General features: G+C 37.8%; 14 protein-coding genes across 20 annotated transcripts; 6 read left to right on the forward strand and 8 right to left on the reverse strand.

Annotated features, from left to right (window-relative positions):
• The first annotated feature begins 44806 nt into the window (after window positions 1-44806).
• LOC145638726 (histone-lysine N-methyltransferase ASHR1-like) lies at window positions 44807-49504 on the forward strand. 2 transcript variants are annotated; one of them, XM_081689723.1, is made up of 14 exons: window positions 44807-45066; window positions 45452-45636; window positions 45836-45970; window positions 46315-46369; window positions 46619-46737; window positions 47146-47234; window positions 47314-47395; window positions 47675-47779; window positions 47885-47975; window positions 48051-48170; window positions 48368-48474; window positions 48715-48784; window positions 48893-48956; window positions 49070-49504. In XM_081689723.1, exons 1-14 carry the CDS (start codon window positions 44964-44966, stop codon window positions 49233-49235), a joined length of 1491 nt encoding a protein of 496 aa, XP_081545849.1. In that variant the 5' UTR covers window positions 44807-44963; the 3' UTR covers window positions 49236-49504. The 2 variants fall into 2 exon arrangements, with proteins under 2 accessions (XP_081545849.1, XP_081545850.1); XM_081689724.1 differs by having other exon boundaries at window positions 44808-45066; window positions 45491-45636.
• A 55-nt stretch (window positions 49505-49559) lies between these two features.
• On the reverse strand, window positions 49560-54084 carry LOC145638727 (serine/threonine-protein kinase MPS1-like). 2 transcript variants are annotated; one of them, XM_081689726.1, is made up of 6 exons: window positions 53736-54084; window positions 53040-53426; window positions 51715-52655; window positions 51079-51279; window positions 50435-50596; window positions 49560-50335 (listed from the first exon to the last, which is right to left on the reverse strand). In XM_081689726.1, exons 1-6 carry the CDS (start codon window positions 53908-53910, stop codon window positions 49787-49789), a joined length of 2415 nt encoding a protein of 804 aa, XP_081545852.1. In that variant the 5' UTR covers window positions 53911-54084; the 3' UTR covers window positions 49560-49786. The 2 variants fall into 2 exon arrangements, with proteins under 2 accessions (XP_081545852.1, XP_081545851.1); XM_081689725.1 differs by having other exon boundaries at window positions 51715-52742.
• Window positions 54085-60338: 6254 nt separating this feature from the next.
• Window positions 60339-62587, forward strand: LOC145638728 (uncharacterized). The gene is made up of 2 exons (XM_081689727.1): window positions 60339-61405; window positions 61757-62587. The coding sequence occupies exons 1-2, from the start codon at window positions 60697-60699 to the stop codon at window positions 62377-62379; spliced, it is 1332 nt and encodes a 443-aa protein (XP_081545853.1). The 5' UTR covers window positions 60339-60696; the 3' UTR covers window positions 62380-62587.
• A 2022-nt stretch (window positions 62588-64609) lies between these two features.
• Window positions 64610-68914, reverse strand: LOC145638729 (O-fucosyltransferase 10-like). The gene is made up of 10 exons (XM_081689728.1): window positions 68472-68914; window positions 68069-68144; window positions 67922-67989; window positions 67647-67735; window positions 67359-67556; window positions 66820-67024; window positions 66561-66728; window positions 66139-66306; window positions 65763-65953; window positions 64610-65551 (listed from the first exon to the last, which is right to left on the reverse strand). Exons 1-10 carry the CDS (start codon window positions 68721-68723, stop codon window positions 65338-65340), a joined length of 1629 nt encoding a protein of 542 aa, XP_081545854.1. The 5' UTR covers window positions 68724-68914; the 3' UTR covers window positions 64610-65337.
• Window positions 68915-70817: 1903 nt separating this feature from the next.
• LOC145639798 (uncharacterized) lies at window positions 70818-82750 on the reverse strand. The gene is made up of 4 exons (XM_081691127.1): window positions 82591-82750; window positions 82315-82412; window positions 71948-71980; window positions 70818-71043 (listed from the first exon to the last, which is right to left on the reverse strand). Exons 1-4 carry the CDS (start codon window positions 82674-82676, stop codon window positions 70964-70966), a joined length of 297 nt encoding a protein of 98 aa, XP_081547253.1. The 5' UTR covers window positions 82677-82750; the 3' UTR covers window positions 70818-70963.
• Window positions 82751-85314: 2564 nt separating this feature from the next.
• LOC145638730 (pathogenesis-related thaumatin-like protein 3.5) lies at window positions 85315-86670 on the reverse strand. The gene is made up of 3 exons (XM_081689729.1): window positions 86451-86670; window positions 85664-86339; window positions 85315-85551 (listed from the first exon to the last, which is right to left on the reverse strand). The coding sequence occupies exons 1-3, from the start codon at window positions 86587-86589 to the stop codon at window positions 85419-85421; spliced, it is 948 nt and encodes a 315-aa protein (XP_081545855.1). The 5' UTR covers window positions 86590-86670; the 3' UTR covers window positions 85315-85418.
• A 1126-nt stretch (window positions 86671-87796) lies between these two features.
• On the reverse strand, window positions 87797-88966 carry LOC145638731 (pathogenesis-related thaumatin-like protein 3.5). Its single transcript, XM_081689730.1, has 3 exons — window positions 88871-88966; window positions 88094-88769; window positions 87797-87974 (listed from the first exon to the last, which is right to left on the reverse strand). Exons 1-3 carry the CDS (start codon window positions 88923-88925, stop codon window positions 87836-87838), a joined length of 870 nt encoding a protein of 289 aa, XP_081545856.1. The 5' UTR covers window positions 88926-88966; the 3' UTR covers window positions 87797-87835.
• Window positions 88967-91425: 2459 nt separating this feature from the next.
• LOC145639799 (auxin transporter-like protein 3) lies at window positions 91426-94100 on the forward strand. 2 transcript variants are annotated; one of them, XM_081691129.1, is made up of 9 exons: window positions 91426-91528; window positions 91656-91862; window positions 91961-92146; window positions 92249-92361; window positions 92502-92685; window positions 92793-92890; window positions 92986-93193; window positions 93295-93552; window positions 93686-94100. In XM_081691129.1, the coding sequence occupies exons 2-9, from the start codon at window positions 91701-91703 to the stop codon at window positions 93884-93886; spliced, it is 1410 nt and encodes a 469-aa protein (XP_081547255.1). In that variant the 5' UTR covers window positions 91426-91528; window positions 91656-91700; the 3' UTR covers window positions 93887-94100. The 2 variants fall into 2 exon arrangements, with proteins under 2 accessions (XP_081547255.1, XP_081547254.1); XM_081691128.1 differs by having other exon boundaries at window positions 91513-91862.
• Window positions 94101-103808: 9708 nt separating this feature from the next.
• Window positions 103809-104273, reverse strand: LOC145640735 (cold shock protein 2-like). Its single transcript, XM_081691963.1, has one exon. It carries the CDS (start codon window positions 104271-104273, stop codon window positions 103809-103811), a length of 465 nt encoding a protein of 154 aa, XP_081548089.1.
• A 4059-nt stretch (window positions 104274-108332) lies between these two features.
• LOC145639800 (uncharacterized) lies at window positions 108333-112214 on the forward strand. Of its 3 annotated transcripts, none has more exons than XM_081691130.1 (7): window positions 108333-108513; window positions 109288-109925; window positions 110012-110086; window positions 110246-110344; window positions 110595-110787; window positions 110956-111362; window positions 111740-112214. In XM_081691130.1, the coding sequence occupies exons 1-7, from the start codon at window positions 108348-108350 to the stop codon at window positions 111956-111958; spliced, it is 1797 nt and encodes a 598-aa protein (XP_081547256.1). In that variant the 5' UTR covers window positions 108333-108347; the 3' UTR covers window positions 111959-112214. The 3 variants fall into 3 exon arrangements, with proteins under 3 accessions (XP_081547256.1, XP_081547258.1, XP_081547259.1); XM_081691132.1 differs by having other exon boundaries at window positions 109288-109907; XM_081691133.1 differs by having other exon boundaries at window positions 108375-108513; window positions 109283-109925.
• A 209-nt stretch (window positions 112215-112423) lies between these two features.
• LOC145639801 (flavonol synthase/flavanone 3-hydroxylase-like) lies at window positions 112424-114032 on the reverse strand. Its single transcript, XM_081691134.1, has 3 exons — window positions 113308-114032; window positions 112885-113212; window positions 112424-112798 (listed from the first exon to the last, which is right to left on the reverse strand). Exons 1-3 carry the CDS (start codon window positions 113805-113807, stop codon window positions 112586-112588), a joined length of 1041 nt encoding a protein of 346 aa, XP_081547260.1. The 5' UTR covers window positions 113808-114032; the 3' UTR covers window positions 112424-112585.
• Window positions 114033-114758: 726 nt separating this feature from the next.
• LOC145639802 (uncharacterized) lies at window positions 114759-116567 on the reverse strand. Its single transcript, XM_081691135.1, has 4 exons — window positions 116405-116567; window positions 115363-115466; window positions 115086-115248; window positions 114759-115008 (listed from the first exon to the last, which is right to left on the reverse strand). The coding sequence occupies exons 1-4, from the start codon at window positions 116421-116423 to the stop codon at window positions 114974-114976; spliced, it is 321 nt and encodes a 106-aa protein (XP_081547261.1). The 5' UTR covers window positions 116424-116567; the 3' UTR covers window positions 114759-114973.
• Window positions 116568-135259: 18692 nt separating this feature from the next.
• Window positions 135260-137422, forward strand: LOC145638732 (uncharacterized). Of its 2 annotated transcripts, none has more exons than XM_081689731.1 (7): window positions 135260-135424; window positions 135537-135693; window positions 135779-135880; window positions 136011-136135; window positions 136235-136500; window positions 136592-136682; window positions 136805-137422. In XM_081689731.1, the coding sequence occupies exons 1-7, from the start codon at window positions 135296-135298 to the stop codon at window positions 137213-137215; spliced, it is 1281 nt and encodes a 426-aa protein (XP_081545857.1). In that variant the 5' UTR covers window positions 135260-135295; the 3' UTR covers window positions 137216-137422. The 2 variants fall into 2 exon arrangements, with proteins under 2 accessions (XP_081545857.1, XP_081545858.1); XM_081689732.1 differs by having other exon boundaries at window positions 135779-135802.
• A 374-nt stretch (window positions 137423-137796) lies between these two features.
• On the forward strand, window positions 137797-139736 carry LOC145639803 (uncharacterized). Its single transcript, XM_081691136.1, has 3 exons — window positions 137797-138145; window positions 138637-138705; window positions 139305-139736. The coding sequence occupies exons 1-3, from the start codon at window positions 137963-137965 to the stop codon at window positions 139491-139493; spliced, it is 441 nt and encodes a 146-aa protein (XP_081547262.1). The 5' UTR covers window positions 137797-137962; the 3' UTR covers window positions 139494-139736.
• The last annotated feature ends 1346 nt before the right edge of the window (window positions 139737-141082 follow it).

Genomic DNA, 141082 nt, shown 5'->3' on the forward strand with positions numbered 1-141082 from the left:
CATATAAGGTTCCAAACGACATTATATGACCCTATGATGTCTCTCTTGTTACCTCGAGACTTTTCAACACCGGATCCCGAAACCTTCGAAATTGGCAAAAACCATGTATGTTTCCACGCTTTTTGGGGAATTTTGGAGGATTTCAAGGTCCGGAATGGAAAAGTCTTGTGCTCCCATAAGATACATCTCGGGGTCATATAATCTCTTTTTGAAGCATATATGACCATTATATGTTGTCATAAACGTACGTGGTACACTTGAGTTAACGAAATCGGTGCAAGTAGTAAAATGTTAAATTGACCGTTTAAAGGCAGATTGGATGATTCCACCAACACAATTGGACTCTCGGAGGTTATCAGGGATCATGGTAAACATCTCGGAAATTTTTATTTCCAGGCAAAAAAAGTAAAAAAATTCCAAAATGGAAGGCTATTATTCACGCTTTTTAAGTAATTTTGGAAGATTCGGGGTCCGGTGTCAAAAAGTCTTGTGATCCTAGGAGATACATCTCAGAGTCATATAATGTGGTTTGGAAGCATATATGACCATTATATGTTGTCATAAATGTCCATGGTAGGCTTGATTTAACAAAATCGGTGCAAGTTATAAACAGGTAAATTGAATGTTTTAAGGCGAATTTGATTGTTCCACCCACCCAATTGAACTCTCGGGAGGTATTAAGGATCATGATAAACATCTCGACAATTTTTTTTTTCTGGGTGAAGTAAAAAAATTTCAAAAATTGAAGGCTATTATCCACGCTTTATGAAGGATTTTGGAGGATTTGGGGTCCGGTGTCGAAAAGTCTTGTGATCATAGGGGATATATCTTTAGGTCATATAATGTCGTTTGGAAGCATATATGACCATTATATGTTGTCATAAACGTCCGTGGTAGCCTTGAGTTAACGAAATCGGTACAAGTTGTAAACAGGTAAATTTACCGTTAAAATGCGAATTTGATGGTTCCACCCACCCTATTGGACTCCCGGAGGGTATCAAGGACCATGGTAATCATCTATATAATTTCATATCCGAGCGAAAAAAAGATAAAAAATCCCAAAATTGAAGGCTATTATCTACGTTTTTTTAAGGAATTTGGGAGGATTCAGGGTTCGGTGACGAAAAGTCTTGTGATCTTAGGGGATACATATGGGGGTCATATAATGTCTTTGGAAGCATATAGAAACATTTTATGTTGTCATAAACGTTCGTGGTAGCCTTGAGTCAACGAAATTGGTGCAAGTTGAAAACATGTAAATTTACCGTTTAATGGCAAATTGGATGGTTCCACCCACCCAATTAGACTCCCGAAGGGTATCAGAGACTATGGTAATCATCTCGATAATTTTTATATCCGGGCGAAAAAAAGTCAAAATATTCCAAAATTGAAGGCTATTATCCACGTTTTTAAAGGAGTTTTAAAGGATCCGGGGTCCGGTGTCGAAAAGTCTTGTAATTTTAGTGGATACATTTAGAGGTCATATAATATTGTTTGGAAGCATATATGACCAATATATGTTGTCATAATAAACGTCCGTAGTAGCCTTGAGTTAACGAAATCGGTGCAAGTTGTAAATATGTAAATTTACAGTTTAAAGGCAAATTGCATGGTTCTACCCACCTAATTGGACTCTCGGGGGATATCAGGGACCATGGTAACACATCTCGACAATTTTTATTTCCAGGCGAAAAAAAGTGAAAAAATTCCAAAATTAAAGGTTGTTTTATCCATGCTTTTTGAGTAATTTTAGAGAATTCGGGGTCCGATGTCAAAAAGTCTTGTGATCCTAGGAGATACATCTCTGGGTCATATAATGTCGTTTGGAAGCATATATGACCATTATATGTTGTCATAAACGTCCGTGGTAGGCTTGAGTTAACAAAATCGGCATAAGTTGTTAACTAGGTAAATTGACTGTTTAAAGGGGAATTTGATGGTTCCACCCACCCTATTGGACTTCCGGAGGGTTTTAGGACCATGTTAAACATCTCGGCAATTTTTTTTTTCTGGGCGAATAAAAAAATTAAAAAATTCCAAAATTGAAGACTATAATTCACGTTTTTTTAGGAATTTTGGAGGATTCAGGGTCTGGTGTCGAAAAATCATGTGAGCTTAAGGGATACATCTCAGGGTCATATAATGTCGATTGGAAACATATATTACCATTATATGTTATCATAAACGCCCGTGGTAGCCTTTAGTTAACGAAATCCGTGCTAGTTGTAAACAGGTAAATTTACCGTTTAAAGGCGAATTTAATGGTTCCACCAACCCAATTAGACTCCCGGAGGGCATCAGGGACCATAGAAATCATCTCAACAATTTTTGTATTCGAGCGAAAAAAATTAAAAAAAATCCAAAAGTAAAGGAAATTGTATATCAACACTTTTTGAGGAATTTTGGAGGATTCGAGGTCCGGTGTCGAAAAGTCTTGTAATTTTAGGGGATACATTTAGAGATCATATAATATTCTTTGGAAGCATATATGACTAATATATGTTGTCATAATAAACGTCAGTGGTATCCTTGATTTAACGAAATCGGTGCAAGTTGTAAACATGTAAATTTACCGTTTAATGGCAAATTGGATGGTTCCACCCACCCAATTGGACTCGCGGAGGGTATCAGGGACCATGGTAATCATCTCGACAATTTTTATATCCGGGCGAATAAAAAAGTCTAAAAATTCCAAAATTAAAGGTTATTATCCACGTTTTTAAAGGAGTTTTGGAGGATCCAGGGTCCAGTGTCGAAAATTCTTGTAATTTTAGGGGATACATTTAGAGGTCATATAATATTGTTTGGAATCATATATTACTAATATATGTTGTCATAATAAACGTCAGTGGTAGCCTTTAGTTAACGAAATCGGTGCAAGTTGTGAACATGTAAATTTACCGTTTAAAGGCAAATTGCGTGGTTCTACGCACCCAATTAGACTCTTGGGGGGTATCAGGGACCATGGTAAACATCTCGGCAAGTTTTTATTTCCAGGCGAAAAAAAGTCAAAAAATTCCAAAATTGAAGGCTATTATCCATGCTTTTTGAGTAATTTTAGAGGATTTGGGGTCCAGTGTCAAAAAGTCTTGTGATCCTAGGTGATACATATCGGGGTCATATAATGTCGTTTGGAAGCATATAGGAACATTATATGTTGTCATAAACGTCATTGGTAGGCTTGAGTTAACAAAATCGGTACAAGATGTTAACTAAGTAAATTGACCGTTTAAAGGCGAATTTGATGGTTCCACCCACCCAATTGGACTTCCGAAGGGTATTTAGAATCATGTTAAACATCTCGGCAATTTTTATTTCTGGGCAAAAAAAGTTAAAAAATTACAAAATTGAAGACTATTATTCACGTTTTTTGAGGAACTCTGGAGGATTCAGGGTCCGGTGTCGAAAAATCATGTGAGCTTAAGGGATACCTCTATGGGTCATATATGTTGGCATAAACGTCCGTGGTAGCCTTTAGTTAACGAAATCGGTGCAAATTATAAACAGGTAAATTTACTGTTTAAAGGCGAATTTGATGGTTCCATCAACCCAATTGGGCTCTCGGAGGGCATTAGGGACCATGGTTATCATCTTTAAAATTTTTGTATCCGAGCGAAAAAAAGTCAAAAAATTCAAAACTAAAGGATATTATCCACGCTTTTTGAGGAATTTTGGAGGATTCGAATTCCGGTGTCAAAAAGTCTTGTGATCTTAGGGGATACATCTCGGGGTCATATAATGTCGTTTGGAAGCATATAGGACCATTATATGTTGTCATAAACGTTCGTGGTAGCCTTGAGTTAACGAAATCGGTGTAAGTTATAAACATGTAAATTTGCGGTTTAATGGTAAGTTGGATGGTTCCACCCACCCAAGTGGAATCCCGGAGGGTATCAGGGACCATGGTAATCATCTCGACAATTTTTATATCCGGCCGAAAAAAGTCTAAAAATTCCAAAATGGAAGGATATTATCTACGTTTTTAAAGGAGTTTTGGAGGATCTGGGGTCTGGTGTCGAAAAGTCTTGTAATTTTTGGGGATACAATGAAACAGTTCATATGCTCAACCCATGGGTTTTCGTGATCGCCACTTCCCTAATCATGTTTGCCTCTTAAAGAAATCCTTATATGGATTAAAACAAGATCTTAGGGCTTGGTACGAAAGATTTGCTGATTTTGTTGCCACCATTGGGTTCTCTCATAGTAAGTCCGATCATTCATTGTTCATCTTCATCAATGGTACTATTGTTGCTTATATACTACTCTATGTGGATGACATTATTCTCACAGCTTCTTCTGATCATCTACGTAAGTCCATTATGACTCGTCTAGCCTCTGAATTTGCTATGAAAGATCTTGGTCCTCTAAGCTATTTCTTGGGTATTGCCGTAACTAGGCACACCGGTGGTCTCTTCTTATCTCATTCTAAATATGCTGACAAAATAGTTAAACGTGCCGGAATGTCTAACTGTAGTCCTAGTCCTACTCCTGTTGATACTAAGTCCAAACTTAGTGCCACCTCTGATTCACCCTACGATGATCCCACAAAGTATTGTAGTCTTGCAGGAGCATTACAATATCTTACCTTCACTCGCCCCGATATCTCCTATGCTGTACAGCAAATTTGTCTCCATATGCATGCTCCCACAAAAGAACACATGAGTGCACTTCAGAGAATCATACGCTATCTTCAAGGTTCTCTCTCCTTTGGGCTTCATCTCTACAAGTCCAGTGCTTCTCATCTTCTCTCTTACACTAAAGCTGATTGGGGCGGGTGTCCCGACACTCGTCTTTGGCTTAGGAGGCCATTCACGGGTCCTGAACTTGTCGGTGCGGACCTCGCACAGCCGCTTGCTTGCCCAAACACTATATTATGACTGTCGCCACCCGATAACAATGGGGATAATGGAGAAGTGGTAAACTCATTGGTCCTCTGGGGGGGGGTCGAGTGAGACCGATGTGTAAGGAGATGAAGCTTGGTTAGGTTTTATTCATCAGAGGGTAGGTGTAAATTATACACTCTAAATTTCATTTTTTTTGCTTCATATATACTCATTATATCCATTTTTCTGATTTATCAAAAGAAATTTAATTTTATTGTTTCTGGGTTGTTATTATGTGTGTGTGGATGTATGTATGTATGTTGTTTTTATGGACATGTAGAATTTTGGGGACCATGGTAAACATCTCGGCAATTTTTATTTCCGGGCGAAAACAAGTCAAAAAATTCAAAAATTGAAGGCTATTATCCACGCTTTTTAAGGAATTTTTGAGGTTAAGGGGCCCGGTGGTGAAAAGTGTTAAGACCAGAGGGGATACATCTTAAGGTCATATAATTCCGTTTGGAACCATATATGACCATTATATGATGTCTTAAATGTCCGTGGTAGGCTTGAGTTCACAAAATCGGTGAGAGTTGCGAATTGGTAAATTGATCGTTTTAAGGCAAATTGGATGGTTCCACCCACTCAATTGGACTCCCGGAATATATTAGGGACCATAGTAAACATCTCGGCTATTTATATTCCCGGAATATATTATCCACGCTTTTTGAGAAATTTTGGAGGTTATTGGGGCCGGTGGCGAAGAGTGTTGAGACCCTAAGGGATACAACTTAGAGTCATATAATGCCGTTTGGAACCATATATGACCATTAAATGATGTCATAAATGTCCGTGGTAGGCGTGACTTCACAAAATCGGTGCAAGTTGCGAATTGGTAAATTGATCGTTTTAAGGCAAATTGGATGGTTCCACCCACCTTATTGGACTCCCGGAGGGTATTAGGGACGATGGTAAAAATCTCAAAAATGATGTCATAAATGTCGTTTGGAACCATATATGAGCATTAAATGATGTCATAAATGTCCATGGTAGACTTGAGTTTACAAAATCGGTGCAAGTTGCGAATTGGTAAATTGACCGTTTTAAGGAAAATTGGATGATTCCACCCACCTAATTGGACTCCCGGAGGGTATAAAGGACCATGGTAAACATCTCAGCAATTTTTATTTTCGGGCAAAAAAAGGTAAAAAATTCCAAAATTGAAGGCTATTATCCACGCTTTTTGAGGAATTTTTTGAGGTTACGGGGCCCTTTGGCGAAAAGTGTTAAGAGTCTAGGGATTACATCTTTGGGACATATAATGTCGTGTGGAACCATATATGACCATTAAATAATGTCATAAATGTCTTTGGTAGGCTTGAGTTCACAAAATCGGAGCAAGTTGCGGATTGGTAAATTTCTCGTTTTTAGGCAAATTGGATGGTTCCACCCACCTTATTGGACTCTCGGAGGGTATTAGGGACCATGGTAAACATCTCGGCAATTTTTATTTTCGGGCAAAAAAAGGTCTAAAAATTCCAAAATTGAAGTTATCCACGCATTTTGAGAAATTTTTAAGGTTACGGGGTCCGGTGGCGAAAAGTTTTAAGACCCTAGGGGATATATCTTAGGATCATATAATGTCGTTTGGAACCATATATGACCGTTATATGATGTCTTAAATGTCCGTGGTAGGCTTGAATTCACAAAATCAGTGAGAGTTGCAAATTGGTAAATTGATCGTTTTAAGGAAAATTGGATGGTTCCACCACTCAATTGACTCCCAGATGATATTATAGTAAACAACTCGGCAATTTTTATTTTCAGGCGAGACAAGGTAAAAAAAATTCCAAAATTGAAGGCTATTATCCACGCTTTTTGAAGATTTTTGAGGTTATTGGAGCCGGTGGCGAAAATTGTTGAGACCCTAAGGGATACATCTTAGGGTCATATAATGCCGTTTGGAACCATATATGACCATTATATGATGTCTTAAATGTACGTGGTAGGCTTGAGTGCACAAAATCGGTGATAGTTGCGAATTGGTAAATTGATCGTTTTAAGGCAAATTGGATGGTTCCACCCACTAAATTGGACTCCCGGAGGATATTAGGGACCATGGTAAACATCTCGGCAATTTTTATTTCCGGGCGAAAAAAGGTCATAAAATTCCAAAATTGAAGGCTATTATCCACGCTTTTTGAGAAATTTTTTAGGTTATTGGGGCCGGTGGCGAAAAATGTTGAGACCTTTGGGGATACATCTTAGGGTCATTTAATGTTGTTTCGAACCATATATGACCATTAAATGATGTGATAACTGTCCGTGGTAGGCTTGAGTTCAAAAAATCGATGCAAGTTGCGAATTGGTAAATTGACCGTTTTAAGGCAAATTGGATGGTTCCACCCACCTAATTGGACTCCCGAAGGGTATTAGAGACCATGGTAAACATCTCTGATATTTTTATTTCCAGGCAAAAAAAGGTCAAAAAATTCCAAAAATGAAGGCTATTATCCATGCTTTTTAGAAATTTTTGAGTTTACGGGGCCCGGTGGCGAAAAGTGTTGAGACCCTAGGGATAAATCTTAGGGTAATATAATGCCGTTTGGAACCATATATGACCATTAAATGATGTCATAAATGTCCGTGGTAGACTTGAGTTTACAAAATCGTGCAAGTTGCGAATTGGTAAATTGACCGTTTTAAGGCAAATTGGAGATTTCACCCACCTAATTGGACTCCCGGAGGGTATAATAGACCATGGTAAACATCTCGGCAATTTTTATTTACAGGCAAAAAAAGGTCAAAAAATTCCAAAATTAAAGGCTATTATCCACGCTTTTTGAGGAATTTTTTGAGGTTACGGGCCCGGTGGCGAAAAGTGTTAAAACTCTAGGGATTACATCTTTGGGACATATAATGTCGTTTTGAACCATATATGACCATTAAATGATGTCATAAATATTTGTGGTAGGCTTGAGTTCACAAAATCGGAGCAAGTTGCGGATTGGTAAATTGATCGTTTTAAGGCAAATTGGATGGTTCCACCCACCTTATTGGACTCTCGGAGGGTATTAGGGACCATGCTAAACATCTCGGAAATTTTTATTTCCAGGCAAAAAAAGGTCAAAAAATTCCAAAATTAAAGGCTATTATCCACGCTTTTTGAGAAATTTTTAAGGTTACGGGGTTCGGTGGCGAAAAGTTTTGAGACTTTAGGGAATACATCTTAAGATCATATAATGTCGTTTGGAACCATATATGACCATTAAATTATGTCATAAATGTCTGTGGTAGGCTTGAGTTCACAAAATCGGAGCAAGTTGCGGATTGGTAAATTGATCGTTTTAAGGCAAATTGGATGGTTCCACACACCTTATTGGACTATCGGAGGGTATTAGGGACCATGGTAAATATCTCGGCAATTTTTATTTCCGGACAAAAAAAGGTCAAAAAATTCCAAAATTGAAGGCTATTATCCACGCTTTTTGAGGAATTTTTTGAGGTTACGGGGCCCGGTGGCCAAAAGTGTTGAGACTCTAGGGAATACATCTTAGGATCATATAATTTCGTTTGGAACCATATATGACCATTAAATGATTTAATAAATGTCTGTGGTAGGCTTGAGTTCACAAAATCGGTGCAAGTTGCAAATTGGTAAATTTACCGTTTTAAGGAAAATTGGATGGTTCCACCCACCTATTTGGACTCCCAAAGGGTATTAGGGACCATGGTAAACATCTCGGCAATTTTTATTTCCAGGCAAAAAAAGGTCAAAAAATTCCAAAATTGAAGGATATTATCCACGCTTTTTGAGAAATTTTTAAGGTTACAGGGGTTCGGTGGCGAAAAGTTTTGAGACTCTAGGTAATACATCTTAGGATCATATAATGTCGTTTGGAACCATATATGACTATTAAATGATGTCATAAATGTCTGTGGTAGGCTTGAGTTTACAAAATCGAAGCAAGTTGCGGATTTGTAAATTGATCGTTTTAAGGTAAATTGGATGGTTCCACCCACGTTATTGGACTCTCGGAGGGTATTAGGGACCATGGTTAACATCTCGGCAATTTTTATTTCTGGACAAAAAAAGGTCAAAAAATTCCAAAATTAAAGGCTATTATCCTCGCTTTTTGAGAAATTTTTAAGGTTACGGGGCCCAGTGGCGAAAAGTTTTGAGACTCTAGGGAATACAACTTAGAGTCATATAATGCCGTTTGGAACCATATATGACCATTAAATGATGTCATAAATGTCTGTGGTATGCTTGAGTTCACAAAATCGGAGCAAGTTGTGGATTGGTAAATTGATCGTTTTAAGAAAAATTGGATGGTTCCACCCACCTTATTGGACTCTCGGATTTTATTAGGGACCATGGTAAACATCCCGGCAATTTTTATTTCCGGGCAAAAAAAGGTCAAAAAATTACAAAATTGAAGGCTATTACCCACGCTTTTTTAGGAATTTTTTGAGGTTACGGGGACCGGTGGCGAAAAGTGTTAAGACTCTAGGGATTACATATTTGGGACATATAATGTCGTTTGGAACCATATATGACCATTAAATGATGTCATAAATGTCTGTGGTAGGCTTGAGTTCATAAAATCGAAGCAAGTTGCGGATTGGTAAATTGATCGTTTTAAGGCAAATTGGATGGTTCCACCCACCTTATTGAACTCTCGGAGGGTATTAGGGACTATGGTTAACATCTCGGCAATTTTTATTTCTGGACAAAAAAAGGTAAAAAATTCAAAAATTGACAGCTATTATCCACGTTTTTTGAGGAATTTTTTGAGGTTACGGGGCCCTTTGGCGAAAAGTGTTAAGACTCTAGGGATTACAACTTTGGGACATATAATGTCCTTTGGAACCATATATGACCATTAAATGATGTCATAATTGTCTTTGGTAGGCTTGAGTTCACAAAATCGGAGCAAGTTGCGGATTGGTAAATTTCTCGTTTTTATGCAAATTGGATGGTTTCACCCACCTTATTGGACTCTCGGAGGGTATTAAGGACCATGATAAACATCTCGGCAATTTTTATTTCCGGGCAAAAAAAGGTTAAAAAATTCCAAAATTAAAGGCTATTATCCACGGTTTTTGAGGAATTTTTTGAGGTTACAGGGCCCGGTGGCGAAAAGTGTTAAGACTCTAGGGATTACATCTTTGGGACATATAATGTCGTTTGGAACCATATATGACCATTAAATGATGTCATAAAGGTCTGTGGTAGGCTTGAGTTCACAAAATCGGAGCAAGTTGCGGATTGGTAAATTGATCGTTTTAAGGCAAATTGGATGGTTCCACCCACCTTATTGGACTCTCGGAGGGTATTAGGGACCATGGTAAACATCTCGGCTATTTTTATTTCCGGGCATAAAAAGGTCAAAAAATTACAAAATTGAAGGCTATTATCCACGCTTTTTGAGGAATTTTTGAGGTTACGGGGCCCGGTGGCGAAAATTGTTAAGACTCTAGGGATTACATCTTAGGGTCATATAATGTCGTTTGGAACCATATATGACCATTAAATGATATCATAAATGTCTGTGGTAGACTTGAGTTCACAAAATCGGAGCAAGTTGCGGATTGGTAAATTGATCGTTTTAAGGCAAATTGGATGGTTCCACCCACTTTATTGGACTCTTGGAGGGTATTAGGGACCATGTTAAACATCTCGACAAATTTTATTTCCGGACAAAAAAAGGTCAAAAAATTCCAAAATTGAAGGCTTTTTGAGGAATTTTTTGAGGTTACGGGGCCCGGTGGCCAAAAGTGTTGAGACTCTAGGGAATACATCTTAGGATCATATAATTTCGTTTGGAACCATATATGACCATTAAATGATTTAATAAATGTCTGTGGTAGGCTTGAGTTCTCAAAATCGGAGCAAGTTGCGGATTGGTAAATTGATCGTTTTAAGGCAAATTGGATGGTTCCACCTACCTTATTGGACTCTCGCAGGGTATTAGGGACCATGGTAAACATCTCGGTAATTTTTATTTCCTGGCAAAAAAAGGTAAAAAAATTCCAAAATTGAAGGATATTATCCACGCTTTTTGAGGAATTTTTGAGGTTACGGGCCCGGTGGCGAAAAGTGTTGAGACTCCAGGGAATACATATTAGGATCATATAATGTCGTTTGGAACCATATATGACTTTTAAATGATGTCATAAATGTCTGTGGTAGGCTTGAGTTCACAAAATCGGAGCAAGTTGCGGATTGGTAAATTGATCGTTTTAAGGCAAATTGGATGGTTCCACCCACCTTATTGGACTCTCAGAGGGTATTAGGGACCATGGTAAACATCTCGGCAATTTTTTTTGGGGGTAAAAAAAGGTCAAAAAATTCCAAAATTGAAGGCTATTATCCACCCTTTTGAGTAATTTTTGAGGTTACGGGGCCTGGTGGCGAAAAGTGTTGAGACACTAGGGGATACATCTTAGGGTCTTATAATGTCGTTTGGAACCATATATGACCATTAAATGATGTTATAAATGTCTGTGGTAGGCTTGAGTTCATAAAATCGAAGCAAGTTGCGGATTGGTAAATTGATCGTTTTAAGGCAAATTGGATGGTTCCACCCACCTTATTGAACTCTCGGAGGGTATTCGGGACCATGGTAAGCATCTCGGCAATTATATTTCGGACAAAAAAAGATTAAAAAATTCCAAAATTGAAGGCTATTATCCACGCTTTTTGAGGAATTTTTGAGGTTTCGGGGCCCGGTGGCGAAAAGTGTTGAGACTCTAGGGAATACATCTTAGGATCATATAATGTCGTTTGGAACCATATATGACCATTAAATAATGTCATTAATGTCTGTGGTAGGCTTGAGTTCACAAAATCGGAGCAAGTTGCGGATTGTTAAATTGATCGTTTTAAGGCAAATTGGATGGTTCACCTACCTTATTAGACTCTCTCAGGGTATTAGGGACCATGGTAAACATCTCGGTAATTTTTATTTCCTGGCAAAAAAAGGTCAAAAAATTCCAAAATTGAAGGCTATTATCCACGCTTTTTGAGGAATTTTTGAGGTTACGGGCCTGGTGGCGAAAAGTGTTGAGACTCCAGGGAATACATCTTAGGATCATATAATTTCGTTTGGAACTATATATGACTTTTAAATGATGTCATAAATGTCTGTGGTAGGCTTGAGTTCAAAAAATCGGAGCAAGTTGCGGATTGGTAAATTGATCGTTTTAAGGCAAATTGGATGGTTCCACCCACCTTATTGGACTCTCAGAGGGTATTAGGGACCATGGTAAACATCTCGGCAATTTTTTTGGGGGATAAAAAAAGGTCAAAAAATTCCAAAATTGAAGGCTATTATCCACCCTTTTGAGGAATTTTTGAGGTTACGGGGCCTGGTGGCGAAAAGTGTTGAGACACTAGGGGATACATCTTAGGGTCTTATAATGTCGTTTGGAACCATATATGACCATTAAATGATGTTATAAATGTCTGTGGTAGGCTTGAGTTCATAAAATCGAAGCAAGTTGCGGATTGGTAAATTGATCGTTTTAAGGCAAATTGGATGGTTCCACCCAACTTATTGAACTCTTGGAGGGTATTCGGGACCATGGTAAGCATCTCGGCAATTTTATTTCGGACAAAAAAAGGTTAAAAAATTCCAAAATTGAAGGCTATTATCCACGCTTTTTGAGGAATTTTTGAGGTTTTGGGGCCCGGTGGCGAAAAGTGTTGAGACTCTAGGGAATACATCTTAGGATCATATAATGTCGTTTGGAACCATATATGACCATTAAATAATGTCATTAATGTCTGTGGTAGGCTTGAGTTCACAAAATCGGAGCAAGTTGCGGATTGGTAAATTGATCGTTTTAAGGCAAATTGGATGGTTCCACCTACCTTATTGGAATCTCTCAGGGTATTAGGGACCATGGTAAACATCTCGGTAATTTTTATTTCCTGGCAAAAAAAGGTCAAAAAATTCCAAAATTGAAGGCTATTATCCACGCTTTTTGAGGAATTTTTGAGGTTACGGGCCCGGTGGCGAAAAGTGTTGAGACTCCAGGGAATACATCTTAGGATCATATAATTTCGTTTGGAACCATATATGACTTTTAAATGATGTCATAATAAATGTCTGTGGTAGGCTTGAGTTCACAAAATCGGAGCAAGTTGCGGATTGGTAAATTGATCGTTTTAAGGCAAATTGGATGGTTGCACCCACCTTATTGGACTCTCGGAGGGTATTAGGAACCATGGTAAACATCTTGGCAATTTTTACTTCCGGGCAAAAAAAAGGAAAAAAAATTCCAAAATTGAAGGCTATTACCACGCTTTTTAAGGAATTTTTGAGGTTACGGGGCCTGGTGGCGAAAAGTGTTTAGACACTAGGGGATACATGTTAGGGTCTTATAATGTCGTTTGGAACCAAATATGACCATTAAATAATGTCTTATATGTCCGTGTGTTAGAATCCAACTCCTTTTGTTGTATTTGGTTCCCTTTAGATGCTTTCTTAGAGTTTAGTTTATGTTTTCTAGGCCATATATCCCATTATTGTGTTACTGTCAGTTCAGTATTCACTAGGGATTCTATGCATGTACTAAATTAAGCTCTTTAGAGGGCGAATGATTAATGAAATCTTAAAGCCTTCTACCAAGTGGTGCCTTGCTTTTATGCTTGTTTGTTGTTAGACCTTTATAGATATTGTGTCTTACTTGCATATTAGCTCCCCTCCAACCCAACTTGATGCGCGAAGGACTCGTGGTTCGGACCCGCTTGTGCCCGCTTTGAAGTATCGGCCGTCACAAGCCCCGACCACCCGCACTCCGTCGCCCAGATAGACGTGAGTGCTCCTGAGATTCTATTGCCCGCTTGTGTTGCATTGTGCTCACAAGCCCCTCTTCCGCTCAAGGCTAGCGTTCTTGCCACCAAAAGGCTAGAGCGCGCCGCACGTTTCGGGGCCAAACTCCCGGACCGTGACAGTTGGTATCAGAGCCGAGGCTCAAACCTCGTCGCAAGCAATCTGTGTAGGCACCAAGGAGGGCTACACAAAGATGGAATTTGTAGAAGAAAGGCTCGCTTGGCTTGAGGAGAAGGCGGACAAATGGGCCGAGCTCCAAGTCATTGTACACGAGCAAGCCGACCAAATTGTGAAATTGATGGCTGGCAGAGATGCCCTCCGCGAACAATTGCAATTTGTTCAAGGACAAGCCGACGAAGCACTTGAGAAATGTTCTACCTTAACGCGCGCTGTGGGCAGAGACGCACTGGGTGTTGGTACGGCGAAGATCAAGCCGCCCAAACCTCGCGACTACAGTGGCGCTAGGGATGCGAAAGAAGTTGATAACTTCCTCTTCGACATGGAGCAGTACTTCCGAATATGTCAACTGAGTGACAATCAGAAGGTGGATACTGCCATCATGTACTTGTCCGAAGATGCTAAGCTGTGGTGGCGCACCAAGTACGCAGACATCGAAGCAGGAAGGATCAAGATTGATACATGGGCGGAGTTCAAAGAGGAACTCAAAGAACAATTCTGCCCCGTCAACACAGCATTTGTTGCACGGATGAAGTTGCAAGAGTGCCGCCAGAAGGGTTCTCTTCGCGACTATGTTAAGGAATACTCGGCGATAATGTTGGACATCACAGACATGAATGAGAAAGATCGTGTGTTCAACTTTGTTAACGGGTTAAAGGAATGGGCGCAGCGAGAGATTTTGAGGCAGAATATTGATACCCTCGCTGCTGCTATGTGTGCTACTGAGAGATTGATGGACTACTCAGTTTGGAAGGGTCGTCAATCCGAGAAGGATTCAAGTGGGACGTCAACACGCTCTAACAGTCCGTCTCCAAGCTCTCCAAAGGGTACAGAGAATGGGTCACGAGTATCGTCCAACATTATTAATACATATCATAGAAGAAGTGGAGGAGGTGATGCCCAGAGACAAACATTTACCCCCTCCCACAACTTAGGAAACTCGAGGGCCGGCGCATCCTCGGCAAACACAAGGGCGATAAACTGCATACTTTGTCGAGGTCCACACAAATGGTGGGATTGCGAGCATAAAGAAGAACTTGACAAGATCCAAAAAAGATTGTCATCCATGTCCGTTCAGGAGGCCACAAAAAAGACTAGCAGCGATGAGGAGCCCACATACAGGATGGGTTCCATACGACGCCTGAGTGCTTTGAGAATGATAGCACCTCAAGAAGAACCAGAAGTCCGATACCTTTCGGCAATGCGAGTGATGGAGCCTGAGAAGAAGGCAACATCGAAGAAACAAGCTCGCTCCAGAAACCTAGAGAAGCGGGAGATGAAGCCCATGGAGTTGGCAACATCCCAAATACACACCCACCAAAACCAGAATCAGACACCCGGTTCAATGCAAAGAGCAATGAGCCCAGAGACACCAAAGAGACACCAAAGGAGAATCTCCCAAGAGAGAGGAAAAGCAGTGGTTGAGCAAACAACGTAGGGCCCGTGCAAGGGATTACAAAGAAAATGGTCACCCAAGAGGCACCAGCCACAACTTGAAGCTCTCCACCACAGTCTCAAGGAAGCAGCTCCCCAACAGATGATCGTGGAAGCAGCTCTCCACCAGAATCAACAAGACTCAACTCCCAGGAGGAAATTCAGAGATGAAGCTCTCAACAAGTTGTTCGAGCAGAGCCACCCCAAAGACAAGCTCCTCGGCAACAACGAAGATCCAGCTCCAGAGTCATCGAAGATTCAAGAAGTCAGCCACACCAACGGCACACCAGAGGATCAAGATAGTTAGGATTTTCTTATTTTGGTTGTAACTCTTGTATGTCGACGAGGTTGTCGACAGCTTAAGTGGGGGAGGATGTTAGAATCCAACTCCTTTTGTTGTATTTGGTTTCCTTTAGATGCTTTCTTAGAGTTTAGTTTATGTTTTCTAGGCCATATATCCCATTATTGTGTTACTGTCAGTTCAGTGTTCACTAGGGATTCTATGCATGTACTAAATTAAGCTCTTTAGAGGGCGAATGATTAATGAAATCTTAAAGCCTTCTACCAAGTGGTGCCTTGCTTTTATGCTTGTTTGTTGTTAGACCTTTATAGATATTGTGTCTTACTTGCATATTAGATCCCCTCCAACCCAACTTGATGCGCGAAGGACTCGTGGTTCGGACCCGCTTGTGCCCGCTTTGAAGTATCGGCCGTCACAAGCCCCGACCACCCGCACTCCGTCGCCCAGATAGACGTGAGTGCTCCTGAGATTCTATTGCCCGCTTGTGTTGCTTTGTGCTCACAAGCCCCTCTTCCGCTAAAGGCTAGCGTTCTTTCCACCAAAAGGCTAGAGCGCACCGCACGTTTCGGGGCCAAACTTCCGGACCGTGACACCGTGGTAGGGTTGACTTCACAAAATCGGTGCAAGTTGCGAATTGGTAAATTGATCGTTTTAAGGCAAATTGGATGATTCCACCCACCTAATTGGACTCCCGGTGAGTATTCAGGAACATGGTAAGCATCTCGGCAATTTTTATTTCCGGGCAAAAAAAGGTCAAAAAATTCCAAAATTGAAGGCTATTATCCACGCTTTTTGAGGAATTTTTTGAGGTTACGGGGCCCGGTGGCGAAAAGTTTTGAGACTCTAGGGAATACATCTTAGGATCATATAATGTCGTTTGGAACCATATATGACCATTAAATGATGTCATAAATGTCTGTGGTAGGCTTGAGTTCACAAAATCGGAGCAAGTTGCGGATTGGTAAATTGATCGTTTTAAGTCAAATTGGATGGTTCCACCCACCTTATTGGACTCTCGAAGGGTATTAGGGAACATGGTAAACATTTCGGCAATTTTTATTTCCAGGCAAAAAAAGGTCAAAAAAATTACAAAATTGAAGGCTATTATCCACACTTTTTGAGGAATTTTTGAGGTTACGGGGCCCGGTGGCAAAAACTGTTAAGACTCTAGGGATTACATCTTAGGATCATATAATGTCGTTTGGAACCATATATGACCATTAAATGATGTCATAAATGTCTCTGGTAGGCTTGAGTTGACAAAATCGGAGTAAGTTATTGCGGATTGGTAAATTGATCGTTTTAAGGCAAATTGGATGGTTTCACCCACCTTATTGGACTCTCGGAAGGTATTAGGGACCATGGTAAAAACCTCGGCAATTTTTATTTCCGGGCAAAAAAAGGTCAAAAAATTCCAAAATTAAAGGCTATTATCCACGCTTTTTGAGAAATTTTTAAGGTTACGGGGCCCGATGGCGAAAAGTTTTGAGACCCTGGGGAATAAATCTTTGGGACATATAATGTCGTTTGGAACTATATATGACCATTAAATGATGTCATAAATGTCTTTGGTAGGCTTGAGTTCACAAAGTCGGAGCAAGTTGCGGATTGGTAAATTGATCGTTTTAAGGAAAATTGGATGGTTCCACCCACCTTATTGGACTCTCGGAGGGTATTAGAGACCATGGTAAAAATCTCGGAAATTTTTATTTCCGGGCAAAAAAAGGTAGAAAAATTTCAAAATTAAAGGCTATTATCCACGCTTTTTGAGAAATTTTTAAGATTACGGGGCCCGGTGGCGAAAAGTTTTGAGACCCTAGGGAATAAATTTTTGGGGCATATAATGTCGTTTGGAACCATATATGACCATTAAATGATGTCATAATTGTCTATGGTAGGCTTGAGTTCACAAAATCGGAGCAAGTTGCGGATTGGTAAATTGATCGTTTTAAGGCAAATTGGATGGTTCCACCCACCTTATTGGACTCTCGGAGGGTATTAGGGACCATGGTAAACATCTCGGCTATTTTTATTTCCGGGCAAAAAAAGGTCAAAAAATTCCAAAATTGAAGGCTATTATCCACGCTTTATGAGGAATTTTTTAAGGTTACGGGGCCCGGTGGCAAAAAGTGTTAAGACTCTAGGGATTACATCTTTGGGACATATAATGTCGTTTGGAACCATATATGACCATTAAATGATGTCATAAATGTCTGTGGTAGGCTTGAGTTCACAAAATCGGAGCAAGTTGCGGATTGGTAAATTGATTGTTTTAAGGCAAATTGGATGGTTCCACCCACCTTATTGGACTCTCGGAGGGTAATAGGGACCATGGTAAACATCTCGGCAATTTTTATTTCCGGGCAAAAAAAGTTCAAAAAATTCCAAAATTCAAGGCTATTATCCACCCTTTTTGAGAAATTTTTTGAGGTTACGGAGCCCGGTGGCGAAAAGTGTTAAGACTCTAGGGATTACATCTTTGGGACATATAATGTCGTTTGGAACCATATATGACCATTAAATGATGTCATAAATGTCTGTGGTAGGCTTGAGTTTACAAAATCGGAGCAAGTTGCGGATTGGTAAATTGATCGTGTTAAGGAAAATTAGATGATTCCACCCACCTAATTGGACTCCCGGTGAGTATTAGGGACCATGGTAAAAATCTCGGAAATTTTTATTTCCGGGCAAAAAAAGGTCAAAAAATTCCAAAATTGAAGGCTATTATCCACGCTTTTTGTGGAATTTTCGAGGTTACGGGGCCCGGTGGCCAAAAGTGTTGAGACTGTAGGGAATACGTCTTAGGATCATATAATGTCGTTTGGAACAATATATAACCATTAAATGATTTAGTAAATGTCTGTGGTAGGCTTGAGTTCACAAAATCGGAGCAAGTTGCGGATTGGTAAATTGATCGTTTTAAGGCAAATTGGATGGTTCCATCTACCTTATTGGACTCTCGCAGGGTATTAGGGACCATGGTAAACATCTCGGTGATTTTTATTTCCGGGCAAAAAAATGTCAAAAAATTCCAAAATTGAAGGCTATTATCCACGCTTTTTGAGGAATTTTTGAGGTTACGAGGCCCGGTGGCAAAAAGTGTTAAGAATCCAGGGATTACATCTTTGGGACATATAATGTCGTTTGGAACTATATATGACCATTAAATGATGTCATAAATGTCTGTGGTAGGCTTGAGTTCACAAAATCGAAGCAAGTTGCGAATTGGTAAATTGATCGTTTTAAGGCAAATTGGATGGTTCCACCCACCTTATTGGACTCTCGGAGGGTATTAGGGACCATGGTAAACATTTCGGCAATTTTTATTTTCGGGCAAAAAAATTTCAAAAAATTCCAAAATTCAAGGCTATTATTAAAGATGGGCATGGGCCGTGCCGGCACGCGGGCGGCACGGGCCCAGCACGATTCCGGCACGGCCCGGCACGGCACGATCGCCGGCACGGCACGGCACGGCGGCCCACCTGTGGGCCGTGCCGTGAACAAAAATCTGGGAATCGGCACGAGCACGGCACGAGGCACGGTGGCCGGCCCGTGGGTCGGCACGCCGGCACGGCACGCCGGCACGACACGTGGCACGGTCTGGCACGGTAGTGGTAATTTAATTTTTATTATATGTATTGTTGTTTTTTGCTAAATTAATAAAATTATTTATATAAACTTAAACATAATTAGATAAATAATTTTTATAACCTTAATTAAAATAAAGTTTGTTTAAAACAAAATATATTAAGATTATTAACATTAACATAAACATAAATTAATAACATTATTTATATAAAATTAAGTTGTACTAAAAAATATTTATATATCGTTTTTTTTACGTTCATTTAATGTCGTTTGGAACCATATATGACCATTGAATGATGTCATAAATGTCTGTGGTAGGCTTGAGTTCACAAAATCGGAGCAAGTTGCGGATTGGTAAATTGATCGTTTTAAGGCAAATTGGATGGTTCCACCCACTTTATTAGACTCTCGGAGGGTATTAGGGACCATGGTAAACATCTCGGAAATTTTTATTTCTGGTCAAAAAATTCCAAAATTGAAGGCTATTATCCACGCTTTTTGGGGAATTTTTGAGGTTACGGGGCCCGGTGGTGAAAAGTGTTGAGACTCTAGGGAATACATATTAGGATCATATAATGTCATTTGGAACCATATATGACCATTAAATGATGTCATAAATGTCTGTGGTAGGCTTGAGTTCACAAAATCGGAGCAAGTTGCGGATTGGTAAATTGATCGTTTTAAACCAAATTGGATGGTTCCACCTACTTTATTGGACTCTCGCAAGGTATTAGGGACCATGGTAAACATCTTAGTAATTTTTATTTCCGGGCAAAAAAAGGTCATAAAATTCCAAAATTGAAGGCTTATCCACGCTTTTTGAGGAATTTTTGAGGTTACGGGACCCGGTAGCGAAAAGTGTTGAAACTCTAGGGAATACATCTTAGGATCATATAATGTCGTTTGGAACCATAAATGACCATTAAATGATGTCATAAATGTCTGTGGTAGGCTTGAGTTCACAAAATCGGAGCAAGTTGCGGATTGGTAAATTGATCGTTTTAAGTCAAATTGGATGGTTCCACCTACCTTATAGAACTCTCGGAGGGTATTAGGGACCATGGTAAACATCTCGGCAATTTTTATTTCCGGGCAAAAAAAGGTCAAAAAATTCCAAAATTGAAGGCTAATCCACGTTTTTTGAGGAATTTTTTGAGGTTACGGGGCCCGGTGGAGAAAAGTGTTGAGACTCTAGGGAATACATCTTAGGATCATACAATGTCGTTTGGAACCATATATGACCATTAAATGATGTCATAATTGTCCGTGGTAGGCGTGACTTCACAAAATCGGTGCAAGTTGCGAATTGTTAAATTGATCGTTTTAAGGCAAATTAGATGGTTCCACCCACCTAATTGGACTCCCGGTGAATATTAGGGACCATGGTAAACATTTCGGCAATTTTTATTTCCGGGCAAAAAAAGGTCAAAAAATTCCAAAATTGAAGGCTATTATCCTTGCTTTTTGAGGAATTTTTGAGGTTACGGGGCTTGGAGGCGAAAAGTGTTGAGACTCTAGGGAATACATCTTAGGATCATATAATGTCGTTTGGAACCATATATGACCATTGAATGATGTCATAAATGTCTGTGGTAGGCTTGAGTTCACAAAATCGGAGCAAGTTGCGGATTGGTAAATTGATCGTTTTAAGGAAAATTGGGTGGTTCCACCCACTTTATTAGACTCTCGGAGGGTATTAGGGACCATGGTAAACATCTCGGTAATTTTTATTTCTGGTCAAAAAATTCCAAAATTGAAAGCTATTATGCACGCTTGAATTTTTGAGGTTACGGAGCCCGGTGGTGAAAAGTGTTGAGACTCTAGGGAATACATCTTAGGATCATATAATGTCGTTTGGAACCATATATGACCATTAAATGATGTCATAAATGTCTGTGGTAGGCTTGAGTTCACAAAATCGGAGCAAGGTGCGGATTGGTAAATTGATCGTTTTAAGGCAAATTGGATGGTTCCACCTACCTTATTGGACTCTCGCAGGGTATTAGGGACCATGGTAAACATCTAAGTAATTTTTATTTCCAGGCAAAAAAAGGTCAAAAAATTACAAAATTGAAGGCTGTTATCCACACTTTTTGAGGAATTTTTGAAGTTACGGGGCCCGGTGGCAAAAACTGTTAAGACTCTAGGGATTACATCTTAGGATCATATAATGTCGTTTGGAACAATATATGACCATTAAATGATGTCATAAATGTCTGTGGTAGGCTTGAGTTGACGAAATCGGAGCAAGTTGCGGATTGGTAAATTGATCGTTTTAAGGCAAATTGGATGGTTTCACCCACCTTATTGGACTCTCGGAGGGTATTAGGGACCATGGTAAAAATCTCGGCAATTTTTATTTTCGGGCAAAAAAAGGTCAAAAAATTCCAAAATTAAAGGTTATCCACGGTTTTTGAGAAATTTTTAAGGTTACGGGGCCCGGTGGCGAAAAGTTTTGAGACCCTGGGGAATAAATCATTGGGACATATAATGTCGTTTGGAACTATATATGACCATTAAATGATGTCATAAATGTCTATGGTAGGCTTGAGTTCACAAAGTCGGAGCAAGTTGCGGATTGGTAAATTGATCGTTTTAAGTCAAATTGGATGGTTCCACCCACCTTATTGGACTCTCGGAGGGTATTAGGGACCATGGTAAAAATCTCGGCAATTTTTATTTCCGGGCAAAAAAAGGTAGAAAAATTTCAAAATTAAAGGCTATTATCCACGCTTTTTGAGAAATTTTTAAGGTTACGGGGCCTGGTGGCGAAAAGTTTTGAGACCCTAGGAAATAAATCTTTGGGGCATATAATGTCGTTTGGAACCATATATGACCATTAAATGATGTCATAATTGTCTATGGTAGGCTTGAGTTCACAAAATCGGAGCAAGTTGCGGATTGGTAAATTGATCGTTTTAAGGCAAATTGGATGGTTCCACCCACCTTATTGGACTCCCGGAGGGTAATAGGGACCATGGTAAACATCTCGGCAATTTTTATTTCCGGGCAAAAAAAGTTCAAAAAATTCCAAAATTCAAGGCTATTATCCACCCTTTTTGAGAAATTTTTTGAGGTTACGGGGCCCGGTGGCGAAAAGTGTTAAGACTCTAGGGATTACATCTTTGGGACATATAATGTCGTATGGAACCATATATGACCATTAAATGATGTCATAAATGTCTGTGGTAGGCTTGAGTTCACAAAATCGGAGCAAGTTGCGGATTGGTAAATTGATCGTGTTAAGGAAAATTAAATGATTCCACCCAACTAATTGGACTCCCGGTGGGTGTTAGGGACCATGGTAAAAATCTCGGCAATTTTTATTTCCGGGCAAAAAAAGGTCAAAAAATTCCAAAATTGAAGGCTATTATCCACGCTTTTTGAGTAATTTTTGAGGTTACGGGGCCCGGTGGCCAAAAGTGTTGAGACTGTAGGGAATACATCTTAGGATCATATAATGTCGTTTGGAACAATATATAACCATTAAATGATTTAATAAATGTCTGTGGTAGGCTTGAGTTCACAAAATCGGAGCAAGTTGCGGATTGGTAAATTGATCGTTTTAAGGCAAATTAGATGTTTCCATCCACCTAATTGGACTCCCGGTGAGTATTAGGGACCATGGTAAACATCTCGACAATTTTTATTTCCGGGCAAAAAAAATTCCAAAATTGAAGGCTATATCCACGCTTTTTGAGGAATTTTTGAGGTTACGGGGCCTGATGGCGAAAAGTTTTGAGACTCTAGGGAATACATCTTAGGATCGTATAATGTCGCTTGGAACCATATATGACCATTGAATGATGTCATAAATGTCTGTGGTAGGCTTGAGTTCACAAAATCGGAGCAAGTTGCGGATTGGTAAATTGATCGTTTTAAGGCAAATTGGATGGTTCCACCCACCTATATTGACTCCCGGAGGGTATTAGGGACCATGGTAAACATCTCGGCAATTTTTATTTTCGGGCAAAAAAAGGTCAAAAAATTACAAAATTGAAGGCTATTAACCACGCTTTTTGAGGAATTTTTGAGGTTACGGGGCCCGGTAGCCAAAAGTGTTGAGACTCTAGGGAATACATCTTAGGATCATATAATGTTGTTTGGAACCATATATGACCATTAAATGATGTCATAATTGTCCGTGGTAGGCGTGACTTCTCAAAATCGGTGCAAGTTGCGAATTGGTAAATTGATCTTTTTAAGGCAAATTAGATGGTTCCACCCACCTAATTGGACTCCCGGTGAGTATTAGGGACCATGGTAAACATCTGGGCAAGTGTTTAGACTCTAGGGATTACATCTTAGGGTCATATAATGTCGTTTGGAACCATGTATATTGTTTAGGGTAATTTTACCCCGCCACGTGGTCTAATCAGAGGATGACACGTGTCAGCCTCATGATGGCCCAAAGTGGACCAATCCCCGCTTGACACGTGTCACTCCAAAAATTAAGGAAAAAAGGCGGCCTTCAGGCCCAAATCCTGAGAAAGCCGCAAAGCGGCGCGACCCACCAATGATTAGGGTTCAGTGACCTAATCAGGGGCACAATTCCCAAGGACCCTATAAATAGGGAGATGTCCCTCTTTTTGCGGGCACATTCTATCATTTATTACACATTTACTCTTTGATAGAGACATCTTGAGCTTGGAATCCGAGCAGATCCCTACCTAAATTTCCGCACCCTTTTCTCCGTTCAGGTTTCTAACTTGTGCGTCGGAGGCGGAGCACCACCCAACTGGTGTCTCCGTTTGTTTTGCAGGTACAGCTCACCCCGGATCAGTCTTCGTGTTGTAACTCTCCCGAGGGACAAAAACACCCGAAACATTCGCCGCCATCTGTGGGGAGAGTACCTCGAAGATTGTTCAAGATTTTGTACCACCCCTAACCGTCTAGGCGATGACCCAGAAGTTTTTACAGACCAGGAGGATGAGGATCCTCAGCTCGAAACCTTTACAGCCGAGGATGGCTCGCTCTGAATCAAGAGCATCCGGCCCAGAGATATTCTGGAGCGGGGTGCCTCCTAGGCGGGTCCGAGCAGATCCACTTGGCAGCCGGAAGGGGAAACCCAAACGGCAGCTGGATCAGCCCCTGTCACCCGAGACGAACTCATGAGATTCATGACAAGTTTCAAGGGTGAAATTTAAGAGCTGATCACCAAAAGCCGGGCTGGCCCAAGTAAAGGTCAGTCGGCGAAGAAGATTCCACTAGAGAAGGGGAAGTCAGTCAGAGACCGGCAGCCCACTCCTCATCCAAAGGAGAAGGTAGCCGGGACCATTGATTGGTAAAAAATTCTCCTTCCTTGGAAGAACACCAATAACACTCGCCGAACTCAGCAGCCGGTGAGAAGTAAAAAATCAACTCTTGATGCCTAGGAGATCATTAACCGGAAGAGAAACCAGTTGCTGTCTGAGTCGGCTTCAACGTCGAACTTTCCAGACAGCTTCAACAATACCTCTGCCGGGAATGCATCTTCCTTGCATGAGAGTCAGACAGGCGGTAATACCGTCCATTCTGGCCCTCATATGATTGGAGTTGTACCGTATGTGCCTACTCAGGTCTACGCCCAGTATCCCCCTCATTTCATGCAGCCGACCCTCTTTGGAGGTCAGGCGACATATCCAAATGTCCAGCCATTGGACTGGCAGCTTCGTCTGCTGCGCCTGGGTGAACAACCTTCTGCGTTCACCCGGGAGATAACCGAGGCGGCCTAGCCGGCCAAGGTTAAGAATGTATTGGTTGGTACCTATGATGGTACCACCAATCCGGAAGACCACCTCATGGCATACACCAACCTCATGTATCTGCAGGGGTTGGATGATGCCACTTGGTGTCGGTGCTTCCCGGCTACATTGAAGGGCATTGCCCAGCAATGGTTTGGCAATTTGCAAGCCGGGTCCATCGATATCTTCAGGAAGCTCGCCTTCGTGTTTGCATCCAATTTCTCAATGAACATCCCTGCTAAGAAAACAAGCCTTGATTTGAGCACTGTTAAGAAGTGAGAGAGAGAAGGGCTGCGCTCCTATGTCAGGCGGTTCAATCTGATCATAATTTAGATTCAAGGACTGTCTGACGAGGTAGCTTTTACAGACTTCTTCAAGGGTTTGAGAGACGAGTTGACTTTTAAGTTCGACCTAGTCAGAAAAGGGGCTTTCACCTTACAGGCGGCCCTGAGGTAGGCGGAAAGCTACATCCAAGCTACCGACCTCTGCTCGCTTGGTAACCAGTCGGACTCCAAGAAGTCCGACAAACAGAAAGACAGCCGGTCTGCTCAGCCGGCCAAAAACAAAGAAGAAAGAAAGAAAAGAAAAGAAGTCTGGGCGGTTACTAACTCTGACCAGCCGTCCCAGAAGAAAAAGAAAGAGTTTAAACCGTACGTCCCCAAGTACGAGTTTAATAAAGACTGCAACTCCATCCTCATGGAGGTAAAGGACCGGCTGTCCGTTGAGAAGCCGAATCCTATGAAGAGTTCTGTCCAGTCACGGAACAAAAATAAATTCTGTCAGTTCCATGAGGAGGTCGGCCATATCAACAACGACTGCTTCAGTCTTCAGTGGGCGTTGGACCGTCTGGCTGACAAAGTGCTGTTGAAGTCCTACATTTCTAAGTCCCCAGCCGGGGCAAAAAAGAAAAACAAGGGTCAGTCCTCCAAGACTACCCCCAGCCTGCTAGTAGCTCGGATACCGATAAGGAGCCGGTCTACACAATAGCAGGCGGGTTCTCCTGTGGTGGCCCTACCATCCGGGGCACCAAGAGCCATCTTCAAAAGATGGACAAGGATGATGACGAGCAGGCGTCTGCAAGCACCTCCTTCCCAGACGTCTTGATTATTGAGAAGGATAGGGGCAGCGTCCGCCGTCCGCATGATGACCCGGTTGTCATTGAATGTAAGGTTGCCAACCAACTGGTTAAAAGAATCCTTATTGACACCGGTAGCTCATCAGACATCATCAGCCTCCGGTGCTTGCAAAAGCTAAAATATAACGTCAGCAGCATGCATCCGGTCACCCACCCCTTGGTTGGTTTCGTGGGTGGGATGGTCTACCCAGCCGGAAGAATTGACTTACCCATCCGGTTGGGAGAAAAGGGCCAAGGACGACATATTGTCGTCAGATTCTTGGTCGTTGAGGAGTTGGCCGCCTACAACATTATCCTTGGCCGGCCTACCCTCAACGTAGCCAAGACAGTAATCATCCAATCTCTCAAGATCATCAAGAATGAGAGGGATAACGGCACTGTGGGTTCCCTGAATGGGGATCAGAAGACGGCCCGAGAGTGTTATCTCTCAGCAGTCAGAGACACTGTGGCCCTAGACGGCCAGGAACCAATAGACCTTGACAATGTCAAGGATGCCGACCCTGCGCCTGTCCCACCAGCAGCCGGGAAGAAAAGAAAGGCACCTCTGCTGGTGGAGGTGAAGAAAAAGAAAAAATAGCAATCACTGACCGTCAGCCCGGATTACTGCCTGGTGAAAGTATTGAACTCGTTCTGGATGAAAGCCGTCCAGAACGTACTGTGAATGTTGGGACGGTTGCTCATGCTACTTTGGGTGCAAGCTTGCACCTTCTGCTGAAGGAATTCAAAGACATTTTTGCCTTTGAAGTGGAAGAGATGCCAAGCGTCAGCCCGGATCTCGCTGTCCACAAACTCGCCGTGGACCCCAAAAAGAAGCCCATCCGACAAAAGAAAAGAAACCACGGCGAGGAAAGAAGTCAGGCGGCAGCTGCCGAAGTCAAAAAGCTGCTAGACGCCAGGTTCATCTGGCCCTGTAATTTTCCCGACTGGGTGGCCAATGTGGTCCTTGTTAAGAAACCGAATGGGACCTGGCGCATGTGTGTTGATTACATAGACCTCAACAAGGCGTGTCCAAAGGACAGTTACCCGCTTCCAAAGATCGACAGTATGGTCGACTCTACAGCCGGTCACGCCTTGATGAGCTTTATGGATGCCTACTCCGGCTTCCATCAGATACCCCTGTGGAAGAAAGATCAAGAGAAGACGACCTTCATCACTGATTAGGGGTTATTCTGTTATACTGTGATGCCGTTTGGCTTGAAAAATGCGCCTGCCACTTTCCAACGGATGATTAATACGGTTTTCATTAATCAGATTGGGAGGAATGTGGAGGCGTACATTTATGACATGATAGTAAAATCCAAGCTACCGACGGATCACCTTGCTGATCTCCGAGAAACATTCACCACCCTCAGGCGGCATAGGGTTATGTTAAATCCTAAGAAATGCGTCTTTGGTGTTGAGTCTGGGAAGTTTCTCGGATTCCTGATTGATCAAAGAAGGATAGAGGCTAACCCTGAAAAGATACAGGCGGTGATAGACATGAAGTCACCCCGTTCTGTCAAGGAAGTGCATAGGCTCACCGGCTGTCTGGCTGCCTTGGGGAGGTTCCTCAGTTGGTCAGGCGACAAGTGCCTCTACTTCTTCCAAGCAATCAGGAAGAAGACCATATTTGAATGGGGGGAGGATGCTGAGGCGGCATTCCAGAGGTTGAAAGAGCATTTACATTCTCTACCTAGGTTGGTCAGTCCTTTACCTAGGGAGACGTTGTACATGTACTTAGCCGTCTCAGATCATGCCCTCAGTGTCGTTCTCCTTGCTGAGCGAGACGGCGTGCAGCTCCCGGTTTACTTCATTAGCCATGTTCTTAAAAATGCTGAACTCCGGTATCCCATGGTTGAAAATTTTGGCCTTGCTCTGTATATGGCTTTCAAAAAATTGAAGCCCTACTTTCTGGCACACCCGGTGGTGATTTACACCGACCAGCCACTCAAGCGGCCAATGTCTACCTTGGACTCATCCGGGAGAATGTTGAAATGGGCTATTGAAATGCAAAGTCTTGAAATCACTTACGAACCAAGAAAGGCAGTGAAAGGTCAGGCGTTTGCCGACTTCATTGTTGAAATGACCCGTCCGGTGGCTCCGGATAACCATGATCAGGTTTGGAAAGTGTATGTAGCCGGAATATGAAGCCTTGCTAGCCGGCATTCGCATGTGTAAGGCGGCAGGGGCCATGAAAATTGACGCCTACTCTGATTCTCAATTGGTTGTTAGCCAGTATGAGGGAAGTTATGAGGCTACCCATCCGGCTATGATAAAATATCTTCAGGAAGTCAAAGAAGAGGCCGGGGCACTTAAGGAATTTCGACTGAATCAAGTGCCTAGGTCCGAAAACAACCAGGCGGATGCATTGTCAAAACTGGCGTCTTCCGCCTGCCATGATACGCCTCGGTCTGTCTTTTGGGAAGTTCTTGAATAGAGAAGCATCTATGAGGATCCCATTGGAATTCTGGACCGAAGCTCTACCTGGATGGATGGCATCCGGGCCTACCTTTCAGACGGTACACTTCCTGATTCGCCACAGGAAGCAGCCGTCCTGAAAAAGCGAGCTGCAAGCTTCGAGTTGAAAAATGGAGAACTCTTCAAGGCGGGGTTTCTGAAGCCTTTGTTGAAGTGTGTCACCCCAGAAAAGGGGAAAGAAGTTCTCGAAGACTTGCACTCGGGATTTTGCGCCTCTCATATAGGCGGCAGGTCCCTAGCCGTCAGAGCTAGACGACATTATTTTTGGTCCACTCTTGAGGCAGACGCCAAGGAATTGGTAAAGAAATGTGACAAATGCCAAAAATTTGGCAAGCTTATTCACCGTCCGGCTACTGATCTGACGGCCATCCACAGCCCAATCCCGTTTGCAAAATGGGGCATGGACATTCTAGGTCCTTACACGCCTGCTCCAGGCGAAAAGCGCTACATCTTGGTGGTTGTGGATTATTTCACCAAGTGGGTGGAGGCTGAGGCGGTTAAAACATCAAGACCTCAGACGTAATTTCCTTCATTTGGAAGAACATTATCACCCGTTATGGGGTACCTATGTCTATGGTGTTTGATAATGGTCCTCAGTTTGAGACGCCTCAGCTAAAAACTTGGTTGGGAGATCAGGGGATCTCAAGCTATTTTGCATCTGTTGGCCGGCCCCAAGCAAACGGCCAAGTTGAAGCCTTCAACAAACTCATCTCAGACGGCATTAAGAAGAAAATAGAAAGAGTCGGTGGCTTATGGGCAGAAGAGTTAATCCATGTCCTATGGGCCATCCGGACAACAACAAAAGGGGCAACCGGTGAAACCCCATTTCTCATGGTTTACGGTGCTGAAGCCGTCTTGCCCATCGAACATTACGAGCCGACTCTCAGAGTCATGCTATATGATGAAGAGGCAAACTGGGAAGCAATGCGCCTGGCATTAGACTCACTCCCGGAGCGCAGGGGCAATGCCGCCTTGCGTCATGAGATTTACCGTCTAAGAATGACGAGAGCCTACAACAAAAAAAGTACACAAGCGTCCTTTGAAAGTTGACGACTTAGTGTTACGAAAAATGGAGGCAACCGGTAGGGCCAATGAGCTGGGGAAGCTAACCCCAAATTTGGAAGGTCCCTACCGGATCTATGAAGAAGTAAGGGATGGATCCTACCGCCTGGAAACTCCAGACGGCAGGTGTAGACACCTAAAAATGTCTCCCCAAAACCAAACCCGATGATGAACAACCTTTCACCGCCATTATTGGTCGGGTTTAGTATTTAATCCCGAGAGTGCTTAAAAAATCGTATTTTGTTAAATTCATATTTTTGAACAGTCCATGGATTAGTCTTGATGTTTGGTAAAAGCATAGTTTTAATTTCAGCCCAAACTTATTAATTAATTTTTAGCCCAAACCTTTTTTATTTTATTGTTTTATTATTTATTTTTGGCCCAAACCCTTTATTTATTTTTATTTAATTATTTTCTTATTTTAGCCCGAATAATAAAAAGTCAAAAAAGGCCCGAAATTGTCAATCGGCACTTAAAATGCCGAAGGAAATTAGGGTTAAAAATGTATTTAGACGGAAAAACAGGCAGGAATTTCCTGCGCCACGGCAGGTACCTACCGTGTCACGGGAATCCTTCCCGTCTGACGGTGGGATTTCCCGTGACACGGGAGGTCTTCCGTGACACGGGACATTCCGTGTCTTTTCCGCGTAAACCCTTGACGCGTTTTCTATCCCGTTTTCTGAAAATTTCCCGCGTCACGGGAAAGTGTACCGTCTGACGGTGGGGCTTCCCGTGTCACGGTATAGTTTGACCGTGTCACGGGATACTTTTTTAGGGTTTTTATCATTTTAGGGTTCCGTGTGCTCCCTCAGCACATTTTCCCTATAAATACCCCCTCATTTCTGATGAACGGGGCACCGAGTCATTCTCTTATTTAATTTTCTCTCTTCTATGCTTTAGCCTAAACACTAGCCTACCCTTTTCACTTCAAAATTCCTTCTTCAAGTACTCAAAGGAGTCCATACTTTACTCGTGGTTCTATCCTTAAGCCAAGGCGTGAAAGGTAGAATTGTTTGAGGGTTTGGCCCCAAAATCAACTTTACTTTATTTAATTTAATTTAATCGTCGTTTTATTATTTCCTTGAAGTTACTAACTCGTTTATTATTTTGTAGTTGCAAACAAACAGAATCAAAGTAAGAGTCATGCTCCTTTTATTTTTATTATTTTTCTAACGATTTTATGTTGTTGGAATTCTGATTAAATTGGTTTTAATATTAATGTTATTCTATTATTGATCACCATATTGCATGTTTAAAGGGAATATGTAATTGAAAATCACGCCTAATAAGATAATTTGGACAACCGGTTTAGGATCCTTTTAATCTTATTATTAATTGAAGTGATCACCAATATTTTAGAATTATGTGTGCATTAATATTAAACCAATTTAGTTAAATAATAGTTTGGAGCGAATTGAATTATTGTTTGTATGCCTTTGAGATCACAGGAATGCTTTTCACTATAAGAATCGAGTAGAGGCCAATACGGGCGAATGTGACTCCATGACTCACTTCGTACCATCATCCCCGATCCTCCTTTCGTGGTTCCGAACCATATGGAGTTAGTAATCTCATGGATTATGAATGGGGTGTAACCTTCACGGGTCAATCGTTGTTGCCTATCGTTGTCCCTTATCGTGGTTGCCTTTTTATGATCTGTGAACGGTTTACAAGTTCCTTAAAAACTTGTTGGCGGCTCCCTACTTTATTTGTTCCTAATTGTATTATGTCAATTCCCACTTCCTATGAGTGTCAAGCATATTCACCACATGCTTTTAACGTAGGCGCACTTCGAGCGACGCCTACAGCAGGCGTCTGCCTAGAACTTGGAATGTAGACAATCTAAAAAAGTACTACTTCTGAAAATGTAAACTTTTTGTAAACAGTGAGTCAATTAATCAAGATTCAGACTTTGTTTGCAAAATTGAGTTATTGTTTGATTACCCATCCGGGTAATACCCAGACGGATTTTTCATTTACCTAACTAAGTTCGATACTTAGTAAAGGTCACATTTGTTTGGCCGCCTGGGTAATACTCGGATATTCGGATCTCTTGTTTATTTAAGTTTGATACTTTGTTCATTTAACTAAGTTTGATTATCCGCCTGGGTAATACTCAAACGGATTTTTCATTTACCTAACCAAGTTTGATACCTAGTAAGATTAAATAATTGTCTGGGTAATACCCAGACAGACTCGTTTGTTTAAACAACTAAGTTCAATACTTAGTGTAAATTCAATACTTCGACTAAAAACTAAGCACAAAAACGTTTAGTGGCTATACAACCGGTCTCAAACAAGACCAGAGGCTAAAATGGCCGGATGGTTGCTCATTTTATAAAATCGCCTGTCCCAACATGGACAAAGGCATCCGGCGACACCCCTCTGGGTGCAATCGTCGTAGAGAACAGACTATTTGTCGGTTCTACGTACCCATGCAGACGGCAAAAATTGAACGACCAAATTGGTCAACTCATAGCCATCTGACCAAAATGACCTGTAAAGAATGATCAAGTTGCCGAATACCGGATGCCCTGGGGCATCAGTCGGTCACCGGCTGAAGAACTCACTTAGGTTATTTATTCCAAAATTGCAATTCCTACCTCAATTGGGGCAAAGGAGTCGTGCAATGGCTATGAAATCTCTACCAAGACGGATAAGCACCGTCTGGGTAGTAACTGGAACGCCTGTTGGTGTACGGCTGTGCACTTGGTTTGGGGCAATCACTATTGTGATTGATTGACTTGCAAACATATCATGCTCTTTACAGCATCAGACGTTTTCAAGTCAATCAACCAACTCCACTTGAAACCAATCACACAGCCGTCCAGGGGCAAGGACAGCCGGACTATTGATTAGTTAGGCAAAAATGAAAAATCGCCGCATGCTTTTGATAAGTTGGGCAAAAATGAAAAATGAAAAATGAAAAATTAAAAATTCAAATGCAAAATGATCAAAACCGACTCAGTCGGTGCATTTCATAAAGACCACCCAACCAAACGGTTGTAGTGGATTAAAATGTTAACCGGACCCCGTCCGGGAGAAAGAAATTGTTAATTAACATGGCTCCACTGCCGCTGAATAAACAAGTTTTGGCACGCAGGCCAGAAAAAACAAGTTTTGGCACACTGCCGCTGAATAAAAAAAAAAAAAAAAGCAGAGATTGGCATACTGCCGCTGAATGGTCACTTCTGGCCTGCAGACGGTGCCTCCTGGTCCTCCTCCTTCTCCTCATCATCTGAGGGTATCTCCTGTGCTTCACCATGACCAGGAAGCTCAGGCGCGGACGGCTCGTTGTTGGAGTTGACCCAGGCCTCGAAAGAGGCAGGCTCCGGCTCACCTTGTTCTCTCAAGTACACCACGTACTCGGCATAGCTGTGCGCCAGTGCCCAGACGCTGTAATCCGCGTCTGGGTACAAGGCAGCCCAGGCAATCTTCATACGGGCGTCATTGTCAGCGTCACTCTCAGCAACAAGGCGGTTTTTCTACGCCTCCAGGGTTGCTGCAAAGTTTGTCTGAGCCTGAGCAGCCTCCTTCTCCAGCCTTTGAACCTTGGTCTTCAGTTTGGTGTTCTCTTCGGAAACACCTTTAAGTGTGCCAAGGTCCGTCTAGGCCTTCTTGAGCGCCTCATCAGCCTTTTTGGCGCTCTCATTCGCCTTCTTCTGGGCCTCTCCGCCTCCTTCTTAGCCGTCTCAGCATCTGTCGCCCGCTGTTTGGCCGTCTCCAGATCTGACTCCAGCTACTGGATTCTAGACGCATGTGTCATAATTATTGCTTTAGTTTCAAGTTCATTTACGATAGTCGAATGTAAAGCAATATTATCAGCGTCTATGGCGGATTTCTTAGCCCTTTTTACCTCTTCCCGTTTGCGGGAATAAGGACGTTTGAGCTCGTCCACCCGCAGCATAGCCTCCAGAAAAGCAACAGGTGTGAGTATTGCAGGCGGGATAAAACACTTGGAAAAATTAAAATTGAATTGACAAGTTTCTTACCTCAGCCAGAAGGGATAGAATGCGTTCAAGATTGAACGTCTCTATCCCAGGGATACTTTCTTTATCCCTCTTCCGGACGGCTTCCAACATGGCCTTGGCGTGATTTTGGACGTCTGGCCAACGGGGAGATTGATCTGCACCACAATCAATACGTGATGAGTGCGAAACTAATGCAGCACCTATTTGTTGCCGGCCGTCTGAAGATGACGTCTGTTGAGAGTGGGATTTCACCCGCAAAGGCCACCCCAGCTCAAGCGGGGATTCAAAAGGGTTCTTACCTTCAGAGCCAGCCAAGCGGGAACCGCTTGAAGGCGTGGAGAACCCCCCAGTTGCTGTTACGGGGTTAACGAGGGTGAGGCCCAGGCTGCCGCCTACCTTCTCGTTACGCCCCGCTATCCGCATCTGCTGATGACCGGCTGAGGCGCTAGGAGTTGACGCAGAGGTGGATTTTTTTATTTTGTTGAGAACGGCAGGGGTCTCCTCCCTAGCTCGTTTGAGTTGTTTCTCAAACGACTTTCCAACCTCACCTTCCTGCAAAAATAACCAAAGTTACGGTTAGCATCCGGGAAAAATGATTTTAAAAGATCAACTTATGAAAGGGTCAGGCGTTTGTTACCTTGGCTTTGACCTCAGCCGCAGCCTTTTCCGCGAGCGCCTTGCGGATGACAGCAGAGGATCGCTTTGGGGTCTTCTCCGACTGCAACATTTTTAATGCTTCTTTTGCAAAAAGAGAAGTTGGTCAATATCATAAATCAATTCTAATAAGAAGCTACTACAAACGGATATAAACTCAGGCGCATACGTTTGGTAAACATGTGTCCTAGCCCGCAGGCGGCTAGGAAACACTCGTCCCTGAACCAGGCGCTCTTGGGGATCCAGTTCTTGGGAACTTTTATTGTTTCCCCGGTTGACAAAGTTGCGTCTGTGAGGCCGAACAAGTCTGCCTCAATGATCTTGTCAAAATCTTCCTCTGAGATCCGGGGAAGAGCGCACTTCCGGCCCAACAAGTCGGGCTTCTTATTGTACAGACGGAATTCATAATTCTCCCGTCTGGTTGGGGCTGACATCAGGTAGAACCTGTGCTTCCAGCCGTCGAATTTTGAAACCTTGTCCAAGGTCATCATATACTAAGGCTGCGTGGTTAGAGTGTACCACGCCCTCCAGCTGCCTGGGCTTCTGCTAAGATAATGCATACTAGCAAAAGCCTCCCAGCCGGGGTTAAGCCCTTGGAACTCGCAGGCGGCAACATACCCCAGAATGTTTGTCCCAGAGTTGGGGGTAAGTTGCCAGACTCCAAGGCCGTAGCCTCTTAAAATTGCCTTCACCGCCTGGTGAAGGGGGAAGCGAAGGCCAGCTTTGAACGCCGCCTCATAATAGCCGAAATAACTGTTGGCGTTCTGTTGATCGTCCCCCCAGGCAATGGTGCCATTCTCAGGCGACACCCGGATTCTATACCCGTCTCCTAGCGGGTGTATTTGGGTAAAATTCTTTAAGTTCTCCTCCATTTGGATCCGGTCCTTGGAGGAGACGTGGATGTTGAAGGGATCGTCCTTCTCGTTTCACTTTTTCCTTTCTTCCTCCTCGCTATCCGGAAGCGGGGGTAAGTCGTCACTGCTCTTAGAGGTAGAGGCGGAGTTGTCGCTCTCCGTCTCCTCCTCACTTTGATTCAAGGGGGCAGAGGCGGCCTCGTCGCCGCCTTGGTCGCATTCCTCCAAGAAGGAATCAGCAGGAGTTGAAGGGGCGCGCGGAGGGGATCTCTCCAGAGCCGTCTGGCCTCCCTGACCAGACGTTTCTCCCTCAAGCGTTTGGCCTCCTGAGCCTTCGCTCTTGTAATTTGGATCAGTTGCCGTCTGTATTGTCCGAACCATGGTGTCCTGCACAGACACATAACTGGTCGAAATCCAAGGCAAAGGGTGGTCCCAACACCCCGAGACGGCACTCCCAGTCCTAGACTCAGCCGTCCCTGGTGACCGGCTGGACTCTAACCTAGGCTATGCCATGTATGTTGGTGATGCATCCATTTATTGCAAGAAATATGTACAAGCGGTTAAAAAAGAAAGAGAGCTGAGAGGGGCAGAGACGGTACCTTTTGAAGTTAAATCTGAAACTAGGCGGATCCGGCTGGGTCGATGGAAAACGAGCTCTCTGGCTTGCGCTTGACTCAGACGGATGACTTCTGCTCTCTCAAAGTTTTCTCTCTAGAAAGTTTTTGTAAACGTACAAAATTATGAGGGTAAAACGGCTATATATAGAGGGTAAGTACGGGGGCATTTCCGTAATTTACTCGGAAGGTGAACGATTACTCTTTAATGGTAAAATTACCACCAACCGGAGCGTGACATGTGTCACAGATGCCACGTGGCGTGCCACGTCACATCTGTAAGGGCCAAATGTTTAGGGTAATTTTACCCCGCCACGTGGTCCAATCAGAGGATGACACGTGTCAGCCTCAGAATGGCCCAAAGTGGACCAATCCCCGCTTGACACGTGTCACTCCAGAAATTAAGGAAAAAAGGCGGCCTTCAGGCCCAAATCCCGAGAATGCTGCAAAGCGGCGCGGCCCACCAATGATTAGGGTTCAGTGACCTAATCAGGGGCACAATTCCCAAGGACCCTATAAATAGGGAGGTGTCCCTCTTTTTTAGGGCACGTTTTATCATTTATTACACATTTACTCTTTGATAGAGACATCTTGACCTTGGAATCCGAGCAGATCCCTACCTAAATTTCCGCATCCTTTTCTCCCTTCAAGTTTCTAACTTGTGCGTCGGAGGCGGAGCACCACCCAACTGGTGTCTCCGTTTGTTTTGCAGGTACAGCTCACCCCGGATCAGTCTTCGTGTTGTAACTCTCCCGAGGGACAAAAACACCCGAAACATATATGACCATTAAATGAAGTCATAAATGTCTGTGGTAGGCTTGAGTTCAAAAAATCGGAGCAAGTTGCGGACTGGTAAATTGATCGTTTTAAGGCAAATTGGATGGTTCGACCCACCTAATTGGACTCCCGGTGAGTATTAGGGACCATGGTAAACATCTCGGCAATTTTTATTTCCGGGTAAAAAAAGGTCAAAAAATTCCAAAATTAAAGGCTATTATCCACGCTTTTTGAGGAATTTTTGAGGTTACAGGGCCCGGTGGCGAAAAGTGTTGAGACTCTAGGGAATACATCTTAGAATCATATAATGTCGTTTGGAACCATAAATGACCATTAAATGATGTCATAAATGTCTGTGGTAGGCTTGAGTTCACAAAATCGGAGCAAGTTGCGGATTTGTAAATTAATCGTTTTAAGGTAAATTGGATGGTTCCACCTATCTTATAGGACTCTCGGAGGGTATTAGGGACCATGGTAAATATCTCGGCAATTTTTATTTCCGGGCAAAAAAAGGTCAAAAAATTCCAAAATTAAAAGCTATTATCCACGCTTTTTGAGGAATTTTTGAGGTTACGGGGCCCGGTGGCAAAAAGTGTTGACACTCTAGGGAAAACATCTTAGGATCATATAATGTCTTTTGGAACCATATATGACCATTAAATGATTTAATAAATATCTGTGGTAGGCTTGAGTTCACAAAATAGGAGCAAGTTGCGGATTGGTAAATTGATCGTTTTAAGGAATATTAGATGGTTCCACCTACCTTATTGGACTCTCGCAGGGTATTAGGGACCACGGTTAACATCTCGGTAATTTTTATTTCCAGGCAAAAAAATGTAAAAAAATTCCAAAATTGAAGACTATTATCCACGCTTTTCTAGGAATTTTTGAGGTTACGGGGCCCTGTGGAGAAAATTGTTAAGACTCTAGGGGTTATATTTTAAGGTCATATAATGTCGTTTGGAATCATATATGACAATTAAATGTTGTCATAAATGTCCATGGTAGGCGTGACTTCACAAAATCGGTGCAAGTTGCGAATTGGTAAATTGATCGTTTTAAACCAAATTGGATGGTTCCACCCACCTAATTGGACTCCCGGTGAGTATTAGGGACCATGGTAAACATCTCGGCAATTTTTATTTCCGGGCAAAAAAAGGTCAAAAAATTCCAAAATTGAAGGCTATTACCACGCTTTTTGAAGAATTTTTGAGGTTACGAGGCCCGGTGACAAAAAGTGTTAAGACTCTAGGGATTACATCTTACGGTCATATAATGTCGTTTGGAACCATATATGACCATTAAATGATGTCATAAATGTCTGTGGTAGGCTTGAGTTGACAAAACAAAGCAAGTTGCGGATTGGTAAATTGATTGTTTTAAGTAAAATTGGATGGTTCCACCCACCTTATTGGAATCTCAGAGGGTATTAGGGACCATGGTAAACATCTCCGCAATTTTTATTTCCGGGCAAAAAAAGGTCAAAAAATTCCAAAATTGAAGGCTATTATCCACGCTTTTTAAGGAATTTTTGAGGTTACGGGGCCCGGTGGCGAAAAGTGTTGAGACTCTAGGGAATACATCTTAGGATCATATAATGTCGTTTGGAACCATATATGACCATTAAATGATGTCATAAATGTCCGTGGTAGGCGTGACTTCACAAAATCGGTGCAAGTTGCGAATTGGTAAATTGATCGTTTTAAAGCAAATTGGATGGTTCCACCCACCTAATTGGACTCCCGGTGAGTATTAGGGACCATGGTAAACATCTCGACAATTTTTATTTCCGGGCAAAAAAAGGTCAAAAAATTCCAAAATTGAAGGCTATTATCCACGCTTTTTGAGGTTACGGGGCCCGGTGGCGAAAATTGTTAAGACTCTAGGGATTACATCTTAGGGTTATATAATGTCCTTTTGAGCCATATATGACCATTAAATGATGTCATAAATGTCTGTGGTAGGCTTGAGTTCACAAAATCGGTGCAAGTTGCGAATTGGTAAATTGATCGTTTTAAGGCAAATTGAATGGTTCCACCTACCTTATAGGACTCTCGGAGGGTATTAGGGACCATGGTAAACATCTCGGCAATTTTTATTACCGGGCAAAAAAAGGTCAAAAAATTCCAAAACTGAAGGCTATTATCCACGCTTGTTGAGGAATTTTTGAGGTTACGGGGCCCGGAGGCAAAAAGTGTTGAGACTCTAGGGAATACATCTTAGGATAATATAATGTCGTTTGGAACCATATATGACCATTAAATGATGTCATAAATGTCTGTGGTAGGCTTGAGTTCACAAAATCGGAGCAAGTTGCGGATTGGTAAATTGATCGTTTTAAGGAAAAGTGGATGGTTCCACCCACCTTATTGGACTCTCAGAGGGTATTAGGGACCATGGTAAACATCTCGCCAATTTTTATTTCCGGGCAAAAAAAGGTCAAAAAATTCCAAAATTGAAGGCTATTACCACGCTTTTTGAGGAATTTTTGAGGTTACGGGACCTGGTGGCGAAAAGTGTTGAGACTCTAGGGGATACATCTTAGGGTCTTATAATGCTGTTTGGAACCAAATATGACCATTAAATAATGTCTTGTATGTCCGTGGTAGGCTTGACTTCACAAAATCGGAGCAAGTTGCGAATTGGTAAATTAATCGTTTTAAGACAAATTGGATGGTTCCACCTACCTTATTGGACTCTTGCATGGTATTAGGGACCATGGTAAACATCTCGGTAATTTTTATTTCCGGGCAAAAAAAGGTCAAAAAATTCCAAAATTGAAGGCTATTATCCACGTTTTTTGAGGAATTTTTGAGGTTACGGGCCCGGTGGCGAGAAGTGTTGAAACTCAAGGGAATACATTTTAGGATCATATAATGTAGTTTGGAACCATATATGACCATTTAATGATGTCATAAATGTCTGTGGTAGGCTTGAGTTCACAAAATCAGAGCAAAATGCGGATTGGTAAATTGATCGTTTTAAGGCAAAGTGAATGGTTCCACCCACCTTATTGGACTCTCAGAGGGTATTAGGGACTAGGTAAACATCTCGGAAATTTTTATTTCCGGGCAAAAAAAAGTCAAAAAATTCCAAAATTGAAGGCTATTACCACGCTTTTTGAGGAATTTTTGAGGTTACGGGACCTGGTGGCGAAAAGTGTTGAGACTCTAGGGGATACATCTTAGGGTCTTATAATGCTGTTTGGAACCAAATATGACCATTAAATAATGTCTTATATGTCCGTGGTAGGCTTGACTTCACAAAATCGGTGCAAGTTGCGAATTGGTAAATTAATCGTTTTAAAGCAAATTGGATGATTTCACCCACCTAATTGGACTCCCGGTGAGTATTCAGGACCATGGTAAGCATCTCAGCAATTTTTATTTCCGGGCGAAAAAAGGTCGAAAAATTCCAAAATTAAAGGCTACTCCCTCTGTCCCAGTTTACTTGCAACATTTTGACTGGACACGCTTGTCGATGCACATGTTTGACCGTTGATATCTTTTATTATATATTTATATAAGTTATAAAAAGTTTACATTAAGAAATTATACATTAAAATAGACCCAACAACATCTTACATGATTACATTGACTTTCATATACTAGTTAAAAAAGATGGTCAAAGGAAGATGTATGAATAGTGCAAAAAGTCAAACCGTTGCGAGTAATTTGGGACGGAGGGAGTATTTATTATCCACGCTTTTTGAGGAATTTTTGAGGTTACGGGGCCCGGTAGCGAAAAATGTTGAGACTCTAGGGAATACATCTTAGGATCATATAATGTCGTTTGGAACCATATATGACCATTAAATGATGTCATAAATGTCTGTGGTAGGCTTGAGTTCACAAAATCGGAGCAAGTTGCGGATAAGTAAATTGATCGTTTTAAGGCAAATTGGAAGGTTCCACCCACCTTAATTGACTCTCGGAGGGTATTAGGGACCATGGTAAACATCTCGGCAATTTTTATTTCCGGGCAAAAAAATGTCAAAAAATTCCAAAATTAAAGGCTATTATCCACGCTTTTTGAGAAATTTTTAAGGTTACGGGGTTCGGTGGCGAAAAGTTTTGAGACTCTAGGGATAAAATCTTAGGATCATATAATTTCGTTTGGAATCATATATGACTATTAAATGATGTCATAAATGTGTGTGGTAGGCTTGAGTTCACAAAATCGGAGCAAGTTGCGATTAGTAAATTGATCGTTTTAAGGCAAATTGGATGGTTCCACCCACCTTATTGGACTCTCGGAGGGTATTAGGGATCATGGTAAACATCTCGGCAATTTTTATTTTCGGGCAAAAAAAGGTCAAAAAATTCCAAAATTAAAGGCTATTATCCACGCTTTTTGAGGAATTTTTGAGGTTACGGGGCCCAGTGGAAAAAAGTGTTGAGAATTTAGGGAATACATCTTAGGATCATATAATGTCTTTTGGAACCATATATGACCATTAAATGATTTAATAAATGTCTGTGGTAGGCTTGACTTCACAAAATCGATGCAAGTTGCGAATTGGTAAATTGATCGTTTTAAGGCAAATTGGATGATTCCACCCACGGAATTGGACTCCTGGTGATTATTCGGGACCATGGTAAGAATCTCGGCAATTTTTTATTTCTGGGCAAAAAAAGGTCAAAAAATTCCAAAATTGAAGGCTATTATCCACGCTTTTTGAGGAATTTTTGAGGTTACGGGGCCCGGTGGCGAAAAGTTTTTAGACTCTAGGGAATACATCTTAGGATCATATAATGTCGTTTTGAACCATATATGACCATTAAATGATGTCATAAATGTTTGTAGTAGGTTTGAGTTCACAAAATCGGAGCAAGTTGTGGATTGGTAAATTGATCGTTTTAAGGCAAATTGGATGGTTCCACCCACCTTATTGGACTCTCGGAGGTATTAGGGACCATGGTAAACATCTCGGCAATTTTTATTTCCGGGCAAAAAAAGGTCAAAAAATTACAAAATTGAAGGTTATTATCCACGCTTTTTGAGGAATTTTTGAGGTTACGGGGCCCGGTGGCAAAAAGTGTTAAGACTGTAGGGATTACATCTTAGGGTCATATAATGTCGTTTGGAACCATATATGACCATTAAATGATGTCATAAATGTCTGTGGTAGGCTTGAGTTGACAAAATCGGAGCAAGTTGCGGATTGGTAAATTGATCGTTTTAAGGCAAATTGGATGGTTCCACCCACCTTATTGGACTCTCATAGGGTATTATGGACCATGGTAAACATCTCGGCAATTTTTATTTCCGGGCAAAAAAAGGTCTAAAAATTCCAAAATTGAAGGATATTACCACGCTTTTTAAGGAATTTTTGAGGTTACGGGGCCAGGTGGCGAAAAGTGTTGAGACTCTAGGGGATACATCTTAGGGTCTTATAATGTTGTTTGGAACCAAATATGACCATTAAATAATGTATTATAAGTCCTTGGTAGGGTTGACTTCACAAAAACGGTGCAAGTTGCGAATTGGTAAATTGATCGTTTTAAGGCAAATTGGATGATTCCACCCATCTAATTGGACTCCCGGTGAGTATTCATGACCATGGTAAGCATCTCGACAATTTTTATTTCCAGGCAAAAAAAGGTCAAAAAATTCCAAAATTGAAGACTATTATTCACTCTTTTTGAGGAATTTTTGAGGTTACGGGGCCAGGTGGCGAAAAGTGTTGAGACACTAGGGAATACATCTTAGGATCATATAATATCGTTTGGAACCATATATGACCATTAAATGATGTCATAAATGTCTGTAGTACGCTTGAGTTCACAAAATCGGAGCAAGTTGCGAATTGGTAAATTGATCGTTTAAGGGCAAATTGGATGGTTCCACCTACCTTATTGGACTCTCAGAGGGTATTAGGGACCATGGTAAATATCTCTGTAATTATTATTTCCGGGCAAAAAAAGCTCAAAAAAATCCAAAATTGAAGGCTATTATTCAAGCTTTTTGAGGAATTTTTTGAGGTTACGAGGCCTGGTGGCGAAAATTGTTTAGACTCTAGGGATTACATCTTTGGGACATATAATGTCTTTTGGAACCATATATGACCATTAAATGATGTCATAAATGTCTGTGGTAGGCTTGAGTTCACAAAATCGGAGCAAGTTGCGGATTGGTAAATTGATCGTTTTAAGGCAAATTGGATGGTTCCACCCACCTTATTGGACTCTCGGAGGGTATTAGGGACCATGGTAAACATCTCGACAATTTTTATTTTCGGGCAAAAAAAGGTCAAAAAATTCCAAAATTGAAGGCTATATTATCCACGCTTTTTGAGGAATTTTTAGAGTTTACGGGGCCCGGTGGCGAAAAGTGTTAAGACTCTAGGGATTACATCTTTGGGACATATAATGTCGTTTGGAACCATATATGACCATTAAATGATGTCATAAATGTTTGTGGTAGGCTTGAGTTCACAAAATCGGAGCAAGTTGCGGATTGGTAAATTGACCGTTTTAAGGCAAATTGGATGGTTGCACCCACCTTAGTGGACTCTCGGAGGGTATTAGGGACCATGGTAAACATCTCTGCAATTTTTATTTTCGGGCAAAAAAAGGTCAAAAAATTCCAAAATTAAAGGCTATTATCCACGCTTTTTGAGAAATTTTTAAGGTTACGGGGCCCGGTGGCGAAAAGTTTTGAGACTCTAGGGAATACATCTTAGGATCATATAATGTCTTTTGGAACCATATATGACCATTAAATGATGTCATAAATGTCTGTGGTAGGCTTGAGTTCACAAAATCGGAGCAAGTTGCGGATTGGTAAATTGATCTTTTTAAGGCAAATTGGATGGTTCCACCCACCTTATTGGACTCTCGGAGGGTATTAGGGACCATGGTAAACATCTCGGCAATTTTTATTTTCGGGCAAAAAAAGGTCAAAAAATTCCAAAATTGAAGGCTATTATCCTCGCTTTTTGAGAAATTTTTTGAGGTTACGGGGCCCGGTGGCGAAAAGTGTTAAGACTCTAGGGATTAAATCTTTGGGACATATAATGTCGTTTGGAATGTCGTTTGGAACCATATATGACCATTAAATGATGTCATAAATGTCTGTGGTAGGCTTGAGTTCACAAAATCGGAGTAAGTTGCGGATTGGTAAATTAATCGTTTTAAGGCACATTGGATGGTTCCACCCACCTTATTGGACTCTCGGAGGGTATTAGGGACCACGGTAAACATCTCGACAATTATTTTTTTCGGGCAAAAAAAGGTCAAAAAATTCCAAAATTGAAGGCTATTATCCACGCTTTTTGAGGAATTTTTAGAGTTTACGGGGCCCGGTGGCGAAAAGTGTTAAGACTCATTTATTTATGTTCTTCTCATTTTATTTATGTTCATGAATTATTGATTTATTGACAATTGTTGATTTAGTTATTAAATTTATAATTAAGATTCAATAATTTGCTTATTTTGAAATTTTCAAATATCAAAAGTACAAAACTCATTTATTGGAGAAGCTTTTATTATTAAGTTCGTTCATGAAAGACTTGTTAAATAAACGAGTTGTTCACGAACCGTTCGTGAACATATAGTGTATGAAATGAGCCGAGCTTGAACAGAAATTTGAGCTCGCTTGAAAGCTCGGGATCGGGCTCGAACTCGTCTAAGTTAAAATGAACAACAGTCTGACGCGCCATGTTGTAGAGGGAAAAGAAAAGAGACCACCTACTTGAATCTTGAATAACAGTTCTCTTTTGTTCACTTTACCAAAATCTTGAATAACACTTCGTATTTGCTTTGCGGTTTTTTTTTTTTTCCTTATTTCTTTCTTCTTTCTTTTTCTTTTTCATTCAAATACTTAAATCAAATCTTAATAAATAAATAAATAAAAACTTTGTATTAATCATAGTAATAACTTTTTTTGTCTTCTCGGTTTTTTTTCCTTCACTTCTATAGATACACTTCTAGAGTTTATATTAAGTACAATGCTTCTTTTAAATTCAATACTTGAACATATAATACGACCCTCACATATCAATTATTATAAATAATAATATAATATCTTACTTGATATTTCATATATATTGTTAATATTATATGATTGTCAAATGATTTCTAATTATATAAAATTAAAATAAGAGTTTGCGCATTATTTGTTCTAAACTATAATTAGGGTAATCAATACTTTTATGTTAGTATGCCTCAATTTGTGTACTCACATATTAGATTGTGACAAGGTATTAAAGTAAGTGTTATGTATAAGTTATACTTTAAATTAGTACAAGTATATTTATATGTCGAAAAGTTTTATAAAAGTGTAATGACCTTAAATTATGAAGTATTACATTGTATTATTGTAAGAAGGAGTATTAGTTCTATTTTAATTAAGTAATACATTCGATGAACAATATATAAGACGGTGAAAACCAAAAAAAAAAAAAAAAAAAAATAAATTGAAATTTAGTTAGTCAGCTTAATTTCATATTTTGACAAGCCGAATTTTTCACACCGTACCCCCACATTCCTGGATCTGCCACTGCTATTCCATGACATGTGTGTTAATTGATGTGTAGATTCATAGACTATGGAGGAGGAGTTGCAGAGCTATCTATCGGAAATAGGGCTTTCCGTTTCAGTTTCGCCGGAGAAAGGACGCTGTCTTTTCACTGCCAGGAAATTTTCTCCAGGTTCTCCTTTTCTTCCTTTTAAATTTTCAAGGATATTTTTTCATTGCTTTGCTAATTGCTAGAATCATCGTCATGTTTAAATTTTATCAATTAATTATTGGGTTTAATTTTACCTATTAATTACTCAAACTGCTGCAACAAACCCCAAACTGTCTCTACTTCCCTTTTATACTCTTAGCTGGGAATGCAGGTAAGGTGTTTGTCAAAATTACCCAAACATTCTTACTCATATTACTATTACTTAGCTTTTGATGATTCATCTTTGGTGTATTCACAAAATTCATGTTTTGTTCCAATTCTTTCTCTTTTAAAGACATAATCTTAATTTGGTACGCAAACAAAATTCCAATCACATGTTATTTTTCATGATCAACGGATAACAAAGGGTGGGATGTGTTGTCTCTTCACCATGCGCCTCCTGCAGGCGAGATTGTCATAAGTCAACAACCTTATGTTTCTGTCCCAAAAGACTTGTCCGGTGCCTCTAGATGTGAAGTCTGTTTTTCTTCTGGCAAACTCAAGAACTGCTCTGCTTGTCACTTTGTGTCGTATTGTGGGAGTACTTGCCAGGTACGGAGTATTTTCATTATACTTTTACTTTTACTGCATGGATTGTAATTGATAACAAATATTGGTATTAGTGATATCAACTTGCACCTCATTTTGGGCTAAAGTTCATCTACAAATGGATTTTTTTTTTTTTTATATATGCGCATCATCTCAGCCAAATCCATGCTCAAATTTATGTTTTTGTTTGTTCCCTTGCCAGAAATCAGATTGGATGTTCCATCGTGTTGAATGCCAGGCACTCTCAAAGCTTGAAAAGGAAAGGCTAAAGTACCTCACACCCTCTATACGCTTGATGGTTAAGCTTTACTTGAGAAAAAAGCTGCAGGATGAAAAGGTTGAGTATCTTGCATACCTCCATGATATTATAAAATATACTCTGTAATGAAATTCTTGAAATAATACCTGCAAACGTATACTCATATTCCTTATTACGGTTGTTCTTGTTCTCGTGTAAAAAAAAAAAATGGTTGTTCTTGTTCAGTGTACCTTGTTCTTTCTCCTTACTTCACTTGCTGTCCTGGCACTAATTGTCATGATTTAGATTCTATGTCAATTGTTTGATGTGGGAAGTCCTCAGTTCTCATATTTAATTATCTAGCAAGCCAACCAACTTATCCTGTTATGAAAGAATATATTTTCTGAATTTAAATTAATAACTCATGCGTTTTCTTTTGGCAGGTTATACCAACTACTGTGACTGATAACTACAACTTGGTGGAGGCATTAGTATCTCGTATCCTCCACAAAATGTGTGGAACCCTTTTTTATTTTTATTTTTTTTGAGTAGGGAGGGGGGAGGGGGTTCTTGTGACTGGGAAAGGAGAGACTGTTTGGGGTGGGATTTTCGGGTCTAGGAAGTACAGTAATTATTGACTGAGAAAAAGAGCTGGAATTCATGGGTACTTCAGTTTTATCAACCCAACCTCTTCTTGACAAAATCTTACTCACCTTTGTTGTTTTGCTTAACCATATTTCCTTGAAGATGTGTCTGAGATTGATGAGAAGCAGCTGGTTTTATATGCACAGATGGCCAATCTTGTTGGTGTGATACTTAAGTGGCCTAGCCTGAAACTGAAAGAAGTTGCAGAGAACTTTTCCAAGGTTTTCTGTTAAAACTTGCAGTTGGCTAAATTTAATCGTTGAAATGTATGCGTTGTCCTGGATGTGCTCTGACATTGATTTCTTGATTTGATACTTGATAGAGCTTAGACTTCCAGCCGTTTGCCAGCCAATCTATGCAAAATTTATCGCTGATTTATTATGACATTAGCTTGATCCTTGTTCAACCTAAAACATCTTTAACAAAAAAAATCTATGTAATCATGTTTCTATAATTCTATCCATGTATCACTAAAGCATATGCTAGCTTTATCAGATTCCAAGTGAGGTTAAATAGGTTATTATAATTCAATACTTCATAAGAGATACTTCAATTCTTTGTTACTAGAAAATTCTCAAATTTGAGTTTGGACCTGGCTCTCATATACTCATTGTTTTATGTTGTCGCAGCTTGCTTGCAATGTACATAGTATATGCGATTCAGAACTTAGACCTCTGGGTATAGGACTATATCCTGTTATATCTATCATCAATCACAGGTAATTTGGCTACTTTTTTTTTTCCTGTTGTTTGTTCAATCTCTGGAACTGCAAGGGCTCATTGGTTATAGTACTTCAGTTGTTTGCCAAATGCAGTATTGATGTTTGAGGGAAAACAAGCCGTGGTTCGTGCGGTGCAACCTATACCTAAAGGTACTGAGGTAACTAAATATTATTTGATTAGCACTTTTACATTTTTGCATACAGCAATTACTTTGAATAGTGTGAGAATAGCTGCAGTATTACACAAATCATGCTTGTATCCATCCGGCCATTCCATCTGTAATGAAAGTTGAGCCCTATCCCTCCCCCCCCCCCCCCCCCTCTCTCTCTCTCTCTCTCTCTCTCTCTAAATAATAATAATAAAGGGGAAAAGAGAAGTGACGAGGGTACATGTTGAACAATTGAAGTCTGATTGTTGTCTTTTGGTGCTCTTGAAGGTACTAATAAGTTACATAGAAACTGCTGGAAGCACCATGACTCGACAAAAGGCTCTAAAAGAACAGTACTTATTCAGCTGCTCATGTCCTCGTTGCATTATATTAGTAAGTGCCTCAAATTATGTCATTTTGTATTTATCACTCTGAAGCTTATGATGGAAGCTTGTTACTTTCTGCTGTTTAACATTGACCCATTGCATCATATCAAAGGGGCAATGCGAAGATATTCGAGAAAGTGCTATATTGGAGGGTTATGGATGTGACAACAATGCATGCATGGGATTTTTGCTCAGGGATTCAGGTAAATACGTTTTTTTAGAAAATTCGTGAACATTATTTGGGTGCCTAACATTAGTTATCATTTTCTAATATGTAGATAACAAGGCGTTCATATGTCAACAATGTGGCCATGTGAGGAAACTGGAAGATATTAAAAAGATTGCAAGCGAAGTGAAAACTCTTTCTGAAAAGGCAGAGATTTCCCTCAAATCAGGAAGTATCCTTTCTAGTGTTTTTTTTTTTTTTTTTTTTTTTTTTTTTGAACTGGTAAATTAGGCTAGGTTTTTATGGCATCTTGTTGTATATGTTGATTTGTTGCTTTATCACTCCCCCCCCCCCCCCCCTCCAAAAAAAAAAGGAATTATTTTTCATTTTGTTACATCCAAATGGAGGTGGTTCTTTGACAGAGTTCAGATTATGAAGAAGCTGGTTCTTTGTATGAGACAGTTGAAAGGTTGCAATTAAGATTATGCCATCCATTATCTCTTAATCTAATGCGCACACGAGATAATCTCTTAAAGGTATATCTTGATCTTGTATATTATATCTCCTTGCAATATTATCTAGTTCAGCATAAATAAACAATTGTTGCATTGATAAGATTAAACTCAAAGAGTACTAACACAAACACATAGTGGAGACATTGGAGCTCCAGAAGACTCACAAAGCCCTAACAGAAATCAGAAAACTTGAACTAACTATGACAGTAAACTTTTGATGATTTTAATGTGCAACTCCCCAATGTATTTTCTCAATATCAGATATATATGGAGCTGAAAAACTGGAAGGGTGCGCTGGATTATTGCAGATTGACTATTCCTGTGTATGAAAGTAGGCCTCAAAATCCCTACTGTTTACCCCCCCCCCCCCCCCCCCTCCCCTCTTTTTATCTTTATTTGGGACTAATGATCTCAAACTTTCCCGGTGATTGTCCTGCAGAGGTTTACCCTAGTTGTCATCCTATGCTTGGGTTGCAATATTATACATGTGGAAAGCTTGAATGGTAAGAATTTGGGCTCTTGCAGTTAAGCAATTTGTGTTCAAGAGGTTATGCTCTTCCGAGATAGATTGCCTTATCTTTTGTACCCTTAATTGAGAAAGGCTATGTGCATACAGGTTACTTGGGGAGACTGCAAATTGTGTTAGATCATTAACCAAGGCACTGGATATTTTGCGACTGACCCATGGGACAAATACGCCATTTATGAAGGAGCTGCTTTACAAGCTAGAGGAAGCCCGTGCTGAAGCCTCTTTCAAACTTAAACCCCTTGTCGAAGACTGAATGTGTCTCCACTACAAAGATTAGTACAACGCTTGCCTACTAAGAAGATTGGATTCTTCTATTTAGTGCTCGATAATTGCAAAAACTTTTGTTCTTGAGAATCTGTAATTCTGTACAGGCAGTTGGGATCTAACCCAAAAAGGGTTCTGAATTTTGCATTGTTTTGCTCCACCTTTAAGGCTGTAACGTCACTATCAGCCTCATAAATAATTTGGAATTTAATTATGTAAATGGATCCTTAAAAAATTGATTTAATATTATTTGCAGTACTTTTTAGAGAAGACACAAACCAATCCGAAAAAGAAAAAATTTTCAGCACAAATTTTCATTCTAAATTTCTTATAGTTAAAACAAATAGGAGCTACATTCATTTCATGGAGATTACAGGATTGTACAACAATCATAAATCAAAACTCAACCAGTGTTGAAAAGCACCATGACAACTTTTTAAAATCGTTACTTATTCACAAAACATGTTATGTTAGAAGAGAACATGATTCAAAATGCTTAGCAGAAATGTTGCTACTGTACATTCCTCTTCTACATATAGACTAGCTCGTCTTTGTAAGGTGCTGCTGGAGTTGCTGACAGATGCTTGAAATATGCGATAATACTTTAAATTGATGATCTCGAGATGTGGCAGTTGGATCTTCTAGTAACTGTTGGAGCTCAGAACAAAGACTTGGGACTTTATCATCATTCGCACAAGATTCAGTGATCAGCTGAATAAATTTACAGTTTTGCTCTAGTGCAGGGGGCAACTGCTGATGTATAGGAGGAACAAGAAATGGGTGCTCAAGAAGCTCAGGAATTCTCCATCTTTCATTGCGGTCCCATGCAAGGCACTTCTTCATAAGATCCAGAAGCCAAGGATTGGAAACTGGACCGTATGTGATTTCATGACTGGGATCAGTGATTACTTTGAACTTGGCCCAGAATGCCTTGTATTCTGAAAAGGGTGTCCTTCCATAAACCATTTGATAAAGAATGCAACCAAGAGACCATATGTCTGATGGGCGCCCACACTTAATAGTATTTCCATTTGCATCAATCTCATTGCACATGAATGCCTCTGGTGACATGTAACTCAATGTACCTACCTGCATGAACAATAGATGGTAGCTGAGCACTGACCTCAATTCCAGTTTTAGAGTTTACAACAAAACCATTAAAAATACTGGGTGGAGGAAGTTAAAAACCTGGGCGTCCCTTTGGATGTTGGTTGTATCACTCATTATAGCTTTAGCAATGCCAAAATCAATGAGCTTCAATGAACCTTTGACAAGGAGAAAATTGGCTGGCTTCAGGTCAGAGTGCACTATACGCTCCTCATGAATTGTGTTTACAGCTTGGAGTATTTGCTGACATCATAATTGACACACAAAAAAAAAAAAAAAAAAAAAAAAAAAAAAAGTTAGTGCGCTATTTTCATTAATTTTTGTTTCAAACTACTCCAGTATGGAGATGTGATCTATCTACTGGTGAAATGGATTTGTTATAAGCAAGTTTGACAGTATGATCACTGATCAACTACTTTTTAAAATGAAAATGATTCAATAGTAAAGTAGTAATGAGAATGAATGTGTAAGTAAATTTGAAAGGAAAGTATTATGCCAATGTCATGGTAATGCTAGCTTACCCCCAAATTATATCTTTTCTTCAAATTAATTTCAAATCATCACCCAATACTATATGTGGTTGCATTATCACGGACATTAGGATGATACTTTTTTACACTAAATTTAATTTTAATTTACCACTGATTAGCAGAAATTAGAAATTCATTCTGCATTAAAAAGCAAATCCTGTCAAGGCTTATTAAACCAAGAATGGGATCACAAACCTGCCAGTAGAAACGAAGCCAGTTTTGATCCATAGTTGAGTTGGTGCCTTCAATTTCCCTCCACTTATGAGATAACATATGAGCCAAATCAATTTCTCCATACTCAAGAACCATGTAGATATATCCATCATCTTTGACTCTGCTGTCCTTGTTAGAAATGGAGCCGTTCATAACTTCATGCAGTAAAGCTTTATCCGTAACCTAGAACATGACAGTGCTAACTAAGTTTAGTCAATCAGTGAATGTCCCAAAGGAAACCAGATAAGCTAAAAATCATAGGTTCTAAATCTCAAAGAAAGTTTTACATCCTATGAGGCTGCATAAGAAATGAAAGAGGATTGCAACTAGCTCATTTTATTGCTTCATCTTGTATACTCACTCAATTATGCCTAAGGTAAACATGAAACATGATAAGTGAGCTTTAGTGTGGTATGATGAGATGAGGATATAACAAAGACTGTCCAACCTACTTAAGCCCACAACTAGCACTCATAAATCACTGAATGATAATATATAAACAACTGTATAAGACACTAAATTTTACAGGACCATGTCTGTTATATTCCCAAAAGAAACCATTAATTCTGCAAAGACAGGCAATAGCCAAGTACAAATTGGAATCTAAAGAGTGCCTACCTCAAAATCAATAAGTTGGATAATATTATCCTTCCCCTTTAACTTCTTTAAATACAGGATCTCTTGACAAAATCCATAAGCAGTAGCATAATCACGACCTTTAAGCTTGATTTTTTTCAAAGCATAAATTGTACAGTCAGATGAGATAACTTTATGAACTTCACTACTTCCACCGCTTCCTATCTTGCCAAGCCTTTGATAAAGTTTCCCATTCACCTTAAAAAACAAGTCAGGATCATAACCCTTTTTCCGAGATGGTGCCTTTTCATGCTTCTCTGATTTAGAGGGCTCCAGCTTCACATTAGAAGATAGGTCCTTTGATGAGGAGCTAGGTGGTGGGATGTGTGAAGCATCGGCCCCCTGTCCTTTCTCCATTATGGGCTGGCTTTGAGTTTGGGGTGGATCAGCCGGTACTTTAGTTTGCTGCAGCAAGATATGTTGTTGGATTTCTTTGACTTCTGCTAAGGCATTTGTTGCAGAGCTTGAAGCTTGAGCTCCACTGAGTGCCCTGTCAGCATCAACTCCGCTGGAATTTACGGATGTAGGGCAAGCTTGATGCATCCCATCTCTTAGGGCTATGTTCTCAGAAATCCGATTGGCATCAGGTAAGGACCCAACTGCTGAACTATCTTGATGAGGGCATGAAGAATGAGTTGTTGAATTGAGCATCGGTGCAGATGTTCCATGGACAGAGGTTGTGGTGACACAAGATGATCCCACCACAGAAGATTGGGTCATTGGATGGCTTACATCATTATGCAGGAAATCTCTTAAGTGGTGCAGCTGGTTCTGAAGAGATGACATTTTTACTGCTAGTACTGAAGAGACCCCATAACCTCTCGAACGGCCATCTGCATCAGTGCTGACAGGATTCTGAAGTTTTGGTTCATTGTTAATGACATTGGATGTCTCTGCTTGATTAACCGCCTCCCAATCCATTTCTGTCAATGCAAGTGAATCCATATGAGAAGATAAGTTGTCCAATCTGGTGGCCAAATCCATTCTGGTGGCCATTTGACCATCAGTTCCTGCATTAATAGCAGCATTGAAGAAAAGGAAAAGGTCCATTTCCCACAATTTTACAATTGATTTATATTTGAACAGGCAAGTTCTAAAGTTGATGATTATGCAATATAATACCAACCCAATTTAGATGAAATTTAATTTAAGAAAAAGTTGTACATTCTGAGCAAAAATGGCATCAGTAAAAAATGAACAGTCTAAAACACACTTTTGTGAGAAGCAAAAATTTGAGTTGCTTTGTTCTAGGGAATAAAAGGTATCATAATTTTAAACAAGTAAAAAAGCGGATTATAATAAATTACCCTGTGAAAATTTGACTTTCCTTGAACCTTCCAGCACTTGACAATGTTTAGATTGTGCAGCAGAGGAAACATTGATGTCAACACCAGCTTTGCAGTTTAGTTGATCATCCTTGATGTGCCCTCCAAAGGGATTATACTTGTCATCATAAGTATTGGTGATAGTACCGGTGAAGGAAGGAGGCGTAAGTGAGGCATCTTCCTGAGGATCGATGACAGACGATCTCTCATTCGTGTGGGCGTCGAAATTCTTGGGTTGAGAAGCAATTTCAACAGACCTCTTGGTCTCTACTTTTAAACCAGAACTATGCAGTGAACTTTTGGGCGTCTCCCTTTGTGGTTGTGGTGGCACACTACGTCTCGGTAACAAGTTAGTTGATTGCATTGTACCTGTAAGTTCCAAGCATCATATTTAAAAATAAAAAATAAAGAGAGGTATCTAGTTGAAGCCCAAAAATTGACATAAAATTGCAAGCTGTTTAGCCCCAAATTGAATCTGACAGTGAAGCCTAAAGCACAAGCAATCGGATTGAGCATTGACAGAAGAAAAAGTAATTGGAGAGTTTACAATTAAGTATATAGAATGTGAAATTGGAGGGTTGACAGTGAAAATCCAAAAACATATAGCAGATGTAGATAAATTAGGAAATAAAAGCAAACCCTAAATCGAAAATAGAGAAAATGAAAAAAAAAAAATACCAATGGAACGGTGGCGTTTGAAAGCGGCTTGGACATTACGGAGAAAATCAGGTTGAGAAGAAGTAGCAGTAGCAGTAGAAGAAGAAGAAGAAGAAGAAGAAGAAGACGAGTTGAAGTTGACGGAGCGGGTGGTGGAACTCAGCAGTGGGGCCGGAACGTCAGGGTCCCCGTCCATGGCATGGAAAAACCTCTGATTGCATCTCTGAACAACACACTTACTCCCACATTTCTACACTTCACCCATCGCCAGACCCATCGCCATTGTTGCCAACATCAACTCCACTTTATTCACTATTTTTTTGAATTCAGGGTTAATGGCGCTCTCTACTCTCTTCTCTCTTCTCTCTTCTCTCTTTCTCTTTATTCAATTCCCTTTCTTTGGGCTCTTATTTTTTGGCCCATTGGACTACAATCCTAATAATGAAAAAAAATAATAATAAATACTTCCTCCGTTCTTAATTACTTGACTCGCTTTGACTTTTACACTATTCACCACATTTCTTTTGACCGTCTTTTGTGAATAATATGTAAGGAAAAATATATTCATGTGTGATCTTTTTGGATTCGTCTCAATAAGTACTATCATAATATATAACTTTTATAATTTTTACTTATGGAGAATTTAAGTTATTGATCATTAAAGTTTTACATTGACAAGCGTGATAAAAGAAAAAGGTCAAGTAAAAAAGAACAGAGAAAGTAGTGAACATTTATTTCTGATTTTCTAAACATATTCCTAAAAATGAATGTAACAGAAGTAGTATATGTTAAAAAACGTTCCTAAAAAATAAAGATAAGTTAATTTGTGTCTTATTATACTAATTGTTTCTATTATATAATGATTGAGTTCGACAACTAAAAAATGTTTATAGCAAGACTTAAACTCAAAACCAACAAGTCTTACTATCTAAATAGTCGAATTTGATTAGCAAATTATACAAGTACAAACTAGCAACTCGGGGCATCGCCTGAGCCACACACTAGTTATAAGAGTAAAATAAAGAGATTATAAAACTAAAAAAAAAAAGGATTGTACATTTAGAATTAAACATTTCAGTTATAAATAAAATGAACATATGATGTTATTGCTTATTCATCAATAATTTTTTAAGCTTCAAGTTAAATACCTTGATTCTTGACTGGATTTCTTGCAATTGAGCTATAAGATTTAATACCAATTAAATAAATCAATAATATGTTTTTTTTTAATAATGAACAAAATGTTAATGTCTAATAGTAGTAATGCAATGTTAATTGAATATCCTATATTATAAAAACAAACATCTTATACAATTGAACAAACAAAAAAATTGTTTTTTTTTTATAAGAATGAACATTTATTTTTATAAGAATGTATGAAAATGAACATTTATTTTATAAGAATGAACATCATTCTGCATGAAAATGAAAATTTGATTATTGAGAAATACAAAATTATTGTAAATTATGTTCAGTTACAAAATATTCATTTTTGTTATACTAAATGTTCAATTTTGGCAGTGACTTCAGCCCGTGCTGGCTGAACACGACCTCAACCATTAATTACTGATGAAAAAAGGACAACAAGCCCATAAAGGCCCGTCAGCCCCATGATGAACGTTTATCCAAACTATTTTGCGGCCCAGGCATTTTCTACTATGTGAATTTATTGTAATAAGCCCATTTCACGGTTTTAGTCTTGCTTGTATTGTCAAAACTTAGGTTGTAAGATTTACAACAAGTCAACAAGCACATATCACCATTAACACACTCCTTTTAGAATTTAAGAAAGATGAAATTGTTGTGTTATAAAGACTCACATTAAACAATAACAACAACAACAACAAATTGATTATATAGCATTCCAACTCCTTTTAAAAGATCTTTAATTTGATCGATGTGACAATAGTACTTTTACCGTCACTTTTTAATTTTTACGTTTTCATCATTTTTATCATCACAAAAATTCCAAATGTTAAGTATAAAAATGACGAAGGAAGTACATACTTAGGGACAAATGAAGTGCAAACTTTTGCATTGTTCAATAATTCTATTTGATATCATCAAAATCTTACACGTTCAGTTTTTCATAAATTTAACAAATGTTAAATATTTATTTGTATTCTCATGTGTGGCTAATGATGTATAGAATTTGAATGTATGCAGAAGTTTAATAGACCCAAATGTCATACACCTATTTTTCCGTAAAATAAATTTTACAACAATATTTTTGGTGGGAGTCTTATTCCACACCTACACAACTTATATATCTAATTTGTGAAAGCTAATGTCTCTCATTATCTTGGTGAATACTTCCCTACTATAACAATTTTGTGATAGCTCCTAACTTTCCCAAAATTTGATGGAATACTCTTGACTCCACACACTTCACAATACATCACTTGCATGTATATATATAGTTGTGGTGTTACTTGCTTCTTTTCCTACTTAGGACAATGATTCTTGATTAATCCACCTAAATTTTTGTAGATTACTTACATTTTAACAACTAACATGTATAAAAATCAGAGAAATTAATGAGATTAGGTTTACCCTTCCTCAATCTCTTACTCAAAATACGAATACCCAACGATTAAATGATAAAGTTATGATAAAGAGGATGTTGGAAAGTTTAAAGAAAATGAGAGAAAGCTTAGAGAGTGTATATATTAAATTGATGAGTACATAAATAGTACTAAGTATCAGATTAGAGAATAGATGATCATCACTAAATATGATTAGGTACATTAGTTTTAATATTAAGGGATATACCAACAGAGTTGAGTAATTAAATTAAAAGATTACAAAATATAAACAATAACTAATAATGATAATGGTATTTGATCATGCAATATTATCCCTTTTACATTGAAGATCTATGTAAAATTTTCCTTTGTAGAAAGAGGAAGAGGAGTTGATGATGTAAGCAATTGTATTATCTTCTATTGGACAAGTAAGATCCAATATAATTATGAACAAATGACACAAATTGGGATGATTTCAAGACGTCTCGAACTTGAAATTTGATAAAAGTGGATTGCTCAACTTTCGAATTATTCTCAGTAGTACATTATATGTTATTAAATGCATGTAAGATAAACAAGATTATTTGTTGATTATAATCAAAAAAGAAAGAAGAGCTCTCTTTGACTCTGGCCCATTAAATTATTCAGCTGCAATTGATCAATATTTATTTGGAGTGTATTTTAAAACAGTTTTGATTAAAGCAAGTAAAGATGAAAGAATTTACAGTATATAGTAAAATAATGAAGCTGCATTTTGAATTTTGAAAAAAAAAAAACATTTTCGTCCATTGATCTGTATATAAGGAATTTCAGCCACGTTTTTATACAATCTGGTTATTTTCATCTTCCTGAACAACTTGCTACATCTTTTTCAAATTCCAATTTCACCAACTATATCATATCGTATATATACCTTTTTGTCTAGTAATATTGTTGTTTGATAGTATATATATATTCAACAAATGCAATTTTGCTTTAGAAAGCCTTATTTTATGACAAATACAAGGCTCTATGGGAATGTGATGCATCACTATGAAGCCCACCACATGCTTCTCTTATACAAACGCATTACTTACATATGCAATATATATAATTCTGATTATTATTGGATGCAATTGTTTTTATTAGGAAAAATAAAAGATATTCTACCATGGTACAACGAGTATTATTGAGATAAATAACATTCTTATCGAGCTATCATATACAAGTATAATTCATATGGCATGAGATTCGTTCTCCTATGCTCAAATTATAATTTTTTATTTGATTAAACATTTGAATTGGGTGTTATGGGCTCTCTCAATGACATACGAGTACATATATATATATATAGTACGAGTGGTCTCTTATGAGTATCTATATGATACACTCGTCGTACACGAATGAAACAACGAAACTTGATAAATCATGAAGTTATGCTCCTCAGTTCCTTATAATAATGCATGGCCAGGCCGGAAGATATAGATAGTATGGAACAATTAATAAATATGAAGATAGATATGCTACATTCATCAAGATAGTGGAATTAAGTACACTGTACACAGTGATGAAGTTAGTTAGTTTATAAAATTCAAGTACTTCCGTTGGTAGCTAGGTTTAGGTACGTGGGATGAATGTGGCTCGGTTTAATTAAAAAGGTAAAATAGAGCTTTAATTTTAAATATTCCATAACCATAAAGTGTGGTCTCTCTTACAATACATGATTTTGAGGCAAAAGGAATCAATTTTTTTTTACATCAGCTTTTTTTCCTTTCCCGTTTATGGAGGAGCAACCCTCATTAAGTCATTATGGTGCAATTAGTGATTTCACCTTGATTTTGGTGTTTTTCCATCAGATTTCACTTTACCCCAAAAATTCACCATTGGGAGAAACTAGCCTCCAATTTTATTACTAATACCTTACTGATTTTTTTACCCTACCTATTCTTTTGTTCAAAGACCCTAATTTTTTAATTTACTCGTATATGTCTAATCGTTTAATGTTTTAATTACTCCGTATTATTCACTTTCAAAATACTCCATAATTAGTTTAGATGATACCATATAGCAGTACATCAATACGATTCGATCCAAGAAATTTAGATGATGGCTAATAAGTCACACTCAAGTTAAAGCTACAACCATAATAAGTTTATATGAGAGGTTGCTAAAAAAAAAAATTAAAAAAAAAAATCACATGTTAATTTAATTGTCTTGCATTGAAAAAGAAGTGGTGCGTGATAGACTACAGTTGTTACCTACTGATTTTAAAATGAAAATTTAGTTAAACTTGAATAAAGTATCACATCATATAATTTTGAAGAAAAACTACATGATTGAATAAAATATCCTAAAGTCTATAAGCTATTTGAATAAGATTTAATTACTAAGTACGTATTATAATTCATATTGTTTGGATGGGATATTAGATAATTGTTCTAACATATACTGTATCAAGTGAAAAATTATAAGACAAAACATTAGGTAGGCATAGCAACAAAAAAAAAAAAAAAAGTCGAGAGCAATAATAAGTGGTTAGGAAAAAGGACCCAAAATGAGCAAGATACAAAACAGGAAGTGAAGAAAATACATGACAAATTACTACCAACTACTAAATGAAATGTAAAATCAAATAGTGAGGGATAGCTTAAGTGATTAGAACTTCACTTCCGATTTCAGGAGATTTTGGGATCGATTCTCATCACTTGTCCAACTACCTTGTGACTTTCTGAACACTAGGAAAAAAAAAAAGAAAGGAAAATCAAAGTTGTGATAAGATGTTGAGAGTAAGAGCGTGGGTGGAGTGGTCCGGATAAAATTAGTTACATAATCGTCCAGTGTGGCCTGGTGGTTTGGGCTGGTCATTTAAAGCTCAACCAACGTTACTAGGTACACTATTTCTAATTTTCTATCAATTACTCTTACTGTACTAGTGTACTGCATAACTGCACTAACTTACTTGCTTACAAACAACTACTATTATATAGCTTGGCCATGCTAAGCTATGCACCACTATTAAGTATTAATGCACTATAATTAGCTCACTATAATAAGTTGTTACTGGAGTATTATTTTACTTGATATTCTAATTTTATATTAAAGTTTCTCCTTGGCTCTTGTGATGGTCTCCTGTGAGTCACTTGTGAGTTATGAGTAGAATTTTTGTGCATCAATGGTCTCTTACTCTGTATAAATTGTATGCCAATTTTATTATTAAAAAAGAAAAAAAATGATATGATCTATGATACTACAATGCGCAATGCACTCCCCTATACATCCTTTGGTCACTGAGATTCTTTTGTTTCAACGGCCAGATTATAGTTCCAAATTGATTACCAATATTGAACATTGCTCCTGTTTTTGTAATAATTATTAAATCAAAATTTTAAGACTCCTTTTGATTCATATTGTTTTTTCACTTTGACCAATTTTGTTTTAAAAAAAGATTATAGGTAGAAAGAACAACATGAAATACTGGAGGAGGTACACTAGATGAGAAGTGCTTATGAAAAAGAACAAGATTATAATGTGAATGCAGTCATGATTAAGTCAAGGAATTTAATTAGAATGGCTTCTATAACATTTTTAATGCATGGGGTAATACGGAGTATGTTATATTATAGCCCTTTTAGGAATTGATAATAAATTAAAATAAAATTGAAACTCATATATATAAGAAAGAATCCACTAAAATTAATATATTTGAACTTATCTTAAATTTCAAAGTACGTAGTAAACAAAATAGAGCTCTAATTTTTTCAAATGGAGTGACACATAAATTAGCTCATGTATCTAGAGATTATGAGGACATGAGAGTTTGGAAAGAAAAATTTCCTAACAAATGATGCTATAATAATGCTGGACATTTTTGGGGTGGCTAAAAAAAATGGAATCAGAGCTAAGTTTTAAAACTTGATTTCTCTAAAAAAATTTAAATGTTAAGTGCAAGATACATGTCAGTATTTAAAAACAATATACTTCATAAGTATTATGTTTTTTTCTTCAACCTCTATCCCAAAAAATATAAAAATTTAATATACATAATACATACTAAGATTAAATTTAAAATTGACAAACATAACTAAAGAAACGTATCAACTAAAATAATAGATAAAGTATGGTTTAAAAATGTACGGAGTATCAAATTGTATAGTGGAAAATTTATGAAAAATAATAAAATCCAAGCTAAACACACTATAATAAAGAAACAAGTATATAGCCTAATAGCCATATAGGAGGGTGGAGGGTGAATCATGAAAGTTGGCCTCATAAATCTCAATCTCAAATCCAAGCAATGCAGCCATAAATTATTCACAAAAAGCAAAGCCTCTTCCTGGCTTCTCCCTCTTTTTCTTGCCCTTCTTTAACTTGCAACCATCTATCTGCTTTTCCAGCACTTGTGCTTTAAAACTATCCCATGTGACCTTAGTTAACCTTGAAATAGAAAATTCACACCTGTTTTTTCTTACTTCCCAACAATGGCCAAAACAACAAATCCTAGGAAGCTCACAAAAGAAGTTCACAGAACAAGAAGAAGTCAACCCCCTTCACAGAGGGAAGATGACAAAGAAAAGCAGCAGTCGCAAGCATTACCTTCATGGGTGGTAATGAGGAACATTCTCACTTGCAAGCACCTCGAAGTGGAGCAACAGCCACAGCAAGAGCAAGCATCACTGTCCCAGAAAAAGAAACAGCAAAAGCAAAAGCATGCTGAAAAACCAGCAATACCGGAGGAAAACAGCAAGAAGAATAAGAAAATGAAATGTTCAGGGTCACTTTGCAACAACACAAAAGTGATGCAGAGGCCTGAAACAGCTTCCCCTGAAACACTTCAGAGAAAAAGCAGGGGTGGTCCTACCCATGCTAGTACTAGCACCACCAGTAACAGCAGCCATGAAGGATCAAATCGGTCAATCAAACCTCCTGTTTTGAGTGACCTTAGTAACAATAATGGGGTCTTACTTAAATCATCTTCTTCTAACAGTACTACTGCTGCTAATTACTCTATTAAAGGGATTCCATTTAGAAGACTTTCAGGGTGTTATGAGTGTAGAATGGTCGTTGATCCTGTTTTGTCTTTCACTAGAGATCCTTCTCTTAGAGCTACTATTTGTTCTTGCCCTCATTGCGGCGAAGTTTTCATGAAACCTGAGAATTTGGAGCTTCATCAGGCTGTCAGGCATGCAGGTACTTGCTCTTTCTTAGTCTCATTCAAGCTCATCTTCCTCTTAATTTTTCAATTATCAACTTCTTATCTATGCTTAATCACACTGCACACCACTGTTTATTATTCATACGGAGTATTACATTTGTAAAGATTCTAGCTTTAGTCTAGTTTCAGAAGATATAAAGGCGGAAAGTGAGCTACAAAAGTCATGGACTACTACAATTTAATTAATCTTGTTGTTTAAGTATAGAATGTTTAGTTCTCACTTTTTGGAAATTTTCCTCTATGCCATAAGCACTTTAGAGCATTTTCATACTTTTTATGCCATAAAATTTCTTTGACTAAGATGATTTTATGTTTTTCTGGTGTAGTATCTGAACTGGGTCCTGAGGATACAAGTAAGAATATAGTAGAGATTATATTCCAATCAAGCTGGCTAAAGAAGCAAACTCCAGTATGCAAAATTGATAGAATTCTTAAAGTCCACAACACCCAAAAGACCATCAACAAGTTTGAGGAATATAGGGACTCAATTAAATTTAAGGCAACAAGGCTCCCTAAAAAACATGCTAGGTGCATAGCCGATGGAAATGAGCTTCTAAGGTTCCATTGCACCACATTTATGTGCTCCCTAGGTTTAAATGACTCCTCCAACCTTTGTAATTCCATCCCACATTGCAATGTTTGTAGCATTATTAAAAATGGATTTAAGCTAGCCGATGAGGGGCCTACAGGCAAAGGCATACTAACGACTGCCACGAGTGGGCGAGCTCATGATCGAGCTGATGTTGGTTCAGAGGAGCAGGAGAGGAGGGCAATGCTGGTGTGCCGGGTGATTGCCGGCCGGGTCAAGAAGAGCCCAGAAGGTGGTGGATCAGAGGAGTATGACTCGGTGGCCGGAGCAACCGGAGTTTATTCAAATTTGGATGAGTTGTATGTTTTTAACCCCAAGGCAATTCTGCCTTGTTTTGTTGTTATCTATAGGGGGTTTTAGATGTTTGGGCTGGAGATCTTAAATTAGTGTAGATTATTTCTACATGCTTTGGTTATTGTATATTTTCAGCTTTGGGTAGGGCAACGTTTTAATGATATTTTGTACTATATGCAAAAATGTGCATGGAAATGGTAGCCTTTGGTTAGAAAACCCAAGCAATGCAAGTTAAGATTGTTCTAATTTGGCTCCAGTCAACTCTTTAAAAAATGTAAAAGACCAACTACCAACTTAGCCAGTGAGTTAAATTATTTCATTTGATCTCATTGATAAGTTCATTTCAAAAGTATAATGACAGAAGTTAGATGATTTATAGTAATGGTTTGGAGCTATTGTGAAGTAAAGAAAATGAAAGATTATATTCATTGATAATTCTCTTATTAAAAGAAAAAGTTATGATAGAAAAGGGAGATAAAAAAAAAAACCTGGTCGGTTTGGAATGAATAGATGTCCTAGAAATAGATAATGAAGTGAAAGAGATGTCACTGCAACTCATCACAAATGGAAATCTGTTTGTTAGTTGTAATGCAGATGCCATAGACAAGCTAGATGTGGTCCAATCTAACAATATTATTGCCCCCTATAAAAGCGCCCAACCAAACAAAATTATTGACCCTATAAATTAAAAAACACCAAATCCATGCTTCTTTGAGCAATCAAACCCAATACTTTGACCTATAAATGGGAATTATGATGAGGGTTAAACATAACATTATCTTCTACTTATAGTCTTAAAAAAACAAACTTAACATGTTCATTAAAAATAAAAGTTGAAAAATACTTGATGTCAAAAGAAGTAAACAAAACCGTATGACCGTATGTATGCATGTATTACTTGGGAAGCTGAGAGTTAATAGTTGAAGTTGATGATTCTTGAATTGTACAACCAAGGGGCAAAGGCCAGGCCTGCTAAATCAAATGCAGTAGACAGTAGCAGTTTGATAAGTATAATGATGTCGAAATAACAAAAAAATGAAGCAATGTTGTATGGGCGTACAGCTGCTGTTAATTAAGTGTTTAATACCAAAAACCAAAAAGGCACGGCCCCCCTAATAAGCAAGACTGGTTATTAAAGTTAATTATCCAGATTCCTTACAACACTTGGCATACGTCGTATTGCATGGGTTGAGTTACGACAGCTTAATCCAAGTGTTCCTTTTTATAAATTAATGCAGGAGTCAAAGATTTCTATTGCTCATTATCAATTGCAAATTGCAAAGCCTTAGTCCTGAGACTGGACTCAGCTCCCTGCAACTTGTATGCATGCCCCCTCTTTTGTTTTTGCTATAGAATATAAATTACAATAGTATTTGCTTGTTTCATTAAATTAGTCGAGCTAAAAGACAGTGACACACACAGGACCTGGCTCCAGTGACCCTGGCTTAATTAGTGGCTAGATTATATTGTGACAATATGGCTTTAGGACCAGGTAACTAAATGTAGTCACTACACTACTCTGTAAAGTATCTCATTTAGGAGGGTGACACATGCAGCTGTGGATTTTTACAAAAAAAAAAAAAAAGAAAAGCAAATGGAAGCTGGGTTTGTGAAATGTTACAGGGCTCTTTAGTCTTTTGATTTGCTGCAGTGTTCAGCTTTCAGAAAAAGGGGAGGAAGAAAGAGTAAATTTGGGTGAATTACAGCAAATAAATTAGAAAAAGAGCATGAAAAGAAGGTAAAATAGAAAGAAAATGCTTCAGTGGATAATAAGAATAATAATGAACAAAGAAAGAGTAGAGGGAATGCCGGAGTGGGATGTAGAAAGCTAATATGAAATCATTACAGCGACAATGCGCATGATCAGCTTTCACTATTACGGTGTATAAAATTAAACTTATTCCTAGTATGCCGGAGTGGGATGCCCTCCATTAAATGAAAAATCACAATCTAATTATTAGTCCGTACTCTACTAGATTGTTTTGTTTAATCAAAATACGGAGTATTATTGAGCTAATGTTATTGGATCAAGTTTAGGTTTAGGTTCAAGTTCAGGTTCATGCTCAAAAGGGCCCTTCAATCTTTAATCTCTAGGGACCATTTACCCTTTTGTTCACTATCCCAATTCTAATTATAAGTACTTCATATTTTGCTTCTTTTTTTTTCAATTAAATATGGCACCTAATTTTCTTTTACCGAAAAGAATATATTTTACAGAGTAATACAAAGGTCTAGACAATCTTCTCACAAAACTAAAATATAGCACCTAATAAGACGATCAAAACGACCGTATGCATTAGATGTTTAGGGTTTATTCTACAAAATTACCTGTTATAGGCCTACAGCAGATACTGTAATATACAAACAAAAACAAAAACAAAAGAAGGTTTAACTGGTCATCTCCAAACAGAAAATTTCTATTTGAGGGGCTACTGTAAGTCTGTAACACTCTACTATACTAACAAAAGAAGGATAACATGTCATCTCCAAACAGAAAATTTCTATTAGAGGGGCTACTGTAATACTTGTATTATACTAACAAAAAAAGATTATTAACAATTAGGGACAACAAAAAAAATTTAGGGGTAGTTGCCCCAATGGGTTACATCAAAATTGGCCCAAGGAATGTCCTAGGTTTGAGCCTTTCAAGGTAGCAGGTTCATCAACTCATGGTTTTGCTATTCAGCAACCTCTAATGTTACAAAGGCATCATCATAATGGATATAAACTTACCTGCACCAGAGTCCATAGCTGTAGCAAGTATCCCACTTTGTTTAAATAAATTCGGGCACAAACTATCAGCAATGGGACATGGACTTTCTGTTTGAGCCTTGAAGAATTTGTTGAATGATAATACCTCTACCGGTGTGGCTCTAAGACAAAACTTGGCCTGACTCATGCAAAATCACTGGAGTCTGGAGAATGGCCTCGTCCAGAAGTTTCCACTAGGTCCTTTATCTATACTTAATTACCAAGGTATGTTCGTTTGGCATGGCATGCTGGTATCACAAAAGAATAGCCGTATCAAATTATGTGCTTTAGCTGGTGATCCAGCACATCACCCACATTTGCTCTATTTACAGTAAGATTTTGAGCTTCTTGAAGACATCTACACTGTGGAAATGGGTATTTGTAAATTGAGTTGTGCCTGCTAGATTTTTTTATTCTTGGCATCATAAGTCCTTCCCGGTTGCTTTCTACTAGCATCACCTTGACTTGATCCTTAATCTCTTGCCAACTGTAAAAACATTTGTTAAACCCACACATTTGAGTTATTTGTCCAAGAAATTTTGAAATAGTGGGAAGTGTATGAAGTAAATGCATGAACAATCCAAAGTTCCAACTTGGACAAGTGATTAGACTTAAAGCTAGAATACATGGTCAAATTACATTCGTAATACAAGATGTGCAGATTAGCTGTTCAACAAAGAGATAAGAGGGACAGTTACCTGATGCTTGTGTTATGAAACAGAAGAGCAAGTTTCTGCTTGTCGGGTTTGATAGTCTTTGCATGCCCCCCATAGATATATCTGCGATGACCCATGAGAAAATGTGGAAAATTTCCACCCTGAGTGGTCAAGAAAACCTCGCTGAATAAGCATACTGCATAGTCCAGAGCAGTCAATCTAGACGAGTACCCCTGTAACAGGTGAATAAGTTCGAATGATTTTACAGTGATCACTCCAGTGAAATGGAAGCTACAGCTACAGCTAATAATGTGAAGCACTAATTTGTAATTGAATCTGGTCTAATCATGATTATGATCAATTACATCCTGGATCACTATTAACTTATTCATAGTCCCAGGAAAATACCAATAATCACCTTAAAATAAGCAAGCTCTTCAGGGGATGCAAGAGACTCCTTGGTATATAGAAGCGGAAACATCTCCAATAGGGGACTTAACTGTCTCTCCTCCTGATATAGTTTTCCTGATGCCAAATAGATCAATGTATTGTTGTCGAACCCCATTCCTCTAAGCATCATTCCAACCTGTGCTGACAAGAAACGACATGGGAGGAAAAGGTGAGATACATGATTATAGAGGTGCAAATACCCCCAATTATTGGTTATTTGGGTTTTATTATTCAAAGATCTATACTATTTGTTCCAAATATCTAGAGATAAAAAAAGATCCATTGAATTATGCACTCTTTTTAAAGGTCTATCTGCAGATTGCAGGAGATCAATCCTGATTCCTGAAGGGTCTTTATAGCTTGACAGCTTGAGTGAAAGATTGAACATACCTCCACAGGGGTAAGCGGGCATTTTCCACTGATTCGATTGAAGCCAGGATTGATTACTGTGCCCCTGCGTCTAAATTTCCCCTTCCATCCTTTCTCTCGGACAAAGTCCATTTCAAACTGTTCTTTCTTTCCTCCATCGTATATGCAGCATGAGAATGCAACCATGTCCTACATGTCCAGTCAGTCCCACATAAAAATTAGCAACGATCAGAACATTTGATAGAAAAGGATAAACCGTGCTCCAAGAAAGATTGGATACCTCTTCAAAACGGAGGTGAACTGAAACATATTTACCATCGGATTTTGGACTCTTCTCAACCATGCGCTTGATTATACTTTTGGCAAGTGCCGATATAGGAGGTGCAAATTTTAAAGCTTTGTAGTTTGCAAGGCACCTTAAGTACTGAATGTCTGGAGGAATATACATTGACAATCTATTGGCAAAAGGAGCAATGCGAACAAGCCTAGCTGACATCAGGATATAATGATCATTACTATACTGTAAAGGGTAAACAATTTCAATATGTACAGAATACCTCATGGGACATAGCAAGAATAAAATTCAATCTACCATATGCTGGTTTGATCATCACCATATTTTACTCCATACTTTCCCACTGTGATGTTTTAGTTTTAACTCATTATTGTTTAGAAAGGTTCCAAAAAATGATATAGATGGTAGGAAATGGGATGAAGTAATATGTTACGTCATGGAAGGGTAACTTGTATCATCATGAGCATGCCTCTTAAAAGTAAAGTAATAGTTCATGAAGAAAGCGATAATGAAAACCGACGTACCCTTGATTCCGTAAGATGGGAAAAACTTCTTCAAGGTAGTAACTGATGGAAGACCAAGCAGGGACTTGGACAATAGGTACATTACTGATCTCATAATCATATTGTTCCATAAGTTCTCTAGGTAGTTCCCGAGTCACCCTCACAAAGCCAGCAAGAGTGTTTATAAAATGCTGCTCGTCATAGATATCATCAAAATGACTGAAAAAATAAAAGCAGATGAGGAGACTGGCAGATACCTAAGTTGAAAATGAATGAAAAGCCAAGCAAAAGAAAGACAAGAAGAAAGACCTTCGATCCATCCAGACATTGTGATATTCAAGACGGGGAATTACTAATGTGGCATTCAAAAACCCAGCAACGGCCACTGCATTGCATATCTGAATCAGAAACACAGAACAATCAGCATTTGTACTATATATTTCTACATAGAAATGCGATAGTGTTTGCTGCATTCCCAAATCCCAATAATTAGTTCCACAGTTGAATGTTTTTCACTTAAACTAAAGAGGGATGGTATCAACGAAAAAATGACAAATGTAAGTAAAAAGGTGGGAGTGTATTACCGAAGACCTCTGCTGATTAAGGCCTCCATTAGCCTCAACAATCAAATATCCATTATTTTCTGACCTCTCTGAGAATGGCAAAGTCGTCAAGGGCAGCTCAGGAATAATCAAATATCATGTATAAGTATGTATATCGTATTTGCTCACCCATTCGCGTTTCTTCGTACGTGATTTTGCAAGGCTTTTCAATTTTCAATTTTTTATACATCCAGAGACTAGATAGCTGCGAGAAAAAAAAAGGCAGTGTACCAATTAAGGTGACATTTGAATTAGCTACGATTGCATTTATTAGTCAATCTCAAATCGAGGATCAGCAATTGTGTACAATCCTAACACTGAATTCCCCATGAAATCAATAATAGAAAGTTGATGAATTCTACTCATTCATTCATTCACACAAAGCATTCTAATTTCTTAAATAAACAAATTGGAAGCAAAAAGTGAATGAGACTGTAAAATTGAAGTCAATGTTACTAGAGTTGACATACAATACAAACAAATATAGTCAGTATTATTAAGAAAAAAAGCAATAAAGAGAGAGAATTGGGACCTGAATAGCAGGGGAATCGTCGGTGAGAATACGGAGACGAAGGTTGTGGAAGATCTGATGACTATGGTAGACAGAGCCAGGAGGAGGAAGAGGGAAGAAGAGTCGAGAGAGAGGACGAGCACAAAGTATCAAACCTAAAAGGTAAAGCAGCGGTAAGATCAACCAGTACCGGAGACACCACCGGCGCCGGAGAACAATGCCGGCGTAAATGATTTTACGGCGAGGTTTGGAGCGGGTAGTCGTGGATTCCATAATTCCGAAAGAGAAGATAATCAAGGAATAAATTCAAAGGGAGGCATAGGCATAGCAGCTGCTGCTGCTGCTTCTTCTTCTTGGGTGGGATGGATGTTTTGGGTGTCAAAATTAGGGGTATAACAGCGCACACCCCACTTTGGCCACTTAATACTTAATACTCTACTACTGGGGTTTTTCAACTCTGCAAATCTGCAACCAAGGAAAGGGCCACCCTTTTGCCTACTACGACTACGATTACCTTTTTTATTTTATTTTATTTTATTTTATATTTTTACTCCTGATATTTATCCAATACTACTGCCTTTATGATTTTATTACGCTATTAGTTAAATCTATCATCTCCCGTCAAAAATAAATCTATCATCACAGTATATCCTATTGGATCTTAGCTTGTCCAATATGTTCGGAGATTTGTTACTGTTAATCCCCCGTATTCTACTCTCAAATCTACACCATTACAGTTTTAATACAGCCGTGAATGACTAAAATAATCCATAATTCTCAGCTAAAATTCTTTTAGTTACCATTTTGAAACCAGACAACCAATATTTAAAGAGTTCATTGACAATTCATCTATCTACTTCACTTAAACACTATGTTAATGTGCTAGAATCCACACTCATTATCCCTGTAAACTCGCATAATCCAATTGATTTCCTACATAAACAAGCTTCAACATTTAAACTCAACAATAATTGTGCTTGAATTGCTCGACTAAATTAAATAACCTCAAAATCTCAACCCATTGGCATCTCTAATATCAATAGTCTTATAAATGGGGTTAAAAAATTACCAACCAATATCAATAGTCATATTAACATGGTTACAAAAACATACAAAATTGATTGCTCCTTTTTCTTAGCTAGAGTATCTTTTGTGCACACGCACATCTAGGTGCATTTGTTTTAGATGAACACAAAGTTACTATTGCTCATTGGATGTACTTAACTTTAACAACACTTGAATGAATAATATTCCTCATTAATGACTTTTTCCGATACATTTGCAACATGCGTTGGAAATCAAGGACATAGTTGATCCTCCAGACAACAATGACTAATATTCACCGCTTGTCAAACAATATTAAAAGAGGCTTCTTACGTAAAACACATACAACAATGTCACAAACTTCACCCCACCAACTTTATCATATAATCACTATGTATATAGTAATTCCTACCATAGTACCATTTCATATAATCACTAAGTATATATTATTTCCTTCCTCCAAAAAAAAAAAAAAAAAAAAAAGTATATAGTATTTCCTACCATAGTACTATTTCATATAATCACTAAGTATTATTTGCAGTGTACACACTTCATAATCACAATTTAGGCTAAAAGTTGTCAAAGATAAAAACTGTCATTAATCAGAATCAATAATCAGTCAAGCGTTCCAAATAAAACAGATCTGGTCCAACATTACCTCAAATTATGCGATGATTATGAGTAAATTATCATAAATAAAAAATAGTTATAAATCTGCATTCATCCAAATGGCACAGGTCAGAGAGCCACACTCAGTCATTATTTTTCTTTTTGGGCCAAACACATGATCTAGAGACCTTCTTTAATGGATTTGATTTCTACCTACCATTCATTGCTGGATGAAACTGACAACATTGTACACTAATTTAAGGGTCCATCTAAAGAGTTGCCAACCCCTGTGACTCAGGGATTCTTTTAATTTTTTTATTTTATTTTTTTAATGACTAGGAAAAAAGCAGTTACAGTTTGAAAGTTCCAACCCAAAATTAATATCCTTGAAACATCTACAATTGTAAACAAAGAGGTCTAAAATTGAGAAATGAATGGGGCCACACAATTAAGTGTTTTATGGGTAATACTACATGGTTAGCAAGTTACTGTGCATTTACATTTGAGCCTGCTACTCTGCAAGGCTGCTGGGGGCCTGTCTACTGTCACTTTTAAAGAATGATGCACCCAATACATCAATTGCCTTGCTATCTCTCTGAATAGGCCTTCCGCCATAGTCATTTTATTCTTCATAAGTATCTCACCAAAAGACCTCTCAAATTCGATCGAGCAATTCATAAAGCAGTAACGAATAACTACAAATACAAATCAAACTTCATCCAAACTCCAAAACCTTCCATTTTTCCCATTTGCAACTAAGACATTATTCTAGTCAAGAGATGAATTTCTTACATCAAAGATGGGAACCAATAGATACACTGACAGCATAACTGAGCTGTACATTATTATGACAAGATCGTCTAAAAGGAGGTCTGCAAAGTACCAACTCTATCACGAGGAATCAGCCGCAATTCAGATCCATGCTTGAGGAAGACATTACCTAAACATTCAAATATTCAATTGTTAATATAAGTTAATCATCATTAACACTATTTGTGCTTGATAAATTCTTCTTAGCAGTATTATAAGCATCCAAAAATTGTTCTAATAAATTCAAAAACAAATTTGCACATGCACTCAAACAAATGGAGAGAAGAGGAAGATAGTGAGAATGTAGCAGTGGAAGCTAGATATAAAAAAGCCAAAGAATCTTCAAAAGCCATAAAATTATAGACTCCAATATAACCACAAAGACCATCCTCTCCGCTAAATTTGTTTCATAACCACAACAAGTTCTCAAGGTTCACGTATTTACAGTCTAAATGAATGCCAGGTTCAAGATTAAATCAGCATTAACCAGAGTGCTAATGTAAAATAACAATAGTCCATACCATCTACTATAGGTGGGTAGCAATAATATTGCCTCTAAGGCAAAATAACAATAGTCCATGCTCTATAATGAAATTCAAGTCTTCACCAAAGCATTTGAGTATTACCCTTACAGTCAATTTTTGAATTTTATTTTATAATTTGAAAAATAGATTAGAAAATAAGACATAATTAGCCACTAAGACTTATTTTCTTGAAAGCCAATGCTAAATTGCACAAGAAAAGATGGCTGGAAGGACAAAACTACAAATACATGCATCAATGAGGATTGAAGATATAGCAGAAAAATAGCCAGACAACTACATCAGATTCGACTCCCTACATTTCTATCATTAATTTTGATGTCGAAATGTCATTTTAGCCACAGCCACACTGTGACTGAGGCAGACATAATGTAGCAGATATTAAATATTTCAAGAGGTAAGCAAAAGAAAAAGCCTTGAAAAAAAGTAATTTTTGTCACAAAGGCTTTCAGTAGGTACAGAACTTCTAATAAATTGACAAACTTTCTTTACCTGCACTTTGCTGAGGATTGATACCAACACCATCTGTGTTTAGAAAAGAAAATAAAAAAAAATGATACATAATTAGTAGAATGCAAAATTCAAATCAAAGCACTAATAATTTTAGACTGCAATAAGTTTGTTTGTTTTGATACGGAGTCACGAAAACCAATATGTTGGAATGATGCAAGTGTGAGCCATTTGGAGGGCAATATAGTCACTGTTCCATTGATATTACCTGAAATTAAGCTAAAGGCTGGAAATGCTGAGCTGGAAGATGAGCTGGAGGGAGTGTAACAAACTAGATTCCTTTTATTAAGTTTGTTATTTTCATTTACACGTTTAATGCATGTAATGAAGGCTATTTAAGCCAAATTAGTGGTTGTAATCCTTTATGCTGAAATTAATACAACTCCTCCATTCTCTCTCAATTCTGTTATCCTCATTCTCATATTGATTGTCACTCTCAAAGTTTCCCTTCTTTCTAAATTACTTCGTGAGCTAATCAATCTGCTACTCATCCATTAAATTGGATTGAAGCAGGGTATTGTTACATTGTTCTGAGCAAATTTCTGTCACTAGATTTCTGCTGCATCATTTGGTATCAGAGCCTCCCAGGTTCTTGGACCAGAATGCCTCCAAAGAAGAACACTGAGGTGAGCCATGATGATGCTGTCTGTCACACCTGCTGATTTACAGCAGTTGAAGGTAAACCTTAAATCTATCATTAATGAACAGAACAAAAACATGGTTGAAAATTATAACAATGATAGCTTAAATATTAGCCAGAATACCAAATCTATATCTGAGTTGCATGATTTAATGGTAGGCTTATCTGTGCAAGTCACCAAATTAGTCTCTGATGTTAGCTCACCTATAAAATCACCTGTGAAGTCACTTGACAAATCTGGACAGTTGGATAATGGGAGTGCTGATGAGGGCAATTCAACTTATTAGTATTCTACCAGACTCACCAAGATCAAATTCCCAAAGTTTAATAGTGATGATCTAGAGGGTAGAGCACTTCTCTGGCACCAGAATTATGTGAAGAATAATCCACCCCCCAGTTGGAAACAATATGTCAAAGATATAACTAGTAGATTTGGTGAACTCTATGATGATCCAATGTCTGAAGGCACTCAAACAAACTGGTAGCATTCAGGAGTATCATGATGCCTTTGATGCTTTGGCCAGCAGGCTTGAGTTGTTATCTAGGAGGTTTGGAGGAAGAGATACAGTTAGGTGTGAGGATTTTTGCACCAACAGCCATTAAGCAGGCACACTGCCTAGCTAAATTGCAGGAAGCAGCCAGAAAACCAAGAAGAACTGGATAGTACCAAAACCACTACCCCCTCTACTACCTACCCCCAAACACATTACCAATAGCCCAAACACTAACCCACCCTGGAAAGGAACTACCCCAAACAGCTTTAAACCCCCAAACACTTACAACCCTAATAGGAAAATCCTCACCCCTGAGATGAATGAAAAGAGAGCCAAGGGCTTATGTTTTTGGTGTGATAGTGATGAGAAGTTTGAGCTGGGACACTTGTAAAGGCAGGAAACCAAGGTTATACCATATTGAGATGGAGGATATAGAGGAGGAAGGGAGTGAGGAGGAGACAGAAGAACCAGTAGGAAGATGATGCTGCTTGTGCTCAGATCTCCTTGCAAGCTCTAGATGGTTATTGCAGTTTCAATACCATGAGAATGATGGGTCAACATGATAAGAAACCACTTCACATACTGCTTGATTCAGGCTATTGACACCCTAACAGCTCTGAAAATGAACTGTAAGGTGGATAAAGTAGCAACAATATGGGTAAAGGTAGCTGATGGTGGTAGTTGAAATGTGATACTATGATCAAAGGATTTGAATAGAGGATGCAGGGATACACCTAAGTGGAAAGGATGTTGTTTTGGGAATTCAATGGTTCTCATTTTGTGGGATTTTAAAAACTTAACCATGGAGTTCAAGCTGGACAACAGAAAGATGAAACTTAGGGTTGCAACAAAGAAAAAGGTGAAAGGAATTGCACCAGAGCTACAAAATGGAGGAAAGCTATCCATGCTGCAGATCATCCATCCCACCATGGATAGGAGCGTAAAATCCATGGAAGAACTCTTGCTGAAATGGAAGAACTCTTGGCTAGCTATTCTGATGTGTTTGAAGCTCCTACAAACTTAACCCCTGTGAGAGAGAATTTTGACCATATAATCCCATTAAAAGAGGGTACAACTGCTATTAACATTAGACCTTACAGATATCTTGCTACTATTAGCTCACCAAGGACTGATTAGGGATTGTAATAGCCCTTTTGCTGCTCCTGTGGTTTTAGTGAAGAAGAAGGATGGAGGGTGGAGAATGTGTGTTGATTATAGAGCTTTGAATAAGGCTACTGTAAAAGACAAATTCCCATACCCATTATTAAAGAGCTCTTGGATGAGTTACAGGGAATTTCTTTTTTTCTCAAAGATAGACGTGAAATATAGTTATCACGAGATGTGGATGCAAGATGTGCATAAAACTGCCTTTAAGACCCATTCTCGGCATTTTGAGTACCAATGCTCCATCAACTTTTCAATCTATCATGTGTCTAGAAAGCAAAGCAGTTGAAGAAGTTCATTTTAGTTTCCTTTGACAGCACTTCTTGGGAGGAACACTTACAGCACCTACAAGAAGTTCTTTCTATAATGAGACATCACTCATCGAGAGCAAATCTCAAGAAATGCACTTTTGGTGCAAGGAAGATAAACTATGTGGGTCATGTAATCACTTCTGATGAGATGGAGTTTCTACTGAACTTGAGAAGATTCAAGCTATTTTGAATTGGCCACAACCTCGAACTCAGAGGATTCTTAGGTTTAACTGACTATTATAGATTATGGTAAAATCTGTAAGCCTTTGACAAATTTGCTTAAGAAGGATTCCTTTGCTTGGAATAAGGAAGCAGATGCTGCTTTTGGCAAATTGAAGGCTATTATGACATCACCTCCAGTATTAGCTCTACCTGACTTCCAAGTGCCTTTCACTATTGAAACCAATGCATCTGGTGGGTTGGGAGCTGTTCTAATGCAGAAAGGGCATCCCATTGCTTTTATGGGCAAGGCTCTCTCTGAAAGGAATCTGCATCTATCCGCCTATGAAAGGGAATTGCTAGATATTGTCTATGCAGTGAAGAAATGGCAGCATTATCTTATGCTCTTACCTTTTGTGATCAGATCAACAACGCTTGAAACACCGGTTAGATCACAAGATAGTCACCCCTTTTCAACAAAAGTGGTTATCCAAGCTAGCTGGTAGTAGGGGTGTTGAAAAATACCCGACCCGTTTGACCCGATCCGCTGACCCGCAAAGTACGCGGTTTTTTTTCCAATATCAGATTTGCGGGTCAGGTGATGGGCCGGGCTTTGAGTGTTGCGGGTACCCATTAAATACCCGGATTTTTTTTAAAAAAAATTTCTTGGCTAGAACTCAAATTAGGGTTACTCTCATCTACTCTTCTCTCTCCTCACTTCCTAGCAGAGTAGTCGCATCTCAACATTCTCCATTTCTCCTCACTCCTCTTCTCTCTCTCAATTCCCAAACACACACTCTCAAATCTCAAGCAAACCTCCTTCCTCCCTCTCAGGCGAACTTCCTTCCTCTTTATCAGGCGAACCTCCATAGACCGTCAGTTCCTCACCGTCAGCCGCGTAAGGTTGGTATTGTTTTTGAATTTTTTTGATTAATTTCTTTGCTTATGTTTGATTATACTCAAGTTGTTTTCTATTACATTTTTAAGGTTTTTTGTAGAATTTTTTTTAGGTTAATTACGCTACTTATGTTTGATTATACTCAAGTTATTTTCAATTACATTTTTTAGGGTTTTTTTTTTCGAATTTTGTTGGGTTAATTTGCTGATTACGCGTGATTATACTAAAGTAATTTTCATTTACATTTTTTGGGGGCTTTTTTTTGAATTTTTTTGGGGTTAATTTCCTGATTATGTATGATTATACCTAAGTTAATTTCAAATACATTTTTTTGGTTAATTTCACTGCTTATGTTTGATTATACTCAAGTTATTAGTTATTGAAGCTTTGCTTGTAAATTATTTCATCAGATGACTTGACGGGGGCAAAATCGAATCAGACTAATAGAGATGACGAATCTGATGATTTTGAGATCTTGGAGGAGGCTTCATCAAGGCCTAAGAAAAACAAAAAGGTTGGGAAGGAACCAAAAACAGAAAATGTTGGAGGTAAACGAAAAAATCCTCTAATGTTTGGGATCATTTTCATGAGATTCCTAATGATGAAAATCATGCTAAATGTGCTAATGGTACTAATGCTATGTCACGTCATAGTAATAGGTGTAAAAGGTCTCCCTGTTATGCTGATACAAAACAAACACTTTTAGATTTTGAGTTTAGAACTAAGGTTAATACTGATGGGAGTGTTGAGACATATAATGTTCCTAAATTGTGGAGATTTAATCATGATGAGGTTAGGAAAGCACTTGCCAATAAGTCGATTGTAGATGAGTTGCCTTTTGCTTTTGTTGAACGTGAAGGTTTTTGTCAATTTCGTAAAGTTGCCTGATTTTGTTCCTCCCTCACATGCTACTATTACGAGGGATTGTTATGGTCTTCAAAAAAAATTATCTAACATAAAAAATAAAAAATAAAACAAAAAAACAAATAATTAAAAAAAACATGACTGATAAATTAAAAAAAAAATCAAATTTATTTGGTTTGGGTCAAGGATTTCGAAAATTTTAGAAGAGATAAGAATTACTAAAAGTTAGATTAAAACATTTTGAAAGAAAAAAAAAAAACAATAAACAAAACAAAGAAAAAACTGTACTAAAAAAAATAATAAACAAAACAAAGAAAATTAAAGGAAAAGATTGTTAAAAAAAATAAGGAAAAGAAATTGAGAAAATTAACAAAATTAGATCTACTATGGAGTATGTGGACTTGTGGAGTTGAGGTAGGAAGAAGTGAGAAATGAATTGCAATTGCATTGCTAACTTGGTGTATGTCATATGGCTTAATACCATGAGGGCAAATTCGTAATTTAAACTCACCTAACCAAATAAGCTTTTTGGAAACGTTGCTCATACCAACGTTTTGTAAAAAAGCTTATTGAGGTAAATAAGCTCTTCCAATAAGCTTGCTACCAAACACTAGTATTAACTTATTTGACTAGTCAATCTGGTCAAATAAGCTAATTTCCCCCCAATAAGTTGTTACCAAACAGGGCCGAAGTATACGGAGTATGTTGTGCGTAGTTCCTATGATGTTAGCAATTCTTTTATTTTATGCGTATTCAAGATGCATTGAACTCATTATTGATTGTTATGCAAACAAAGTGAGACCATCTTCTTCTAGTGTGCCTATTATTCATGGTGAAAGGGGTGAGATGGAACAACAAAGGGGTCTTCTTAATGCATCTCGATTGAGGAATAGCTTTGTGAGGGAGAGTGGTAATGAAGATGCTTCCAAAGGAATCACCGAATTAGAGAAGTATTTAGGGGATAAACTAGAGCCTTATAATGGAGATTTTGATATTTTGGCATGGTGGAGTGCACAAGGAAAAAACATATCCAATTCTTATGACAATGGCTCATGACATTCTAGCAATTCCAGTTTCTTCCGTTGCTTCGGAGTCCGCTTTTAGCACGGGGGCGTGTCTTGGATTCCTTTGGCACTTCTCTAAGTTCTAAAATGGTGGAAGCCCTTGTTTGTGGCCAAGATTGGATGCGTCATTCTAATACCCCTATTGCTATTGAGGAAAGCTTGCTTGAGTTGGAGATTATGGAAGAATAAGGTGATTATAACTTAATCTATTACTTGCTTTTTATCCTGTGTGATATTCTACAATTGATTTATGTTTTTTTTAATGATTTATCTTTTGTTGGGATTAAAGACTTGGTTTCGGAGCAACCAACAATTATCATTGATGAAACTATTGAAGCTTCGGATGTGACTTGAAATTATCCCCTCTCCCATTTAGTGTGATTTGTGGCTTTAAGATATCGTTTGGACTTTGTAATTTATTTGGTTGTTTCGTTGTTTTAATTTGATGCAGACTCTTTAAACTCTATGGCTAGTGCATTCCAGACACTTTGAACTTTGGTTTGCATTTTGTACTTTAAAACAGAATTTGTTTGAGTTATGAGAATATTTGTACTAAAACAGGTGTACAGATACAGATATAGCCCCATATAGCCATATAGGGAAGCATTGCAGCAGCCGACAGGTTATTTTTTTTTGGTGGAAGCAAGTTTTTAATATGATTTTGCTAGTTTGTTGGTGGAAGCAGGTTCACTATGAATTTGTGAAAACATCAGCTTTTTTTAGAATAAAATATCAGGGTTTTTTTTTTTTTTTTTTTTTTTAATGAAATCAGCAAGTTCTTTTAATAGATAAAAACATCACTTTTTGTTTTTAAAGAAAAAAGTTAATTTTTTTAATAAAATCAGCAGGTTTAAGTCTATAGTAATAACATGTTTCTTTTTCTTTTCTTTTTTTTTTTAAAAAAAAAAAAAAAAAAAAAAAAAAAAAAAAAAAAAAAAAAAAAAAAAACCATATATATTAAAATTTCGGGTACCCGCTTTTAGCGGGTTGGGTAATGGGTCATCTAAATAACTACCCGCACTTCCGAGTACCCAAAAACCCGAGTACCCGGTTATGAGCACCCCTAGCTGCAGGTGGCATGGACTATGTGATTGGAAAAAAAGTACGGAAGTGAAAATAAATTAGCAGATTCCCTCTCTAGGATATCTCATTCTCAAGTGATGACTATGATTGCTACTACAATCAATTCTTCACTCTTGGAAGAAATTCAAACAGGTTGGCAGGATTACCCTAACCTATAGAAGATCATTTCTGATCTGGTAGCTAATCCAGATTCTCACATGCATTATAAATGGCAAAATGTCAGTTAACAAGAAAGGGCGGGCTGGTGGTGGGATTTATACCTGAACTGAGGAATAAAATCCTACTTTGGTTGCATAATTCTGCTCTACGAGGATATTCTGGAATTCAAGCTACACTAAGAAGGGTGAAGAGCTTATTCTACTCGTTTGAAGAAGAGTGTGATAGCATATAGCATATATTAGACACTGTGATGTGTGTCAGAGGTGTAAATATGACCCCAGTGCTTATCCTGGCTTACTACAACCTTTGCCCATACCTGATAGGGAGGAGGTCACCATGGACTTCATTGAAGGTCTACCCAAATCACTTGGCAAAGAAGTGATTCTGGTAGTGATAGATAGACTGAGCAAATATGATCATTTCATAGCTTTGTCTCACCCTTACTCAGCTTTGAAAGTGGCTTAAGCTTACCTAGACAATGTTTATAAATTACATGGATTCCCAAAATCCATTGTCTACCTCTTACCATCCTCATGATGGTCAGAGGTTTTGAGCAGGTCTTTGGAGACATACTAGGTGGCTGCCATTAGCTGAATTTTGGTACAATACATCCTATCACTCTGCCCACTTCTTATTAGATTTTGTATGGTCAAACCCCCCTATTTATGTTCCTTATTTAAAAGGGATGAGCAGGATTCACAGTGTAGACACAAGTTTGCAGCACAGGGAAGAGGCTTTATCCATGATTAAAGAGCATCTGCTGAAAGAACAGCACAGGATGAAGCAACAGGCCGATAAACATAGAAGTGAGAGGTCATTTGCTATGGGTGATTGGGTGTACTTGAAGTTACAACCCTATAGACAACAGTTTGCAGGGGAAAACAGAAGTTGGGTACTTTGGTCCCTATCAGATAATCAAGAAGGTGGGAAAGGTGGCTTACACCCTCCAACTTCCTGCATCTTCGAAGATCCACCCTACTTTTCATGTAACCGAAAACCCGGGTACCCGGATCTTCGGGTAGTTAGAAACGCGACCCATGTCCCGACCCGAAAAGATCGGGTACCCGGGTTTCGGGTACCCGATTTTCCTGGGTCGGGTCACAGGGTACCCGATTATATTGTTTTAAAAAAAAGTACCCTTTTCTTCCATCTTCTAAAAATCACAAGCTAATTATAAATTACTCAAGTAATTATAATCACATAAAAAGCCAAAAAATCAACCACAATCAAAATCAAATATGAATCTCAAACTTTTACACCCTCATGAATTACAAAACCACAATTAATTAATATATAAAAAAACTAATAAAATCAACTCAAATTGATAATTATAATTATAATTGTCCAATTGAACCCAAAATAAATAATTGAAATATTTTTTGGGCTGTAGAGGTACAGGTACAGATCAGATCCGTCGAACATCAAGCGAGCAGCCGTCGGAAATTTATATTTAACTTACTCGCAATTTACTTTCTCTGATCTCTATTTCAAGCATGATAATTTATCCTCCTTCGTTCAAAGGAAACGATTCCTGCGCCTCATCGTGGAGAAGATGGTGGTCACACCTTGCGGAGTAGTTGTTGCCGTCGTTGAGCCGTGAGATACTAATGGTCTGAGAAGAAGGGTGAGGCTGCCGTGAGATAGTGAGGAGTGAGGAAAAATGAAATAGAGAGAAAGTTGAACCAAAGAAAGGAAGAGGAGATGGCAGGTGGCTGCAAATGCAAATGCAATCAGTAAACCCTATTTTAGTTTTAGAAAAAGGTTATATTCACTGTGTATAGTATTAGTATTGAATTTCAGAAAGTACAAAAAAAATAGATGCGGGTCAGATGGGTACCCGTATAACTGAAGTTCCGGCCCATGTCTCGACCCGTGACTCGAGGAATTAACCGGGTCGAGTACCCGACCCGAAATATTGTATGAAAATACCCATCGGTTATCATCCGGGTAGTCGGGTCGGGACAAGCGTGTCAGGTTTTTTTGAACACCCCTACCCCCACCTAATGGTTCTTCTCTGAAAATCTAAGGTTCCCAATTGCCATGATGAACAAGCGTTCTATAAAGAGGGGAAATCATGCTATTGTCCAGTGGTTGATTCAGTGGTCTAATGCTAGTCATCTTGCTGAGGTTATTGAAGCTTCCTTTAATCCTTGGGGTCAAGGATTTTCTCAAGGGGAAGGCATTGATGCAAGTGTGAGCCATTTGGAGGGCAATATAGTCGGTGTTCCATTGATATTAGCTGAAATTAAGCTAAAGGCTGGAAATGCTGAGCCGGAGGGAGTGTAACAGACTAGATTCCTTTTATTAAGTTTGTTATTTTCATTTACACGTTTAATGCATGTAATGAAGGCTATTTAAGCTAAATTAGTGGTTGTAATCCTTTATGCTGAAATTAATACAACTCCCTTCCCTCTCTAATTACTCTCTCTCTCTCTCTCTGTTATCATCATTCTCATATTGATTATCACTCTCGAAGTTTCCCTTCTTTCTGGATTACTTCTGAGCTAATCAATCTGCTACTCATCCCTTAAATTGGATTGGAGGAGGGTACTATTACGCTGTTCTGAGCAAATTTCTGTCACTAGATTTCTGCTGCATCATGGAACCTAGTTAAAAAAAAAACATGTTCCCTTTTGCATCCAAATACATCTCAACTATTCAACTTCCATAGTAAGCTGAATTTTTAAATATAATATACAAGTATATGATTCAGTATTTTATTTCTCTCTTAAGAAATAAAAATCAAGTAATACGTAGATATACCACTAACAACCTGGTCTAGAGAACATTAAAAGTATGCCTGGACCACCATAACCGTATGTTTGAATATAGCAAGGTATACAAGTTCTGAAGTCAATGCACAAACCATGAAGCTCCAAAAGTTCAGACAGTTGGTATCATGGTAAACAGTGAGGCAATAAATGTAGGAGAGTGGTTATTTTTGTCTAATTCACACATTTATAACAAGCACTAGAGAAAAATATGACCTCATGTGCCAAATCTCTCTTCCCCTCTCTACTAACAATGGATTATCCCAATTTATAATTTTCTTTGGAGCTTATTAAACATGACAATCACCCCACTAGCTAAAGAGAGTTTATCTCAATTGACAGGTACGAAAGGCATGGAATGCTTTGTCCTTGGGAATCAAAACTAAGATGATTTATTAATAAGATTTTAGATGCTTAATTTAATCCAATATCTCTGCCGAATATAAAGGAATAGCAGGATTCATAATCTAATTGATTACTTTATCCCTGGTTCTTAATCTTCCTTGTTTGGCTGATAACGCAAAGATGAATGAATGAATGAATATACCAGGACAGTAGACATTCCGGAACAAATGATGATGCTACAAAATGGATACTAAAATAAAGAGAAGTAATCTAATTGGAGATAGCAAGAAAAACCTAAAATTATCCTAAAAACTGAATTGTGTGATTCAGATGAAAAATTACTACTCGTAGTAGAAAAGAAAGATCTAAAAGGTGAATAAAAAAAAGAAACAAGTACCATTAGTGATGATAGCGCTGGTCTGAGGAGGGACCTTAAACTCCTCGGCGGCGAATTTGAGGACGGCGGTGAAAGGGGCTGCTTCCGGCACGCTAAACCTGTTTATATTATCAAAATCCGAATCCGAAATCGTATGAGATAGATCAATTTACACTTTGAATTTAAATTTAGAGAAGAATTCGAAATCGAAATCGTATGAGATAGATCAATTTACACTTTGAATTTAAATTTAGAGTAGAATTCGAAATCGAAATCGTATGAGATAGATCAATTTACACTTTGAAAGGAAGCTTTGGATCGGAAGTCAGTGTTATCTTGAAGGACACCTTGCCCCCTCCTCCTCCTTCTGCTCCACTCGCCATTGTTTTCGCTGAATTCGGACCTTCTTCCTTACCCGATCAAATGATCAATTCAATCGATTTATTCTCTGCGTTTCAATTAAGCTCACTTTTCCAATTTCTATTAGCCCATTATCCTGCACTTGCGCTACGTTTTTTTTCCACACCCAGGCCCAATTTCAATTCCCACTTTTGACTTTAGAGAAGAGATATGAAGTCAGTATTGGTATACTTCAGTTTAGACCTTGACAATCATGTTCCCAAACCAAAATAATTGAAATCTTATGGTATAAAGGTTTAATTAGGATGATATATTTCATACAATAAACTTTTTTTTAAGAGTATAAAATCAATTGTATCATTTAGGGTCTGTTCTCAATGACTGAACTCAGCTGAACTGAACTGAACTGAATATTTTATAAGAGAAGAAAATTAGGAGCTGAGCTGAACTGAACAGAGCTGAACTGAACTGAGCTGAAATGAACTGAACTTAACTGAATTTGTTTGTTTGAATTTTGCATTATTCATATGTTATGGTTGACTTAATTTTGTTGCTATTATTAGATTTGTCACAATGTCTACTTTCACAATATCATTTTGTTACAATTTTAACTAACAGACAATTAAAGATACTATTGGTTAATTTACGTCTTAGCAAATGTGCCGGTCAAACTGATGCGTTTAAAAATAAAAAAAAAAAACAGAGGGACATTAGCTAGAACAATACGAAGATCAATATTATAGAAAAAAGGATCGAAAATATTTTCTATTTTAAATAGTTTTTCCCTTAAAATGACTTCATTTCATATACCGGCCACATAAATATTAATATCTACAAAATGAGAAATAACCTCCAATACATAATCCCTTCATAAGAAGAAAAAAAAAAAAAAAAAAAAAAAAAAAAAAAAAAAAAAACCTCCAATATATAAATGCATGTTTGGTCTTCTGACTCTGGTTCCATGTTGATATTCAAACAATTTATTTTCCATGTACAAGTACAAACTTCCTATAACAATTCACAATCACAAATACACACTCTCCTTTCTCTCCTTTCTCTATCTAACCCCCAATCTTATCTTCCACCGCATCCACCGCTCTCCTATTTCTCAGCCCCTGCTCGCCGGCGACTGGCGCGCTCCGCCTAGCCGTCGTCGGCGAGCCTAGTCCTATTGTTGCTTTCCTTTTCTGTTTTTAATTTTTCGTTTTTGCTTTAATTTTCGGTTTCTCGGTCAGTTGGTGTTAGAACCAGGGTCCTCTTCGGTCGGTCGAGGTTGCGGTTAGGTGGTTCTCCGTCGAGTGTGTTGCGGCTTGCTTCTAAATTAAGAACCAAAGGCTAGCTTTAACGCCGCCGTCGAAAGGAATTTCGTCAATTAATTCCCGACGGTAAAGGTGAAGTTAAGGTTAGGGTTTCCTCGCGTATCCAAGTTCGGTTCAGTGAGGGGTTCTTGTGCTGCCGTGGACGGTTGTTGGTGGTGTTGGGTAGGGTTGCTGCCGTTGAGGTATTTCAGGTTTTCACGGGTGTTTCTTTAGTTCTTTCACCAGTTTGTTTGCTTGGTTCTTTTAGTTGTTGTTAGCTTTGTGTTAGTTTAATTATGATGTTTTTGTTTAACATGTATATTTTGTTGCTTGAGTTGTTGTTGCTTAATAATTCTCTATCTCTGTTTAGCCATGAGTTAGAGTATCATAAGGTAGTTCTAGTATTGGAAGTTATCGAAGTATTGTCGTGGTCTTTGGAGCCTTGTTGGTGGGTTTTGAGGGTTGTAAGTTTAAGAAAACCCTTTTACGTTAGGTGGGTGGTCCTAGTAGTCTTGTCGGGGTGTGAATGTGTTCCCCTGGTAGTTGAAATAGTTCTCCAAGGGGGGAAGTTATTTGCGCGGTTGGATAGAGTTTCCTGCATATGGAATTTGCAAGAGGAGGGTGGTTTTGAGGGAGGAGTTTGGTTTGCAGGTCTTGTTGCTCGTTTGTGGGATGATATGGGCAATCAGTCAACTGCTATCATCCCTTTGTTAATTTGGGTGATGACAAAGTCAGTCATCGCTGTTAATCAATATCTTGAAGGAGGCTACTCATCTTTAATGTTTGGGTTAAGCAAAGTCCTCCATTTTCTTGCATTCTCTGTTGGTAGAATTGCAAGAGGAGAACCTGCATTTGGATGCACGGTTTCTCATAGAGTCATTGAGGTATATGACTCTATAGGTGTTGTTCCCAGACTCCTAGGATGTAGTTATGTTTTTTGTTCCCTAGGAGTGGAATGGTGTTTCAGGTCCGATCCTCAGCAACAAGGTGCATACTTCGGGTTCGTTCGTCTCCCAACAATTTCCATCATGAGTTCTCTTTGCTTTCAGTGCTAGCTCGGGTTCTCTTCAATGTTAGTGTTCTGCGCGCTTGGTCCATCTCGACGGCTTCGGTTCATTTGGCTTCTCTTGGTCCACATTTTGGATGTGGTTCGGTTTTTATGGTTGTTTGGGCTCCGCAATTATTGGTTTGTTGCAAGACCCTATCAGTGTTTGGTTCTCTTCGATCTTCTTGTAATAGTTCCTAGTGCGTGTAGGTTGTTGAGTGTTCTTGTTTTAGTTAGTATTAGGTTGTAATTCTGTTTTTCTTTAATAGTATCTTTTGTCCAAAAAAAAAAAAAAAAAAAAAAAAAAAAGTACAAACTTCCTTCCTCCTTCATTCCAACAAAAATAAAAGGCACAAAAAAATTACAATGAATAAACCCAAGTTCAAAAGGATCGGAACAAAGGGAATTTTACAAGATAATCATTAAATACTTCGCAAAGTTACAAAGAATAATAGAGCAAACATGAAAGACCACCATTTATTGAGATGTGAGTCCATCATTTTAGAACCGCTGCAAATTAGTTTATTGTCATGGTACGTGCACGCACGCTTAGACCTACACATACATAATTAAGCCAAATTATATTAATCCGAAGTTAGAAATTAGTCAAACATAATTAATAAAGTCAAAAAGAGATTATAAAGAAATAAAAGGTACTGGTACTAACTTGGAAGAACAGAAAGTGATGATGTAATCGGTGCCAGTACAGGTAAAAATGCTGGTAGGATCATCATAAGCATAGCTATAAGAAGTAGGGCAAGCTTGCTTGAACAACTTTGAATAATAAGTAGGATGGCAAACCGATGGACCACCGTAAAGTCCCCTACAACAATACTCATCGGTGTCGAACACGTCACATGCACTCCGGCAAGCCACCGTCTTGCTACGATCATTAGGGGCTTTAACAGACAACTCCTTGGGGCAATTCTTTCTAAGGTCTTGATTGCACCCAGCAGTTGTGCAGTTACCTGCCCCGTGTAAGGGTTTTATTGACACTGGTATGTTAAACCCATCCACCAAGCTCACGTCGTAGAAGTCTACTTTTGCCAGTGTGAACTCCGCTAAGGTTGCGGGTGGCTTACCGGCGGCACCACATTTCAAAGATGTGCCGCACGCACCAGTGGCGCAGGTGCCATTTCCACTTTGATCGAAGTTGCACCCAGTCCGAGCCCATATTCGGCCTGACCATCCAATGGGAGCAGTGAAGACCCTGGACTGGCCTTGCTTTAAGGGAAAGCCTCCTCCCTCAAAGCTGTCGCCTGGTATTATGGCTGGCCATATGGTCTCTCTACAATCGTTTGTGAGTGTGAACACTCTTGATGCCTCTGATATTCTCCATCTCCCTGCACAGATAAGTAATTGCATTATATTATTGATTATATCTCATAACGTACATTATATTAATGTTTTTTGTACTTGAAAACACTAAGTAAAAACAAAAAAAGAAAAATTACCTATAGAAAGAAGGAAGAAAATAAAAAAGACAAAAGATGTGAGTGAAATTGGGTTTGTATGCATGATTAATCGAGATGAGATGAGATGGATAGATGAAATTGGGGAAGGAAGAATGGTGGTTGATTTAAAGGATCGCATTGCAAAGAATGTAGGAGAAAAGAATTGAATGAATAAGGAGCTGAGGAGGAATGCGTGAGACAAAGATGGATAATAAGAATATGCATTCCCTGGCTTTTGCAACAACATTTGGTTGATTCTTTGTCCAGACCTAACCTAGCCTTCAAGTTCCCTTCCATCTTTTTTCCTTAATAACAGTTATAGTTGTTTTACACAAAAAGCCAGGGATCTTTTAACATTAAGCCATGAGATTAATATACCCACTCTATAAAGTCTTTTTTCTTTCTTAACAAACTTTTTAAGATTCCAGTTCAATGGTTTAAAGCTTTCGTTTACTTGTACTGTTAGCAACCAAGTACTATGTACGTATTGTCTCACGTAGCTTGACCATAGCCCATAGGAGTAATTTAATTAATACACCACACACTTTGTTTTTAAGATATTTCATCTTCTTGATTTTTTTATAATTGGCCTGATCAACACATACCAATTCAACTCTATCTAATCTCTGCTATGGTATAGTGGTTCAAATAAATTATTAATTTATGCACCCGATCGAAGAACATAAAGATTAAATTTAAGAATGTAAAGACTAAACTCAAAGAGCATAAAACGCTAAAATAAAAATTTATTTGTTTAAATTTTTGGGTAACCACAGGCTAAATCCAATTATTGCTCATTTGATTGAACATGGTCAGATAGATATCCTAGTGCATAACTGCATATATTTTCATTTCATAGGAAATGCTACTACAAGATGTTATTAGCCTAATTATATATGTGAAGTTCTACTTCCTTAATTAATTTAGGTCAAGTAAATAGAAATATTCATTTCTTTTATCGGTTTTTCTAACGTGTTCCCAAGCCCCAAGGGCACGTGCTAACACAACATGTTCCCAAGCCCCAAGGGCACGTGCTAACACAACATGTTCCTAATGGTTTTTCCAATCAATTCAAATAATTTCATCTTATTCCAAATGTTAAATATGTGAAGAAGAGAAAAGACCCTCAATTTTTATACTATGTATATATACAAAGAGAAGAAACTCGATATTTAGGATTAGGTTTGAAGAGCAAAATAATTTAACGTTAAGATACAATAACGAATGGAGGAGAGGATAATAATTAACATTTCAATAGAAATATTGATAGTATACATATACAAAATACGTGATTGTACATACTGTTGGAGTTTCAAAAAAAAAAAAAAAAAAAAAAAAAAAAAAAAAAAAAAAACAGAATCAAAGTTACAAACAAAAGGTGAATTTTACAAGATACTCCACAAAGTTACTAGAAATAATAGAGCAACGGTGAGTGACAGGCATCTACTGAGCAATGATTTGAATCCCATAGATCCGCTACTGCAAATGAGTTTGTTGTTATGGTATGTACACACAGGCTGAGACCTGTACAAATAAAAGATAGATATAAAAGCTCAAATAAATCCAAGCAAACTATATAGAGAGTCAAAAAAAAAAAAAAAAAAAAAAACATTATTGAACAAAAGAATTGGACAGTTACGTACCTGGAAGAACAGAATGTGACGACATAATCAGTCCCAGAACAGGTAAAAATGCTGGTAGGATCATCATAAGCATAACTATAAGAAGCAGGGCATGCTTGTTTGAATAACTTGGAATAATAGTTAGGATGGCATGTCACCGGATTCCCATAAACACCCCTGCAACAATAGTCATCCGTGTTGAAAACATCGCATGCACTCCGGCATGCAACCGTCTCCCGTCCGTGATCAGGGGACTTTACAGAAAGCTCCTTGGGGCAGTTCCTCCTAAGGTCTTCATCACACCCCGCAATTGTGCAATTCCCTACACCGTTTAGGGGCTTCACTGCCATGGGGATGTTAAACCCGTCCACAAGGCTCACGTCGTAGAAGTCTACTTTTGCTAGTGTGAACTCCGCTAAGGTTGCCGGTGGCTTTCCCGCGGCACCACATTTCAGGGATGTGCCGCATGCCCCAGTGAGGCAGGTGCCGTTGCCTTCTCGATCAAAGTCGCAACCAGTTCGGCCCCATATTCGTCCTGACCATCCTACGGGGGCATTGAATACCATGGATTGGCCCGGTTTTAAGGTGAATCCTCCTCCTTGGAAGCTTTGGCCAGGGGTTACAGCGGGCCATATGGTCTCTTTACAATCGTTTTTGATGGTGAATATTCTTGCTGCTTCTGTTTTTATCCAGCTTCCTAGATTTATATTATTAACATAAATATTTGAATTATATTGTACGTACATACATAAATAATTAATCAAGTGATTATAAATAGATATTGAAAGTTTTACATACCTTGAGAAATAAGGAAGAAAATAAATACAAAAAATGAAATTGGTTTAGTGTCCATAATATCCTACAGTTGGAATTGCATGATTTATGCATGGGTTGATTGATTTATATCATAAATGTACGGCAATGATAAAGAAGCTAGGAATGCGTGAATAGTAGAAGCATCCATCTAATCTAAATTCAAAAGGCAAGACTATCCCATTAGCTTTATGCAGAGCAGCCCTGTTGTCTGTTGATTAATTAATCTAACTAATTAAATTAGGGTGATTCTTTATCCATTCTTTGGAAGCAAGTTGTGTTTGGTTCTATTCTTTCTTGCTTGCTTTCATGTGATGCTGTTAATTAATAATGCAGGGGATCTCTTCACAACAAGACATTTGGACCGCCCTTCAATATATACTTTGGGCTGGGCTTTTGTTTAGTCGTACTTGTAAATAAAATCAGTATAATTGGGCTTGATTATATGCCCCAAAGAGTCTACTTATTCTGGATTCGATTTCTTATAGATTTATTCCACACACGTCCATTCTTTTTTTAGGCTTTATTTATGATTCTTCCAAAATTCAAAAAGAATGTACGTGATGAAATATGATGATCTATTTGACTTAAGAGAAGGAAAAACTATAGAGAGCTAATTATGATCACACAAATTACCTATTGTCAAACATATTTCCACAATTGATAAATATGATACAGCTAATTTGTATTTGGAATTAATACAAGAACATGTGTCATTGATTTGGGGTAGTGTTACATTACTTGTAGTATGGGTGAACTGGCCGAATGAGAACTATATAACACATACACATCTCTAAATCTCTATTACGGAATTGAGTAATAACAAGTTTGAATGATGTTCAATAGAGTCTTCTAAATAGTCTACTGTTTAGCAAATAATACATGTCATACGCCAATAAGAAAAATCCATATTAGGGTAATTGAGACTATTCTAAAGGTGAAGATGTTGAGAAAGTGGTAGTTATAAGTGGTGGTGTGGTGGATGTGAGGCAAAAGTTAGCCAAAAATGAAGATGATTGCTATTATGATTGATGATTTGATGTGGTGATAAATGAAAACTCTCCAAGCATAAAATACCAAATATCGTTATCTCCTGCATTGTGACATATATATGTCCTATTGCTCATATACAGTTATTGAAGTTTAGCCTTGGCTACTTCATGATGTCTGAAGCTTTGTAAATTTGTAATCAATTAAGTAAACTACATCTTGTTTTTGGTATAGGGTTATTAAAGTAATGATTATGCATTTCCCACCACGCACCGGCAGAAAGTAGAGAGAAATCATCAATTTATGTATAAATAAATAAAGTAGACGAGCTAGCTAAGCTAGGGAGCAACCAAATGTTCTTTCAGGTCGTGGAAAGGGCTCTTCAACATCTATATATGAAAATGATATATCGTCCTTTAATTTGGCCTTAGCCTGATTAAACAATCTCACCGATTTATATTAATTAACATCGATCTTACATATACCCTAATTATTACGGAGATTAGTTGCATAGCCTGGCCCTAGCTTAGATAAATACACTGCACACTCGCTAATTAAATTAGCCCTTTCTTCTCTTTTATTGTAAAGCCAGCCAGTTGGCACACGTGTGATGCTAATCATGATAAGCACCAAGCCCACCCCTCTTAATCATTTCTTCCATTTTTTTACATCAACATTATTATTAACCTCTCACTTCGTCATTAATCTTCCCCTTGATCATTTCTATTTTTAATTTATGGGTTATTACCATAATACGTACTCCAATTACTATGCATCCTTATTATATAAAGGTATTTGTATTACATCTTTAATTTTTAAAATTTTAAAAACTGTACAAGTAGAAGATTTAATTTTAATCATGTTCAACACAAATTTAGATATATCCGATCCATACATGTATTGCGGCCGTATTGGTGTTGGACACGATATCTTGAATGTATTGTATCTTGTTTGTATTAGTTGGAGGATGTTTTCATCTTTGTAGTAGTTGTAAGTTTGAATATAATTAGTCATAGTGTATTATGATTATAAAATTGAATATTAATATTAATGAAGTTAAAAATAAAAAGAGTACATGGGGATTGATAGCTTAAAGCGGCGTGATAGTGAGACATCCCGCTCGTGGGGTTGCATGCGAGAGTGACCCAAACAGAGAACCTGAATAAGAGGAAAAGGAAATTAAAAAAAAAAATGTTGGTTGGATGGCCGCGGCTAGGTAGCAAGAGAGTGTGTGGGAGATGGGGACAATACTATATCACCTACCAATCAAATGAGAGCGATGATCCCATACATTCATACATACATGGCGAACAAACGCCTTTTTTAAATAATAATAATAATAATAATAATAATAATAATAATTGATATCAACCATCAGCTTAATCTTTTGGTTGAGTTAGTCCATTAACATGGTATCGGAGTCAGCGTGACACAAAGGTCACGGGTTCGAATCTCATCTGCCCCTCCTTCAAAGTGGAATTAATTCGCACCGGTCACATTATGTAGTCCGCGCCACACACAAGACAAGCTCATAATAATAATAGAGGAAGCTTGAAGTGAGCAAAGAAACTAAGCGAGCTAATCATTGCTCCTCTCTAATAAAAGTCCTTTTAAGAAGCTGCTCCTTTCACATTCCTTCGTAAGCTAGAATGAGTACTTAAGTCCTCCTACTCCTTCCTATTAGCTTACTATATATTCTTAATAGTTATTATCAATTTGATTTGTGTGATCATATATATAGATCAGCAACTAAACTTAGTTAACTCTATTTTGATACCAGGCCAGTATATAAAGATATAGTAGGATCGGATTGGATATATCATATATGGCTTCAGAGAAGGTGGAGACAGTGGTAGCTGGGAACTATGTCGAAATGGAGAGAGAAGAAGGTCCGGAAGAGTCTTGTTCCATTAAGACCAAGCTTTCCAACTTTTTATGGCATGGTGGCTCTGTTTATGATGCATGGTTTAGCTGTTCTTCCAACCAGGTACCTACAATTATATATTTACTAGTGTTATTGATTAACCAACGAACTCACACCTTTACATTTCATACTAATTACTACTACTATACCACGCACTGCAGGTTGCACAAGTACTACTAACACTACCATATTCATTCTCACAACTCGGGATGTTATCTGGAATACTTTTCCAACTCTTCTACGGCTTCATGGGTAGCTGGACTGCTTACCTTATCAGTTTACTCTACGTCGAGTACAGAACCAGAAAAGAGAGAGAAAAAGTTGATTTTAGGAACCACGTTATTCAGGTTTCTTTTTTATAACTTTTATGATTCAGAGGTATACTTTTGATCAGTTCTCTTTTTTGCTACCTAATTTTACATTTATATCGATTGATTCAATGAATGCAGTGGTTTGAAGTGCTTGATGGTTTACTTGGGAAACATTGGAGAAATATTGGCCTATTCTTCAATTGCACTTTCCTTTTATTTGGATCTGTCATCCAGCTTATTGCTTGTGCTAGGTCAGTCTGCTTCTTGCTTTACTTTATCTACTGAATTTGACAAAAATGAAACAATTTTAAACTACTAATTATAAGATCATTGATAGCATCATGATAATATGTTGTTATGATAAAAAAAAAAAAAAAAAAAAAATGTGCAGCAATATATACTACATAAATGATAGCCTGGACAAGAGAACATGGACATATATATTTGGTGCCTGCTGTGCGACGACAGTGTTCATACCATCTTTCCACAATTACAGAATATGGTCATTTCTAGGCCTTATCATGACCACATATACTGCCTGGTATCTCACTATTGCGTCTCTCCTCCATGGCCAGGTATTTATATTCCCAATTTTCATCTGCAGCTAATGCTGCATATTGATTTAATTGGCTGACCTGATGAATTTTATTATGTTCTGTTTTTGTTAAAATGATAATCTAAGGTAGACGGAGTCAGACACTCCGGCCCCGCCAAGTTGGTTCTATACTTCACGGGTGCAACCAACATTCTCTACACTTTTGGTGGCCATGCGGTCACTGTGTAAGTTTTTTATTACTCCGTACCAATTAATTGTTTTATCTTAGGAAGATGTTTGATTAATATTAACTATAAAGCTACTGAATGAATGAATGCAGAGAAATAATGCATGCGATGTGGAAACCACAAAAGTTCAAGTTGATATATTTGTTGGCAACATTGTATGTGTTAACTCTGACCCTGCCATCAGCAAGTGCAGTGTATTGGGCATTCGGAGACATGCTTCTTGATCATTCCAATGCCTTCTCTTTACTTCCTAGGACTGGTTTTAGGGACACTGCTATTGTCCTCATGTTAATACATCAGGTTTGATCACGTCAGATCGATCAGTAATATGTTAAATTAGCTTTGGCATAACAACATACAATTCAATTCAATTGAATAATGCATGTTGCTTAATTGTGCAGTTCATAACATTCGGATTCGCTTGCACTCCTCTATATTTCGTGTGGGAGAAATTCTTAGGCGTGCATGAAACAAAGAGCATTATGAAGCGGTCATTGGCGAGGCTTCCGGTGGTGATCCCGATATGGTTTTTAGCCATTGTTTTCCCTTTCTTCGGACCAATCAATTCAACAGTTGGATCACTATTGGTTAGTTTCACTGTATATATAATTCCGGCAATGGCTCATATGATTACTTTTGCACCAGCAGCCGCTCGCGAGGTAAATCACTATATACATACTGAATGACTGTTATATGTATTGTATATATATATATATATATATGCAGTTTATAATAATACTAGTCCAAGTATCAGTTAATTAATAAGTTAAATGGTGAATATATATTGAACAGAACGCAGTGGAGAGACCGCCATCATTCCTAGGAGGGTGGGCAGGAATGTACAGCATCAACATATTCGTAGTGGTGTGGGTGTTTGTGGTAGGGTTTGGGCTTGGTGGGTGGGCCAGCATGATGAATTTCATACAGCAAGTCAACACTTTTGGCCTTTTTGCCAAGTGCTATCAATGCCCTCCTCATAAGCCCAAGCTTTGAACTAATGCTTTTTTCTTTTTTTTTTTTATTTTTTTTTTCTAGGGAGCTAAGCAAAACCTGTTGATCATTATATACTCCGTACGTAATACATAGAGTGTGTAAAGTTTGGCTTTTTTTTTTTCCTACTCTGATTTCAATGAGCAAGGTTGTTTAAACCTTTTTGTATTTCCGTGAGTTAATTGATAAGATATGTAAAACTTGGGTTTTCATGGAATTTTGTACTTCATATATTAACAATTTTTGGCGTGGATATACCGGGTGTGTTTTGTGAACGTGAAATGATCATATTTTAAAGCAATTGTATACATAAATATTTCGTATATAGAGAGAGATATTATACGACATACGAGCCTACCCAAGAAAATACAAAGTGGATCCCATTACTTTTATTTAAACCAATAATGTTTATTACTCATCTATTTTCTCCACTCTAATACATATTTGCAACATTTTTTTATATAATGATCTCCATTTTACAACAATGAATATCAATCTATAATTGTACACCAATAAAAATTATAAATGTTAATACTTTGTAAATATACATTAAGATAAAGCTAATTTAATAAATATCATAATGAGAATTTATGATAATAATAAATATTGAACTATAGCCTTTAAAAGACCTATAAAGTGAAAAGGTGCAGTCTTCAAAAAAAAAAAAAAAAAAAAAAAAAAAAAAAAAGTGAAAAGGTGCAATTATTAATGAATTGAGAAAGTGTATATGGTGTACTTCGTATAAACTATGGCATTGGCTATTAAATAAGCTAATTCAATGTGTTTGGTGGGAAGCTTATTTAAAGAGCTTATTCCACTAAATAAGCTCTTTTTGAAAAAACTCTAGGAGCTTTTTCAATTAGCTTATTCATTAATATAGATGAAATGACACTTATACCCCCATTTAATTTAAAATTCTACTACCTAAACTACATATCCCACAATTAGCTTATTGGTCATTTCACGTACTCAAACAACTTTAACCTATTAGCTATATACCAAACACTTTTATAAAATCAGCCAATAAAATAAGTTAGTCAAATCAGTTAATACAATCAGCTAAAAATCAGCTAACAAAATCAGTTTCATCTTTCAGTTTTAAGCAATTCACCAAACACGCCCTATATAAGTTGAGATCAAGCTAAGGTATGAAAAATATTATGAAGTACTTAATAATAATAATAATAATAATCATCGTAGTGAGTATATATGAATAAGTTAAGAACATGCATGCGGTTGTTCTTTTACATAGAGCGGTGATATTGAAACTTATATATACATTACTTTGGATCTATTAGTTAGTATATGCTATATCAAACATCGAGAGCATATATATATATATAACTTAACCCACGACAAAAATCGTAACTAACTAAATATTTAGCATCAGTACAATAAGTTATCCTGGATTAACCAATTAATTTAAAACAAGGGTCTGAAAAATATTATAGTTAGAGTACAGAAAATGATGCACAAAGTTGTCGAAATGTTGAATGATTTAAAAAGGCGTAGCAATCAAGGTAAGGTAAAGGAAGTCAGATGGAAATTGCGAGCAGCCATGCAAGTAACATGCAATGTCTGTGTGTGATTAAAAAAGAATTGAAGAAGAAAAAACTAACGCAAAAATCCAAGTGATTTTACCTAAACTTTATGGCCTATATATACAGTGCAGACATACGGTTATGGTGGTCCTTTGATTTAGTTCCATTTATAGCAACTTCATAACATACCTTACCAGTTACCACTTACCCTCCTCCTCCTTGTCTATTCCTACTTTGTGTTTTTATCTCCTGGATTTTGCTCTAACGACAAACTTTATTTTACACTAACTAACTTTGAATGACTTTTCTATCTTTCTTTATTTTCTACAGTAAGATTTTTCATTTTTTAGAATATGAAATTATGTACAACTATTTTCAGGATAATCCTATGGTAGTCATCCTTGCTTTAAAGTGACTACTATTATAAATTGCATGTTGGAATACTAGTTGATGATGATGATTAACTGACAGAAGGAGATGATATTGTGGAAATTAAAACACACAGAGGTATATGTACAGTTAATTTTTGCCTTGTTACAAACAAATACAAATTACTTGAGATGCTTAATATCTGCTAAATTGACAGTCTTTAAACAACTTTTATAGGTATAAGTAAGATTTCATCTCACAGTTAAAATGGTCATATATGAAGTAAACCATCATTAATTTTGCATATCATTATATGTACGTATTATTGTACTATATAAGTTTAGTCATCCATTCATCCTCTCTTTTATTTCTTTTTTAGAGTACGCCAATTATTACTTCGTACAATTTTTATGGCTAATACTCAATAAAATCAGATCAAATAAAACTTGTAGCAACATCCATCGATCTTCACATTGCACATACTTATGTGTGAATCTACATTGGTGATTGGGAAAAAAGGAAATGGAGCTTTAAAGACTTAATTAGGACAACACGTACAATAATGACTTTAAAAGACTCGAGAAAAGGCCATTTTATCCACCCTTGCTTATGGCTAGTAATCTCCCATAGATATCGATCTTACAATCCTATCATTATACTTTTTTCAATTAAGATGAGATGACACTTTGAATTCATAGATAGATCGATGCCAGAAAAAACATGTGAGAGAAATCAAAAGAAATCTGAATAAAAATAAGCAACCCCATCAGGATAAAGAAAACGGATATAAAGCAAACTACATTAGGTTCATTTGACATGGAGTAATTATTGATGCAGAAATGTCAGCGTTCTATCAACTTCACCAATAATCAGTGGTAAGCAAACTTTTTACTAAGGTTATGTTCTCTTCGACTTATTTTCAGTTCAGTTTAGTTCAATTCAATTCAGTTCCTAATTTCCTTCTTTCATAAAATATTCAGTTTAGTTCAGCTTTCATCAGTTCAACTTCAATCAATTCAGTACAGTTCAGTTTAGTTCAACTCGGTTCAATAAATCAGAACCGGTCCTAAGTGCTTTTATTTTACAAGTAAGGAGTACTAATTTTCTTTAGCGGAAAATCAAATTACACCGACTAACAAGTATATTTCATCAATTCATGATTCATCAGCTTTTATTTACTCGTAACATATACCACCTTGATATGTATTTTAAGAAAAATATTAAATTAAATATACGAATAAATTAATCAATTTGTTTACTTTTTCTAAGTATAAAAAAAATAGAGTAAGTATATGCAGTATTCTACTTATACGACCTTTTTTGATGAGTGGTCATAAATAATGGTAAAGGAAATAAATTTGTAAAGAAAATCAAGGTTAATTCTCATACTCCCTCCGTCCCTAAATTACATTTACACAAATTTTTGTATGTGGCTGGCCACACGGTGTGGCCAGCCACAATTTTTATTTTTTATTTGTTTTAAATACCACAACTCTTCTCTCTCCTTTTTTTCTTAGCTTCTTCTCCAAGCCAAATCACACATCACCAACAACCATATCTCTACTCCACACATTTTCTCTCTCCTCTTTTCTTAGCTTCTTCTTCAAGCCAAACCACACATCACCAACAACCATATCTTTACTCTACCCATTTTCTCTCTCCTCTTTGCTAAATTGCTACAATTAAAGCTCGAAATTGTAAAAATTGAGTGTCAAATTGTTGTGAAAAATTGTGATTAATTATCCTTAAGATCATGAACAACATTTGAAGTAGTGAAATCGATGAGAACCAAAGAAATTTGAGCTCCTTTTCTTCGTGGAATTTCAAATCGAACATTCTACGTCAAAAATTGTAGGGTGTTACTAGTTTGGTCAGGGGTTACTTGTAGGGTGTTACTGGTTTGGTCAGGGGTTACATGTAGGGTGTTACTGGTTTGGTCAGGGGTTACTTGTAGGGTGTTACTGGTTTTGGGCAGGGGTTACATGTTGGGTGTTACTGGTTTTGGTCAGGGGTTAGGTTACTTGTAGGGTGTTACTGGTTTGGTCAGGGGTTACTTGTAGAGTGTTACTGGTTTTGGTCGGGGTTACTTGTAGGGTGTTACTGGTTTGGTATGGGGCCTACAAGCAACCCTTTTTTTTTTTTTTTTGAAACCAACCTACAAGCAATCCTTGAATAAGTAACAAGTAACCATTGAATAAGTAATTCATACAAGTAACCTTTAAAGTAACTCATATAAGTAACCCTTGAATTAACCCATACAAGTAACTCCTAAAAAAAAAAGTACCCTTGAAAAAAAATATATAAGTAACTCCTGAAAAAAAAAAAAAATACAAGTAACCCCTGAAAATACAAGTAATCCTTGAATAACTAATCCATACAATTAACCCCTGAAAAAAAAATACAAGTAACTCCTGAAAAAAAAAATACAAGTAACCCTTGAAAAAAAAAATACAAGTAACTCCTGAAAAAAAAAAATACAAGTAACTCCTGAAAAAAAAAATACAAGTAACCTCGGAAAAAAAAATTACAAGTAACTCTTGAAAAAAAAAATACAAGTAACCCCTGGAAAATACAAGTAACCCTGACAAAACCAGTAACCCCGTTATGCGCGCGTCAAAATCCGTTATTTTTACTAACTTGGCAGCAGGCCACACGGTGTGGCCTGCTGCACCAAAAAAACTCTGTTACATTTATATACTTCTCTCTATTATGTGACGGAGGGAGTAGTACGTAATGCTAACTCTCCTCAATTTACCATAATTTCTGTAATAATAAATTTCATTCCCGCCTAATTAATACCTCCTCCCAAATGGTTATTGATGGTAATGAAAAATAAAATACTACCTCTGCTTCGCATTACTTATAACAAAGAAATATTTTATGTCTCACAGATAATACCCTTTTATTGCGAGTAGTGCGAGGTGGAGGTAGTATAATAAATCCACATCCTTGAAGATGATGTCGCATTACGACCAATTATTACCGGCTACCAAATGGGCATAGACGCATAGTAGTACTTTATACATATCTAGAAATAAACTTAGCTTGAAATTAATCATATTATCACCGTTATTGACATTTCGCGTATCATTACGAATATTATACTACCTCCGTTACATATTATTTGCAGCGATTAGACATATTTCCTCTCTATTTTATGTCAAATCGTTGTAAATGATATGTAACGGATGTCCTACATAAGCTAAATTGTGAATGTTACACCTTCCTTCCACAAATAAGTGAAGTGTCATTGTCAACGTAAAAAAGAGCTTAACTTTATTAAATTTGTGACAGGGCAAACCACTTTCAAGTGTTCGAATATCATATGTCTTCATCTGATGGTAATGCATTAAGCTTTGATGCTTTTTACTGATTGTCACATTCCATGTCCATTAAGTTCATTTGTAATCCTTTGTCAAAAAAAAAAAAAAAAAAAAGTTCATTTGTAATCACTTAAAAAATAAAATAAACTTATACTACATAAAAATAAGGAAATTTTAGATTTTAACACCACACAAAATCCCGAAAATGGTTTTTAACACCTCAAAAAAAAATTTTGATTTTAACACCACACAAACTAACAAAAAATGGGTATTACCACCACTTAACGGATTCCGTCCAAAAATTTCGTTAAGTGGGGTCCTCAGTGACACGTGTCACCATTTTAGTTGTTTAAAAAAAAATAAAAAAAAACTACCCCAGCCCCACCACCGCGCCACCACCGACCTACCCCTGCCCTCCCCGAAACCACCACCGGCCGCGACGCCTTCGCACCCCCAACCCAGCTGAACCCTCCCCCCCTTTCCCGCAATGGCTTCCCCCCCAAAAACGACCAAACCCAAAATCTCCCTTCCCAATACGGTTGCGATTCCGGCCACAAATGGCTGAAATCGGCCGGTTTTGGGGTTGAGTTGCCTTAACCGGCAATCATCATGACCGTATTAGGGAAGGAGGGTTTTGGGTTAAGTAATTTTTGGGGGCGAAGCGGTTGCGGGAAAGGGAGGGGGAGGGTTCAGCTGGGTTGGGTGAGCGAAGGCGTCGCTGGTGGTAGTTTTTGGGAGGGCAAGGGTGGGTCGGTGGTTAGGCGGTGGTAGTTTTTGGGAGGGCAAGGGTGGGTCGGTGGTTAGGCGGTGGTGGTGCAGTGGCGGGGCTGAGGTGGCTAGGTAGTTTTAGGTCTTTTTATTTTTTTTTTATTTTTTGGCTAATAAGAAAGTGACACGTGGCACTTAACTGGTTCCGTTTAGGAATCCGTAAAGTGGTGGTAATACCCATTTTTTGTGCGGTGTTAAAATCAATTTTTTTTATGGAGGTGTTAAAAACCATTTTCGGGTTTTTATGTGGTGTTAAAATCTAAAATAACCTAAAAATAAATAGAGTTTTTTCAGTGCGGCAAGCCACAAGGTGCTGCAGGGGTTACTTGTATTTTAGAGTTACTTGTATGAGTTATTTGTATTTCGGAGTTACTTGTATGGGTTACTTGTAGGGTACTACGAAACTTGTATTATGAGGTTACTTGTATGAGTTACTTATATCGTGGGATTACTTGTATGAGTAACTTGTAGGTGTTACTTGTCTTATGAGTAACTCCTATAATAAGTAACTCCAGACCAAAACTCCATACCAAACCAGCAACACCTTACAAGTAACCCCTAACCAAAACTAGTAACACCTACACAAGTAACCCTAGAATATAAGTAAGACCTACAAGCTAAGTAACCCCTGACAAAAGTAAGTGAAGTAACCTCTGACAAAATCAGTAATATCCTACAAGTAAGTGAAGTAACCCCTGATTAAAACCAGTAACACCCATACAAGTAACCCTAGAATACAAGTAACACATACAAGTAACCCCTGACAAAACCAGTAACACCTTACAAGTATCCCATGCCGCACCATGTGGCCAGCCGCTTATAAAATTTGTAAAAAATAAATAAATAATACTTGGCACAAATTAGGTAGTTTGATAACACTACAATAATGCAATATAATTAATTGTAACTTGGATTAGTTATATAGGAACATATATGCACGAAAATCAGTTCATCGAGTGGTAAAATGTAAATAAATCAATAATTTTTAAATTAAAAATAGACCCTAAATATATTGATTAATTACGAAAATAATGGTTTCAACTCTTTCAAAAAAAAAAAAAGAATAATGGTTTCAACCGTAACATGGCAAATCAGGAATACCGCAATACAACCCATACTGAATTAGTGAATTGTTGCTACTAGAGTAAGAAGATGAAGTGAATTTGAAAATTTTAAGGTTTTATGCAATAATGCATAACTATAAGAAAATATGGGCTTAATAAGTTAATAACACTGGCCCAACATTAGATGGATATTTGTTTATAGAGATGAAGCAAGTTATGGGCAACTTACAAATTGGATTTTAGACTCAAATATAATATGAACATTTTGCTACCAAACTAAATCAGGTACTCAGGCCTAACCATGCAATTGGTCTAAGGTGCACCCTTGTGCACCTTAGATAGGTGTAACAGCAGCCCAAAAGCCCAATTACACACAACCCAATTAAAAAAGGCCCTAAAACTAAAAAAAAAACACGGTAATTACAATATACTCACTCACACCCAATACACACACTGACACCCAATACATGTAACGTCACTTTCAAACTCAAAACTCTTCTTCTATATGATTTTCTCTCTCCCCTCTTTTTCACTTTCTCTCTCCTCTATTTCATTTTCTCTCACTAAAAAACTGCAAAAACATCAATGGACATTAAAGAAGAGATGCAAAATCAAAAGGATCTTCCCTAAAAAAAGACAATTTTATGTAAATTTCACTTAAGTTTGTTTGAATTATATGATTATCACTTAATTTTGTTTGAAATTGTTCGAAATTTTTTATTGGAATTGTAAAAAAAAAATAGTGAAACCAAAGGGATACTTATGTTCACATTTTAAAGTTCATATGTTCAGATTTTGAATCTATTTATAAACTTTCTGAAATGCATATATTCACTTTCTAAATCCATATGTTCATATTTTTTACGTATATGTTCACCTTCTGAAATGCTTAATTATGTTCATACGCATTCAAAAATGAACCAATGCATATGTTCATATATTTGAATGCTTATGTAAACATTCTGAAATCCATATATTCATAATTTTTATGTATATGTTCACCTTCTGAAATGCTTATGTTCACGCGCATTCAAAAAATGAACCAATAATGCATATGTTCATATTTTGAATATATATTCAATTTCTAATATGTGTATATTCATATTTTTAATGCATGTTCATATTTTTTTAATACTTATAATGTGTATCTTTCATAATCATTTTATTTTTTATTTCTTCAATTTTCTTATGTTCATAATTAAAGGTCGTAAATTCAATTCAAATGAATTACATGTTCACAAACCTAATCGAATTGATCAAAATTCATTACAAAATCACCACATAATAAATCGAAATTCATACATAGATCAAATTGATATAAATTTAACAAAATACAATTGCAATAATTGAATAAAACCTTTAAAAAAAACTAAAATGAACACGTACAAAAATGAACATGATAAACAAAGTTATAAACAATTAGTATATTAAAAATGAACATGATTTTCATATTCAAATAGTTAAAATTCATTGTTTATAATAAAAATGTTCATTTTTTTGTAGTAAAATGTTCATGTTTCATGTACTAATGTTCATTTTGTAATAAATGTTCATTTTAAATTATTACATGTTCATTTTTCTTACATAAATTATACAAATATTCTTTTATAATTATTCCAACTCAAAAAATTGATTATATATCTTAAATCTAATCCTGACTCATCATAGATAAAATAATTACTGATCTATGATTGATTAAGAATAAAAACAAAAAATATATATAAAAAAAAAGAAAAAAGAAAAGAGGAGAGAGAAAATAAAATAAAACCCACCTTCTTCTCCATTAGTTCTCTAAAACTCAAAATCATTTCACAAAATGACGAAGGGATGAAGATCATTGTAATTATATCATCATTATTGCAAATTTTTTATCAAGAACAATCTTCAACAACATTCGTGGTTGGATTTGATGAATCATTTGAAATAAAAAAAAAAAAAGGAAGGAGAAAAAACAGAGTTAAAGAAAATTATAATGGAATTTATGATCGAAAATTTTGATGAGAATTAAGAAAGAAAAGAGAAAAGATAGAATTGGGAAGAAGGAAACTAAAATTTTTTTAAAAAAGAAACAAACTAATGCGGGAAAAACATTTTGTATGATTTGAGTTTGGGCTGCGTTTCATCCATAAATTCATGTGTTTCATGCTGTTGCACCTACATTAGGGACAAGAGGTTACACCTAAGAATATGCCCTAACCATGAACATTATTGCGGTGTAAATTTAGCCATGAAGTTCGCACCAATTAATTAACATACATTGGGTTCAAACAATAAAGACCGTTACTGCCAACAAACATTGTTCTAATTTCTAGATTTTTTCACATGATATCTATCGTATTAGAGTGAAAAAAATAAAGGAAACTAACACAACAAAGCCGACTAAAAATACATGAAATATAGCTCAAACACACAAGCACAACATGATGTCACATACTCACATAATCTAAGGATTACTCTTAACAATTTTGGCACGGTGTATAACTAGTGGATGGGCTACCCCCAAGGCACAAAAGGAATTCAAAGTCTGATTTTAGATATCTAATATCTTAAAACATGATTGCTTTACGTAATTTTTCGCTTACAACATTGTCTGAACATCATGTATTTAACTCTCTTACTCATTAAAATATAATGATCACTTCAAGTGCCTACAAATTAAAATACGGACTATAAATATGCAGTGTCATTCAAGAATATATACTTACAAATGATGGATTAAAAACCATAAGAATATGTACTACTGTAGAATAAAACAAGGCGCAGAAGTGGAAGAAGACGAGACCCATTCAACCTATACAGTTATTACAGTATAATGAGTCTGCAAATATACAATACGAGTATATTGTTGAAGAAAAAGAGATCAACTGGGACAATCCCTGGCAAAATGACCTTCCTCTCCGCAGTTGAAGCAGTCCGCTCTCCCTTTACTCCCAGCACCACGGCCACGGCCACGGCCACGACCACGACCACGAGAGCCATCAAATCCCCGACCCCCTCCAGGCTCAGCATGAGCAGGAGCAGGAGCAGCATAGCAATCCCTAGCAAAATGGCCCAATCCGGCACAGTTATAACACTCCACAACACCAGCGTGGCGGCGTCTTCCTAGAGGGACCACGTCGATAGCTCTGGTTCTGCCATCTTCCAGCTGAAAGTCAACCCGTTGACCGTCGTAAAGAGTACGAAATCCGTCGAATCGGATGGAAGTCTGGTGAACGAAGAGATCTTCCAATTGGGAAGTTGAATCGCTGATGTCGGGGGTAATGAACCCGAACCCTTTCCAGCCATTGAACCACTTAACCGTTCCTCTAAACCTCTTATCTGCCATTCTCTCTTTCTTTCTAACTTATTAACAAATGGTTGATATTCATTCTCTAGCTTTGTACACTGATTAACTTATTATATTAGTGGACTTATTATGTGAGATCATGATTGAGACACCTCTCTTGACGCTGTGTGGAAGGACGAGCCCATGAATTGATCACACAATCAGATATTTAGATTTGATCGATATCCCCTTAATTAGCTATGCTCTCAATCAGATCAATAATGCTTAATTATCATATAATTTTTTTGTGTGTTTTAGTCTATATAGATTATAGAGCCTCAAACATATAACATACTACAAGTACGTACTAGTCTACTTACCACGTACCATGTAGTATGTTGAGACTAGAATAATCTAATGGACATCTATCTATCTATATTCTATAGCCTTTTATGACTCTTATATTGATATAATTATGATTCCTAAATCAATAACAATATTTGGAGTAACGAGCTGAGTCAAGTGTTGTTAATGTATGGCTGATATCTACGTACCCTCCTTACTCGAGGCAAATTAAAGCTAGCCACTTGATCGATTGGATTACCATTTTCTAGATAGCCACATCGTCGGTGCATGTTAGCATCACCATCCTATTCCTTACTTTTCAAATACATACAGTAAATATGTATCAGTGGCTCCTACAAAATTCAAATTAGGACCATAAATCTTAGTGGTTACAAAAATTCATAGGAAGTACTATTACAATTTTAGTGCTGGCAAAATTCATATAAATCTCAGCGGTGGCAAAATCTCTATTTTTTTTTTTTTTTTTTTTTTTTTTTTTGTGTGTGTGAATTTAAAATTTGAACTAAATTTGTCTAAACTGATAAAATAAATAAGATAAAACAAACACACCCTTAATATAAACATAAAGTCTTATACTACGTATGTGGCTAGCCATGGCCGTGTAGCCAGCCACTATAGGGCTTACTTCTCTAGTGTAACGGGGGCTACTTAGTCAGTGTTAAAGGGGTTATTTCGTCATTGTTATAGAGTTACTCACACTACAAGAAAACAACTTAATTATGACCGAAAAATTCCGTCGGAAACACCCTGTTTTCCATTGGAAATCGTGTTTCCGACGGAATTCCGATCCGTCGGAACGTGTCGTCGTAATAGTGTTCATCGGAAAATCGACCTTTTCCGACGGAAATTCCGACGGATTTTAGCATTGGAAGAGGTTTTCAAGGTTCGGAAATTTCCGACAGAAAATGATTCCGTTGGAAATTTCCGACGGAAAAATCCTTTTAAAAAAAACAAAAAAAAGCCCGCACCACCCCCACCACCGGCCATCAGCCCCCACCGCTAAACCGCCACCTCCACCGCAACAAATTAAATACAAAAACTCCTCAAATATTCCCCACAACCACCACCGGCCACCCTAAGCGAACCACCACCGACCACCTAAACCAAAACGAACCCAGATCCACCCACCAACACCTAAAACCAACCCTCACCCACCCACCTAAAACCGACCAGACACGCCACACACCTACACCAAATCCACCTAACCCCAATGGCCAAACCCTGACCAAAACTAACCAAAACCCCACCACCCAAACCTAAACCCAAACCCTGACCTAGATCTACACCACCCCGCCACCGACAAGTCCACCGCAATTCATTATAAAATTTTTAAAAAAATCTCAAAAAACAAAAATAAGTAAGAAAAAGGAAAAATTCACTTTAATAATCCCAACAATGGGCGATTTACCTACAATAATCCCAACTATCGTTTATTCTACAATAATCCCAACTATGCCCAGAGTTTTCCTCTACCAGTCCCAAAAACCGGTTACCTGCTAAAAGGGTAAACTTTTTTTTTTAAAAAAAAACAACACATGTCATAACATTATTGGCTTAATATACAAAAAAATAAAATAAAAAGAAAAAAAAAATATCAAAAATTATCCCAGCCACCCCCTTCTCCCTTCAGCCACCTTACACCCACCGTGAAACCCAAGACCATGGCGGCTCTACCTTTTTTCTTCGCCCTACACCGCGGCTCCGCCGCCTCCACCGTCGCCTATCCCCTCCGACCAACCGCAACAGCGCAGCCCCACCCGATTGACCCGAAGAACACCCACGAAACTCCTTCTTTCTCTCTCCTCCGCTGACGAACACCCACGATTCCACGAACACCCACGATTCCACGACCACCTACGCTGACGAACACCCACCGAAATCTCAACGTCGACCTCATCTTCAACCTCCAGACCCAATCCACGCCTGTGACGACCTTTTAGGTGGGCGAATTCGAGGTTGGGCTCTCGTTTTGGGGGTCGGGGAGGGTTGGTTGGGCGGTTTCAGGGGTTGGGGGTGGGTGGTAGCTAGAGGCCGGCCGACCATTTTCGGTGGTTGGCCGGCCAATTCCCGGCGATCGAGGGTTGTGGTAAGGGTTCCGGTGAGTTTGGGGGTGGGGGAGAGAGTGGCTGCCACTTTGGAGGTGGTGGTTGGGCTGCCAGATTTATTTTTTTGGTTTTTTTTTTTTATTTTTTTTTTATTTTTTACTTAAATTTTTTTTGGAACCACTCACACACTGACACGTGTCAAACAACCTACAATAATAGGTTGTTGACTTTTGTTGACCGGTTTGGGACTGGTGGAGGAAAACTGACCTAATAGTTGGGATTACTGTAGAATAAACGATAGTTGGGATTATTGTAGGTAAATCGCCCATAGTTGGGATTATTAAAGTGTATTTTTCCTAAGAAAAAAGGTACATACCTTGAATTTCACCCAAAAAACCCCAAAATTGGCTCGAATTTGGGTTTTAAAGGTCAAATTCGACCATGAAAACTCTATCAAATTCGACCATGAAAACTCTAGATCTAGAAATTGACATGAAAAACCATTAATTTCTAGAAATTGGCGAGAATTCGACTTGAACACCACCAACCAAACTCACCGGCGTCTTGAACATTAACACCACCAACAAAACTCGTCGGCGTCATGAACACCACCTACCAAGAACAAAAGAGAGAAAGAGAAGAGGAGAGGCCGACAATGGGGAAAAAGAGAAGAGGAAGGAGAGAGAAGAAGAGGAGAGAGGAAAACGAGAAGGAGAGGAAGCGGAGAGAGAAGAAGAGCTAAGAAGAGGAAGTAGAGAGAAGAAGAGGAGAGCGGCGCATCAGGGTTTAGGGAGAAGGAGGAGAAAAGGAGAGGGGGAAAGAGAGTGGAACCGTCATACTCTGTATTTTAGGTTTTCTTTAAAGGAATTTTTTAAATTTTTTTTTTGAAATTAATTTCCGTCGGAACTTTTCGACGGAATTAAAATCCGTCGGAAATGGTACTGTACGACGGAAAATTCCGTTGCAAAAGTCGAAATTTCCGACGGAATTTTAGAATTCGTCGGAATTATCCGACGGAATAAAAATTGGTCAAGAAGGGTTGTAATATAAAAATTGGTCACAATATAAAATTCTTAATTCCTAACATGTAAATTGAAGAATATTCTCTTTGTTCCATTATAATTGACATATTTTAACTTTTTTCATTGTTCATTTAAATACTTTAATTATAACTTCTTTTTTTTTTTTTGACAACGGAATAATTATAACTTTTGAATTACAAGTATATGAAAACAACCTTTGAGTAATTAGTCTATAACTTTTAAACCCAAATATTAAAAAGACTAATTAAAAAATTATTCTGTAATATTTAGTACCCACTTTGTTTTTGGTATATGTATAGATGGTGAAACTCTAACAAGTAATATGGAACGGATGGAGTAAAATTTCTGGATCACGGTCCAATACGGTGTAATGTGTATAGATTGAACAATGAAGAATGAACAATTGAACATCCCACCAATTTGATGTTGGTGTAGTAGTGATCAGGACTAAAATTGGTAGGAAGGACTCGTATTTGATCCCCCACAACAACGATGGGGAGAGGACTGGAACTTAACCATTTAAAACTGATCCTCAAATCCGAATTAGCCCTTAGGGTAAATCAGATGGAACACCAAACAAACCAAATAAAAAAAAAAATTGAACACCCCCTAATTACTGGGCCTAGGTGCAACTGTTCAAGGCAAGTAAAAGGAAAAAAAAGGGTAAAAGTCAACCGTGAATGTGGGTTGGCAAAAATCCCATATGCCTCACGGGGGATTGGTGTTGGATGCAGGATTCCTTCTCTATCTCTCTATCGTTGGATTCTGTCATCCTCCTTGTTGAATTTTCTCTGTCATCAACGCAACTTCACCTCGTTCCTCAGTTTCAAGAGTTGCAATTCAATGGTAAACTTCCTCTCTTCTTTCTTTCTTAATTTCTGGCGCTTTTGCTTTTCTCTCTTATTTGATTTGCTATTCCTGTTAATCAATTGATTTTATCTCCACTGTTGTATTTTTAACTTTTTAATAGGCTGGATAAATTAATTGTTCCTGAGTTTTCACTTTTTGCCTTGTTAATGGAGGACACATCTTCCATTTTGTCTTTTTTCCTTTTTCCAACTCCTCTATTTTATCACCTATAAAGTAATATTATTAAATCAATCCTTAATAAACTTGTTAATTTGCCTCAATTATCAATTTTTTTTTTTATTTTTGTGAAATGCTGACCTACATAGTACATACTCTCTCACTAATTTCTTTCTTTCTAATCATGTAATGTAATACGGAGTTTGAGCTTTACTTACCAATACCCAGTCTTGTTGATAATTTGATAATTTATGAATTTGTCACTATTTTCCTGGAGTATACTATTGCTTAAAAGTCGTACATGTATGATGTATGTTTATTGTTTTCAACTGACTATTACAACTAATAACAGATAAGTTATGCTACCTGCTTCATGATTATTAGATGATTTCCAGCTGATTAATGCTATAGAATAACTATCCAAATCTTGTCATCTCTATCGTTCTCTTTTTTGTCTGTTTTACATCTTGATGATTGTTCATGCTATTATTCTAATGAACTATTACTAAATAATGAGGAAACAAGTTGGGTCAGATACTAAACCTTGGTCAAGGATACTAAAACCTGATGATTTTCTTCCTGCTTCTAGTGAAGCTGTCTACGGACCAATGGCTGCTGTTGAATCTGACAAGATCAGTGCAGAACACGTAACTATCGATTCACAAGCAACGCATAGTGCTTCTCTGGGACGAACTGACAGTTCCAGTTCATCGGTTGGAGGCCTTTCTTTTAGTTTGCCTGCTGGATTTACCTCACATTCAAATGATAATCTTTCTCCAGCAGAACTTGGAGACCAGGCACTTGATGTTAACAGACATCACTTGGCTAGTGATCTCCCATTGTCTGTTGAAAATGGACTTGCTCCCAGTCAGCTGACCCGTGGTGATTCAATAGCTCAAGCAAGCAGCAGTGGTGCCTCACTGCGAAGATTATTTAGCCTGTCAGGTGCTTCTCGCCCTTATCTGGACGAGGATGTAGAAAACGAATCTGTTTCATTGGCTGGGGATATTGGAGATAGGATAGTTAGCAGAAGAGGAAGTCAGAGGCAATCATCCATGGAACAAGGGATCGCTTTTCCAAATGCAGAAGAATTATTGAATTCATATGGCTTTTGGTCTCATAATCAAACCACAAACACCATATCTCCAGTATCACCATTGGTTTCTGAAATAATAACTCCACCCTCCACAAGTGCTCTCTTGCACAAGAAGCAAGTAAGCTCACGTTTAGATGTAGGGCTACCCCTTTTGCTTGAATCATTGTATAATGTGAGTGGTTCATTTGCTTTAACTTCACATTGTGCGTTATTTGATTACAGGAGAAGAAGGAGCTGCCACCATTTTTTGAATATTGTGCCTACCTCATACATTTGGCTGTCTTTGGAATTCTTGGGGTAAGAACTTTTATTGTCATCCATGATTTTTAGAAATCGCAGTGAGGAGAACTTTTTGCAGTTTTCTGTATTTCTCAAATCTCACTATGTAATAACTCCAGGCTTTTGCAAGTTGGGATTGTAACTTGAGTCTTGACTTAGCAATATCTGATCTCGCAGGTCCTTACCAGGTTTCTACTACAGAAACTGTTTGGCTCTAGTGTTATAGGTGTGACGAGTGACAAGAGCATCCTATATCTTGATCTACCATCTAACATGGTATTATTCTTTTTCTAATCAAATTGCCTAACATGATAGATTTACCTTTCGATTCGATTCACTAGATGTGTAGAATTGAAGAAGTAACCAACTTTCAGGTGTGCAAGCTCCTGAGAAGGTTCTAGTTTTCTCTTTTATGCATCTTCAAATTTCCTAAACAACTGCTTCTCAAAAAATGGTTCTTTTGCCTCTTCAAGCAAAGATAATAGGACTGGTTATGTTTTCTTACAGAACTTTGGGCATATTGCAGGTGGGTTCATTTTTAATGGGATGGTTTGGAATAGTATTCAAAGGCAATATATCACAAATGTCAGATTACCTTGCAGTTGGACTTTCCACTGGTTATCTCGGAAGCCTTACCACCTTCAGTGGTTGGAATCAGAAAATGCTCGATCTTAGTGTCAATGGGCATTGGGTATTCGCTGTACTAGGCTTTCTCATAGGTAATTGTTTTTTTATGGCAATACTTGTAAGTTGTGATCTTTGTGGTATATTTACTATAGTCATGGCTTTGTTAATTGTAACCTTTCTTTGTAAATATTTTTTCAGCAAGTACATTGAAGTTTCATCATCTATTATCTCAGTATATCCTCACCTTTTGCTAATTGCAGGGTTGTTTCTTGCTGCTTATTCTATTATTATTGGAATCGAGACAGCTAAGGGTTTTAGGTGGCTTCTTGAAAGGACTGGAAAGAATTCAAGCTTCAGCAAGTTGAGGGTAAATAACTTTAAGAGTCACTTGATAGTTCTATCAGTATTGATGTTGGTGTGGGTTGGTTTGTGGACCACAAGTGGGATCTTGGAGAACAAAGAATTTAAAAATGGTGGCAGTGGTGCTCAACTTTGGTTGGGATGCCTTGTCGGTCCTTTCGGGGTTTGGTTGAGGTGGTGGCTTGCTCGATTCAATGGACGTGGATTGGGGAAAGCAGGAAGGTGGAAATGGCTCCCATTTGGGACATTGGCTGCTAATGTGTCCGCAGCATGCGTGATGGCAGCTCTTGCTACGGTGAAAAAAGCGGTGAGATGCTTACTTTGCTTGCTTTTTTCTATTTGCTCGTACAATCATAATAGTGGGCTTGGTTGATGTGCCTTTAAGGCCTATTGCAGGCAATTGTGGTTGCTTTAAGTACACTCAAAATTAGATACATGGTTGCCTCATTAGATATTTGTTAGCATCAATTGCCTCGTTGCTTAATCTCTTAATCCGTTTTGACATTTTGTGGCTGCTCTTGATCTTGGCTAAACACTTGCAATCTTGCATACCTTTGTTGTTGAATTTGAGTTCATGAAATTTTCAGTTTTATAGAAGTATGTGCTCAATGCTTTAGAAGTATTGCTTAACTTTATTGGTAATCCTTTAGCTGAGTATCTGAAAGTTTTGTGTAATTGGTGTAGGTCAATACAAAGGATTGTGACACAGTTTCCTCAGGGATACAATTTGGCCTCCTGGGATGCCTAAGTACTGTCTCCACATTCATGGCCGAATATAATGCAATGAGAGAGAGTAGTCATCCTTGGAGGGCATACGTATATGCATTGATCACCCTCCTGATATCATTTGGCTTGGGAACCTTGATATACTCAGTACCGGTGTGGACATTGGGGTACAATTAGAGCCTGAGATTATTTTTTTTAGTATTATTGAAATTTAAGTTCATCACAAAAATACACAATAGACGGTGCTAGTTTCATGTTGGGAAGGCAAGTTTCATCAGCTGATGCATATATATAGTTAGATACAAATAATACATCAGAACTCTGATTATCAGTGATCAGTGTCTTCTGTATATGAGATCTAGACACAGAACATGTTCTGATGTATTAAAATAGACAAAAAAAAAATGCTGTAATTTATGATCCTTTCTAATTACTGTCAGCAGTTTACTTTGACTTAGTTCCATTGACAGATTTTTTGTTAATCCATCAAAGAGCACACATTGGTCCTTTTGTTACTTCTCAGCCGTGTCACCCCTAGGAGCATAAACATTAGACAAAGTTCTGCTAGAAATTTTGGCCCCTGTATTATGATCATTCTGAAAATGAAGTGTTTTCTGTCAATGGAGCCAATTTGGTTTGCAGTGAAAGCAATGAGTTTATTCAGAAAGCAAATCATAGGCTAAATTGCCAGGATACAAAATGAAATTTCTCTTAAGAAAAAAAAAAAAATAGTAAAAAAGATGCAGGAATTGTAAAAGGTAGTTTATAGCAGATGAACCAGCTAGCTCAAACTCATATTATCTATCACTGAGGGAGCTTGTTAAGTTTACAATATTTGTAATCAGCAAACTTCTTAGTCTTATATTTGGCCGGATTGTTTTCGGTGATGAGCTCCGGGACAGGCCCCACCTCGTGGTGTGGTGGGGGCTCAATGAAGACGGGCCATGACATCCTTGTTTTTTCTTTGTTGACAGTTGTTCTGTGAAGCACTGCCTTGTATTTTCCATTGCTAAGAACCTGTGATTACATTCATGGTAAGGCCTAAAGGTAAGAAAATGAGCGGACTCTACAAGAGAGTAAAAAGAAGAGTTAGCAGAGAGTACCTCAAGTTGGTCACCTATGTGGATGATGAGGGCATTAGGAATGTAGCGGACATTGTACCAAAGACCATCCCTACAAACTTGAAGGCCGGCTACATCATTGGGAACAAGTATAGTAAGTAAACTCAAATCGGTGTGAGCTGGCACTCCAAGTGCTAATTCAGGGCGAGGACATGGTGGATAGTAATTGATCTTAGCCAGATACACCATTTCATCACCACCTCCTCCCTCTCTTATCTTATGCTCTTGCAAACCCAGTCCCTTTGACCAGCATTTCATTAGCTTCTCTGTTACCCCTATCAAGTATTTCGCGTACTCTTCATTGGCCTTCCTGTTTGGTTGGTTCCATGTTTGAGAAATAATGAATACTCGAGTCAAGAAGCTAAGAATGATAGCATATTAAAAAAGAAGAACATACATATATACCTGTAAGATGGAGGATTCTTAGGCCAAAAATGGAAGTTGATAGCAGAGGGAGGCCAAATGTTGTGGAACAAATGATCAACCCAAGGCCTAACAGTATCAATATTCTTACCAAGCTTGTTGCTGTAACCTTCACTACCCTTATAACCAGGTGGTGGTTTTGAATAGACTTCCTTCTCTTCCTGGGGAAGCTCAAAGAAATCCCTGCCCGCCTTTTGCAGATCCTGAATTACTTGTGTAGGAATCCCATGATTTACGACTTGGAATAAACCCCATTCTTCACTGGCCTTTGAAATCAGATCAACCAGTTCATCTTCGTTGGCCTCGCTCAGATCAATGGTTGGCACTTCAAGTTCAGTACCATGCACCGTTGTTATTGCTGGCTGCTCGTTCTCTGACCTTATGAACTCCTTTGGAATGCTGCTCTCTTCTATTATTCTACTGCTATTACTATTGTTGTTATTGAACTTTAAGGCTATGTTTTGCACTTTTTCTACCTCCATTATTAACCTCAGCTCGCTCTAATTAGTAATTAATCAGATGTTTTTCTCTTCGCTTGTAATCACTAGGCTAGCTAATACAACATGCAACTCCCTTTCAAAGAAGAGTAACAGTAGAAGGTTGGAGATATTATAATAATGCAAGTCATGCAGAAAAGATGAAGCCGTTATATAGCCATATTTAGCGCAACTAACCCCGATACTAAAGTTTCAAAAAAGATAGTAAATGGTCTGATGTTTAACAAAGCTAATTTAACGACACTACTGCGCAAGAGGACAACAGAGTGACGTGGGTGAATGTGGTTCACTCTATAGATGTTACCAACCTAGATACACACATCTTACAATTTGCCCTGGCCCCTCATTAATACAACCCCTATTAATTCATGTACACTATGTCACCACTGAATACAAGTGTACACTTGTCTTGTAGATCAGACCTTGGAATACGTAGTACTCCGTATAGTATTATTCTTTCTACTTAACTTATTTTAGAAAGAGATAGTAAAATCTACTGTTTGAATTTTCATATGTGAGGACTGGAGAGTCTCTAATCGATTGATTTGTAGTTTGAAATTCTACTATTAGTAAATAATCTCCATTTGATCTTTTCCTTGTCAATTCAAGTTGTATATACTTGTGTAGATATATCATACTGTATACAAACATATCATTCATTTCCGGCATCTCGCCAACAATTATAACTTTTTTTATGGCCTATTGAATGATTGATAGAAACTTAAAATTGTTAACAAGATTAAGTAAATTGGGTTTGATTTGATAAACAATGATGGTAGAAATACATGTAGCAAACCGACTCTGGTAAATGGTAATGGTAATCATGGTTCTGAGTTCAGACCTCTATATATTTTTTCATCTACCAAATAATCACTTCATAATTTCGTATCTTTAGCAGAATCATACATTCAAACAAATAGAATTGGAGATCATTAATTCCACATACACAGTAAAACTTTTTTTAATATATAACAAGTTTATATAATCAGATGAAAGTGCTATGTAGATTTAAGTATCCAAAACTACAAGGTGTAGCAACAAACACTAAGAGAATTTTCAATTTGCTAAAGCCTTAGTTTATGCCAGCTTTCGAGTTTGTACACACTATGTCACAATACAACTTCCGATGGTTAACATTAGATGAATGACTATTAACCGCAGCAGGAACCACAGGCAGGAAGTGAGCCTGAACCATGAAAAATATAGGTTAACACAACAATCCAAAGTTCAAAGGAACAATCGAATGAGGAAAAAGGAGCTTACTATGATCTGCACCATTAACATCCCTCAATCCACGAACATTATCTAACCCACGTGGCGGTCCAGGAGGACCACCACCGTAAGGGCCACTTCCACCACCAGGGCCACCACCATCCCATTTTTTGCTGGACCCAGATGATTTCCTATAAGCATCTGATTTCTCCATCTGCAATACAAGGCACATTAATATGTTACCAAATAACAGCACTACAGATTATTTTTATTTTTTCAACTGCATAAGTAGAGTAATAAACTAATGCAAACTAAATGTGATACTCACCGAAAACATAGTTGTAAAGAAAACTACAATGAAGTTGATGATAAACCAGAAGGAATCAGTGAGCGTCTTCAAGCGCCAGAATGATTGCTTTGATTTGACAACACCTGGCAAAGAAAAACTCTGGTAGTGAACAAAGGTCTGTATTGCCGGACATTACTACCAGAGCATGTAAAATAAAACTATAACCAAAACGAATGGATGGAAAGAATTCAATTTCTCAGAGCATGTAAAATAAAATGAGTATAATGAGCCCAACAGCTAAAGAAATAATCGAGCAAAACAAGAATTATAATCAGACGAGAGTAAAAAGGATTATAGACGTTGATACTTGATAGGATATAAGGAAGCAATTAGAGAATTTCCACCCAGAGGAACACACAAAGTAAAAGAAAGACCCCAAGACCGGAATTATATTGAATAGTTGTAATTGGAGGAACAGAATGAAATGAAATGAATGCATTCCATAAAAATGATAAAGTGAGTTTGTCCATTGAGTGCAACAAGACCATGCATATTTCATCATGAATATGTAATTGTTCCTGTTTCTGTTAAAATTGTAAGTGTCGGAGTTGGTATCAAAATATCAGTTGGTTATTCTTGTTCCATAGTATGTGGATGTATCCATTCAATTTTTGTTTGACATTATAGCTTATGTTAATCTCATCACAAGTGTTTTACAATACCTATCAAATTTCAACATGGAATTGTGTTAATAGAATCCTCACCATAGTCATCTGTAAGAAACAATCGATGATCTATGTGTATGTGTGACCTACCAAATCATTTATGGAAACACAAACCCTAATAATAATGATAACAACAACAAATTGAAATCAAAACAATTAGGACAACGAATTATGCACAGCGGATCGGAAGAGAGATACAGTAATCTATATTGACGAAAGCAGATCGATCACAAATGAATTAAAAAACACAGAAATCAATTGAAAAACACAAACCAATTACAGTAAAAAAACAGCACAGAAATCAATTGAAAAATAACTCAGAAATAGAATCGAATGAAAGAGACGAACAAACATACCTCTCTCAACGTAAGCCATGGGAGACACTGCTTCCTGTAAAAGTATGAAACTTAAGATGGAGTTTTCCTTTCCGATCACCGGCTTCACCGCTACCAACTCAAACCCCCAATTTACTCTTTATATCTCTTCTATGGTTTTTTTTTTTTTACTCGTATTAATTAGGGGCGACGACTTATCCCGACCCTTATGGATGCAGGATGCTACAAGCCTACAACAGTCCAACATACCAACTGCGCGGTTGCGCCTATAGCAAACTGCCACATAGTATTATCGCGTCACCAATTTTAATTTTTAAACTCTCACTATTTGTGTTTTTTATTTTATTTTACTAGTTGTGGCACCGCAAACTACGCACGCGGGCAACAACTTGGTTAGCGTATATAAGTATTGTTAATTAAGTTTTTTATCAATTGATGGTTGACAGTTTTGAGTATTATAAAAATATTTACAAAGTATAAAAAAGATGGGAGAACAAAAGCATAGACGTACAAACTGAATATTTTTACAATACAATTATTGTATTACATAAGCAAAGCTTGTTACAATACAATTATTGTATTGTATATACTTATAAATTGCATTCAATTTTGAAACTTTTTGACCTATTTTCGCCCGGAAATAAAAATTGTCGAGATGTTTAATATGGTCTCTAATATCCTCCGTGAATCAAATTGAGTGGGTGAAACCATCCAATTTGCCTTAAAACAATCAATTTACCAATTCTCAACTCTCATCGATTTTGTGAACTCAAGCCTACCACGGACATTTAAGACATCATATAATGTTCATATATGGTTCCAAACGGCATTATATGACCCTAAGATGTAACCCCTAGGGTATTAACACTTTTCGTCACCGGGCCCCTTAACCTCAAAAATTCCTCAAAAAGCGTGGATAATAGCCTTCAATTTTGAAATTTTTTTACTTTTTTTCGCCCGAAAATAAAAATTGCCGAGATGTTTACCATGGTCCCTAATACCCTCCGAGAGTCCAATTAGGTGGGCGGAACAATCCAATTTGCCTTAAAACGATAAATTTACCAATTCTTAACTTGCACCAATTTTGTGAACTCAAGCCTACCACGGACATTTATGACAACAATAAATGGTCATATATGGTTCCAAACGGCATTACATGACCCAATGATGTATCCCAAAAGGTCTCAAAACTTTACGCCACCAGACCCGTAACGTCAAAAATTCCACAAAAAACGTGGATAATAGCCTTTAATTTTGGAATTTTTTTACTTTTTTCACCCGGAATCAAAAATTGGTGAGATGTTTACCATGGTCCCTAATACCCTCCGGAAGTCCAATTAGGTGGGTGGAACCATCCAATTTGCCTTAAAACAGTCAATTTACCAATTCGCAACTTGCACCAATTTTGTGAACTAAAACCTACCATGGAAATTTATGACATCATTTAATGGTCATATATGGTTTCAAACGGCGTTATATGACCCCTAAGATGTATCCCCTAGGGTCTCAACACTTTTCTCCACCGGCTCCAATAACCTCAAAAATTCCTCAAAAAACGTGGATAATAGCCTTCAATTTTGGAACTTTTTGACCTTTTTTCGGCCGGAAATAACAATTCCCGAGATGTTTACCATGGTCCCTAATATCCTCCGGGAGTCCAATTGAGTGGGTGGAACCATCCAATTTCCCTTAAAACAGTCAATTTACCAATTCGCAACTTGCACCGATTTTGTGAACTCAGCCTACCATGGACATTTATGACATCATTTAATGGTCATATATGGTTCCAAACAGCATTATATGACCCTAAGATGAATCCCCTAGGGCCTCAACACTTTTTGCCACCAGCCCCAATAGCCTAAAAAATTACTCAAAAAGCGTGGATAATAGCCTTCAATTTTGGAACTTTTTGACCTTTTTTCGCCTGGAAATAACAATTGCCGAGATGTTTACTATGGTCCCTAATATACTCCGGGAGTCCAATTGAGTGGGTGGAACCATCCAATTTGCCTTAAAACAATCAATTTACCAATTCACAACTCTCACCGATTTTGTGAACTCAAGCCTACCACGGACATTTAAAACATCATATAATAGTCATATATGGTTCCAAACGGCATTATATGACCCTAATATGCATCCCCTAGGGCCCCCACACTTTTCGCCACCGGGCCCCTTAACTTCAAAAATTCCTTAAAAAGCGTGGATAATAGCCTTCAATTTTGGAATTTTTTGACTTTTTTTTTGCTCGGAAATAAAAATTGCCGAGATGTTTACCATGGTCCCTAATACCCTCCTGGAGTCCAATTAGGTGGGTGGAACCATTCAATTTCCCTTAAAACAATCAATTTACCAATTCGCAACTTGCACTGATTTTGTGAACTCAAACCTACCACGGACATTTATGACATCAATTAATGGTCATATATGGATTCAAACGGCAGTACATGACCCAATGATGAATCCCCTAGGGCCTCAACAATTTTCGCCACCAGCCCTAATATTCTCAAAAATTCCTCAAAAAGCGTGCATAATTGCCTTCAATTTTGGAACTTTTTGACTTTTTTTTGCTCGGAAATAAAAATTACCGAGATGTTTACCATGGTCCCTAATACACTCCTGGGGTCCAATTAGGTGGGTGGAACCATCCAATTTCCCTTAAAACAGTCAATTTACCAATTCGCAACTTGCAACGATTTTGTGAACTCAAGCCTACCATGGAGATTTATGACATCATTTAATGGTCATATATGGCTCCAAACAACATTATATGACTCTAAGATGAATCCCCTATGACCTCAACACTTTTTGCCCCCAGCCCCAATAACCTCAAAAATTTCTCAAAAAGCGTGGATAATAGCCTTCAATTTTGGAACTTTTTAACCTTTTTTCGCCCGGAAATAACAATTGTCGAGATGTTTACTATGGTCCCTAATATCCTCCGGGAGTCCAATTGAGTGGGTGGAACCATTGCCTTAAAACTATCAATTTACCAATTCACAACTCTCACCAATTTTGTGAACTCAAACCTACCACGGACATTTATTAAGACATAATATAAAAGTCATATATGGTTCCAAACGACATTATATGAATCTAAGATGTATCCCCTAGGATATTAACACTTTTCGCCACCGGACCCCTTAACTTCAAAATTCCTTAAAAAGCGTGGATAATAGCATTCAATTTTGGAATTTTTTGACTTTTTTTTGCTCGGAAATAAAAATTGCCCAGATGTTTACGATGGTCCCTAATACCCTCCTAGAGTCCAATTAGGTGGCTGGAACCATCCAATTTCCCTTAAAACAGTCAATTTACCAATTCGCAACTTGCACCGATTTTGTGAACTCAAGTCTACCATGGACATTTATGACATCATTTAATGGTCATATATGGATTCAAACGGCATTACATGACCCAATGATGAATCCCCTAGGGCCTCAATACATTTCGCCACCGGCCCCAATAACCTCAAAGATTCCTCAAAAAGCGTGGATAATAGCCTTCAATTTTAGAACTTTTTAACTTTATTTTGCTCGGAAATAAAAATTGCCGAGATGTTTACCATGGTCCCTAATACCCTCCTAGAGTCCAATTAGGTGGGTGGAACCATCCAATTTCCCTTAAAACAGTCAATTTACCAATTCGCAACTTGCACCGATTTTGTGAACTCAAGTCTACCATGGACATTTATGACATCATTTAATGGTCATATATGATTCCAAAAAGCATTATATGACCATAAGATGAATCCCCTAGGGCCTCAACACTTTTTGCCACCGGCCCCAATAACCTCAAGAATTCCTCAAAAAGCGTGGATAATCGCCTTCAATTTTGGAACTTTTTGACCTTTTTTCGCCCGGAAATAACAATTGTCGAGATATTTACTATGGTCCCTAATATCCTCCGGAAGTCCATTTAAGTGGGTGGAACCATCCAATTTCCCTTAAAACAGTCAATTTTCCAATTCGCAACTTGCACTGATTTTGTGAACTCAAGCCTACCACGTACATTTATGACATCAATTAATGGTCATATATGGTTCCAAACGGCATTATATGACCCAATGATGTCTCCCATAAGGTCTCAAACATTTTCGCCACCGGGCCCGTAACGTCAAAAATTCCACAAAAAACGTGGATAATAGCCTTCAATTTTGGAATATCTTGACTTTTTTCGCCCGAAATAAAAAATTGCTGATACGTTTACCACGGTCCCTAATACCCTCCTGGAGTCCAATTAGGTAGGTGGAACCATCCAATTTGCCTTAAAACAGTCAATTTACCAATTCGCAACTTGCACCGATTTTGTGAACTCAAGCCTACCATGGATATTTATGACATCATTTAATGGTCATATATGGTTCCAAACAACATTATATGACCCTAAGATGAATCCCCTAGAGTATTAACACTTTTCGCCACCGAGCCCCTTAACATCAAAAATTCCTTAAAAAGCGTGGATAATAGCCTTCAATTTTGGAATTTTTTTACTTTTTTTTTGCTTAGAAATAAAAATTGCCGAGACGTTAACCATGGTCCCTAATACCCTCCTGGAGTTCAATTAGGTGGGTGAAACCATACAATTTCCCTTAAAATAGTCAATTTACCAATTCGCAACTTGCACCGATTTTGTGAACTCAAACCTACCACGGACATTTATGACATCAATTAATGGTCATATACGGTTCTAAACAGCATTACATGACCCAATGATGTATCCCATAGGGTCTCAAAAATTTTTGCAACCGAGTTCGTAACGTCAAAAATTCCACAAAAAACGTGGATAATAGCCTTCAATTTTGGAATTTCTTGACTTTTTTCGCTCGAAATCAAATATTGCTGAGATGTTTACCATGGTCCCTAATACTCTCCGGGAGTCCAATTAGGTGTGTGGAACCATCCAATTTGCCTTTAAATAGTCAATTTACCAATTCGCAACTTGCACCGATTTTGTGAACTCAAGCCTACCATGGACATTTATGACATCATTAATGGTCATATATGGTTCCAAACGGCATTATATGACCCTAAGATGAATCCCCAACGGACTCAAATCTTTTCGCCACCAGCCCCAATAACCTCATAAATTTCTCAAAAAGCGTGGATAATAGCCTTCAATTTTGGAACTTTTTGACTTTTTTTTGCTCGGAAATAAAAATTGCCGAGATGTTTACCATGGTCCCTAATAACCTCCTGGAGTCCAATTAGGTGGGTGGAACCATCGAATTTCCCTTAAAACAGTCAATTTACCAATTCGCAACTTGCACCGATTTTGTGAACTCAAGCCTACCATGGACATTTATGACATCATTTAATGGTCATATATGATTCCAAACAGAAGTATATGACCCTAAGATGAATCCCCTAGGACCTCAACACTTTTTGCCACTGGCCCCAATAACCTCAAGAATTCCTCAAAAAGCGTGGATAATAGCCTTCAATTTTGGAACTTTTTGACCTTTTTTCGCCCGGAAATAACAACTGCCGAGATGTTTACTATGGTCCCTAATATCCTCCGGGAGTCCAATTGATGGGTGGAACCATCCAATTTGCCTAAAAACGATCAATTTACCAATTCACAACTCTCACCGATTTTGTGAACTCAAGCCTACCACGGTCATTAAAGACATCATATAATGGTCATATATGGTTCCAAACGGCATTATATGACCCTAAGATGTATCCCCTAGGGTCTTAATACTTTTCGCCACCGGGCCCCTTAACTTCAAAAATTCCTCAAAAAGCGGCCTTCAATTTTGGAATTTTTTGACTTTTTTCGCCCGAAAAAAAAAATTGCCGAGATGTTTCCCATGGTCCCTAATAACCTCGGGGAGTTCAATTAAGTGGGTGGAACCATCCAATTTCCCTTAAAACAGTCAATTTACCAATTCACAACTTGCACCGATTTTTTGAACTCAAGCCTACCACGGACATATATGACATCAATTAATGGTCATATATGGTTTCAAACGGCATTACATGACCCAATGATGTCTCCCATAAGGTCTCAAACATTTTCGCCACCGGGCCCGTAACGTCAAAAATTCGACAAATAACGTGGATAATAGCCTTTAATTTTGGAATATCTTGACTTTTTTCTCCCGGAATCAAAAATTGCTGAGACGTTTACCACGGTCCCTAATACACTCCTGGAGTCCAATTAGGTGGGTGAAACCATCCAATTTGCCTTAAAACAGTTAATTTACCAATTTGCAACTTGCACCGATTTTGTAAGCTCAAGCCTACCATGGACATTTATGACATCGTTTAATGGTCATATATGGTTCAAAACAACATTATATGACCCTAAGATGAATCCCCTAGAGTATTAACAGTTTTCGCAACCAAGCCCCTTAAATTCAAAAATTTCTTAAAAAGCGTGAATAATAGCCTTCAATTTTGGAATTTTTTTTACTTTTTTTTGCTCAGAAATAAAAATTGACGAGATGTTCACCATGGTCCCTAATACCCTACTGGAGTCCAATTAGGTGGGTGGAACCATCCACTTTCCCTTAAAACAGTCAATTTACCAATTCGCAACTGGCACCGATTTTGTTAACTCAAACCTACCACGGACATTTATGACATCAATTAATAGTCATATATGGTTCTAAACGGAATTACATGACCCAATGATGTATCCCATAGGGTCTCAAAAATTTTCGCAACCGAGCCCGTAACGTCAAAAATTCCACAAAAAACGTGGATAATAGCCTTTAATTTTGGAATTTCTTGACTTTTTTCGCCCGAAATAAAATATTGCTGAGATGTTTACCATGGTCCCAAATACCCTCCGGGAGTCCAATTAGGTGGGTGGAACCATCCAATTTGCCTTAAAACAGTCAATTTACCAATTTGCAACTTGCACCGATTTTGTGAGCTCAAGCCTACCATGGACATTGTAACATCATTTAATGGTCATATGTGGTTCCAAACAACATTATATGAACTTAAGATGAATCCCCTAGAGCCTTAACACTTTTCGCCACCGGCCCCAATAACCTCAAAAATTCCTCAAAAAGCGTGGATAATAGCCTTCAATTTTGGAACTTTTTGACTTTTTTTTGCTCGGAAATAAAAATTGCCGAGATGTTTACCATGGTCCCTAATAACCTCCTGGAGTCCAATTAGGTGGGTGGAACCATCCAATTTGCCTTAAAACAGTCAATTTACCAATTCGCAACTTGCACCGATTTTGTGAACTCAAGCCTACCATGGACATTTATGACATCATTTAATGGTCATATATGATTCCAAACAGAAGTATATGACCCTAAGATGAATCCCCTAGGGCCTCAACACTTTTTGCCACCGGCCCCAATAACCTCAAGAATTCCTCAAAAAGCGTGGATAATAGCCTTCAATTTTGGAACTTTTTGACCTTTTTTCGCCCGGAAATAACAATTGCCGAAATGTTTACTATGGTCCCTAATATCCTCCGGGAGTCCAATTGATGGGTGGAACCATCCAATTTGCCTAAAAACGATCAATTTACCAATTCACAACTCTCACCGATTTTGTGAACTCAAGCCTACCACGGTCATTTAAGACATTATATAATGGTCATAGATGGTTCCAAACGGCATTATATGACCCTAAGATGTATCCCCTAGGGTCTTAATACTTTTCGCCACCGGGCCCTTAACCTCAAAAATTCCTCAAAAAGCGACCTTCAATTTTGGAATTTTTTGACTTTTTCGCCCGAAAATAAAAATTGCCGAGATGTTTCCCATGGTCCGTAATACCCTCGGGGAGTTCAATTAAGTGGGTGGAACCATCCAATTTCCCTTAAAACAGTCAATTTACCAATTCGCAACTTGCACCGATTTTGTGAACTCAAGCCTACCACGGAAATTTATGACATCAATTAATGGTCATATATGGTTCCAAACGGCATTACATGACCCAATGATGTCTCCCATAAGGTCTCAAACATTTTCGCCACCGGGCCCGTAACGTCAAAAATTCCACAAATAACGTGGATAATAGCCTTTAATTTTGGAATATCTTGACTTTTTTCTCCCGGAATCAAAAATTGTTGAGACGTTTACCACGGTCCCTAATACACTCCTGGAGTCCAATTAGGTGGGTGGAACCATCCAACTTGCCTTAAAACAGTCAATTTACCAATTCGCAACTTGCACCGATTTTGTGAACTCAAGCCTACCATGGACATTTATAACATCATTTAATGGTCATATATAGTTCAAAACAACATTATATGACCCTAAGATGAATCCCCTAGAGTATTAACACTTTTCGCCACCGAGCCCCTTAACTTCAAAAATTCCTTAAAGAACGTGAATAATAGCCTTCAATTTTGGAATTTCTTTTTTCTTTTTTTTGCTCAGAAATAAAAATTGATGAGATATTCACCATGGTCCCTAATACCCTCCTGGATTCCAATTAGATGGGTGGAACCATCCACTTTCCCTTAAAACAGTCAATTTACCAATTCGCAACTTGCACCGATTTTGTGAACTCAAACCTACCACGGACATTTATGACATCAATTAATGGTCATATATGGTTCCAAACGGCATTACATGACCCAATGATGTATCCCATAGGGTCTCAAAAATTTTCGCAACCGAGCCCGTAACGTCAAAAATTCCACAAAAAAGTGGATAATAGCTTTTAATTTTGGAATTTCTTGACTTTTTTCGCCCGAAATCAAATATAGCTGAGATGTTTACCATGGTCCCTTATACCCTCCGGGATTCCAATTAGGTGAGTGGAACCATCCAATTTGCCTTAAAACAGTCAATTTACCAATTTGCAACTTGCACCGATTTTGTGAGCTCAAGCCTACCATGGACATTTGTGACATCATTTAATGGTCATATATGATTCCAAACAACATTATATGACCCTAAGATGAATCCCCTAGGGCCTCAACACTTTTCTCCACCGACCCCAATAACCTCAAAAATTCCTCAAAAAACGTGGATAATAGCCTTCAATTTTGGAACTTTTTGACTTTTTTTTGCTCAGAAATAAAAATTGCCGAGATGTTTACCATGGTCCCTAATAAACTCCTGGAGTCCAATTAGGTGGGTGGAACCATTTAATTTCCCTTAAAACAGTCAATTTACCAATTCGCAACTTGCACCGATTTTGTGAACTCAAGCCTACCATGGACATTTATGACATCATTTAATGGTCATATATGATTCCAAACAGAATTATATGACCCTAAGATAAATCCCCTAGGGCCTCAACACTTTTTACCACCGGCCCCAATAACCTCAAGAATTTCTCAAAAAGCGTGGATAATAGCCTTCAATTTTGGAACTTTTTGACCTTTTTTCGCCCGGAAATAACAATTGCCGAGATGTTTACTATGGTCCCTAATATCCTCCGGGAGTCCAATTGATGGGTGGAACCATCCAATTTGCCTTAAAACGGTCAATTTACCAATTCACAACTCTCACCAATTTTGTGAACTCAAGCCTACCACGGACATTTAATACATCATATAGTGGTCATATATGGTTTAAAACGGCATTATATGACCCTAAGATGTATCCCCTAGGGTCTTAATACTTTTCGCCACCGGGCCCCTTAACTTCAAAAATTCCTCAAAAAGCGGCCTTCAATTTTGGAATTTTTTGACTTTTTTCGCCTGAAAAAAAAATTACCGAGATGTTTCCCATGGTCCCTAATAACCTCGGGGAGTTCAATTAAGTGGGTGGAACAATCCAATTTCCCTTAAAACAGTCAATTTACCAATTCACAACTTCCACCGATTTTTTGAACTCAAGCCTACCACGGACATTTATGACATCAATTAATGGTCATATATGGTTTCAAACGGCATTACATGACCCAATGATGTCTCCCATAAGGTCTCAAACTTTTTCGCCACCAGGCCCGTAACGTCAAAAAATTCCACAAATAACGTGGATAATAGCCTTCAATTTTGGAATATCTTGACTTTTTTCTCCCGGAATCAAAAATTGCTGAGACGTTTACCACGGTCCCTAATACACTCATGGAGTCCAATTAGGTGGGTGGAACCATCCAATTAGCCTTAAACCAGTCAATTTACCAATTCGCAACTTGCACCGATTTTGTGAGCTCAAGCCTACCATGGACATTTATGACATCATTTAATGGTCATATATGGTTCAAAACAACATTATATGACCCTAAGATGAATCTCCTAGAGTATTAGCACTTTTCGCCATCGAGCCCCTTAACTTCAAAAATTCCTTAAAAAGCGTGAATAATAGCCTTCAATTTTGGAATTTTTTTTACTTTTTTTTGCTTAGAAATAAAAATTGACAAGATGTTCACCATGATCCCTAATACCCTCCTAGAGTCCAATTAGGTGGGTGGAACCATCCACTTTCCCTTAAAACAGTCAATTTACCAAATCGCAACTTGTACCGATTTTGTGAACTCAAACCTACCACATACACTTATGACATCAAATAATGGTCATATATGGTTCCAAACGGCATTACATGACCCAATGATGTATCCCATAGGGTCTCAAAAAATTTCGCAACCAAGCTCGTAACATCAAAAATTCCACAAAAAACGTGGATAATAGCCTTTAATTTTGGAATTTCTTGACTTTTTTCACCCGAAATCAAATATTGCTGAGATTTTTACCATGGTCCCTAATACTCTCCGGGAGTCCAATTAGGTGGGTGGAACCATCCAATTTGCCTTAAAACAGTCAATTTACCAATTTGCAACTTGCACCGATTTTGTGAGCTCAAGCCTACCATGGACATTTATGACATCATTTAATGGTCATATATGGTTCCAAACAACATTATATGACACTAAGATGAATCCCCTAGGGCCTCAACACTTTTCGCCACCGGCCCCATTAACCTCAAAAATTCCTCAAAAAGCGTGGATAATAGCCTTCAATTTTGGAACTTTTTGACTTTTTTTTGCTCGGAAATAAAAATTGCCGAGATGTTTACCATGGTCCCTAATAACCTCCTGGAGTCCAATTAGGTGGGTGGAACCATCCAATTTCCCTTAAAACAGTCAATTCACCAATTCGCAACTCTCACCAATTTTGTGAACTCTAGCCTACCACAGACATTTAAGACATCATATAATGGTTATATATGGTTCCAAACGGCATTATATGACCCTAAGATGTATCCCCTAGGGTCTTAACACTTTTCGTCAACGTTCCCTTTATCCTCAAAAATTCCTTAAAAAGCGTGGATAATAGCTTTCAATTTTGGAACTTTTTGACCTTTTTTCGCCCGAAAATAACAATTGCTGAGATGTTTACTATGGTCCCTAATATCCTCAGGGAGTCTAATTGATGGGTAGAACCATCCAATTTGCCTTAAAACGATCAATTTACCAATTCACAACTCTCACCGATTTTGTGAACTCAAGCCCACCACGGACATTTAAGACATCATATAAAGGTCATATATGGTTCCAAACGGCATTATATGACCCTAAGATGTATCCCTTAGGGTCTTAATACTTTTCGCCACCGGGCCCTTTAACCTCAAAAATTCCTCAAAAAGCGGCCTTCAATTTTGGAATTTTTTGACTTTTTTCGCCCGAAAACAAAATTTGCCGAGATGCTTCCCATGTTCCCTAATACCCTCGGGGAGTTCAATTAAGTGGGTGGAACCATCCAATTTCCCTTAAAACAGTCAATTTACCAATTCGCAACTTGCACCGATTTTGTGAACTCAAGCCTACCACGGACATTTATGACATCAATTAATGGTCATATATGGTTCCAAACGGCATTACATGACCCAATGATGTCTCCCATAAGGTCTCAAACATTTTCGCCACCGGGCCCGTAACGTCAAAAATTCCACAAATAACGTGGATAATAGCTTTCAATTTTGGAATATCTTGACTTTTTTCTCCCGGAATCAAAAATTGCTGAGACGTTTACCACGGTCCCTAATACACTCCTGGAGTCCAATTAGTTGGGTTGAACCATCCAATTTGCCTTAAAACAGTCAATTTACCAATTCGCAACTTGCACTGATTTTGTGAGCTCAAGCCTACCATGGACATTTATGACATCATTTAATGGTCATATATGGTTCCAAACAACATTATATGATCCTAAGATGAATCCCCTAGAGTATTAACACTTTTCGCCACCGAGCCCCTTAACTTCAAAAATTCCTTAAAAAGCGTGGATAATAACCTTCAATTTTGGAATTTTTTTACTTTTTTTTGCTCAGAAATAAAAATTGCCGAGATGTTCACCATGGTCCCAAATACCCTCCTGGAGTCCAATTAGGTGGGTGGAACCATCCAATTTCCCTTAAAATAGTCAATTTACCAATTCGCAATTTGCACCGATTTTGTGAACTCAAGCCTACCATGGACATTTATGACATCATTTAATGGTCATATATGGTTCCAACGGCATTATATGACCCTAAGATGAATGCCCTAGGGCCTCAACAATTTTCGCCACCAGCCCCAATAACCTCATAAATTTCTTAAACAGCGTGGATAATAGCCTTCAATTTTGGAACTTTTTGACCTTTTTTCGCCCGAAAATAAAAATTGCCGAGATGTTTACTATGCTCCCTAATATCCTCTTGCAGTCCAATTAAGTGGGTGGAACCATCCAATTTGCCTTAAAACCATCAATTTACCAATTCGCAACTCTCACCAATTTTGTAAACTCTAGCCTACCACAGACATTTAAGACATCATATAATGGTTATATATGGTTCCAAACGGCATTATATGACCCTAAGATGTATCCCCTAGGGTCTTAACACTTTTCTCCAACGTTCCCTTTATCCTCAAAAATTTCTCAAAAAGCGTGGATAATAGCTTTCAATTTTGGAATTTTTTGACTTTTTTTCGCCCGAAAATAAAATTTCCGAGATGTTTACAATGGTCCCTAATACCCTCGGGAAGTCCAATTAAGTGGCTGGAACCATCCAATTTCCATTAAAACAGTCAATTTACCAATTCGCAACTTGCATCGATTTTGTGAACTCAATCCTACCACGGACATTTATGACTTCAATTAATGGTCATATATGGTTCCAAACGGCATTACATGACCCAATGATATCTCCCATAAGGTCTCAAAAATTTTTGCCACCGGGCCCGTAACGTCAAAAATTCCAAAAAAAAACGTGGATAATAGCCTTCAATTTTGGAATATCTTGACTTTTTTCGACCGGAATCAAAAATTGCTGAGATGTTTACCGTGGTCTATAATACCCTCCGGGAGTCCAATTAGGTGGGTGGAACCATCCAATTTGCCTTAAAACAGTCAATTTACCAATTCGTAACTTGCACCGATTTTGTGAGCTCAAGCCTACCATTGACATTTATGACATCATTTAATGGTCATATATGGTTCCAAACAACATTATATGACCCTAAGATGAATCCCCTAGGGCCTCAACACTTTTCGCCACCGGCCCCAATAACCTCAAAAATTCCTCAAAAAGCGTGGATAATAGCCTTCAATTTTAAAACTTTTTTACTTTTATTTGCTCGGAAATAAAAATTGTCGAGATGTTTACCATGGTACCTAATACCCTCCTGGAGTCCAATTAGGTGGGTGGAACAATCCATTTTCCCTTAAAACAGTCAATTTACCAATTCGCAATTTGCACTGATTTTGTGAACTCAAGCATACCACGGACATTTATGACATCAATTAATGGTCATATATAGTTCCAAACGGCATTACATGACCCAATGATGTATCCCATTGGGTCTCAAAAATTTTCGCAACCGAGCCCCTAATGTCAAAAATTCCACAAAAAACGTGGATAATAGCCTTCAATTTTGGAATTTCTTGACTTTTTTCGCCCGAAATCAAATATTTCTGAGATGTTTACCATGGTCCCTAATACCCTCCGGGAGTCCAATTAGGTGGGTGGTACCATCCAATTTGCCTTTAAACAATCAATTTACCAATTCGCAACTTGCACCGATTTTGTGAACTCAAGCCTACCATGGACATTTATGACATCATTTAATGGTCATATATGGTTCCAACGACATTATATGACCCTAAGATGAATCCCCTAGGGCCTCAACACTTTTCGCCACCAGCTCCAATAACTCATAAATTTCTCAAAAAGCGTGGATAATAGTCTTCAATTTTGGAACTTTTTGACCTTTTTTCGCCCGAAAATAAAAATTGCCGAGATGTTTACTATGATCCCTAATATCCTCTTGCAGTCCAATTAAGTGGGTGGAACCATCCAATTTGCCTTAAAACCATCAATTTACGAATTCGCAACTCTCACCGATTTTGTGAACTCTAGCCTACCACAGACATTTAAGACATCATATAATGGTTATATATGGTTCCAAACGGCATTATATGACCCTAAGATGTTTCCCCTAGGCTCTTAACACTTTTCGCCACCGTTCCCCTTAACCTAAAAAATTCCTCAAAAAGCGTGGATAATAGCCTTCAATTTTGGAATTTTTTGACTTTTTTTCGCCCGAAAATAAAAATTTACGAGATGTTTACAGTGGCCCCTAATACCCTCGGGAAGTCCAATTAAGTGGGTGGAAGTGTGGAACCATCCAATTTCCCTTAAAACAGTCAATTTACCAATTCGCAACTTGCACCGATTTTGTGAACTCAATCCTACCACGGACATTTATGACATCAATTAATGGTCATATATGGTTCCAAACAGCATTACATGACCCAATGATATCTCCCATAAGGTCTCAAACATTTTTGCCACCGGGCCCGTAACGTCAAAAATTCCAAAAAAAACGTGGATAATAGCCTTCAATTTTGGAATATCTTGACTTTTTTCGACCGGAATCAAAAATTGCTGAGATGTTTACCATGGTCCATAATACCCTCTGGAGGTCCATTTAGGTGGGTGGAACTATCCAATTTGCCTTAAAACAGTCAATTTACCAATTCGCAACTTGCACCGATTTTGTGAGCTCAAGCCTACCATGGACATTTATGACATCATTTAATGGTCATATATGGTTCCAAACAACATTATATGATCCTAAGATGAATTCCCTAGGGCCTCAACACTTTTCGCCACCGGCCCCAATAACCTCAAAAATTCCTCAAAAGCGTGGATAATAGCCTTCAATTTTGGAACTTTTTGACTTTTATTTGCTCAGAAATAAAAATTGCCGAGATGTTTACCATGGTACCTAATACCCACCTGGAGTCCAATTAGGTGGGTGGAACCATCCAATTTCCCTTAAAACAGTCAATTTACCAATTCGCAATTTGCACTGATTTTGTGAACTCAAGCATACCACGGACATTTATGACATCAATTAATGGTCATATATGGTTCCAAACGGCATTACATGACCCAATGATGTATCCCATAGGGTCTCAAAAATTTTCGCCACCGAGCCCGTAACGTCAAAAATTCCACAAAAAAGTGTATAATAGCCTTCAATTTTAGAATTTCTTGACTTTTTTCGCCCGGAATCAAAAATTGCTGAGACGTTTACCATGGTCCCTTATACCCTCCGGAAGTCCAATTAGGTGGGTGGAACCATAGAATTTGCCTTAAAACAGTCAATTTACCAATTCGCAACTCTCACCGATTTTGCGAACTCAAGCCTACCATGGACATTTATGACATCATTTAATGGTCATATATGGTTCCAAACGGCATTATATGACCCTAAGATGAATTCCCTAGGGCCTCAACACTTTTCTCCACCGGCCCCAATAACCTCATAAATTCCTCAAAAAGCGTGGATAATAGCCTTCAATTTTGGAACTTTTTGACCTTTTTTCGCCCGGAACTAAAAATTGTCGAGATGTTTATTATGGTCCCTAATATCCTCTGGGAGTCCAATTGAGTGGGTGGAACCATCCAATTTGCCTAAAAACCATCAATTTACCAATTCGCAACTCTCACCGATTTTGTGAACTCTAGCCTACTGCGGACATTTAAGACATCATATAATGGTCATATATGGTTCCAAACGGCATTATATGACCCTAAGATGTTTCCCCTAGGCTCTTAACACTTTTCGCCACCGGGCCCCTTAACCTCAAAAATTACTCAAAAAGCGCCTTTGTAGACACCTAAAAATGTCTCCCCAAAACCAAATCCGATGATGAACAACCTTTCACCGCCATTATTAGTCGGGTTGAGTATTTAATCTTGGAGTGCTTAAATCCATATTTCCATTTCATAAACCAACCCAACTCCTATCCCATTTCCCCAAACCATAACTTATTTTCCTCTTTTCGTGCCTTTAAACCCAAAATAATTCATTTCGTGTCCTTTAAAATCATTCTTTTCGTATCCTTTTTATAAAAACGTTTAATCCAGTTTATTTTGGTCCATAAACTGGGTCCAATGATTGAATAATTGGATGGGGTTTGAAAAGAGCTTTCCAACGATATATTATAATCCCAAATCCGAGTTATAACGAATAAGTTATGGCCAATTTATTAAACTAGCCCAAACCGAACCTAAGCCCACCTTACCTTCGACCCAATGATCATGTGGAGTGTCCAAACTATTCAATCCCATTTCTAAACCAATTAGGATTAATTGGAAGCTTCTATAAGTTTCTAAAAGATCTTAATTATCTTTTTTGAAAAGATAAGGTTAAAGAGTTTGAAATTGAATAAAACTCCTTTTTTGAAAATCCTATTTCTATTCGAATTGAAAGACATTCAAAGATAGACAGATATTATTTTCGTACCTCATAGTTTTTATCCAAATTTTATATGGTTGGATAGCCCTTGAAATTATCTTTCCAATGATATATTATAATATCAATTCCGAGCTATAACGGAAAAGATATGAATAAAATGTCAAACTCTATCCAAAACTGACACCGTCTCACTATTTCGGCTATTGAAAGTGACTCTGGAGGGAAATCTGAATACGAAATAGAAACCCCCTTTTTCTTTAGTGTGTGGCCAGTTAGTGGAATTTGCCCAATTGATAGTGGGTACCAAGTGAGAAAAGGAAGGACTCCCTCCGTCCCATAATATAGTTCTTGTTTGTGTTTTTCACTGTATTTAAGAACTAAGAGGAGAATGTGGATGAAGTACATAATAAAAGTGAAAAGTACAATCACAGAAAAAAGTTAGAGAAAAAAAGTAGAAAAAGTACAAAGCATGTGCAAAATTTAAGAGTAAATTAAAAATTACACTGAATAAAGTTGAAAAGGTGAGAATATAATGGACCTTAGAGCAACACTAATGGTTGTAGCTAGGGACTTGCTTGCAATTTTCAAAAATCTCTAGCTACTAGCTTGTCCATTGGAGCTAAAAAATACAATTAGCTTGGCCAAGCAAATTAGCTTGTCTAAGTTAATTTGCTTGACAATAAAGTTTTCAAAATTATTGGAGATTAATATATTAAAATAATTAAATTTCTAGGGCTAATTGAGAAAGTCAAGCTTGTTTAATTAGCAAGCTAGTAGCTAACTATTGGGATACAAAATAGCTATAAAGAAAGTTAACTTGAAATCATATGTGGCATGTGGCATGACAAGCTAATTTAACTAGCTTACCATTGAAGTTGCTTTTACATGTTATTAAAAAATAGAAATAAAAATAATATTTTAGATCTCTAAAATAGGAAAACATGAACAATGGAACAGAAGGAGTACAAGTAATAAATAAAAAATTTAAAAAAAAAAAAAAAGTACAAGTTTTTTTTTTTTTTTTTTTGGGTGTGTGCGTTTAGAGAGCCACAAGGGCTAGGTTATTAAGAACCGATACTAGGATGTACTAGGACCGGAAGGTAGTAAAAGTACGAGTAGTAGAAGATTAAAGTTGTATATAGCACTGTCAAAACAGTTTGCCAGTTCGGGTTCGGTTCGGTATTAAATCAGGTCGGATTGAAATCGGTTTAAGTGTCTCGCGGGTCGGTTCCAGTTCGGTTTAAATAGTTATCGGTTCGATTCGATTTCGGTTTATCCTTGAGCGGTTTTAATTTGGTTCGGGTTGTAAACAATCCGGGTAGTAAACGGTTCGGTGCAGACAAGTTGTAGTTTGTTAACGGTTCGGTGTAAACGGTTTTTATCCCGATTCAAACAGTTTCGAGTTGGAAACGGTTTCGGGTTTGAAACAATTCGGTTCTTTTTCGGTTCAGTTTATAATTGGTTCGATTTTTTTTCGGTTCAGTTTATAACGGGTTCGGTTCTTTTTCGGTTTAGTTTATGGCAGGAGGATTTTTAGCGGAAGGAAGATATTTTATACTATAATAATAATTTGGCAGTAAGATATTTTATACTATGATAATAAATTTTCAATAAATATTAATTTGGCAGGAAGAATTTTTGTACTATGATAATTAAATTTCATTTAAAACACCTTTTAACTTGATTTTAATATTCTCTTTATAGTAAGCAGTTTGTAGTCGATTTGTTTATAAGCGGTCCAGTTCATAAACGATTCGATTTGCAAGCGGATCGGTTTATAAACGGTTCGATTTATATACAGTTCGGTGCAAACGGGTCACGGGTTGTTAACGGTTCGGTGTAAACGGTTTCTATCCTGGTTCAAACGGTTTCGAGTTGAAAACGGTTTCGGGTTAGAAACAGTTCGGTTCTTTTTCGGTTCGGTTTGATTTCAGTTCGGTTTAGAACTGGTTCGGTTCATTAACGGGTTCGGTACTTATATGGTGTAACGTTATTCGGATCAGTTCGGTTTCGGGTTTATTCACATATGGTTCGGGTTGATTTTCGGTTTAAAAAAAAGGTTTTTAATCGGTTCAATTCTCATTTGGGTCGATTGGTTTCGGACAGTTAAACGGTTTCGATTTGAAATTTGACAACACTAGTTGTATAGACCGACATGTCTAATTAAAGTGATGCGTTACTGCGTTAGGGAGAAAGGAGTAAATAGACGAACAAATACAGAATTACGGAGTAAAATTAAAAGACGGGACTGATTCATTAACAAAATAGAAAAAGGGTTGCGCTGTGGCGTGAATCAATGGCGGAAAAGGGAAAGGGAATGGGAATGGGGTGGTACGGACCTCTAATAGACCTATCGGCGGCATCTTCTCACGTCGGCGATTTTGTGCAACTTGTCGTATTCGTACATCACTCCACTCCCGTTCAGGTCTGCAGAGCTCTTCATCCTAATTATGTAACCTTCATTTTCTGGGTTTAATTTTAAATTTTACTTTGTTCGTTTGTTTTGTATACTGTATATTGTTTGGAAAATCATAAAGTACAAATCACGAGGACCAGAAATGGGTAGAGGACGAGGTGAATTGATTCGCTCAGACATATCGGTTGGGGACGAAACTCGACCCACATTCAGCATTACCCTTTGGAATAACAATCTCGCTTCTTCCATCTCTGCTGGAGATATCCTTTTCTTCAGAAGTTAGTTTTGCCTATTTCTTTTCTTACTCACACTTTTTATTTGGAGCATTACTTACTTGAATAGTTTTTGTCTGTTTCTTTTTAGACGTCAAAGTATGTTCATATGCTGGTATGCTTCAAGCCACTTCTGTTGAATATTCTTCTATTCTTTGTCTCATCCATCCTTTTCATTCACTTCTTTCTCAAGGTATCTTTATTTCACTCCTTTTTACTGTCTCTAATTTCAATACTATACAGACCGAAAACGTTTATGTTTCAAATGATTCCTATCAAGTACAGTGTACCCGGACTGCCAATAATATGTTCTGTTATTATAGGTGTGGATGATTTGCTCACTACTTGTCGCCTTGTTGGTACTGCTAAGGATAAGCTTAGGAGGGTTATACAATGGGTGCAACGCACTAGATCCACTCTTTGTTATCAACAACCTAACTTCCACCATGTATTATATTCCTCCCCCTCTTTTTTTTTTTTTTTTTTTTATTTTTATATTTATCACAAGCCGCTCTCTGATGATTTATATATCTGTATGTTATGCTAGACGACTCCAGCTCCTCGAAACTGGAAAGTGCACCAGGAGCAAAAACCCCGTCAATGTTTCTTACTTTCACAAGTGTTGCACCTGTCTACTTCCTGTAAGGCCGTTTTTCATGCATCAATTGGTGAAGTTTTTCTGCATTCTCTGTGGCCTGATGCTAACAATGAAAGGCTCTTCATCAGTAGTCGATTGACTACTAAGTCTGACTTCATAGTGGAAGATATGATATGTACTGGCTGCCATCTCTGTGGCTTCCCCTTGTGTTCTGAGTATGATCCCTGTACAACTTTTCACTAAAATTTCAACTCACAGCCATTGTTTATTTTATACTGATGTGTTGATCTTTCTTGATTGCACCAGCTCCACAACTGTGGGTAAACAAAGTCCATTATATTGTGTTAAGAGCTCAAATCGACTTCATACTGTAGGCTTAATATATAGGCCATTTATGGTATGACTTTCTCTTGTTACTAGCTCTATTTCTCTTATTGGACTTTGAAAACATGATCAAGTCGTGAGTGTCAAGTGCTTGTTCTCATATTGCTCGTACTTGACTATTCTTGTAAAATGCAGCTATACGTATGGGATGACTTAGAGTATATTCCACTTCATGTTACAAATAAAGCAGCTGAGTTCCTGTTTGGGAATATCATTGCTGAAGATGTGTACCAGTCATACAAGGCCCAAAAGGATGATCAGTATCTGAAAAATCCTTTCAAGGCATATGTTAATAAACAGAATCACGGAAGAGTTGAGGCAAAAGGCATTGGGTTAAGCTCATCAGTCAGGGCTGTGGGATTAGAGATGAGGAAACATAATGATGCTAAAAGTCCTAACTTCTATCTAATATGGTTGATTGTGCTAAGGATGTTGCTGCTTAAAGGGAAAAATTCCTCTTTGAAGTTTGAAGTTCTTGTTAATCCTAGCTTGGAAATAGAAGATGGGAGATTTGAAATGATATCTGTTTCAATGTCATGTAAATAGTCATATATTTTTAAGTATGAAATTTGATCAGGGTGTATAATTTTGTTTTTGAGTACAATTTTTTTTTTTTTTTTTTTTGAAAGAAATGATTTGTACTCTGTATCAAACCTTCAATATTAATTATTAATCAAAGAAAAATTGTGCTCCGTAATATTAGGAGTTTTAGGGTGTGTTTGGTAAAAAGCTTTCTAAAGAGCTTTTAGCTTATTTTGTCCAATTAGATGTTTGACCAATTAAAAAAGCTAATTTGGGTGTTTGGTATATAGCTTATTAAAAGAGCTTTTAGGGTTCAAAGAACTCTTTTAGAAAAAGCTGATTATAAGAGTTTTTAAAATTAGCTTATTGTACAATTAGCTTTTGTTTCTTTTTTTTTAAAAAAAAAAATTAGCTTTTTGTTTCTTAAATACACTAAAACAGGTAACAATTAACAGCTATTTACCAAACATTTTTATACAATCAGCTAATCATAACCATCTACTCAATCCAACTACTATAACCAGCTGTTATAACCAACTAATTATCAAACAGGGCCTTAGAACCAAACTTCAACAATTTTATTAAAGAATACTTTTTCCTATTGAACGAGGGTTTTTGGGGTAGTAAATTAGTAATATCCTTACCCTCCTCTTTTCTCCCAAGTTCCCGAGTCACAAATCTAAGCCAGGGGAGCAAGCATACGAGTAACATTGATCATCGGAGAAGGAAGTGTGTTGGTGGGAGAAGCAAAAGGTCGGAAAGAGAGAGAAGATGAGAGGTGTTGGAGGACCGTTGCTGTGCATCGGAGATCTGCTGTGCGATGTTGGAGAATCAGAAGATAATTTGGAGCACCCAATTCCCCATATTCAAACACCCTCTTCTCCTTCTGCTTTGCCTTCTTCCTCTGATATCCACCTCGATCTTCATCCTTCTCGCCTTACACAACTTTTCCAGGTAAATTGTCTTTAAACTATGTAGTTTCCTATTATTATCAAACCTTAAATTTACTCATTTACCACCCAATTAATTCTATCGATTCTTGTTGCTCAATTCTATTTTGGTTTAATGTTACAGAAAAGGTACAATCTTGGTTTGTGCTCTTGAGTTGTATTTTACTATCAAAGTTATATTCTTCGACGTTCTTGACTTGTATTTTCAACCAAAGTTGTACTCTTGTTGGGGTTTTGGAAGGATACTACTCCCATTTCTATTTCTTTAACAAATTAAAAGAGATATTATGTCAGTCATTAAACTATCTGCTTTGCTTTGTTTGCTCTACTCAAATTTAGTTTAATTTATGGACATTGGTGATGAAATAATCACAATTCCTTTTATAATTCATCAAAATTTGCCCCATATTCAAGAATCTGTTCTCACTTCTACTAGTAGTGTAGATTTCAATTCTGTTTAGAAATCAATCTCATTTCAATCATGGCTTGTTATAGGAAAACTATGAGCAATTGAACAAGGCACTTGATGGGACAGATCATTCATGGACTAGTTTGACATTGAAGGTAAACTCATTTGACCTGTATAAAACTCCTCTAACTCTGACTACTAATTACCATAGCATCATGCTACACTGCTTTTGTGTTCACCGGGTTTCTTCAGTTGCCGCTTACCAGAACTATTATACACTTTCAGGGGGCGTTTGGTTGGTGTATTTTTTGAATTGGAAACGGATTCGATTAAACCAATACCGTTACCATGTGTTTGGTTTGAAGGCATGGTAACAATTACCATTACCTAAGGGTAATGATTACCCTTTATTTGTTACCTCTCAAAAACTTGTGGTAACAAATACCCTTACCCTCCTCTTAACAAATACTCTTTCTATGGTTAAACCAAACAAATGAAAAGGTAATAGCTAAATGATTCCTTTTCCCCCTCTTACTTGTTTCCTTTCCACTCCGTTTCCACTTTTCAAACCAAACGCCCCCTCATTGTCTTGCTTCCTATTCTTCATTGCTTGTAAACTTGTTTTTACTCAACTGCTTGCAATCCTTTATTCTACAAGAGCATTTGTCATCACGCTTCTCTGTAGTATTCAGCTTCCTTTAAAAAAACCACTTATATTTTTCTTCTTTGCTCCCCTCTCCTCTTCTTCTCTTAGCTGTGTACTGCTTTGGATACTGCAAAGAAGTTGATAGAATCCACCAACTCAAACGTGACAGTGCTGTCAGAGAATGTTGGGGAACTTGAAAAGATGATCGGGAAAGGCGATTCTGCTATAGCAGAGGTCAGATCCATTCATAGCTTAATAAGCCAAAGGATTGCTCCATCCAGTGAGAGTGAATCCTAATCACAACTCACTAAGCATATCTGTTGATAGTTAAGTGTAAATCAACTTGTGCCTTCTGGTAAAAATGTCTGTGGATTTGCATTTGTTTTTCTTTGGTGTATGAAACGATGGATTTCTCTTGTTTAGCTCTTCCCAGAGTAGCATTTTGCTTCGTGCAAGGGGAAATAATCTCTTGGATTGGTTGATTAGTAAGACTTTAAGATTGAAATCTATTTTAAATAAAGAAAATACTTTTAATTACTATTTTTGTTTTGAGTTACAATAGGATTACTAAGTTAAGACTACACATTATAGATTTTTTTTTTGGCAATTATGAAAATGAAATTCGTGTAGAAAAACCATTGATTTGATATTGAGCAATGTTTTAAGTTGAAATAGTATAGCCATTGCATGGAGTTTTTACTCTTATTTTTTAGTTAAAGGGTATGTACATATTGGATTCAGATTTTGATCATTAACTTTTCAGAAGATCAAACATCCATTAATACCATTAATATATACTTACCATCTAATGTCAAAACAAGCCTTCTTCCGAGATAGGGGTGGAGAAGTGCAATATATTTGTACATTTACTATTATTTGTGAAAGTATGCCTTCGGTTATTATTTTTATATCAAGAGAAATGTTTTGAAGAGCCTGCAATGAGGCAAATGGGCAACTATGAACCACCCACTGGATAGATTGTGCCTGCTGAGCTTTTTGGTAGTCCCAGCCTACAGACTAATCCCATCAGTAATTCAGATCAATGGTTGGCGGTTCATTCAATGCTGGTCTACTAACCACTTACAGACGGTTCTCTGCGGGTAATTGTTTGTAGCTTTTTTCTTCCCTCAAAGGTTATGCTTATGTTTTCTGGATCTAGAATTAGAAGGGCTTGTTTTGATTGTGTTATTACTCCAATATACAGCTCTGATAGATTATTCAAAGAAAAATATTTTAAAGAAAATATTTTGTTCATCTGATGTCAGGTATACTGTTTTGCCAGCTGAATATCTGAAATCTTATTGCTGCCACTATCTAACTTGATGATTAATCTTGTTGGTCATGCCTTTATGGACTAATAAAATGCCTAACATGCTAAATTCAGGTTGTATCTTAATTGTCTTTGTAGCTCTCAAAATATCTTAATGCATGTGGTTCTTGAAATACTTTTCTTTTTAGTTGCTACACTTTCCTATTTTGGAAATTGTTAACATCACTTTCCATTTTTTACATTCTTTTCTCTCTATCTCTCCCCTACCCACATGGGTCCATCTTAGTTTTCTCTCTATCTCTCTCCTACCCACATGGGTCCATCTTAGTTTTCTCTCTATCTCTCTCCTCCTAATGGGTCCTTTGAAGATGCTTGTAAGTAAGATTAACAAATAATGCTTGTGGCTAGGGTTATATTGCTTGGAAATGCTATTTATACATTAGAGAGTGAGGTCATCTATTTAATGGTTGGAATTTCTTGTGGAGTTGACTCTTTACTATCTTTGTGGTTTAGATTATAATGGGTTGCATCATAACTCATAAGGGTTAAGGCCTTTTAAAATGTTTTTGCATTTATTTTAAAGTAGCTAAGGTCGTTGCATTTTGGATAGATAAGG

The sequence above is a fragment of the Chenopodium album genome, chromosome 7 (genome assembly GCF_948465745.1).
Source record: "Chenopodium album chromosome 7, dcCheAlbu1.1, whole genome shotgun sequence".
Lineage (NCBI taxonomy): Eukaryota > Viridiplantae > Streptophyta > Magnoliopsida > Caryophyllales > Amaranthaceae > Chenopodium > Chenopodium album.

What these genes read in the sequence shown, in the direction of transcription:
- LOC145639802 (XM_081691135.1), bottom strand. An exon ending in TCTTTACAACTATGTTTTCG is followed by an intron (nt 115,249 to 115,362) that starts GTGAGTATCACA and finishes CTTGTATTGCAG; the next exon opens with ATGGAGAAATCAGATGCTTA. An exon ending in TGTTAATGGTGCAGATCATA is followed by an intron (nt 115,009 to 115,085) that starts GTAAGCTCCTTT and finishes TTCATGGTTCAG; the next exon opens with GCTCACTTCCTGCCTGTGGT.
- LOC145638731 (XM_081689730.1), bottom strand. Translation starts at nt 88,925, where the DNA reads ATGGACACTAAACCAATTTCATTTTTTGTATTTATTTTCTTCCTTATT. An exon ending in TTTCTTCCTTATTTCTCAAG is followed by an intron (nt 88,770 to 88,870) that starts GTATGTAAAACT and finishes ATATAAATCTAG; the next exon opens with GAAGCTGGATAAAAACAGAA. An exon ending in GTCACATTCTGTTCTTCCAG is followed by an intron (nt 87,975 to 88,093) that starts GTACGTAACTGT and finishes TTATTTGTACAG; the next exon opens with GTCTCAGCCTGTGTGTACAT.
- LOC145639800 (XM_081691130.1), top strand. Translation starts at nt 108,348, where the DNA reads ATGTGGGTTGGCAAAAATCCCATATGCCTCACGGGGGATTGGTGTTGG. An exon ending in AAGTAAGCTCACGTTTAGAT is followed by an intron (nt 109,926 to 110,011) that starts GTAGGGCTACCC and finishes ATTTGATTACAG; the next exon opens with GAGAAGAAGGAGCTGCCACC. An exon ending in TTGCTACGGTGAAAAAAGCG is followed by an intron (nt 111,363 to 111,739) that starts GTGAGATGCTTA and finishes TAATTGGTGTAG; the next exon opens with GTCAATACAAAGGATTGTGA.
- LOC145638728 (XM_081689727.1), top strand. Translation starts at nt 60,697, where the DNA reads ATGGCCAAAACAACAAATCCTAGGAAGCTCACAAAAGAAGTTCACAGA. An exon ending in TCAGGCTGTCAGGCATGCAG is followed by an intron (nt 61,406 to 61,756) that starts GTACTTGCTCTT and finishes TTTCTGGTGTAG; the next exon opens with TATCTGAACTGGGTCCTGAG.
- LOC145638730 (XM_081689729.1), bottom strand. Translation starts at nt 86,589, where the DNA reads ATGCGATCCTTTAAATCAACCACCATTCTTCCTTCCCCAATTTCATCT. An exon ending in TTTCTTCCTTCTTTCTATAG is followed by an intron (nt 86,340 to 86,450) that starts GTAATTTTTCTT and finishes TTATCTGTGCAG; the next exon opens with GGAGATGGAGAATATCAGAG. An exon ending in ATCACTTTCTGTTCTTCCAA is followed by an intron (nt 85,552 to 85,663) that starts GTTAGTACCAGT and finishes ATGTATGTGTAG; the next exon opens with GTCTAAGCGTGCGTGCACGT.
- LOC145638729 (XM_081689728.1), bottom strand. Translation starts at nt 68,723, where the DNA reads ATGGAATCCACGACTACCCGCTCCAAACCTCGCCGTAAAATCATTTAC. An exon ending in AATGTCTGGATGGATCGAAG is followed by an intron (nt 67,557 to 67,646) that starts GTCTTTCTTCTT and finishes TTATTTTTTCAG; the next exon opens with TCATTTTGATGATATCTATG. An exon ending in TTCACCTCCGTTTTGAAGAG is followed by an intron (nt 66,729 to 66,819) that starts GTATCCAATCTT and finishes CTGGACATGTAG; the next exon opens with GACATGGTTGCATTCTCATG.
- LOC145639801 (XM_081691134.1), bottom strand. Translation starts at nt 113,807, where the DNA reads ATGGAGGTAGAAAAAGTGCAAAACATAGCCTTAAAGTTCAATAACAAC. An exon ending in AAGAATCCTCCATCTTACAG is followed by an intron (nt 113,213 to 113,307) that starts GTATATATGTAT and finishes CCAACCAAACAG; the next exon opens with GAAGGCCAATGAAGAGTACG. An exon ending in ACATAGGTGACCAACTTGAG is followed by an intron (nt 112,799 to 112,884) that starts GTACTCTCTGCT and finishes ATGTAATCACAG; the next exon opens with GTTCTTAGCAATGGAAAATA.
- LOC145638732 (XM_081689731.1), top strand. Translation starts at nt 135,296, where the DNA reads ATGGCGGAAAAGGGAAAGGGAATGGGAATGGGGTGGTACGGACCTCTA. An exon ending in GGCTTCCCCTTGTGTTCTGA is followed by an intron (nt 136,501 to 136,591) that starts GTATGATCCCTG and finishes TGATTGCACCAG; the next exon opens with CTCCACAACTGTGGGTAAAC. An exon ending in TAATATATAGGCCATTTATG is followed by an intron (nt 136,683 to 136,804) that starts GTATGACTTTCT and finishes TGTAAAATGCAG; the next exon opens with CTATACGTATGGGATGACTT.
- LOC145639803 (XM_081691136.1), top strand. Translation starts at nt 137,963, where the DNA reads ATGAGAGGTGTTGGAGGACCGTTGCTGTGCATCGGAGATCTGCTGTGC. An exon ending in GCCTTACACAACTTTTCCAG is followed by an intron (nt 138,146 to 138,636) that starts GTAAATTGTCTT and finishes GGCTTGTTATAG; the next exon opens with GAAAACTATGAGCAATTGAA. An exon ending in GGACTAGTTTGACATTGAAG is followed by an intron (nt 138,706 to 139,304) that starts GTAAACTCATTT and finishes TTCTTCTCTTAG; the next exon opens with CTGTGTACTGCTTTGGATAC.
- LOC145640735 (XM_081691963.1), bottom strand. Translation starts at nt 104,273, where the DNA reads ATGGCAGATAAGAGGTTTAGAGGAACGGTTAAGTGGTTCAATGGCTGG.
- LOC145639798 (XM_081691127.1), bottom strand. Translation starts at nt 82,676, where the DNA reads ATGGCGAGTGGAGCAGAAGGAGGAGGAGGGGGCAAGGTGTCCTTCAAG. An exon ending in CAGCGCTATCATCACTAATG is followed by an intron (nt 71,981 to 82,314) that starts GTACTTGTTTCT and finishes TTCTAAACACAG; the next exon opens with ATGGTGTTGGTATCAATCCT. An exon ending in CAATCCTCAGCAAAGTGCAG is followed by an intron (nt 71,044 to 71,947) that starts GTAAAGAAAGTT and finishes TTGAATGTTTAG; the next exon opens with GTAATGTCTTCCTCAAGCAT.
- LOC145638726 (XM_081689723.1), top strand. Translation starts at nt 44,964, where the DNA reads ATGGAGGAGGAGTTGCAGAGCTATCTATCGGAAATAGGGCTTTCCGTT. An exon ending in CTATACCTAAAGGTACTGAG is followed by an intron (nt 47,396 to 47,674) that starts GTAACTAAATAT and finishes GTGCTCTTGAAG; the next exon opens with GTACTAATAAGTTACATAGA. An exon ending in ACATGTGGAAAGCTTGAATG is followed by an intron (nt 48,957 to 49,069) that starts GTAAGAATTTGG and finishes ATGTGCATACAG; the next exon opens with GTTACTTGGGGAGACTGCAA.
- LOC145638727 (XM_081689725.1), bottom strand. Translation starts at nt 53,910, where the DNA reads ATGGACGGGGACCCTGACGTTCCGGCCCCACTGCTGAGTTCCACCACC. An exon ending in GAAAGTCAAATTTTCACAGG is followed by an intron (nt 52,743 to 53,039) that starts GTAATTTATTAT and finishes CTATTAATGCAG; the next exon opens with GAACTGATGGTCAAATGGCC. An exon ending in TCCAACTTATTGATTTTGAG is followed by an intron (nt 51,280 to 51,714) that starts GTAGGCACTCTT and finishes GTCATGTTCTAG; the next exon opens with GTTACGGATAAAGCTTTACT.
- LOC145639799 (XM_081691129.1), top strand. Translation starts at nt 91,701, where the DNA reads ATGGCTTCAGAGAAGGTGGAGACAGTGGTAGCTGGGAACTATGTCGAA. An exon ending in CGTCTCTCCTCCATGGCCAG is followed by an intron (nt 92,686 to 92,792) that starts GTATTTATATTC and finishes TGATAATCTAAG; the next exon opens with GTAGACGGAGTCAGACACTC. An exon ending in CACCAGCAGCCGCTCGCGAG is followed by an intron (nt 93,553 to 93,685) that starts GTAAATCACTAT and finishes TATATTGAACAG; the next exon opens with AACGCAGTGGAGAGACCGCC.